General features: G+C 39.4%; 2 protein-coding genes and 1 long non-coding RNA gene across 7 annotated transcripts in view; 1 reads left to right on the top strand and 2 right to left on the bottom strand.

Annotated features, from left to right (window-relative positions):
• The window catches only part of ITGA9 (integrin subunit alpha 9), a 226,119-nt gene extending 188,718 nt beyond the window's left edge, over nucleotides 1-37,401 (bottom strand). The window contains exons 1-11 of the mRNA XM_084226021.1: nucleotides 37,196-37,401; nucleotides 28,806-28,933; nucleotides 27,482-27,588; nucleotides 21,494-21,617; nucleotides 15,465-15,532; nucleotides 13,082-13,211; nucleotides 11,502-11,587; nucleotides 8,887-8,955; nucleotides 5,515-5,652; nucleotides 2,806-2,911; nucleotides 1,275-1,369 (exon numbers count right to left, since the gene is read on the bottom strand). Coding sequence (XP_084082147.1) covers nucleotides 1,275-1,369; nucleotides 2,806-2,911; nucleotides 5,515-5,652; nucleotides 8,887-8,955; nucleotides 11,502-11,587; nucleotides 13,082-13,211; nucleotides 15,465-15,532; nucleotides 21,494-21,617; nucleotides 27,482-27,588; nucleotides 28,806-28,933; nucleotides 37,196-37,362 — 1,218 coding nt within the window. The 5' untranslated portion in view covers nucleotides 37,363-37,401. The remainder of the gene's footprint in view (nucleotides 1-1,274; nucleotides 1,370-2,805; nucleotides 2,912-5,514; nucleotides 5,653-8,886; nucleotides 8,956-11,501; nucleotides 11,588-13,081; nucleotides 13,212-15,464; nucleotides 15,533-21,493; nucleotides 21,618-27,481; nucleotides 27,589-28,805; nucleotides 28,934-37,195) is intronic.
• Nucleotides 37,402-63,680: 26,279 nt separating this feature from the next.
• Nucleotides 63,681-139,009, bottom strand: GOLGA4 (golgin A4). Of its 4 annotated transcripts, XM_084203853.1 has the most exons (26): nucleotides 138,787-139,009; nucleotides 133,230-133,325; nucleotides 121,208-121,306; nucleotides 115,299-115,364; nucleotides 113,914-114,228; nucleotides 111,858-111,905; nucleotides 111,422-111,478; nucleotides 107,766-107,864; nucleotides 107,298-107,436; nucleotides 104,400-104,587; nucleotides 103,343-103,426; nucleotides 102,386-102,533; nucleotides 95,592-95,770; nucleotides 94,439-94,570; nucleotides 91,878-92,033; nucleotides 84,854-88,932; nucleotides 84,042-84,163; nucleotides 82,787-82,917; nucleotides 78,565-78,678; nucleotides 73,253-73,273; nucleotides 73,012-73,080; nucleotides 72,307-72,382; nucleotides 70,427-70,530; nucleotides 68,604-68,690; nucleotides 66,104-66,167; nucleotides 63,681-64,057 (listed from the first exon to the last, which is right to left on the bottom strand). In XM_084203853.1, exons 1-25 carry the CDS (start codon nucleotides 138,871-138,873, stop codon nucleotides 66,138-66,140), a joined length of 6,726 nt encoding a protein of 2,241 aa, XP_084059979.1. In that variant the 5' UTR covers nucleotides 138,874-139,009; the 3' UTR covers nucleotides 63,681-64,057; nucleotides 66,104-66,137. The 4 variants fall into 4 exon arrangements, with proteins under 4 accessions (XP_084059979.1, XP_084059980.1, XP_084059981.1 ...); XM_084203854.1 differs by lacking the exon at nucleotides 66,104-66,167; XM_084203855.1 differs by lacking the exon at nucleotides 73,253-73,273.
• A 120-nt stretch (nucleotides 139,010-139,129) lies between these two features.
• Nucleotides 139,130-143,734, top strand: LOC311153548. 2 transcript variants are annotated; one of them, XR_014616149.1, is made up of 3 exons: nucleotides 139,130-139,506; nucleotides 140,275-140,481; nucleotides 143,336-143,734. It is a non-coding gene; the product is annotated as an uncharacterized lncRNA (long non-coding RNA). The 2 variants fall into 2 exon arrangements; XR_014616150.1 differs by lacking the exon at nucleotides 143,336-143,734 and adding an exon at nucleotides 142,756-143,020.
• The last annotated feature ends 445 nt before the right edge of the window (nucleotides 143,735-144,179 follow it).

Below are 144,179 nucleotides of genomic sequence, written 5' to 3'. Positions count from 1 at the left end.
TCAGGGACCACATACCCTGCCACACTTTTGAGCTGGGTGTTTTCCCACTGACCAGAGAGACATGTGCTGCTGGCCTTGCTCCAGTGGGGAGGGAGAGATCACAAACAGGATGCCTTCCTTCCCTCCCTGCTGATGTGTCTTTAAAAAATGTAAAATTTTCCCAAGAATGACCAACAAAAAAAACCCAAAAAAACTAAAAAATCAAACCAAACCAAAAACCTAAACTATACTAAATTAAAAAAAAAAAAAAAAATCTGATCCTTTTCAGCAAGAGCTGGAAAGCTCTTTGGTTTTCAGAGAAGAACCTCCCAACCAGTGGCTCTTGGCAAAAATCAGGCAGAATCCTCCACATGCCATACATTATGAATACTTCTAAAATGCACTGAAGAGTCACTTCCTTTTTTCTCAAAAGCAGTGCATGCCATATACATGGTAAAGGAAGGACTAAACTTTTATAGTCTGTTGAAAGAGTTGCCAATATAACCACTGAACTCTTTAATTCTGTGTAAACTGATTTACTATGAAGGATCCCACCCAGCAACAAAACAAAACAACCAGAACTTCAAACACACAGAGAGAGGGAAGAGTCAGACTTTTGGAACAATGAGATGTGCTAGACAAAGACTATGAGACATATGTTGGGCGGCATGAGCATAAATTTGTCTTCTCTGCTGCCTGGCTACAGCATCTAAATTGCACTCTCTCGTCTCTGCACAAGCCACCATAGCATATCCCTAATAAGGTTTTACTTCATCAGAGGTGGGTAAGGGGGATGGCACCTAAGAATGGCCTTCCAACATATTGTCAGAATGCAAGAAGGTCAATAAAATAGGTAAAGACACACAAAAGAACAGTTAGTAACTCTTCATTCACACAAAGTCTGCTTCTACAGGAAGAAAGTGCAACCTCCCAACTTCTCACAGGGCTCTCCATAATTTGCAGGCTCAAATACTTTCAAGGGTTTTCATTTCTCCTCTGCATTAGTATCATCCCTTAAAACTAACACTCAACTTTCAAGACTCTGCTTGCTTCAAGAAGATATAGTTGACAGCTGAAACAAAAGACAGTAAAAAATACCTCCTGACTACGATAATTTTACCTTTCAGCATAGATACAGACAAACTTTGGGAGAAGCTATCTTCAAACCACAACAGAGAAAAGGATATGGAGCTATGACAGGGTTACCTATTAAGGGACCCTTAAGTATTGTTTATTTCTGCAGGTCCTGGGAAAGTGGCTTTCAGATAGGGATCATAAACAATAGCATCACATACCATAGAGTACTGAGGTATAATACCATTGGCATCCCCATGGTAAATATACACTGCTCCTATGTAGTTATCCTCCTTAGGCGCTCCAATGGCAACATCTGTAAAACAGTGCTGATTTCACAATCCATTCCATTAATCCAACTTTTCCCTAATTTTAGTATACAGCTATCCATAGGAAAACAGCTCCCCATGAAAAGGTGATCAGCAGCTTATATGAACCTCAGTAGAAGATCTCATTTGATTTAATTAAGAGCTCATGTTAAGATAAACTTTAAAAATACACAAATACATATGAATTTGTATGTATTTATATGTATATTTCACGTAATCAGATGTTGTGCCTAATTAGATATATGTTCTTTTACAAAAATTTATTTATCAACCAGCAACCATACTCAAAAAAGTGAAATTAGAATCCTTTCATAACCAAATCTTCAACCCATGAGAAACTCAGCTTTGTGAACCAAGACAAGACTGGCAAAATATTTACTGTAGCAGTACATTAAGGTTGGTTGAAAATCCAAGGCTACACAAGGAGGCTGGGGATATTAAATGGATAGGCAAGAATTAAAAACAACTGCTGAGAGTGACTTTTCAAATTACAATTGATCCAACTTAACAGCAAACTCCTACAGAAAGCATGATCCCACCTCCTGTTCTCCTCTCCTACTTGGATCTAGTGACTATGCTATCTGCTAAAATTAAGCTTTTCACAATTGCTTCGTACCCATGGACCGATCCAACTCCCTCTCCAGTTTCAACATCACCATGACTGACTATAAATATTAGCAAGTACACACAAGCACATGTCCAGATGCAGAGGAAAGGCATGTTCCTGATTTGTGAGGCAACCTGCAACGAGGCTGGGTTAGGCTTAATGGGATACTGTGTCCTGAGTGGCCTAGAAGAAATAAATCCAAGCACACGCTAAATTGGCCTTTGTTTAGAAGTCCTTAATCTGCACTTCCAGAAACCAGGGCAGAAAAGGAACGATGATGTTTTGTTCTCACCTACTGCTCTCACAGCATGGGGTCTCACACTGAGCATCCTGAGAATGGAGCAGGGGGAGAACAAAGCAAAAGAGATAAATTAATAGACTATGTGTTATCAGGAGTGAGAAGCTACTTCTGAATTATACTTCTTGATAAGAAATGAGATTATGTCAACAAAACCAGAAAGGCTTGGAAATATCGGGAAATGGTCAAGAAGAAAGAAGTCAGACATAGGTTTCTGTTTTATTCAGGGTGAGGATATCTACAGCCTTTTATAAGCCATATGGGGAAGAAGAAAATATAACAGCAAGGAAAGCAAAGCAACGTTAATGTGACCTGCACAGATATAAACTAAACCAACAGCAATGACAGTCAGCTACAAAACGCTTTAGCACACAAATCCTACACAAGCAGATTTACCTTTAGGTTGAACCCAGGTGCTAGTCAGGTCTGGATAAGCAATGCACGCCATGCAAGACTGACAGTGTCACCAGTGTTGCTCACACTCATGGAGAAATGGCCATGGGGGAAATTGTACTGACCTGGGAAGCCGTCGTCATCAATATCACCAAGGGCAGCCATGCTCTCCCCAAAGTGTGCATTATAAGCGCTGTCACCGTCCAGGGTGAGCTGCTCTTCCAGCACTCCCTAGCAAGCAAGAAATAAAAAAAAAAAAAGTCAGGGAAATGGTGCAAGTCCTGGATGAGGCAAGCCTTCCCCATGGAAGCTGCCCATGTGATGTGGGAATGACCTGGGGCAAAGATGCAGCCTGTCTCTTGCTCTCTTTGCAGTCAGATTACCTGACCTCGAGAAATCGAATTTACTTGTGTTTTAAACCTTCTGGATTTCAGTTTTAAAGGGGAAAGGGAAGACAAAGGAGTGCATGACTTAACCAAAATACTAAATTAACTAAACAGTAACCCAGAGGTGTAATTAAATGCAATCACAGGGACTGGTGAATCATGGAAGTTTACCAATGCCTAAAACATAACAGCCCAGAGTTTGCTCTACTCACATCCAACGACCAAAATCCCCAGTCCAAGTTCATTCAGCTAAACTCCAGCAAGCTAAGGAGCATTTTTCCCTAAGCAAAGAACATTTAATAATTGGATTTGAAAACATTTTAAGTACAGGACAGAAGGATTAAAGCAAAGTCCTCCAAAGCCTTCTTAAATTAAGAATAGGGAAATATATTTAATGAAATAAAGAGACTGAGAAAAGTTGAAAATTAAGTAGCTTTGTACTACTCTGCCATGAGAAGCCTTATATGGCACTGGTATTTCCTGCCCACCCACCCTCTGGTCGGATTTGTAAGTTTTATTTTCTCACCGTTTTCTCTTCAGGGGAAGTTAACATTTCCACAAGAAAAAAAATTTAGTTACACAGTCGAAGTCTGTACCCACCTCAGGGTTGTTTTGGTTTTGCTTCCTTTGTGAATGAGAATAAGCTATTCTTTGGAATGTACTAAAATCATTTACTCAGCTGTAAGCAGTTGCTGACTTTGAGAAAATCCCACATAATGAAATTGAAACACAACAGATAGAAGACAGGCAAGCCTGTATGTGCGACTCAATTCTTTGCAGTTGTCACAGGAAAGGGCAAAATATAAGTGTTTTAAATATAGCATCATTATGTGTGCTTGTTTTATAATATAGTTTTCTCTGATCCTCTACAACAACCTTTTAAGCAATGGTGCTTGCAGAATGAAACTGATACCATTATGATTTTTTGCCCTTTTTTTAATATTCCTTTTATGTATCCTCAGTGCTCTTAGCATGCACTATTGTAATTCCTTACGTCTGATAACTCAGCATAGTCCTGGTATTCTGTTAGGCCAGAAGACCAAACATCCTCGCAGCTGGAGGCCAGAAAACCCTATGCTATCTTGAGAAACCAAGGTCCTCTCTAAAATACATCCTGTAAATTAAGACTAGAACCATCCAGGGAGGAATTCTTCAAGATGGGGAGATATCACACTATTCATTCAAGTGTCTCATTAGGGCATCTTTGTTAGATACGGTAATTTGTAAGGTCTATAAAATCGTACATGATCTATCAGGTGTGTGCATTTTGGCACATTCCACCCTGGCAAAGTGGGACACCATAAGGATCCTTATTAAATACCGAGATAAAAACCCTTTATCCCTTAACTGTGTCCGGCTCATAATTTTTGGGACCAAGGAAAAGGCATCAAAACAAAGTTTAAAATGTCCACTGCTCAAAATAAAGCTCACAATCCCACAAGCCATTGCTAGTGCAAGTAAATCTAACACTCCTGGTGCAGGAGTATAAGGAACTCATACTAGCTTCTTGACTACTTTATAGAAGATAAACATTAACTCATGTATACTCTCACTGTGAGCAGGAAATGTTGGCTGTTTGGCATTCTGGACCCTATCACTAGAACCCAACAGCAACACTGCAACATAAAAGGTGGAACCTCCTGTGGATAAAGCTGAAAAAGTAAAGCTCAATTAAAGGAGCAGTAATAAAAAAAATTACAGCAAAAACACTTCTCAAGTGTCCTAAATGCTAGGACTTCTAGTGAATTTGAAGCCTAGCATAAATAAACCGAAAGTTCATTAAATATAAACCTATTTAATTTTAGTCCGTAATAACTCTTCCTTTAAGACAGCAGCTTTAGGACCGGAATATTAAATATTTCATAGTATGTAAACAGCCACTGTTTTCCTAAAAATAAAACATAAGAATGGCCTTGGTTAGCCAATGCAATGACTTTTCCAAGACTGTTGTTAGGTCACGTGAAATCCAACAATAACAGCTGATAAGAACCTCCCCTAAAACCACTATATAGGGCATAATGTGAAAGTAACATGAACTCAACCTCTGCTTTCTCTCCTCTTCCTCAGATATTTGTGTTCCAATTTGTGTTTCAGGTTTTAGTGACCACTCAAAACACAAAGGAAACTCAGTCAAAGCTTCTGAATCTTACTTGGTTTTGGTATCAAATCCACATAGAGCCACAAATGCCACCAAGTTTCAAAATACAAGTGAGACTTTCTCAGATCTCCTTGAAAGATTTACAGGTCTGTGATGAATTTGGGCTGGCATCTGGTAAACTACAATACCAGATGAGTCTTCCTGTGACTTCCTGCTTTGCTAGAGACATCCAGAGCCCCACTTATTTGAAGCATCGAGTTTCAACATGCAGTGCTGGAAGGACATAAGCACTACCTTGCCAGGGACCCACACCCTCATCCCTTACCAAATCACCTCCTGTGCATACTCACATTTCCTCTGTTGATATAGACTGTGACTTGACCCTCATCTCTGATCTCAGAAAACAAAGGTGCTCCAACCAGCAGGTCTGACAAACCATCAGAATTCAGGTCAACTGCACATAAGGAGGAGCCAAAGTAAGAGCCCATCTGTAACCAAGTTGAGTCACAACAAAGCATTCAGTATCTGCCCACACACAGCAGGAAATCATACAGGCGTGGTTTTTGTTTGACTTGGTTATTATTCTAATTTCACATGATGACTTGCTGCTTTATCACTCCCAAGCACTCCTGTAGAGAAAACTTTAGGAATAATTCTGGCAGAAATGAAAACACTTGACTATTACAAAGTATCAGGCCTGGATGCTTTACCAACAGAATAGAAGTTATACATTGGAACATACTTAAGTGAGACACTTACAGAGCCTTCTAGACTAGCTTTTGTTTGTTAAATGCTTAAAACTAGGAAGGGGAAAAATGAGTTTCCCAAACCAGACCTGGATAGTGATTATTCATGCTCAGTGCCAAAGTTCCTTAAATTGGGCACCACAGATGATCTGGGGATACCTTAAAGAAATAATGAAAGAAAAAAAGAAGAACAGGCAAGAGGCCATGAAAACAGGTATCTAAGACTACCTCCTGATTATAGACTGTGCTTCCCTATTCTATTTGTATTTATTTGTATAAATCACTGTCAAAAGGCGTACTGGTTGTGGGTCATAATCATTGCCTTTCCTCTCATGTACAGGCAGGTAAGTTGAAACAGAAACAAAGACTTTCAATAAAAGCTTTTCAGTTGATACAGAACAAATGTAAACAACTTTCAATTTCCACTTATTATTGCTTGATAAACTTAATTGCTTAAAATAAAGAAATACATTAATTTCACTTCATGATTTTTTTATATGGGTGAACATGGATGACCATCTACCAGCCAGAACCCACATTACTAATTTCAAAACACATTTAAACACAAGAAGGAAAGCGAAAGCAAGAATAATATTTCACCATTATTTCATTCACTTCTGCTAAGGTAACATAAAGCATACTCTTTGAAACCAACTAAAAACTATAGCCTCAAAATTAAAAGCTGCTTCTGCAGGAAACTGGGGAAGATGCCACTTCATATTTGAAATTGAGTACTGTTGTCTACAAAGTAGGAAAATCTGAGGTTAAAGGAATAATTATTTATGTTCTTGAATGCTTTTGCATTCCTCATAGCAGATGCTTGACCTCCATGCCTGTAAGTTAACATTCATGAACCCGAACTATTGGGCATGCTAGAAGATGGGCAGCAGCAACTATATTCTATGCAGTCTGTAAGATTTAAAAGTTGCTAAATATGTAATGCAATGGTGATTGAAGAATAACATTTCAGTTTGTTCAGATTTTTGTGCTTCTGTGGGTTTAAAGTCGGACCTCAAATATCATTTCATTCCAGTTATTTTGTAGCTTAAGGTCCTTTGTGGATTTTTTGTTTATTTTTTTTAATCCACAAAGGTTTTAAAAGAAATTTCTCACAAGTAGATTTCTCATGGGTAAGGGACAAAAGTTATGATTAGCATTTTATTATGTATTCAGGCAGTTTTCAGGAAAAAGCAATTGTTTACTTAACTGCACCATGGTATGTCTGCAGCATGGGTGAGTTCACAGTGTTCACAGGTCAGGTAAGAACCTGAAGTTTGCAAGCTTAACATTTATAACGAGGTACTGAATTTTCTTTTTGTCTGCATTTGATTTCCTACTTGGGCCTCCATTAATAAAAAAGGAAGGAAGAAACTGGCCTGCTGTTCATATCTGCCTACCAAGAATGTCAGAGCAATGAACTTTCACACCACTGGGGAAGATGTAGCATTTTATGAGAGCTCATTTCCAAGCAGTGATCATTGCCAAGCAGGTCTGGTTTTGCTTCTACCACAAAACAAAACAAAACACAACAACCAAACAAAAAAGTTGATTTAGCACAGCCTTCTTTTTAAAATAAAATTCTCATTTGGATTTTAGAGAATTTATAAAAGAAGATGCTAATGAAAAAGAGCCCTAGAAGTACTTGAATGATGTAAATACTTGATTAGTTAAGTTACATATAAGAGTTAAGCAATTAAGTTGAAAAGGAAAAGGTTTTGGCTAAGACCTGGAAACTTTCTGATGGCTCTGTTTATTAGGTTGAGGAATAGTCAGGAGCACATCCTTAGAGACATTTAAAACTCAACAGGGAAAGAAATTAACAGGAAGTAATCAAACACAGGAGATGCCCTGGATGAACTGGGAGGTCTTTTCCTTTCAAGATGTCTGTAATTCTGCTAGTGCAGAGAAAGTAAAATTTTGGAGAGGCCCTAAAATACAAGTCACACCATGCACCTACACATGCTTGTAGTTTATTTCATTAAATTCAGTAAATTAACTTCCCTGATTCCAGGCAAGTTTTTAAATACTGCAACTGTGTCTTGCTGGGGAAAAAAAATAACAAGATATAGTAACACTCCAACCTGAGGACACAGGCAAACACTTTAGCACTTCCCGAGGGCAGCCGGTCTTTCCAGAGCCAAAAGCCTCCAGAAACATTATTTTTTTTATTTCTTATCCTCCCAAAAGAACAGAGGAGACCCCAGATAAGAGGCATCATTTAATCACTAAGTTATTCCTAAATAAAGCATTTTGTTACCTATAGCTAGACATACTGTCCATTTTGTTTCTCCTGCAACACAGCTCCAGTAAGCCCCCAAATGAAGAACACAAGCTGTTCCCCATTCAAACACAACACCACACTGGGGAAGCTAGATCTCACTAGCATTCACTAAATTTCACAGAGGGGGAAGGCAGTTCAGCTTTAAGACAGCAGTCTCAAGAACAGAATGCAAGACTGATTTATAGTTGGAAGGGGAAATCATCATCCACTGAGGCAATGAAACTGCTCCTCCACAAAACAGTGTAACTGCAACATCCCCCTTGTCACAGCACAACACGGGAAAATAGATTAGGACTTTGCATATTAAACTAAACTCCAGGATACCCACACCTACTAAGAGGAAATCTCTGCATCTAGGCTCACCTGGTGCCCCATGTCCAACATCTCAGAGGTACTGCTACACTCACATAAAACTAAAGAGAACCACTATTACAGTTTCCAGCAAGACCTTTTATTTCAGTCACATGGACATTGAGCAGACATTGCAGTCGTAACTGCTACAGAAGAAATGGCATACAGCTGATCTGTACAATAGGTTAAGCTCTTCTGGGAGAGTTTGCTGGACAACTTATGAAGGAGTGGAATGAAAATTATGCTCCAGAATGACTCTGCCATTATTTTCAACACCCTCTACCCGCACCCCACCCCCCCCCAATACCCCCCCCAATAGAAAACACACATATATAAATGCTCACCTTTTTTCCTGAAGCCTGAAAAATCTTTATTAGAGAGCCTGATTGTCTATCTGTTCTGAAAATATAAACCTGAAAAGTGAAAAAAGAAAAAAAGTGAACCAATACCAACTATGACACACTCGTGCTTTCTAAATAATATCTGAATCATGATCATGACTATTGCCAGGATCCAACTTCATGACCACTTTACTGCTCAGTCTTTTTTTAAAAGATGACACAGAGTTCTCCACTGTCCTGAAAAATGTCATAGGCTTGTCATAAGAAACACTTGAATATTATCTTGTTGCCTACTTTTTTTGATTCGCTTATGTATGTCCACCTGCATGTGCACTTAAAAGCACCTAGCCAGGCAACTTTACAACTCTCAAATAAGTGGCATCTGGGGACTGTCTGGAAATAAGTAGAGCAAAAGACTGAGAACACATAACTCCGCTCCCCTTCCCTTATCTAGTGTTCCCTTATCAAGAAAAATGTGCCTGCACATACTGAATTGCAAACTTCATGATGCTTTAGCAACAGTCAGGGTAGAAATCCCAATCAGACCACCCACAACATTTCCACTGTTTCTGTCTGAAGCAATTTTTAAATCAGAAAACTATTCAAACACAGCCTATTCATTGCTCATTTCCACAGGAGAAACTGTTTAATCTGGAATTTTCAGGGATAAAAGTATTGATGATTCAAGTTCAAGAACACATCTTGTACCAAAATTTCAGACGTGAAGTACATGGCTTGTAGAAAGGAATTCCCTTCAACAGAAAGGCTGGTTCAGTCAGTCTTTGACATTCCTGTGGCATTTGACAGGCTCCCTCCTAGCAGGTGCTCACAGAGTTTGTAGGACAGAGGATCCCTTACTTCAAGGCCATGGGGAAGAGCCAAGCACTGGAATGTGGCGAGTTATTAAAAGGTGGTGAGACAGACTTCAAAGCTGTTTTCAGTCAAGAACACAGCACAGGTTTACTGTGGACAATTGCTCTATATACACAGGACTCCCTAGCTTATGCAGTGGCATGTTTAGCACCAACAGCATGTTGCAAGGTATATCAACTCCAAACCCAGTCTTAAGTAATAACAATCTTTGTGACTTTGGAGAAATGACCCAGTCTCACTAAGAATCTTGGTTTTAACTTAAGTGAAAAGGTGTGACAATGCTAACCACCTTCTATTGGAGAAGTGGAAAAGATCAGCTTGTTAAGAGTATTTGGAAAGCACAACAGGACTACTCATTGTAATGTTCCGTATTCAGCAACTCTTACCGACACTTTGCCATGTGTTCCTGCTACCCGCATCCCATGCCAAGGGAGAATAATGTAAGCTTTAGAGACTAGAGCAGTAGTCTTTAAACTACAGAGCCAGCTGCTTTCTTGTTGATCTCTTGCTAGCAGGTGTGTTTCCACACCTTCCTCCTTGTAGAGATATTAAATTTGTTCCACAGAAAAAGCAGCTTGGAAGAAAGGTGCACTGTAGCAGCCATAACAGAACACCTGAGATAAGGAAACTATGTCTTTCTCATGCACATGTCCTCTCAGTAGCAACTGCAATGCTACTATATCCTGTACGCCCTAGTCATGCCAGAGCAGGTGTAAGTACCAAGTTCATCCTCTACTTTATCCCACTTTCCCCACTACCCCCAGGGCATGGTCACTATCAAAAATAATCTGCCTGAACAGGATAGTGCTCCTGGTAGTGAAGACTTCTCACTGCTTGTTATGATTCAGCTACAACTCATGTCACTAAAGAGCGTGACAGCCAAAGGGAGGAAGATGGAAGGGGGCCACAGGATATCTCTGCTGAAGCAAGTGGTGACAGGAGGCCACAAAAGGATTGCATTTTGAAGAGAGACAAAAGCAGATCCTTTACATCCCTTCTATCCCTCTCCCCACTCCCACTTTTTCTGCCTTTGGTTTAGAAGAGTATGAGAGGTCATAGTGCTCACCCTCAACCTGTTTCTCCAACAGCACGTGGATACTCAGCCCAGGAGAACCAGGCTTGCCTAACTCACTAGCCATTTCCATCTAGCCATTCACTTGTTTACATCTTTGGGACATTGAACCTATATATGCCACAGGAAGACCTTTTTTGTTTCCTTCCTTCTTAAGAGACTATCACCAAGATTTCTAAGTATAGCTGGCAAAAATCCAGACTCTAATACACTAAACATCATATTATGAAGTTTAAAAATGGCATCAAATCACCTAATCTCATTCTAGTAGCGATGTTATCTTGAAGTAAATACTGAAATAGTGAAATGTGTGAATAAAAGAAGCAGAAGACAAATTCACTTTTACAAGTATTTTCATTTCTAGGAAAGTTTTAAGTAATACCTAAACCTTAACAAAAGCAGCGTGAAAGAGATCTTGTCTGTGTGTCATTAAAATGGGTATTGTAAGGACTGGGTGGGAAAGAGAGGGAAGAAGGGCAAAGGATGTATCAGGAAGGACAGGTTGAGAAAATTTGACAATTTCACCAAACTCATCTCTCCCCTGCTCAGTGCTCAAAACTACCCTGCAGACAAAAAATTCTTGTCTTTGCATACCCGTTAGAACTGTATCAGTATAACATTTCATGCACTGAAATGCATCCAACCCACATTACTGTTTGATAAAGAGCCACACCTTTCCGATGCCTCCATCCTGGGGAGCTCCTCCTACAATGTCAGTTGTAGTCGGCTGGGAGAAATGACCTGCTGTCACCGCATATCCTGAGTAGTAAAAGAAATAAATAAATAACCATGACAGCAAAACAGATCAACCAGACAGATCAGGCTCATAAGGTTTCCCTGCTCCTGGGCTGCACTTAAGAATTCAACGACCTTTCTGCTCAGGATGGACCAATATTCTGCTCAAAACTTCATGGGGAAGGGAAGTGAGAGGGCACCCTCCAGTACCCTTCCAAAAGCTGAGACAAGAAAGCCATGTGTGTGGAGATGACCAAGGGACACAAGGAGCTCATACTGGGAGCAGTTCGCCAGCTGCAAATCAAGAGAGGGAAGCAGTAAAACAGGAAAAGGCATACACAAAAAGAGAAAAGTGATTATATGACCATGGAGAAAGTATCATGTCAAAGAGCAACAGTCCCACTTGGATCAGACAGGAGCGTCCTCCTCTGGCTAAAGTCACTGCCCAGGAAGGCTTGGAAAAACATGTTCCTTTTTGGTTGGGGGAGATAGAAAAGGACATTAGGCAAAGAGAAGTCAATAGATTAAAAAGATTTTTTTCTAGGCAAGAAGAAAAATGGGACGATATATCAAAGCAAAAAGTGCATACTTGAAAGAAAAAGATCAAAGATTCAGCTTTATTTCATATATTAACACACAGTAACTAAAGATGTAGAGTAGCTTTCCTTCTGAGGCTCTTTTGTATTTGCCTTGCTCTTTTGCTACAAATTATGAGGCTCTCATCAACACGCTTAACCCCATAGTTCAAGCCTATCAGTGGCAAAACCTATTTATGTCTGCAAACAGAAAAACACTAACTCTTCATTTAGCTATCACCACGCAGTATCTACAAAATGATGGTTTTTTTAATATTAAAGGTTAAGGGGACAATGAGAGGTCAGTGCAAGACTTTAGTGAAACAGTATCAAACTGCCGAAATGCCTTCTAGGTCTCAATAGTCTTAGGCACTTCAGATTAGGTGGAAGTGTTTAAATTAAGCATTTCAGGGACATGAGCTGGTTTTAGACCAAGTAAAACCAATTGAGTTAAAGATGTACTATATCCAAACCCTTCACAACTTTCTTCAGTTGCCAATTACACATTTAGATTGTGTTATTTTTGCTGAAATAAATGCATCTGCAATACAAATTCTGTAATTAGTTGTTGCACCATTTTAAAGGCACATGCAAGCAGACGTGCAGTTCAACTAGTAACAAATAATTTACCTGTTACAGGGCAAAGGCAAGAATGTTAAGAAGCCCACCCAATGTGCTGTTAAAATGCCTTTTCTGTATTAGTCAAAAAAATTACAACAAAGCATGGGGGGAGGGTGTTAGAACAAGGAGAGAAAAACTGAGTATTTTGAATGCTTCTTTGCTTCCAGATAAGTAGCATTTTAATTCAAATAGTCTTCCTTTCACACTTTTTATAAAAATACACCACCATAGAAACAAACACTACCAACTTTATGGCATCAAAACCTTAAAACACATTGTTGGACAATTTCCTTTTCACAGTGAGCACTAGAGAGCTGCTTACCAAGGTATGTGTACCTCCTGGCTATCACAGCATCATCATTCAGCTTGTAGTATGTGTTGTCAGTGAGATTCAGTACTTTGACAGTTCCTGTCCAATAATAAGATCCTGGTGCCCCCATGATGACCAGTTCCTACCATAGGAAAAACAGAAGTGTGTGGGGAAAAGGGTAGGAGGAAAAAAATAACAATCAAAACTTTATACATTAATGGAGAAGGCACAGGATATTTACTTAAAACCCCAATAATAAGTCTATCTGTAACAACCTCCATCCTGTGTGCATTTGGACAGTATCCTTCCTTCTTCCCAAACCTGGAGGGCACTGCATATACCCTAGCGACAGACTGCCCTCTTACAGTCCACTTCTGCTCAGCTCTTCTGCTGCAACAAAAGACTTACCTCAACCTTACTAACCATCAAGCTTGTTCCTGCTAACACAGTGGTCTCAAAAATCTCTCTACTTGCTGCCTTTCCCAAACATCCTTCAGAAGGCCCAGAGACAGAAGTACTCCAGCCCACCAGAACCCACCACTCAGCTACAGATCATGCCCTGATACTGGCTGACATGCTATACTAACCAAGATGATGGAAACAGCACAAAGGATTTTGATTTTACAACTATGAAGCTAAACAGCTGCCATTCACTCAACAAGCAGGATGTGTGTTATGTCCTAGGTGCAATATTTTTCCCAGCTCTGTCATCAGACACTCTGGTCTTCGAGAGACAACCTGAACACAGAGTCATCATAGCATCATAAGATGGCTTGGAAGCATTATAGACAACCAGAGTGACTGAACATTTTAAAAGACCATAGAAATCAGGCACAGTTTCATCCAGCATTCAAAGGTAGAGGGTCATGGATAATATTTTTGAGTCACAATCCACAGTACATTTACATTTAAGAGAAATTCACAAAATGTCCCAAAACATCCAGCACCCTTGCAGAAAAACCTTGCTCCTGGATGTGGTTTTAAATACCTCCAGCAAGGGACCAAATTAAGCCTGAGGAGCATTAAACCCAGGAAGTTCTCTATTCCTCAAGAAGATATGTGAACAGCTGCTTTCCTCACATCTCCATTCAATGCAAAGCCATGGGTGGACTCCATCCCTGTGGGACATTGCTATCATATCCAAGTCCCCTTCAGGTGACCAGTTCCAGCTGGGGGGAGATGTAAAACAAGGGATTCTCCTAACACGACTACAGGGACAGGAACACAAAACCAACCAAAGAGCAGCATATGCTTAGAAATAGCTTTCTCCTTGTAATGGGCCATACCTGTCAGGTCACTTACTGACAGGAAAAATGACCATCCACAGCACTGAATACAGGATAGAGGATCGCCTGTTTGACCCAAAAAGCCATTTATCTCCATTTCCTGCTGCCATCAGAATGAAGTGATAAAAGTTCAAAGGTATCTTTTGAACTAGGGTGGCAAAGGAAAATTTAAGCCTGGGAACAGAAACAGGCCAGGGAGAGAGACAAGTCAGGAAACAGCTGCTGCTGGTGAACATCCAGTTACCAGACAGTGCCCTTGTGGCAACAGTGCCTGCCATCCCAGTTTACTGAAATGGCAGAAGGCAATTTCTGAAAGAGAAAACGTTTATTCTATTTGTATCAGTCTGGATAATATATTCTGTAGATCAGTGCAGGTATATATAATTAGGAGAGGGCATGTGTTAAAAAATTTAAAATAAAACCAAAACACACAAGTGAAAAAGCCACAACCCTGAAACAATAATGAAAGAAAAAAATCCACGGATTTTTTTTTCATTATATATATATATATAATGTATAAGGGAACAAATTAATTCTTGACAAAACTGAAACATGGATGATAGACTTCTGTCCAGAAAAGAATGTGATCAAGTATTTAGAATAACTGTGGTGTGTACATTCTACCACATTTTTTTCCATTGTTCTGCAACAAAGAACTGTAGCAGAACTAAAAAAACTGCTTATCTTCTGTATGCGTATATATGTGCACTATATGCATGCATATGTACACATACATAAACAAAATTATTCCAGAAAGACTTTTACATCATAGCTTACAGTAAAGAGCTAATGACAGACAGAGAAATACCTCTATGCAAGTTTTGGGATATACATAATAAGACTATTCCCTGAAGACATTTCCAGGGTCAATTCATTTATACTTGTCCACGGACCTTGAGAGACACATACACATGTGTATGAACCAGTCACTGTGCAAGAAACAGACACCTGAGAAACTAGACAAGGCAAAAGGGTGTTTGCTGGCAGGAAGGGACCATTCTCAGCACTCAGCCCACTGTCCAAGCCATACTTGGGAATCTCCTCCTGGGACATGCAACAGGAGAGCCACTTACCAACCCCAAGCTTTCCATGCATGTGCCCTGGCTCACCTTGGTGAAGAAGCCTGCGATCCCTGCCTGGCATGAACCATGTTCCTCCCCATACTTCTTCTTGTACTCTGGATGGAAGAAGGGAAGAAAACAAACTGTGGTCATCCCTGGCACAGCACACACTCTTCACCTGAGCCACCTGTGTTTCTACTCACACAGCCTGGAGAGACACCAGCATGCAGGACTCCTGGGTTTTATCAGGGGATCAGCCACCAAGGTGCCATGCAGCATGCCCACCCATATCAGGGAATATCACAAGGAGCCAGCTGGGGAGGGAGGCCAGAGTGCTCCTACAGAGATGCTAAACAAGCAGTACCACAGCAGCATGAAAAGAAAAGACCAGCAGCATCACTCCAGTAAAGGTGCATTAGAAGAGGCTTCCATCTGTAGCAAATCACCACAGTTCGGAGGGGGGAGCAAAAAGTGATGCACACGCCTGTGTGCCACAGACTCTGCTCTAGGAGGTTTAACTCTCAGGCCCATTACTACCTCAGAGAAATAAATGACAATGACAGTCATCAAAGCCCCCAGAAACATTTCTGGTGAGGGTGCTTCAGGACACAAGCTCCAGGAAAAAAACAGTGACTGAGGAAAAGCCATGTGTTTCTACAGGATCAGACAACAGTCCCTTGTGCAGGATGTTTATATCTGCTGCTTTTCATGGCCATGTGCTCAGAGCTCCCAGTTCACAGGGAACCCAACCAGCACCCTACAGCTTTGTTTATGGATTTTATATAGCAATCATTTGTCCTCTCAAACATGAGGAATTTTTACTTTATTTTTTTGATGATGAGAAAAGAAATATTTCTAGGAATACATTAAGTTCACAGTGAGGAGCAGGAAAAAGAGAAAAAAAGAAAATCACTTTCCACCCCACCCTAATTCAAATATTTTCATCTTGGAAGTATTTGAAACTTACAGCTGGATCAGAGCCTTTCCAGTTTTTTCCAGAGCATTATTTTCAAATATCTACCACACTATCACTACTTCCTGTATATTACAGTAATTCATGTTCAGAAACAATTTAACATATAACCTCATAACTCTAACACTTTTTTATACCTTTTTTTATTTTAAGCCTCATTAACTCATTGCTAAACGATAAAAGTTATAATGAAATTGATGAGCAAACTGCCTCTGCAACCAAGCAAGTTCCTTTGGAGTTGCATTTTGTCTTATTGAAGGTCAGAAGGAAGTCATTATAAAAAATGCTGCCTTCTTGCAAAATATTTTTTGTAGACATATGTACACACACACACACCAATTCTCCCTTTTGTACTACATAGGGCCTCTTCCTAACATCATAAAAATGCCCAGAATTTCAGACATTTGCTGAGGTCATACCAGTTGCACAGGGAGAAGTTCAGTTGGAGACACCATGCAGAATAGAGACTTGATCCACAAATTACAGTCCAAATGCCCAACACTCGTGGCCAAGGCAGGGTCCTGCCAAAGTGACATGCACCCCAGCAGACCAGAAGCACAGCTGGGTCTCCTAGTGGTAACCCATGATAATTCCACTGAGAACTGAAGCCCATATTAGCCCACAGCTATTCAGCAAGCGTCGGGGTTCTGAACTGCTAACTCTCCACAAACAGATTCTCCAGGCAGTACTTGCCTGGGGAAAAATATTTTTTTAATCAATGTGAACATTTTTTTCATTAAGAGAGCCAAGGAGAAAAGATTCCTCCCTCCAGCATTTCCTGAAAAATAATTCTGTGCATGTCCTAAAAGCCCTCCATTCCCTATAGCAGGATCCCCACCCTTGCATGATGCAGTGAGGAAGGTCAAAGCCCATTCAGAATTAAATTTGGTGAAAGATATCAAAGCTAACAAGAAGGGCTTCTTCAGATACATCAACAACAGAAGGGTACAAAAGAAAACGTAGGTTCTACTGCTAAGTGGAAAGAGGGAGCCATTGCAAGAGAAATTCCAGAGAAGGCTGAAATACTGAAGGGCTTCTTTGGTTGCCTGTTTTGAAGTCTGCAGTGACATTTGCTTTCTTCCTGTCTTCTTTGCTTCGGTCTTCACTGCTGAGGCCATGACATTTCACGAGTGGAAATGTAAGGATGGAGGCCCAAACACCTCAGACATCGGGGCTGCTTGAGAATTTAAAGATCTAGTGACACAGAGGAGAGATCAGCACACCAATTCCAGGGGCCAGCAGCCCAGAACAGACCGACACTGGGCTCCTGGATTTCTGCCTAACCCTTTCAGCACTACCCGTTCAAATCTGCTCCCCCTAACTCCCATCTGCAGCGATGTACACCTGCCTCCACATCCAAGCAAGATTCCTTCCCACCCAGGCACCCATGGCCAAGGGGTGCCACTCATCCTAGATGGTCACATCCCAGCATCACAGACCTCTGTCTGTGCCCTAGAGGTACTCTGCCTCTCCCAAGCAACAGATGAGCTCAAAAGGGATGAAACCAAGAAGAAACCAAGATTGCTTCTACCTCGCCTCCACTTCAGTGCACAGTAGCAACACGTGTACTCATACAACATAGCCAGCCAGCCATGAAGTAAAGCAACCAACTAGATGGAAATTGTACCAGCTCATAGTTCTTGTACACCTGAATAACAACCTTTGCATGACGTTAAATTTATTAGTTTTCACATAGCTCCAGGCAATAAATGCAGTCAAGGGCAAATTCGTTGTTTCTACACTTCTTTATTCTTTCTTGTCTCCCTGCCGACTGCTGTGCATTCCTGATTACAGACACTGCTGGCCATGAAACTGCTGCAGCAACAGCTGACAGCAAAGCAGCATGATAAGATTGAGTCTGGAGGAGGTTGCAGCCTGTGCAACTTCGAAGATGTGCCATGAATAATACATACAGGAAAAAAGAAAAGAAGATGGCAGTGGTTTGTAGCCAGGAGGATCTCAGGTTACAAGAAACGTGAGACGAAGGAAGGAGTAATTGCATAAAACAACAAGCAAAAAGAATAAGCTTTGATGTGCAACAATTCTGAAGGTAAATGCCCCTGAACTTTTTCTTTGAACAAAACTTTGCCAGTGTCGAAGCAAACTTGAATGCCATAACATAAACTAAGCTACAGAGTACAATAAAATAATCTATCATCCTCAATGATGTAAAATATCACATGCACTGAAAGTTTTTTGTTTCCTGTATTACAGTGTTTCACTAGTCTAGGAAGAAACAGTGGTAATCTTTCTGACCTAACATTGTGATACTGAGTTTCCACCACAAAGCAGGAATGTTTTGATCGCTCCCAGAAAACCAAATGTGGTTTGGACCTGTGGGAAAAATTACTTTTTTTTTTTGGATGCAAGAAATACGAGCATGTTCCTCTTACTTACTAACCAAAGGGATCAACAGTCTTCCCTGGTTCCACCATCAATTCTTACCACAGAGGAGTAAAAAACCATTCCAGCTCTCCTCAACAGGTGGACTGCCTCTCACAGTACACACAACCGTCCTTCTTTGTAAAATGAATGCATTGGGGGAATGAAGAGGCAGCTCCCTTTTTTGGAAAGCCATTAAAACTATGGGAAAAATAACCAATTGAAAGTATTGCCTGGAAAACTGCAGCCCCATACAGCAGCTATACCACATCCAGCTCATCTAAACCAGATTAGCTCCTACTCAGAGAGACTGCATTTAACTATTGTTTGCTGCTGTGTCCTAATTATCTCTAAATTCCAGACTTCTGTCAGCCCTTTCAGGGAAGCCAGGCAAGAATAAGATGGATTTAGACTACTGTGCTGTTGCACCAGTGCCATCTCATCAGGAAATTTCCATTTCCTCCATGGATGGACACTGATGTGCACTCAGCTGGTCTGCACCCTTCACCTGTTGAGGCTTATCACCTTTGCTGCACTAAAAACAAGCTTCTGGAAGCAAGCACACTACTGTCTGCCCCTATTTGCACGGGGTGAGATCCAGAGAAGGCTGAGACACCGGAATCTTGTCGGGCAAAGCCACGTGTCCTAGTGCAGGGTTTGCAGCCACAGGTCTGGCAGCCTGCCAGCAATGGCCACAGAGACTGTCAGTGTAGAACCACTTCAGACTCGATGCTTTGTGCTAGACATTTATCAGCGTCAGTGGAGGAAAATTATTCTGCTCCTTCCAGAAAGTGAAGGAAAAAAAGTTACAAGGATGACTGCAAACTTATTTCACAGCAAACCTTAAACAATTAACTCCTCTGTGTGATACACCACAGCTATCTCTCTTGGAGCTTGTTTTATTGAAATTTAAAGAATCAGGAGTAAACAAATGCAGCCATTCCTTGTGTCATCATATCTGATGGGGTGGAGGGCTGGGTGGAAACCAGTCCCAAACTTTCAATTTTCACCTTACTATGCAGTGAAATTAAGCCAGCATAGTACTGCATCAACCCTGCCAACTTTCCACTGGCTGCTCTACGTGTACTAGGCCCACACATTTCTATTTTTCAGCAATTCCTGGCAAATATCCTGTCAGATTAACAGCGGTTTTACTCCAAAAACATGACACATAGATAAACACAAGTGATTCTTCTCTTCCAAAAACCACATCCCCACCATGGCTTCAGGCAGTGCAGGAGCAGTAACAAAGGCTCAGAGGGAGCCCCACTGGCATTCCTGCATGTGCACAATGCCCATAAAGTTAATATCAGATGATTTGCAGTGTATGACATCACTGAGGCCTATGATTTTGCTGACACTAACAAGGAGGGCAGAGAGGCAGGGAAGGACAAATACAGTAGAACAGTACCCACAACAGGAAGGTTTACACAGCTTATATGTACTCTGCTGCACAGCAGTGAGCACGGCTGGTACAAGTCCCTCAAAACCTCTCATGTATCAAATAATGACCAATTTCAGGGCAGGAAAACATCAATGCACAAGTGCATGCTATCTCCAAAAGGTGTGTAGGTTTGCATGGCAGATTCCTTAGCAAAGCCCAGAGGGAGGTGAGGAGCCAGCTCAGAACAGTGAGCACGAAATGGGCACAGTTCTGTCACAGCCCTGGCTTTACAGGCCACCGAGCTAGGACCTGGCCACTCAACAGCAACAGAGAAACTTGCCAGGACATTCACTGCCTTATCCCTCTCCAATTTACTAATGCCAGCAGTGAGCCTGCTGCTGGCTGCTGCCAGCTACAGACAGGAGGGAAAACGATTAAAAGCAAATAAGTAAAATCAGAGGTCTTGCCCACAACAAACCCTGCTGTATTTTGTCCTCCAAACTAGCCCACTCCCCCAGGCTCCTAGAATGAAGAAATGAAAGAAAGGAGGAAGCAAGGGTGCTTTCCCCAAAACATTCCTCTCAAGGCTAAGAATCTTCGGAGACACCGTATCTTCTACCTAACAATACATTTGTGTCTCCTATTCAGTTAATTGCTTTTGGCCAAGGAGACTGTCTTCTGAAGTCTTTAAAAAATGGAAACATGATGTAAAAGCTTCACACGCACTAAAGAAGGAGAAATTAAAATGATGGCACACGGGATTTGGTGCAGAACCAAAAGGCACAGCCAGCCATGGCTCAGAGCTGGAGCCCTCCCTCTCTATCCACCTCAAACCCAGACCTTTACACAGTAGCAATTTAATATATATTGTTGCAGAAGCACCCCAAAGTGAGGAAAGTAACCCTCCTCCCACATTCCAATCCTTCGATAAATGACAATATAAAAATGGAAGTGTTTCCATAAGATAGGCAAATTGGTTGATGATTGCAACATAATTCAGGATTTTTATTCCATGTTACAGCAAAGCACAAAAGGCCAAGCTCATAGCAGTATCTTCTTATTAGTTACTTAAGGGGAGAGCTGCTGCCTCAAAACACAATTCAGAAGCTTTTTATTCCCCCAGTAAAGTGCAACCATGCACTTTACCAGCCACAGAATCCAGTCATTGTGCTATTCTGCCAACTTCATCCGAAACACAACTGCCACCACAGCTGGGCCAAGAGGCAGTCACACATTAAAAAAAAAACAAACAATCAGTACATCAGTACTGAAGGTTACTGTATTATTAGAAGCATAGCAAGGGACATTATAAGCTCCACTTCTGGCCTGACTCCTTACCTTCATAGCAGGGCAAGAGCTTCCTCCCTTTGGACTGCAGGTCAGGAGGAATGATGTTGCAGAAGCCATGGGGCAAGATGTACTCTGTCTCATAGTAGATGTTTTTCCAACGGTGTGCACATGCCTAAACAGATCATATAACGTGGGTTACTGGCCCAGAGTCACAGGAGATCACTCTGACCAAGGCAAAGCATGCACGAACAGGACCACTCAGCATCACCTTCACCCCACAAATCCCTTGTACTCTCCTTGTATTCCACTGTTTCTAAAGTATCTTCTCATTGTTACCTTCTGCAGCTCAGGACATTGTCTGACCTCGCACCTCAGCTCTCAGCCTTCACATGTATATAACTAGGAAAACAAAAAGCCTCAGAGCCTGTGCTGGAAATTTCAAAATCTCTTAACTGTGCATGAATCTCCACAGACAGCAAAGCTTTTCTAACTAAAGATGCACTAACACAACCCAGCAAAAGGTGAAAAACAGGAATAAAGATACTGAGAATACTCAGAAGGTTAAACCACCAAATAACACGTGTGAGTCAAAGGTTGGTTTGTACTGGGAAAGGCAGCTCTGTGTTCTGGTGACAGATATGCTGAGCCTTGCTTACTGGTAGTGAACTTAATTGAAAATGCCAAGGATTTTGTAGCAACAGGAGTGGCAACATTAGCCAAGGTGCAGACAAGCTGCAGAGCTTTAGAGTGAAGAATGAGATCATCCTGAAAAACAGGACTCACCAAACACTAGCTCAGTACAACTGCCACAGACAGGCACACATGCTAACAGTGTGAGCAATGCAGAGCCTGGTTCACAACTTCTCAGAACCCGTTTGCTCCAAAAACTAACACTGCATTGCTGCCAGCCAAACTACAAGTTGGCTTCTGCTCAGGATTTATTTGGAATAAAAGAAAAGGAAATGTGAAACAGCAAAGGCTTTGAATTTCGCACATGCCAGATCATATCTTCAGCTGGTCTGAGTCTACATTTAAGTCCCTGTAGAAGTGTCAATTTATATCATTTTAGGCTTAATTCCATGCCAACAGACCAAGGCTCTATGCTACAAATCATCTCCTCCACATGCCTTCCTCTTTTCCTGGACACTCTGCATCAACCCCCTTCACAAATCCTGTATTTGACTCCATCCTCCCCTCTGAGATACCCTCTGTCTTCCATTTCTGGGTGCTACCCCACTTTTCTGCTTCAGCACCTCAGAGCTGCCCATAGGAGCATCTCAACATTGTTAAAAATTATATCTACTCATAACGCAGGCATAGCTGTGTCACCTCTCCACTAAAGGACATGGGAAGAGTATCGGCCACTGAGAAGCTCAAAATTCAATCCAGCCACCAACAGATTTCAATATACTTAAATACAGAAAGATATAAATAGGTAATAACACTTTCAAAGAGCAAAATCAGTTGTGCAAAACCTGGTCTACTGTTAGCAGTGCTACATTTGATATTTATTGTTTTCCTAATTTCCTGTGCCCAAAGAGAGGCACATATTTCCACATATGGCTATCACTAAGGGCAGGGAGGGGCTCTGGGGGCTGCAGAAGGTTTTGCACCACACTGCATGCTGCTGGCTGCTATCTGTGATGCAAAGAATCCTTGTGAGGGCACCCAGCTCCACAGCTGAATGTATGTGAGAAGTACAATAAAGAGCAGCTTTGGAGACTCCTGGATGCACTTTGAGGAGGCTCAGTTACGATTTCCATCCCCATGCACTACTCATTCAAAATTCAACAGCAACAGATAACCAACATGCAAAACACTCATTTTCAGCAAAACCAGGAAATAGCTTCTCTCCTGATGGATCTGTGAGCACAAATATACACATGCACAACCATTGCAAAGACAATGCCATAAATACACATACCATTACAGTAACAGTGTCATCAATCCCAACTCTGGATATAAACTCGAATGGAAACAAACCAAGAGTATTTTTTAAAATTTTGGAAATATAAAGGATTGTGGTATTATAAATTCCTTGATATTTTATATTTCAGAAACTGCAAGACACTCACATAAATTAATCTACTAATTAATCTCTCTCAGAAGACCACAAACAATGGAGTCAGGGGGAACAGCAGCAGTTCATCAGAAGCAGGTGGCTTTGCTCAGGAGTGAGGTGCAGAAGCCAAGAAATATAAAACAATATAAGGAGAGAAAAAGCTGCTGATGGGTAAGAAGTATGTTCAAAATCAACTAAACGCAATGGGCTCAGTCTAGCAATTCTGGACACACTTAAACCAATCTGTTAAGTCTTGGGTTAATGACCACTTTTCTGTACCTTCATCATGATGTGTATTCAGGCACGCTGCAGTTCATCACTGACTGCCTCAGTATGCAAACCTTCAAGGGATGAACTCTCCTTGGATACCTGAGTTAGTGCTTCCCCAGACTCCCCTGTGCCACCGCTACAGAATTTGACATTTTTAGAATGGACAGGAGTCCAGCAGCAGCTCTTCCTCCTCAAAACTCATTCCTCTGTAGCCAGACAACCAGCACATTTGTCTCTCTACCACAACACATCTGATTTTGTTTTTTCTGTCTTCTCAAAAGCATTTAGAGTTGATTACAGTTCATTATCACTCTATCATTCAACCAAGGTGATGTGGCTACATGCTTTCTTCTCTGGCAGCAACAGCACGCATCTGAAGAGGTCTTTGGAACAGACATGAATCACCTGAATTTAAGGCAATTGCAAACAACTGACAACCTATGCACCCTAATATAGATGCAAGCTATAGGCAAGTCCCTGCGCAATAAGGAAACCATCAGCATACTTTGGTGCTCAGCAGCTGCTGCTGGGGTACAAGTTCCAGCTCTGCCACAGAACAGGGAGAAAGGATGCAAACCCTTGAAGCAAAATAAAATGTGCCTGAGCAAAGCAAGAGGAGATATCTATTGATGGCTGACACTGCAGTACTGCAATATAATGAACAGGCCATTTCAGAACTGCTGACACTTGGCTCCTTTGCCTGTTGTTTCAGTCACCAGCTTTGCTCCACAGGAAGAACAACACAATGACAGAAGTGGCAGGTATTTAGGAAGAGCAAGACTGAAGGATGTGGCTTATCTCCGAATCACAACAGAAGTAAAAGGAGGAATTTTGTTCCTCTCCCAACAAAAGTAAAAGGAGGAATTTTACTGTTTCAGTTTGGAAAGAGCGGGCAATCTCAGATGTATCACTGCAGTACTGAGATTAATGCAGACTGACTGACAGTTCTTGTCCTTGGATACACTTTCTCATTCAATCTTACTCCTACATTTGTTTATATCCTCACTGATGCTTTACTATTTAATCCACCACACAAACACCAAATTCTGGTTTAGTAACATCCTGGCACAACATGAGCTCAAGCACAATCTACATTTTACCAAACACCAACTAAAGCCCTCTGGCATGCTCCTCACCTTCCCTACTGCCCCTCATGCTCCTTATCAGGCAACTGGAAAAGGCTGATAAGAAAAAGATTTAGGCCACTAAGCAACTACAAAGCAAAAGAATCAACTTCTTTATACAACCCACAATTAAACTATGTGACTAGTTAATTTAACACAGGATGTCAAGAGCATGAATATTTCACACCTGTTTATGGAAAAAAAAAAATCCACCCAGGGTTACTGACCAGAAAGATATCACTCTGACTTAAAGGAATTCCTGGAGGGGATGCAGTAAATAGAGCTGCAATGTCTGACAATACAGACTGTACACACTCTTAACTAAAGAAACGCACTCATGTTATCTAGCAATTAAAAAAAAAAAATTGGTAAATACAGTTATGAACACATATTCAGACACATCTTCTCAGAAAACCACTTTTTCAAATGGACCTCAAAGAAAAGCTACATTTTAAAAAAATGCTAATCCTTAAAATTAGAAAAGCACATGTATGGAAAATCATCTGAGGGAAAATCACAAATCTTTTTCAGTAAAAAGTTCTCAAAACAGAGAGCAACAATCAGCTGAAATATCCAGGTAATTTCCTTCCATAAAAGAATTTGTATGCATTCATTTCAGGCTCTGTTTACACACAGATGCCCACAGATGTATCATTAGTAGTTTGAGACTTTGGTGACAAATTATAATGAGAATTTTATAATTAAATATTCTCTGGCATCTGGACATGGTCTATGTGGTGAGGGGCAGCCTAATATCTTGTCAGAGCCCTGGATTAGGATTTTTTTAAAATCAGTGTCACTTGTGGAGACATTTTACCACCCTAACCAGCTGTGTATTTTACTTTACCTACATTTCACTTTTAACCTGCTTTATGTGTGAAATTTCTACCCCCTCAGCCCTAATCCAAGACCACCCATGTCTCTCACCCTTGTAGCCTCCATTCAGCCAGCCAGCACCCACCTTGGCAGTTGCACCCACCAGCATTCCCTTCAATTACTGCTTCTTTCTAGGGAGATGACCCCTAAGCATCAGCTGCAACCTGTTTCCATTTGAAACAAAATACATAAACCCACTATTCTTAAAATATAGTTTTGACAAGAAATTAAGAGTTGCCTAAAAAAATGTATTAACAACCTTCTAAAAATTAATTAGGTTGAATGTCAGCCTGATGACTGGACAATGAAAAGGATGTCTCTCAAGGGTAGTGTTCTCCTGGTAAATGCAAGTTACTCCTCAGTTGTCACACACAACTGAGCACATACAGCTCAGGATATACCCTGAAAATATGAATTGCTTACACTAGCACAAATGCCTTATTTTGTCCTCTGTTGTATATTTTTACAGTGTATTTTATTTATGCCCCTCTTTCTCCCTTCCTCCTCTAGTCCTGAACACATTTAAAACATCCAAGAAAAGTAAAGGTAGCCCCTCTCACACTTACAAGGCATCTACCAAGAGAGATGAGGCGAAAAAGTATCACAATACTGTGACAGAAATGTATCAAACCTACCTGTTCTCCCACGGGGAAGTCAGTGCACAAGGATTTGGGACATAAACACCTGTACCCTAAGCACATATTAAAAAAAGTCTTTGAGGGAAGCAGGTTTGTCCTCTTGCCTTTTACAGGTGATCACTGCACAAGATCTTTCTCACTAGCAGCTTTTTGACAGTTTGATGTTACATACAAGGGCAGTCCTGCATATCATTGGAAAGATGGGGCCAACTGAAAGTTTCCTATTCACAAACAGTGCTGTTTAGAATTAGACTGCTGTCAAGGTTACCCTGATACAACCTTGATATTTGCCTGCCTCATATAATATGCACAACACTTTGCTGCAAATTTGTTTTTATTTCTGTTAACTTCCCTGCAGACACAGTCACTCAGGTAGACAGTCAGAACCCAACCACGGATGTACGTACAGGCAATAAATGTAAAATCATGATGTAAAATAACCATGCATTCTAGAAAGAATTTTGCCCAGGACTCTTTGCAATATCACAGGAAAAGTTTTTGCAAAGAAATATTGCACATCCTAAGGCTCACATCTGCTCTCCTTGTCCTGTCTATGTGCATAGTAACCACACTGAAAACAGTAAGTCAATCCACACACAGTTAAGACATCTCTACTTGGAACTCTTCTACCTTGTCAATAGGAAATTAATATAGATAATGAAAACTATAGCCACAAAAAGCAATTTACATATTTCCTTGCAAGTTTTGAGCTCAATGCATATGCTCAAGGAAAATGTATGTTTTCATAATTCCTACATAAACACAGGCAAACTACAAAAAAAAAACAAATTAGTAGAATACCTCCCAGACTAATTGTATTTATTCAGTTCAAAGATATAAATCCTCAGATTTAGGAGGAAGTCCTTGGCTGACACAAGTCAGGTGTGATGGCTTGGAATCCTCCCTCTATAAATCACGTCCTGTGGCTGGGGCTCACTTCTGCCTGAAGAAAGGGTCTACAGAATCGGCTGCCTGGACTCCGTCAGTCACTGCCCACACAATCCTGATGTGCTTAGTCAGGCAGCAGCTACATTTTTAACGAGATCAAAGAATAGTATGGACTTACCAGCACACTTCCACCAGCCTTTGGCTGTCTAGCTAGGCTCACACCCATCCATTCATCATCTCTGTCTTCCTTACAGGTCTTTCCACAGAGCATGCCCCGAGAATTGCCTACAGAAAAAAAGGGAAAGGCAGCAAGGCAAGGAGACATGAATTTTAAATACCTACCAAAGAATCCTGACAAAAAAAGAGATTTCCCATCAAACATTTGACAATGCTTTTCTTTCCCCCTGCATCCTGATCATTTATTAGTTCTTGAATGCATTAACTGGGGCAATGTTCTCACTCTTAAGTGGCACCATACACATAAACAGCAAAGGACAGACTCTGTTCCCAGCAGCTATCACACTGTTCACAGCTCTACTTAAATGACCCATCAAACCATTAAGTCATGGGAGAGGTATCAGACTGCCACCTGAATGCAATCTTGAAAATGACATCGGGGCACGTAAAAAAAAAATGAGGCTGAGATCTGTAGTCCTGTCAGGCAGCACTCATGAATCCATGACAACTTAAAATCTGGTAGGGTACAAACCACTTAGCCAAAACGATGTCTTAACACATGTAAACTTCATAAACAGAAATTCTACTTAGTGTAAGTACGAAAAGATGAACAATGCCTTATTGTATAAAGGCAGAAAAAGCAACATGTCACCAAGAAAACCAAAATATTAAAATGCTTCATTCTTTATCATCATTATCCAGCAGGCAGTTTTAGATCATAATTTCACTTTAGGCCTCCACCTTCCCCTGCCTCAGACAGTTCATCAGAATAACTGAAGTCAACACTGATCCCATGCAATGGCATACAAGCGGTCTCACTGAGACCACTTTAGTACAAAAAGTAAACTCAAGAAATTATTTGCTCCATTATGAGGGAACCCATAGATCACCACATTACCAATAACACCACATATCATGAGCCCATCACTGCATTGCCTGGGGTCACCTCATGCACTCTGACTACAGAGCAGGCAGCAGCACTCCAAAACACGAACATAGTCACCCACATGCTGAAAAGTCACACTGAAGCAGGTGAAAAAAGGGCAGAAGCTCAGGTTTAGCATGGAAAAATCCATATTTACCTGGTTACTCCCTGGAAAGAGCAAGCAAGGTCATTGAGAGGACACCAGCACCAGTGGGATGTTATTTTGTAATGCTGAAGAGAATAGGACACCTTTGCTAACAGTGTTCAAAATCCATCAGGAAAGGCTGATTGCTGCCTTTCAATATTTTGGGGCCAATTTGAAGTTGGAAGAAGGACTGCTGGCCATGTGGCTTGGATTTTTTTGGTTGCCTCCTGCTGTCCCAACATCATAACTACCCACCTCTCCCCATATCCAGTTCTGTGCATCTTCTGTCAGGGTTGGTATGAACTCGACATTTAAACACTGCTCCTGGGGACTGAACAGAGGTGCTGTATTTAGATTCTGCCTTGGGAGCACCAACCAAGACCCTGGAAACCAGAAACAAAGCAACAAGTGATTAGTTTCAGGAGGAAAGGAGAAAAATCACAAACACCACCAAGGCTCATATTGCCAGAGCTTCACTAGCAAAAACACTTTTCTCAGCAACCTTGTAAAACATTGAAACTGACAAACTGAAAACAACACACACAATAAAGGCAGTGCAGCCTTTGTGCTTCTCCACAGTAAAGGCACAAATATTTTTAACAAATAAAATTTCCATTAGGATTGTACCACATTTAAAGTGACACACCCTCACCACACACTTCCCAAAAGCTTTTAGCATAGCATTAAGAGCATAACAGCATCTGCATCCATTTTTCCTCAGTTTTAGCTACATCAATCCAGAACTGATACACACAGAAGTGGATAAAATCTGAACCTCCTGCTGGCTGCAGTCTTGCCAGGCAGAACAAGATTTGTAAACTTGTTTAGAAAGTGGAGGCACCCCATTCTCAGAACATTTTATATAATTACATCTTGAATTAACAACAGCAAGAAATCAAACCAACAATACAAGCATATCTCCTCCACAACACATTGCTATCAACCAACATTTATCATTAAGGCTGTGAAGACTTTACCTGAACTCTACCTGGATCCCACATGAGATCTACTGTTTCTGGGAAGCACCAACAGCCTGCTCTGACCATAGGGTTACCCTCTACAGAAAGATGGTCAGCACTTTTTAATCACTTGTGCTAGGGTCTAGTTAAACTCTTTAACAACCAGGCTTCTATCTTCTTATGCCCTAAGGGATGCTTTTTGAGGAGGATTACAAGGGAGGCAGAGGTTTTGAAGCCCAAGTATTTCACTGTCTCCTCATTAAAAGGACAATTTTTCTCAAGCGGTTGTGACCCCAGACCTGGGCAGGTGAGGAGGAAGAAGGAGGTTAAGAAGGAGGAGGGCAGCTCCAAGGAGGGCAGTGGGGAGCACCAAGTAGCTAAGTAACAGTTTGGCAATTCTCTTGTACTGTCACACACGACAGATCTCCTGAATGTAAAAAAATCCTCACCAAAGTTAAGCCCAGGGAAGGAACTAAGGGTGACCATCTCCAAAGGGCTAAGGCTCCAGAAGTCCCCTGTACAGACCCAGGCTGCTACCTGGGAGGCAGCAGCTAACCCAGGAGACACTGCTCTTGGTTTAACCACTAAAGAGCTACTGGTGCAAAGTCGGTCTGCATATACACTACTCTCCCACTCACAGATGGACAGCCCAGCACCCACGCCCAAATGGATGTTCTCCCTCTTCTTAACAACTTCTCCCTCACCCTCCAATCTAAAGCTCCATAACAATCACCACTCATCATCACCATCCCAGTATACAAAAGGAGACCCAAGGCACAAGGTGTGCACTTGTCCAGGGCCAACCTGAGTCATGCAAAAGAGCTTCTCCTGCATCAGAGCCTCATCTATACACAACAGGAGCACATCTCCACTGCTGACACACTGCCTTGGATCTTGGATGCAACAAAACTGTCCTGTGGTAAAAAAAAATGGTACATTTACAAAAATATGAGAAACCCCTGTGTTAAGTGACCATTTTTTCTGAGATTTTATAGGCTAAACTGTTTCATTTGGAGAATTCTGATGGAATTGCACTCTTGCACTCTGTAACACATATCATGCTTTCACAAGTAAGGAGAATTATGTCCATAATACTTAAATTGCTAAAACCTACAAAGGCTGCACACTTGGGGAGCAAATGCAAAGGAGCTTGAAAAATAGCTCTAAATGGAAATCCTACTAGGCAGGCAGCAGATATAAAATCAAATGCCAGTCATTTAATTTACACAGGCAATGAACGCACAACATTCACTTACTGACAGTCATGAGATCTAAGAAAAATAAATATTACTAGCCTAAAGAGTTACAGGTTCAAAGTGCAAAAGGAAACACCATGCTTCTATGACCTGTTATAACAGTAAGATAACTCAGGTCACACCGAACTCCAGTTTAAAACAGGTTCTGCTCTAACCTAGGAAAAAATAAATATGATTTAGTAACTAGTGCACAAGATATCTTGGGTTGCAACATGAAAGATAGAGACAATTGAGCCTAAATTACAAAGCATTTTCATCTCTCTTTATAAAGATGAATGGGAAAAATTGATAATTAACTTTTTGCGCAGACTATTGGTATAGATAATACTGCTGTCTTGAGCAATTATACCTTTCAAAAAGAAAACGAACATTGCCATTTCTTCATGTGGACTGAGCAGAACGAAGCAGCCAGTGATGTGTGCCAATGGCAAATTTATTTTGGATTGTCTTGAATGTCCATGCATTCAAATTTGGTATTTCACTACAGCACATACTACATCATCTTAGTCTCATTCTCTCACTCTGGCACCTAAAACTCAGCAGTTGAAGCCTTTGCAGAGCCACTGCTTCATCTAGCATGATCCAAGCTCACTCATGCCCTAAGATGGGAAACAGGAGGTTTTCTGTTTGTTCACATGGTTTTGGTTGGTATTTGTTACATAATAATTACTTTAATTTTATTCAAAGGTTTGAGACTGGAATATTTCCTTTGTCAACAAAAAGTCTTGCTTACTCTTTCACTAGCTTCTGTATGTAATGCCTTAACTGTTGTAAGGAAGTCACCCATTTAACTATCATGAGACTTTTCAGCAGACCTGGACAGACAAGTCATTTCCATCTAAATACTTTGGGACGCCTGGACCAAAAAAAAACACCTATTTGTATCTCCTCTACATATTTAAAGCACCTTTGAAATCTTTTGCAATGTTTAAGAAACAGCACTGCAATCAGAGGAAGTGTATTTTCTCTGCTACTATATCAAATCAGAAATACATTTCAAAATAAAGTCTTCAAGTCTAATAGAATCTTCTCTTATTTCAGTACTGTGGAGTCTTGCCTGGCATGAACACAGAAGATATAAAGACAGACAGAAGTACAGCTTTTCAATATATTCCAAATACCTTAAGCAGCTTTTGTTTAAAATGACTGATTTTTGTGGTACAGATTTCCAGTGCTACTATATGACTACTTGGGCAGTTGGCAAGCAGGTACCAGCAGTTCTCCAGCCTTTTGCCAAAAGGCTTACTATGTGAGTAATACTCTCTGCAGCGATTATTGATGAGTGCAGGTTCTCACAACCATACTATTCTATGGGAAACCCCTAGAATATTAGTGAGTAGCTACATGAAGATACCTTGAAGGGGAAACCCCATCAAGAGAAAGAGCTTACTTTCTATGGAGAAAGGAAGAGAACCAAGAACAGGAGGAGGGGAGTTTGGAGCCATTTCAGCCATTTTCCTTGAGGTGTACAGAAATCTGTAGGCAACAGCCTTGTCCCACTGGCTCTGTGAAAAAAGTACTGGGGTTTAAACCAAAATAGGGAGCAGAAAGCAGAAAGGCCACTTAACTTTCTCTTCTTGCACTTATACTCACATGATCAATGACAAACATCTTAATCCATATTGAAAAAACTATGCAGCTGCAGGGCTGAAATCATGCCACTGAAGGAGTTGCAGAAGCCACTTTTATTGGACAGACAAGAAGTTTTCTTGGCCACAGAGAAATTCACACCACTTTAAAATTACTTCCTGAAGAACAGCAATGATCACTTCCCTGGTGATTGACCCTCAGGACATACAGATTTGGAAATTAAATGTTGCATTTAACAAAAGGAACAGTGAGCAAAAGTGCAGAGCTGACCAATGGCTGGAGAGATGCCAAGCACATTAAGCATCCGACCTACAGCACATCAGCAGTGATTAGACAATCACAATTTAAAGACTGAGGACTGTATGGACCTCACCTGACTGCAGTGTTACTGTGAGGGGATAAAAATCTATAAATATCCTCACACACCACAGCTCATTTCAAAAGCATACCAGAGGAAGGTGCCCTACCATCATATTCCAGTTGAGTTTCTCCCCTTTAGAAAGGTCTGTGTTACTACCAAAAAAAAAAAAAAAAAAAAAAAAACCAAAACCCCAAAACCAAAACCAAAAAAAAAACAAACAAAAAACCAAAACAAAACAAAAAACCAAAACCAAAACCAAAAGCAAAAACAACAAAAAAAAAACCAGTTACTTGAAATAAAACCCTGTATTTCATCCATGACATGCAGAGATGCAGAGCAAGAAGTAGGAGGGCTGGATGATCCATGGCCAATGACAGCAAGCTCAGGTTCCTCAAAATGCCATGGCAGAATCTACAGTATCACTGCTTAGATTATACACACAACACCCAGTCTCCACTGGGTCAATCTGTTCCCACACCTTTGATAAATAACATAGAGAATAAAAATTTTCAGCTCCCCAAAGTTGCTGAATAGAGCTTAAAGACTAAGCTGGCAAAAAACACCCAAGAAAGGATATAGAGGTATACACACAGGATGATAAAAGTGACTGGAACCAGTGGAGAAACAGATAAAGAGACCAACAGTGTTTGTTCAGGCAAGTTATGTAAGAAGAAGTAATAGAAGAAGCAAATAAAAAGTTCAAGGAAAGGTCACCTTTAATATTGAAGCATTCAGTGCATACAACCACCACAGACCCCTCTCAATAAACCTCCAGAATCATAAAAGGACTTTCAGAAGGAGGCAGATGCATGTAAAATATTTCTAGGAAAGTGATGTTTATGCATTAGATAAGAAACACGGTTTCATGAATAGATATGACTATAATAAGCACCTTGGTAAGTCTCACAGCATACGCAGAACAAGGAGAGATCAGCTGCATGTCCTGTGCAGATAAAGAATGCCTGCTTTCTATTGTTTCAAATCGTATGAGAAAGTTTATTCCATCCAATTTTGGACTGCCTTCCTTCTGACTGCACACGAGTTTACATGACCTGCATTACAACACATATCAAGCAGCCCAAGTTGCAGATCAGCCTTCACTACTTCAGCAGCAGCACAAACTGGTGAAGAGCAGGGCTGAAGGAATGATGCAACAGCACAGAAACCAGACTCATTCTTTATTGTAAAACTCACAGCAGGATACCATGCAACTAAACTGACTTTTTCATGCCAGATCATTTTGCCAGAGAAGAAGAAATGGTCACCCTGGACTTGCTGAGAGATTTGAGGGTGTCAGCAGGAAAAGGTCATAAGGAAGGAAAGGGCAAGAGACTAAAGTTAACATCTTATTCATTTTAAAAAAGAAGAATCAGAGATTTCAAATTAGTACCATCTTTTATTTGGGAAAAAAATGTGGTTTTTTTTTTCTTTTTTAACTGTCTGGGGTCATTTCTTGGTTGTTTTTTGAGTCGTTACTCCAAGTTTCATCATTATATCCAGAGAGCAGAAGCACTTCAGCTTGTCCCACCTCTAAATGCAACCAGCCACTTGGTTTCTTGCTGAAAATGACAATGATGGGTAACTGAGTAAACCTGTCAAGATTTACAGCCATAAAACCCACTTAAGGAAGGAAAAGCAGACATTTTCAGAAATACAATAATCTCAGCACATCTCTGTTGAGAAATATTTCTTGATACAAGAAAATGTGCAAAAACAGGTCAAAGGAACCATCACTGCAATCAACTATTGCAGAAAATATCAAAGGCACTGACTGGCTCCGTCATTGTAGTGGCGGCTGAACACAGAGCTCCCAGTTGTAATTCCTGTGTGCAGCAGCCTGACTATTCATTTTTAGCTGATCTAAGATTTCATACCAAATATCCCACCCCCTTTTTTTTCATTCTACATGAATATTTGGCTCATATGAAGCCTGAAAGAATCACCAAACCCTGAACCAGTTTACTGGAAACCTATAGGCAAAAGGTAGGAAATACAGACAGGTGCCTTTGTGGTCTGGGAAAACAAAGAGTTGCAACATTTTATATAAATACATACACACACACACACACACACACATGCACACAAATATGTTCATACACACCAGCACACAGACAAGGCTATGGAGAAAACAAGACAGCTCTCATGATCAGAAGTGCATTAGGTGAGTATCAGCCCCACAAGCAATGAAGAGCAAGAGTTCCCCAAATACCTTCAAATTCTTGAGAGCATGTTAAGATATTAAACAATTTTAGACAGGCAGAAGCCCTATCAGCTTCAGATTTGATCAATCACATTTTTGCAGACTCATATAGTGCTAAACTCACTGGGCAAGCCTTCAATGCCCAAAATATCACTGTCTACAGTTAAATTATTTTAACTACTTCCCACTGCAGTGTACAGAACCAATTGACATGAGAAAACTCTAATCATAGCTCTTCCTTGAAGAAGAAAGAAAAAAAACTTGACATACAAAACCAAACAATAACCCTGACTCTTAAGAGGAGCTTCTTCAGAAAACTGGAAGAAGGCTGCATATACTTTGAAGAGATTCATTACTGACCTTTAGGATGCACACACGCATTACAAGCACGACTGCACACAGCACACTAGAATCAAGGGAACTAAAAAAATACTCTTCTCCCAATTTGTTATCCCAGTGCCAGTTGGGAACAGGATTTTGAAGTACCCATGAAAACAAACTTCCTGGTCTCACAATGAAAAGAGGAGCATTCCCATCAGTGGTGACAATCCTACTCTGATGATTTCTGACTGAGCTGATCCTTACCATATAAAGCTGCCTTTAACCCTTCTGGGTGTTAGGTGTAACATTTTTTTTTATTTAAAAAATTTAATTATCTTAGATATTTGGTTGGTTTGGTTTTTCTTCTTCTGGTGATACCTTGAAGGGGAAACCTCACAGCAAAGGCACCATGAATCAGCTCCATTTAAAAAAAAAATGGAATTTACGTAACTGGAGATTTTAATGTTGAGCACCAGACTTCTAACAGATCCCTGCCTTCAGACAGCAGCCCAACACAAAGTCCAGCATGTTTCTAAATGAAGTGGGGCTATCCCAAAGATTCCTCCCTAGTCCACCTTCCCTTCCAAAAATACCACACCAGTAGATGCTATATGAAGATAAATCATATTATCAGTCGGAATGACAGATACCTACATAAGAAGCAAGAAATTCTACCACTTTTTCCCCACCATACTGCAGATCAGCATTTCATTCACACCATTGTGAATCCCCAACTTGTGTTGCATAGAAGTTCCTTTCAGCCTTTGCAGCCTTCATTGACTCCTGACCTAAGTTAAGCACTGCTTTAAACTGAGATCTCTTCTTCTCTCAGGGCGCTTTTCCTCTATGAAATCTTCTTTTAAGTCCTTAAAAATGAATGCTCCATGAAAGCCACTATGGAGAAAGGCAGAGCATAGAACTACTTGTGAACTAAAGGGTGTGAAAGAAATTCATTTTTAAAGAACTGTATGCCAGAATGAGTAATTTATTTAAACCACAGTGCACCAAAGTTCCAACATCAACAGCTGAATATCTAAGTATAAAAAGATAAAGACACGCTTTATGGATGCTTACTGGCAGCAGTGGCACCTACTCACATGAGAAGGGCACCAGATGACACCAGCTACGTCCAATTAAGAGAAATCACTTTTAATTCTAACAAAGAGCCTCTAACCCAGACAACAAACACACTACGGTCCAATGCTCTTTTCAATCAACAGGAAAACAAGAAGCTCGCCAGTCTGACAAATTTTTGGATGTAGATAAACTTTCTTTCTTCGGCCATTTTTTTTTAAGTTACACAGACATTTCCTCTACAATTTGGAAGCGTCTCTTCAGCCTCCGAAGGAATTTTGTCCCTCGCCAGGCAGAGTGCGGACAGTTTAGCTCTGTGGACGCTGAGCGTGCTGCTCTCGGTGGAAGTTACCGCTATTAGAAACATTTCCCATTAACACGGCAAAACCCATCATCATTCGTATCCCGTGCCTTTTTCGTAGGCAGTCCAGACGATGAGCGGCTAAGTATTTCCCGCGAGGAAGGGGGATCGAGCACAGCGTCGAGACATCGGCTGCGGGCCGGCTGGCGCTTGAGGACAATTAGATGACAATGCCAAGAGCCGGCTGCCAGCCCAGCAAGGACATCCCGGTGTTAGAACGCCTCGCAGCGCGGGGCCCCTGCTCACATTAGAGAAATCCCTGGTGCGCAAGGGGCGCGGAGCCCTCGGCTCTGCCTCCAGCGTACCCGCACGAAGAGGTGGACCGAGCGCGGGGAGAGACCCCGCAGTCCAGGGCGGAGGCGCCCTTCGCGGCCCATGCGAGGGGGCTCGGGTCCTGCCGCGCCGCTGCGGGAGATAGGGCTGTGCCAGAGGGATGGATATCCCGGCAGCGACCGCCGGGCCGCATCCCCGCCGCCACCCGCGCCCTCGCCGATCCCGGGCACGCAGGGGCCGTGCTACTCACCACCGTGTGCTATCATGGTAGTGCTGCAGCACCGAGTACCCAAAGAAGGAGCCGTTCGGACCCCGGAAAATCACGGGGCGACCCACATCCACGTTGTAGGAGCGCACCACGGCCACCCACAGCAGCGTCCACAGAACCCGCGCTCCGCGCTGCCGCGCCTCCGGCATCGTGCGAGTCCCCAGACAGCCTCCCGTACCGAAGCCGCTAAGCGCTGAACTCCGGCCCACCGACCCCACCCTGCCCCCGGCGCCGACTCCAAGGTGGCGTGTCCGGGCGCGGCGCTTTTCTGCCCGCCCCGCGTCGCGTCTCGGCCCGGCCCCGCCGCGCGGGCACCACTCGCCCCTCCGCCTTGGCCGGCCGTGGCGCCGGCGCCCCCTGGCGGCCCTGGGCGGTACGTGCGGTGCCGTGCTGTGCCGGGCCGGGCCGGGCCGGGCCGGGCCGTGCCGTGCCGTGTCCGACCTCGCCGCCACGGCCCCGAAACGCGCCGTGCTCGGCTCTGCTGCCCGGCTCCTGCCGCACCCGCACGTGTCCCGCGCGGCCCCACAGCCTCCCCTCGGTGTCCCTCTCCTCCACGAAACTGCCTGTCAGCTATGACTTTCTTTCATTTTTCCACCTACTCCCCTTCTCGCGCAGCCCCTCCCCGGGTCGGCGCCTGGAGGGGAAGAGGGAAATCACAAAGTTTAGGGCAGAAAGACGTGGAGGAGTCAGTCCTGACTTCCATTAGTTTGAGGCTATCAGCCCTGCTTGAATCTGGCACGCGGAGAGGAATGCTTCTTGAGTGACCGAGGGAAGATCTGAGTTGCATCCCGCCGAAACGCACAGATTTTCTTGGGAAAGGGGAAGCCATGATGAGAGGCGGTGTCTTTTTTCAGGGCAGCAGAAATGAAAATACTTGGGGTAAAAAAATCAGACCAGTGTTTTCCAGCAAAAGTACTTCAGGTCTGAAAAAGAAGCAGCAACCTTCGTGGCTAAGTAAAAGCTGAAAATAATTGTTCTAATACTTGAAAAGTTTGACGATCTGAGGGCAAAGATAATCACTCAAACATGCACTAATAGATGAGCAAGAGCAAATGCAAGAAATCTACTCCAGAGGATAAGACAAGAGTGATGATGACTGTAGGAAAAGGGGAGGGAAGTTAGGTGCTATAAAACCCTTGGGCTCACAAAGCCCACTTTTAGTAAAGTGAAAAGCAGTATATTTTAGTACTCAGGATTCATGTATTTAGAGCCTTCTTGAGGACCAAGCCCAGAATCTCAGAGGATAAATAGCTTCTCACAGATGATTATGAATTTCATATGTTTCTGTTAACCTTGGCTTTGACTATTTAATTCCATGTACATCCCTCATACATAAGAAGGTGCACCAGGAGAAGCAGAGTAAGTCCTGGGACACACAGGAATAGAGGGGCCTGGAACTCTAATACAACAGGAACTGCCACTTGTGGGAGGTCATTGGAGGTTTGCAGCCAGGTCCAGTAGTTCTTGCATATGCACACAATGGTTAATGTGTAATTTGCTTCTGATCACACCAGTGATCTCCAGGGAAGAGTCCTGCATGTTGAGGCTCTTGGAAAGCTGTCATGGAAAACACTCTTGCAAGTCAAATCTTCTGTCAGTGAAAGAAGTTCTTGGTGAAAGAGTAATTCTTTTTCTGCAAATGGTTTGCACCAGGATGTTTTTTCAGTGAGGAGGAAATTCTGGGGTAAGCTGTTTCATAGTATTCATGGGGCTCTTTCAAATCATAGCCTGCTTCTGCAAGGGAGCATCCACGCCAGGAGGAAGATTGATCTCAATCATTGCTTTTGAGCATCACCCTCAGAGCAAGTGCTCTGTGCCACATGTAGGTGTTGCTGTTCAGAGACTGCCATTTTTGATGTTGACTGTGATGCCGGAAAGCAAACATTAACATAGAAAATTTAAGGGAGAGGTTAAATAGAAAAGTAAAAATTACAGAATTTGGTGGTGAAAATAATAAAAATTTTAAAAAAATAGAGGAATAGATGTTTCCAGTCACCAAGGTGTTTTATATTAGGCTAATATAATTATAATTAGTGGTAAAATTATTTAGTGTTCTTGTTCAAGGTGGCTTGTGAAAAGGATGGAATAGTGTGAGTCTTCCTTCATCTAACTATGATCAGGGTTATGAAGAAGTGAAAAATTTTCAATCAAATTTGAGTGGCACAATGCTCACTATCAAATAATAAGGGAAAGTCACTCTATCAGTAACTTTAGCCTTAGGTGTATGATCAAACTGCAAGAATTTATTTGTTTATTGGTGCATCAAGTGAAAACAGCAGAGCATTTATGTCATATTAGCAGGGAGATTTATAACATTTAATAGAAAGATTTTCACAGGGATTTAATAACTGTGCAATCAATATGGATAAAATTAATCTGATTTAGGCAGAAAGTCAATATGCCTCCATTAAGCAAATCCCACAAATGACACACAATCATTAGCACTACAAAGCCCCATCTCTGCCTATTGAAGCAAGAAAGTGTTGGGGATTTTCAATTAATTACCTGGGCACTAAATGGTGCTCAGACAGCTCTCAAACCAAGTTAAAGGAAATGTAGATGATACGCTAGAGAGAGCAATGTGTTCATCCTTCTCCAGAGGGAGGAGGGAAGCAAAGCAACTAGATGAGGTGAATGGAACACTTGTCTTTCGTGTTGTAGAGTGCTCTCAGGTGGACTTATTTCAGCTAGAAGTGAAACAAAAAAAATTGTGTCAGTCTATAAAAATGTCAGCTCTCCGTTCTTTGCAAGGAAGAGTATCCAGGGAAAGGCTAGGAATATGGTACTTCCACCCTTTTCTTTCTTTTATTGCACATCCAAATACTGAAGTCATCTCACAACATTTAATCCAACAGGAATTTTGTCAGTCCAAACAGAAACAAAAATAGAAACTGCCTGTCTCAGTGGTGTATATTTAGCTGATAAAATTCTGGCATGACATTTATAAAAGCAATGGGACATCCAACAGCAGCTTCAAGGACAATAAAAATGTACAGTTAAATGAATATGATGGTAAAACTAAGGGGTGAGAACAGAGAATAATACATTAAATCTACATTAAATCATATACCACAGAATTCCCTCCTCACTGAACCCAAATCCTGATACAAACCTTGTGTGAAGGAACCATTCAAACCAGGAACAGGTATAATAGGCACTTCTATATCTCTGTTCTCACTGTGTGAACCTTGATGTTTCTATCATCTAGAGAAGCTCCATACCTGCGCCATAGGGCTAATTTGTACTTTACACCTAACTATATTAATTAAACACTGTATTTTATATTAATTAAACACTGTATTTTGGCAAGACTCAGTCTCCATATTAGTTTATAAATTAGAAACATTATCTGTAAATTGAGAATCAACAGTGAAGTAGCACCCTTGACAATACTTTTAATTAATAGTAGAGCTTGGGGAAAAAATGTCCAATGCAATAATGCTGTGGCTGTGGAAAGAAAGTGAAAATTAAAACAAATGCCCCATATCTTAATTGCTGAAAGATTCAGCTGTATACAGACTTCATTCATCAAGAGTAAGCATTAACAGATAAGTTGTCTTCCTGAAAGCTTCTCCACCCAAAATGGCACTTCAAAGATGATTTATATATATATATATATAAAGATATATTTGTTCCTGTACTGCACATAGTGAACTCAACATTGGTTTCCTTACTTTTACCAATACCTTGCTTAATTTGAAGTTAATTCTTCACACGTAATTCTACTTATTATTTGCCTTTCTTTGCATTTGCATCAAAGTAGTGCTGAGGTTAAAATTTTACCGTCTGTTTCCCAGCAGCTTCTATGCACAAATAACTTCATTTCCATTTCTCACAGGGACCTACAACTAACAGCTGCTGTAAGCTTATTTGACAATCTTTTTTGAGCCCTGCTGGTTTGGGTGCAGATTTCTCTTCCTGGCCCTCGGCTCCCTCCTGCTTGCTCTTAGCCACAGGTGAGGAGAGGATGTGCTGCTGAGTGGGGATGGGATGACACCTCCTTCTCCCACCCTGGCATCCATCTCATGGTAACAATGAGAAGGCATGCCATCATCTCATTAATACAAAGGCTGCTGCCTCTCCCCATCATTATTCATATGTTTATGTCAGTACATGCTCAGTATTAAGGAGGCTTTAACTGAACTTGTGTTAAAGGTTTCCTATTGCAGTGGTGAGCCTTGCTGATTGTTCCCATGCATTCTTTGTATTTCTATGGCAAGTGCTCAATACAAGGAAATCGGTAACTCTGTAAATCAGGTCCTAAAGATAATACTGCAGTTTATTTTCAGTCAGTTCCCACAGAACTCTCTGATCTAACCCGCCTACAGACTCAGCTGAAAAGAGTTCAGGAGACCAAACTTAGATGAGATGTTTTCCTGACACTTCTTGTAGCTCTTCTTGCCTACCAAGTAAAGAGCATCCTCTTCAATTCTTCTTCCACTGTGGCTTCATTCTAAAGATAGATTGTGCTTGCCTCCCCATTGAAGGAGAGAGAAATGCTACCAACTTTCTTTGCACTGCAAGGACAGTGGGAGAGACTTCTCTTTCTTTTCAAGACCTCATCACTGTTGAAGTTGTCAGAGAGAGGGGTGCTCCTTTGTAAGAAATATATAAAAGGAGTAACAGTAAAATACCAAAATATTTATATAGATACATAAAATATTAGCAATATACGGTATTTTGGATAAAGAAGAAACTCTCCCTTGCCTACCAGAGAACTAGCCTGTCAATTACTACAGCCACACTGAGAGGAACTGACTACATTTCTACTGGAGTGATTTCAGTCTGTCAGACATCAAATAATTTCAAGCATCTAGATTTAGAGGCAAAATCTGGACTGCTGTTGTACGAACTATACCTTTCTACATTATTCCCATTAAATTAAGGAGACGTCACCCTCAATTTCTGCATCAAATGCTAGACTAATTACTTTTGTTGGATAACATGTTCAGGTCAAGTTCATGTCTGTGGTCCTGCGCTAGGAGGTTTAACCCTCAGGCCACTGAAAAACTGAGTGAGGTGTTTACATTGATATCCTCACATAATATATCAATTTAATTCTTGCTTTTCTCTTCTTTCATTTGTCTGTAGGTAGCTCTCCAGCGGGATAAGTGAGATGAGATGAGATGAGATGAGATGAGATGAGATGAGATGAGATGAGATGATAAGATGATAAGATGGAAAATTATTCTCTTGCTGGTTCTTTTATTTACTGTTGTTAGCTCTTTGGCCAGTGTCTCTTACCTTTTTTATAGGCCTTGGATTTTCCAAACAGATTGAGAATCCTAAGTTTCACCTGCATGGAAGACAGATTCACAGAATAATTAAGTTGGAAAAGACTTCATCAAATGATCATCAAGTCCAAGCTATGACTGAAGACTACCTTGCCAGCTAAACCATGGCCATGAGTACTGCATCCAGTCTTTCCTCAAACACCTCAGGGATGGTGGCTCCACCATCTCCTGGGCAACCCATTCCGATATCTAATCACCTTTTCTGTGAAGAATTTCTTCCTAATGTCCAAACTAAGTCTCCCCTGGCAGTACATAGGACTGTGTCCTCTCATCCTGTCTCTTGTTTACTGGCTATAGAGAACACTAAGATCACCCATGAGCCTCCTTTTCTCCAGGCTAAACAACCCCATTTCCCTCAGCTGCTCTTCACATAACTTGTTTTCCAGACCTTTCACCATCTTTGTTACCCTTCTCTGGACTTATTCCACTACTTCAACGTCTTCCTAAATTGAAGGGCCCAGAACTGGACACAGTACTTGAGGTGCTGCCTCAGCCATGCTGAGCTTCCTGCTGGCCCACTATTGCTGATGCAGGCCAGGATGCCATTGGCCTTCTTGGCCTCCTGGGCACACTCCTGGCTCAAGTTCAGCTGCTGTTGACCAGCACCCCAAGGTCTTTTCCCACCAGGCAGCATTCCAGCCACTCTGTCCCCAGCCTGTAGCACTGCCCAGGGTTGTTGTGGCCAAAGTGCAGGACCCAGCACTTGGTCTTGATGAACCTCATGCTGTTGGTCTCGGCCCATCAATCCAGCCTGTCCAGAACCCTCTGCAGAGACTTTCTACCTTCCAGCAGATCAACACTCCAATACAGCCTGGGATCTATGAATCTGCTGTTGGTAGACTCAATCCCCTCATCCAGATCATTAATAAAGATATTAAAGAGGACTTGGCCCTACACAGATCCATGGGGTGCACCACTAGTGACCAGATGCCAACTGGCTAAGCCATTGCAAATCTTGGAAGGTACGGAAGCTGGTGATTTAATCAAAAATTACCTTCCAGCTATAAGACCAGAGTGGAAAGAGAATTTTCTGAGCCTCGTATACAAAAATTAATTGTCACTCCATAGGTATTTAAGGGATTTATTTTCTTAAATTGTACTCTTTCAGCAGCAATCTAGTTTTAGTGTACCAGCCATTTTTTTATTCTCTTGAAAAGTATACATTAACACTGCACTTAAACACTTGGCCTGGCTTTCAGTACTGGGATTTATTTCAGTCTGATTTAGGTAAATTTGTGCCATAAATGCATCATATTTATAAAACATTTATCATATGCTGTATACCAGTGACTGAAGGAATTTTTCTGAGCCAAGTAAAAGAAACATAAATCCGTTGGGTATTGTAAAAGCAGGGCCCCCAAAGAAGGGAGAAATTATGCGTCTAACTCCATTGGTATCAGAAGGCTGGTTAATTACTTTATTATACTATATTATTCTATATTATATTACACTATATTTCACTACATCTTAACTGAATCTGCACAAGCACTCAACTCACCTGAACAGAATCCTGTGCCTGTCTGCCGACCGACAGTCTGCACATGCGCTTGGCCCTGAGAGGCCAAGGAAACAAAACCCCATCCTCTGGGTAAACAATCTCCACATTGCATTCCACTTTGGCACAAACACGGGCAGAGCAAATGAGATAATAATTGTTTTTTCTTCCTCTGAGGTTCCTTGTTGTGATTCCCAGAAAATATCCTTGGGAAGTTGTGCCTTGCGTTTCTCTGTAAAGAGAAATGCAGCCACAATGGGGTAAATTTTTGTTACTTGCTTGGGGTTTTTTTCTTTCTTTAGTAGATCCAGATCTCTGCATTTTCATACTCATGTAACAGACTTCTATTCAACAGTGTCTGTTCAGCTATGGTATGTGCTTCATTTAAGTACATGCTTAAATATGACAATATGCTTGTACTTTATTGACCTAAGGGGAACTGAATGGCAGACCTGAAACCAAGCACATGTTTGGGGTGAACAGGTGTAGTGGCTAACAGCTGGCCTGGAGGCCTTACAGTTTTAATTAATCCTAATTATAATTTTAAAACTGAAATGTAAGTAATTATATAGTCACCCTAATTATATAGTTTGACTGGTCTGGGCCTTTGGGGAGCAGGTCTAGGCCATTGGGGGCAGGAGCAGCCATTGCCCAGTTACTCAGGTAGCAACTAATTTACCCAATCAGAAAAAAATATGTGGACTTCCAAAACTGCATAAGGCAAACAGCTCTCAATAAATGTCGGCTATTGTCACATGAACATGGAGTTTTGTGTCATTGCTTCTGTCTCAACTGTGATGAGTGGTGAACCCCAACATGATTAGCAATAGCCCAGGCATGGGGATAGCAGCAGAGATGGAGCCCCAGTGAGGCTCTGAGAGAGCTGCCAACAGCCAAGAGCTGTGGAGGAAGGTGCTGGAAGAGCTGCAGAGGTCCAGACCTTGGAAATGGAAGCTGCAGGGGACCTCATCAAGATCATTAATAAAGATATTAATGATCTTCTTGTAAATAAGACTTTAATAAAAAGAAGCAACTGGAGAAGTGGGGATGCAATTTCCTACAACTGAAAGAGAGGGGGCAGAGACCCACGGATTACCCACAGCCACAAGAGCCGCAGGAGAGACGCCACAGGCACTACCCACTGGAGAAGCAGCAGAGAGAGGGAGTGAACCCTTGGGCATGTGGGCTGGGAGGATGGGCAGGAAGCAGAGGGATGGAAGACCGCTGTCTGGGACCCCTCTCCCTGTGGCACTGCCCAGCTGCGCTGCCGCCAAAGCTCCCCCGCCGCCACTATTGGCAATGCCTGTCTTGCGGGCGGGTTCACCCATGCTGCAAACGCCCGAGCTGCTGCTGTTGGCATCGAGTGCGCGGGCACAGCGCCTGAGCCCGCTCGTGCCACGGCCGCTGGTGCCATCTCTGTACTTGTCACCCCATATTGCCGTCGGCACACGTGGCACACTTCTGCCCGCAGACGATTGGGATACGCAAGCAGCGCATGGTAGGCCCACTAGCGGCTATGGAGCACCAGCAGAACCTGGAAGTCGAGTGGCGCTCAGCGCCCTAAGTGCTGATGCAGAGCTGCGAACCTCTGAACCAAGAAGTGCTGGGGGGAGGCTGCCAGCACTTGGTACTGAGGGACACCACATCATACCAGATTCACAGCTAGGGCTTGAAAAGCCCAAGGGACATTTTCTGTTAATATATTCACAATAACCCAGTCAGGGGGAGCTGAGCTACCACACCTTTGCTGACCTGTGAGAAGATGCTTCCGCCACACTGCCTGTATCAATTAACATCTCTACATGTGATCTAGTCAGCTCTTGGAAACAGATAAAATTAACAGCTATTGCAGAAGGAGATGTCAACAGTGCTGAAAGGATTTCTGTGCCCATGCTTTCATTATCATTGGCTGGCCAGCAGCCTGTGGGTGGAATGGTTAAAGCATTCCCAGCACTGGACAGGTATGCTCCATTTCAGTGGCAGGTCTTCTCTGAGTTATGTCAGTTAGCCACCAAATATGGACTGGGGTCTCCAGCAAAAGCAAGCTACCGATGAGATGACACCTTTTGATATCAAGCAGATAGCAAAGCTGCTTTGTACCCCAGTCCAGTATACGATGTTCAAGTGCACCTGGCAGTGATATGCAGAGGACCAGGGGATATGGAATCTAGAGGTTCCGCAACAAGATCCACAATTTGGGGCAGGAGTTGCTCAGTTTATGGGACTACCCCCTGTTGACAATCCACCATTACAGGCATGCTTGCATCCTTTAATATTGGCACAGGTCAAAGACTCGGGAATACAAGCCCTGTTGAAGGTTGCAGGCATGGCGACACTGACTCAAAGGTATTCTACAATTAAACAGGGCCCTAAGGAACCATATATACGTTTATAGAGAGGTTAAGAGATGGTCTGACCCTGAGTGTCTGGAATGGGTGTCTACACATTCTGGAATGGGTTTTTATACCATATCAACCTTAAAAGACAGCACCTTCCCTATTTGATTTAATTGCTCAATTAATTATTAAGTGTCACCAAAGATGTATATAATTAAATGCCAAAGATCCTGCAAAAATTATTATACCTGTTGCACGGGAATATTTTGAATGGTGCTTTGCAAACAGCACAGCACTGAAAAGTGCTTTACAAAATTACTCAGGACAAATCACCTACCACCTACCTAGTCATAAGCTGTTGCAATTAAGTGGGTCCACTGCATTGTCACTGAGACCAGTACACCATTGGAAGGTCTCACTGTTTTTACTGATAGTTCTGGGAAAATAGGGAAAGCCATTGTGACCTGGAAGGAGGACAAGGGGTCTCAACTGCAATGATACTGGACCACTCCAATTGCTGGAGTTACATGCTATCACTATGGCTTTCCAACAGTTTCCTCCTACTTCCTTAAATATTGTAACTGATTCTGCCTATGTCGCAGATACAACACAAAGCTTAGACCAAGCTTTACTGAAAGAAAATAATAATGCTGCACTATTTGAACTGTTGAAAGGTTTGTGGCATACAAACTCAGAATATGTCCTTATTATATTTTACACATTTGGAGTCATACTAATTTGCCTGGTTTTATAGCAGAGGGTAATGCTCAGGCCGATTGGATAGCTAGCCCTGCCTGGACAGCACCTCAACCAGATATGCTGACACAGGCAAGAGCATCCCACAGCTTTTTTCATCAAGGTGTTAGAGCATTACAAGGGCAATTCTTACTGACAAACAGGCAATTCTTACTGACAAGCAACCTTGTTAACTCTTGTGCCAACTGTCACATTACACCACTGCAGATGGGGGTAAACCCCTGTGGTTTGAGAGACTTAAATGTCTGGCAGACAGATGTGACCCTTGTCTCTGAATTTGGACACTTAAAGTATGTGCATGTTTCAGTGGACACCTTCTCATCAGCCATATGGGCCTCAGTCCACACTGGGGAAAGAAGCCGTGATGCCATTGCACATTGGCATTCAGCCTTTGCTGCTGTAGGTGTTCCCTGTACAATAAAAACCAATCATGGTCCAGCATACATTTTGCAAAATACTCAGCAGTTTTAAAAACTCTGGGGTGTGTTTTACCACACTGGTATTCCTCATTCCCCTATGGGACAGGCCATTGTTGAGCGTGCCCATGGCACCTTAAAACGCATGCTTGACAAACAAAAGGAGAGAATGTGTGGTGAAACACCACAGAGTAGGGTAACTAAAGCACTTTACTCTTTAAATCACTTAACAGTACCTGCTAATTCTCAGAATCCTGTCATTTAAAATCATTTGTTATCAATGCAATCTTCTAGTGATGGTCAGTCACCCAAACCTAAGGTATTGGTAAAGAACCTCCTTACCAATAAATGGGAAGGTCCCTAGGACCTTGTCACTCTGGGGCGTGGGCATGCCTGCATTTCCACAGAGGCTGGCATCCAACAGGTGCCTGCTTGGTGTGTGCATCCTGCTCTACGCCCTGCTCAAGATCACACCCAACAATGTCTCCCTGACAATCCCGCAGCAGATGTTGTAGAGCAGTAATTGGAGCGACACTTTCACACCACTGTAGGAAGATGTGGGACCAGCGGAATGACCTCTACCTCTACCTGTAAACTTAGTCTCAAGAAAACAGACATTTTGGGAACAAAACTGGACTTGTACCTTTCAATGGAAACCAACCAGCAAAGCGTTACACGTAACTGTTTTTAAGGTTTGACAATTTGAAAATAATTTATGTGTTTGTAAATTGTTACCCATAGTAGTTTTTAAGTTTTAACAGTTTTCTAAGAAAGTTGGTGTTTGTCATAATTGGATTTTGGTTGTGAAGAGTTTGCAGCATACCACCCTGTGAAGCTGTTCCTGATGGCTCCCGGATTATATCATCATGATTGTTCTGTACATTGTGCTGTGTTTGTCACCCTGTCTGGAAGGGCCCTGCAGAAGATGGCAGACACTGCCTTTGTATTTAAAAACAAAAAGGGTCACAGCTAACAGCTGGCCTGGAGCCTTACAGTTTTAATTAATTCCAATTATAATTTTATAACTGAAAGGTAAGTAATTAAATAATTACCTTAATTATATAACTTGACTGGTCTGGGCTATTGGTGAGCAGGTCTAGGCTGATGGGACATGGGCAGTTGGCCGGGACATTGGCCATTTAGCTGGGTGGCAACTAACTTAGCCAATCAGAAAAAAATGTGTAGACTTTCAAAGCTGTATCAGGCGAACAGCTCTCAATAAAAGTCAGCTATTGTCACATTGAACATGGAGTTTTGTGTCATCACTTCCATCTCGACTGCAATGAACAGGGATTCAGACTACCTTCCATACTGCGAACAGCAAGCAGTCATCATAGTTTGCGTCTCTCATTCTCTGACAGCCAGCATGTGGTCAGAAATACAGTTTTGCTGTACATATTCATATAGTATATATTTTTAAATGTACACACACTTTGCAAGTCAAACACACACAGGCTTCTTTTTTGTTCACTAGCATTGGTCTCACTAGTTACTCAAATGGAACCTCATTACCACAGCTCAGGGATTGATGGATATTTTAAATTCTTTTATCATTTTATCACCATAAAACAGGAGATACACTTTAATTTGGCCATATACTATAACTAAATCTTCTTCTAATTTATTTTGTTATATACAACTTACAAGAAAGACCAGCGGATAAAAATGTGTAAATCCAAAAATAAGCCATGTGGCAACACATTCCAAAAGCACATGCAACATGTCTCAGGCAGTTACTCCTAAAATTGCCACACCAGCTCCATGTGCCCTCTCTTAAGCAAAATGATGAAGAAATTTTGTTTGCTTTAGGTCCATTGAGAGATGCCCCAGAGGACCACTGTAAGAAAGGGGACAGGTTATCAAGGCACTTGAGCCATGGTTAAGGAAAAGTGAAGCTCCATTGGTGGACAATTCAGAGCACCCAAAGCTGGGCTTTCAAGAATGGTCAAGAGATAAAACCTCTCTCTTATTTATGACTACACAGAAACTCCAGAAATACTAACCACCCTACACCAAAACTAGCTTCTAGTACCTCCTAAACAATGACTGGAATGCAACCATATATATGATACCCCTAAAACATAATTCATGGAAATCCTTAATAATCTTGATGTGCTCTTAATTAGACTTGCTTGACAGCATTGTTTCAGTCTCATCTAACTTAATGTTTCTTGACCATGTAGTGAGCTCTCACCCATGGCTGAATTTTAACCTCGGACTAGGTGAGGCTGTTGAATGAATTAAGCAATTTGGAGAAAAATATATTGCCTGCTTTCAAAAGACATTGTTCCAGGCTACAGTTCCTTTCTATAATATTTTTAATAACTTAATGGGGATTATAAGTAATAGAGTTGAATGCTGAAATGGTGACTTTTTACAAGAGAGCTTTTTTGTAGAAGACTACCTCTTTACTGCTAACCCTGCAACTTCTGAGAAAAGTGCTGGGCCAACGAGAGAAATACATCAAAGAGAAATGGTAAATCAAATCCTCCTACCAGTTGTTGTTTTCTCTCCAGGATCAGGAGGGGAATAGACCTGCCACAAAAACTGCACTTTTTTTTTCTACAGCCACCTCAGGTTGTCAAGAATTTGCATACCTGAGACACAGTGGCACAAGGGATTGTTATTACATTTTTTGTAAGTAGCTGAGTCCTAGCCGCGGTCAGTATATGAGTTGCAAACCACCAACAACTTTTCCCCCTTCTTCTAGAGGATCCCCAGAAGAATGGGACAATTTCCTAAGGAGAACCAACATGCTGCTATATTGCAGTGAAGATGATAAATCATGAGATTCTGAAAGCATCACCTCTCATGAAAAAATCCCACTGATTTCAACCTTGAAAGACTAACCAATGATGAGACCTAAAACATTATTATAAACCAGGAATTATTGTTTTCATTAATAGAGTTTTAAATCTATGTGGATTTAACTAGGCAAAAATTATACCAATTTACATGCCTTTACATTTATGTCTTAGCTTTCTATAAAATTACAGCTTAAGACAAAGATATGAGGTATATAATTAGATAGATAGATAGATAGATAGATAGATAGATAGATAGATAGATATAGTCTGTTTCCTTTGATTTTCATCTCTTAGTGAACCTTCAGTGATAGAGGTTCAGTCTGTATCTAACCCACAGAAAGTCAGGGAATAGCTCCAGAAACTTTAATGAAGCCAGACTGTTTAGAATTTTTAAACCAAATACAAGTGGATTTTGTCTCATTTTTCTCATTTGACTACATCAGAACTAAAATCACAAGTGGGAAACATGTCCTAGACATGAGAAAGTCATGGAATACTTGCCCCATGATGGATTCTGTGATCCACCATTTTTTTACAAGATATTAAATCTTACTGATTTAGCCATTGAAGTGGTATCTCTTCTTTCTGATTTAGCCTCATTTTTTAAATGTATTAGGCTGAGATCCTAGTGGTCACACAAGCTTTGGCCACTTGTTGAAAGGTCCACTTTACACAGCTTTCAAATATCTTGTTTGACATTCTTGGCACATCTGCTATCCATTATTCAGCCCTTCAATGTTTATTATTCCACATGTTAACTATCCTACACTCCTTGTATGAAAAGTTCATACAAGCAATAATCTATTTTAATCTAGATCCAAACCTATTTTCTACACAGAGAAGACACTTTTTGAAGTTGTGTGTGTGAGCTCAAAGCTTGAGCTTTAACCAAATAACCCTTCTGCAATCCAATTATTTGTAAATTCTCTACTATGCAATGGCTTAAGTTGGTATATATTGCACCTACAGAGAATTCAGAAAAATAAACTGTGGGACAAGGTAGGACTCCATAGGACTTGCTATTGGCCTGAGATATGCCAGAAGCAGCATAGTTATCCAGCTTAATAATGTGGAAAACACTGAATCTGAGCATCTGGTTAGCAAGAAGGATATTGTTTGATGCCAGTGATTTTAGAAAAAAAAAAACAGTAAAAAAAGAAAAAAAAAGCCAAACTAAATGAACCCCCTCAAACCCCCCTGCCCTCCACCAGGACAGAATTTTTGGCAAGTACAATTAAATTTAAATCAGTGGATTTAAGACAAGGAATTTGCCTTGCCCAGAGGGATATTCACTATAAATAATATAAAGAGAGAAGCACAGCAGATGTGATAACACAGCAAGCTCTCTTGTTTATGAGCAACATTATTCATATACCTCAGTGACTGGCTCTGCTATAAGAGGGATTCTGGGAAAAATTCAACAGTATAACCCTGCCGTCACATAGATTAGCAAGAAAATATGACAGATTCGGAGGTCAATGTGATAGTTCTATGGTTCACTCTCTAATTTCTATCAAGTTGCTTATAGCATCACTCTATTAAAACAAATTTACACATTCTTAGATGAACCAGGTGGTACTAGGAAGGAACAAAAATTCTTAGGATGTTTTCTAAAATGGAGACAGCAACTGTTGTGCCCAAACTGTGAGACTTTTTTGGTATAGACTCCTCCATCAAAAATAAAAAATCTAAGCTCAGTCATAACTCCAATTTCAGAGAAAAGCAGAACCTTTGGAAAAAACTAAGAGTATGTTATGGTTCCCTGGCCTCCTTCTGAGTGCCTAGAGACTTGCTTGTCCCAGGTGAAAGCAAGCCATGCTTCTGTCCTCAGCAACATCACAAACAAAACAGGGACCAGCCTGGCTGGGCTGGTCACAAAGCACATAAATTCAGTTGAGATATTAATTGCCCTGCCTTCTCTGACACATGATAAATCAGTCCAGGCATCCCAGTGAAATATATTAAACAAACTACACTTACAACTAGTTGACAGCAACAGTGGCATATACGATCTACTGCATTTATTTAATTCCCTAACTACAGTATGCCACTACCACTGTCACAAACGGCTTTCTGAAAACTATCAGGATCCTGATGAAGGATGTCTACAAATATACCTAAGTTGGCTTCTATTTTTAGTCAATATTAGAGCTTATCTAAAATAAATGTTAATTACAGCTCCCCTAAAGTCACACACACTCTTATTCTCAACTTAAAAATAAGCTGCTGATTTCATGCATTTGCCTCTTATGTTCAGTCTCCCCATTTTACACAAAACAAACAGGATACTTGTGCTGTCTAGCAACTCATTGAAAATCATTCTTCATCTTCTCCCTGTTTAAAAACTTATTTCCAAGGAAATACTGATGCACAAGCTCTGGGAAGGGTCAATGAAGACAACTGAAATAAAATGTTTAACAAATAATTGACCATAAAAGAGGAGCTGAGGAGATTACCTGTACAATGAAAGGCTGGCTGTGGCTGTGACTGTTGCCCAGCAGTATTCTTGCCTAGAGGAAACTGCTCTGCCCTGACTTCTGGGTTGCCCTGTTACTTTACTGCGATGTCCACATGCACCCAACCAGGTGTGACATCAAGCATAGCTCTCCAAGCAGAAAGGCTCTCAAGGCTCTCTCTAATTACAAAACCTTTTTTTTTTAAGAAGGTTTCATACCACTACAAAGAACTTAGAAAGTGCAGACTATACTGCATATGCTTAAAAGCCTACACCTAGCAGGTCCTATGTGTGGCCATGAGCAACACACTACAAAGCAACCGCATTTCCTTGTAAGACCTAATTCATGCTGGCCATTGTCACAGGTACATTCTTCCCTCTATTATTGTACTGAGCAAGTCACATTTTAAAAAGACAACATTAAAACCCCAGCAGAGGTAGGATAGATACAACTATATATAAAGGCACACCCAGATTCCCATGGACTAGCATGGCAGTTTCATATTTATTGAACAAGGAGAGTATTCTAAGATCAGCTCAAATTCCATACTATTTTTAAGTAGCATGTGAATACTTGCATCTTGAGGAAGAGTACACACAACCAGGATCTCTCCTGCTCCTCCTAGCAACATTTCTACCAGTTCATTCTAGAAATGAGGTCCCACACTAGCAGAACCTGTGTAAAATACACAGAAGTTGTGCTTCACCTCAAACAGTTTACTATCCTGAGAATCATAATGTTCTGAATGTGCTGGAGCTGAGAGGGGAAAAAGGATTCACATTTAATTTAGCTAGAGTTGTGGTTTAATGAAAGTCTGGTTTTCAGTTGGGGGGAGCGGGGGCAAGAGTAGTTCCTTGTGGGGACTTGTGTGGAGGAATGGTTACAGGGTAGAGGTCACTCTGACATACTTTTGTTAGCTGACCAAGGAAGGACTGGGAAAGTACCAAACCCAGCTAATCTGAGTTTCTGCACCTGTAACAACATTGTGTCCTTGAGCACAGCAGTAGTACGATAACAGCAATGAGGATGAGACATGAGAAGCAGAAATGTAATTTCTCAAGAATGAGGAAGAGCTGATATTGCAGTATAACCAATAGATTGTTTAGCTTACAGAATATGCATGAGCTTATTACTTGTTGTGTATAAAAGTCTGGTGCTTATTAATAAAGTTGGAGCTTGCTGATTCTTACATTAAGAGTCCCAAGACTTCCCTCACTGCGACAGACTTGCTGGAGCTCATGGACTGGCTGGTTTTGAAGGGACAATCACCTGGCTAAATCTGGGGATTGAGGCCTGGTTGGACCACTTGAAGGAGTTAAGCACGGCCCTGTAGAAAAGCCCATTTAAAAAAGAAGGAAGCCTGGGAAAACTCTTGGCTTCTGGCTTTTGAACAGGCTAGACTGGGCCAGGTCTGCATGGTGGGGCCAGGCTGCCCTGGTCCTGCACGCCCCGGTTGCCGCACATGTTGGTTGGGATTTCTGCTGCCACCAGGCCATGCCACCGGAACTATCCCAGCACCACAGGCAACTGTGTGGCCAGGACCAGCGCCAGGAGTGGCCCCACGGCCGGGATCCATGCGGCCAAGGAAGCGTTGCTTGGCCGTGGCTATTTCTGCGTGTCTCCCAAGTGAATTTTATTTATTCCAGGACCAGCGCCAGGAGTGGCCCCACAGTCAGCACTGAGGGCAGCCCTGAGGCCAAGGGTGGCTGGGGCTGGGAATGGCCACCGCCGTCCTCGTCTGGGAGTGGCCATGTGGCTGGGACTGTGCACTCAAAATCGGTGCAACTGCGGCAGCGCCATGCGGCTGTGGCTGTCTCAGCAGGATTCACAATGGGCTTTGTTTGCTTAGCCGCTTTTAGCCAGCCACGCAGCAGACAGAAGGACAAGAGGAGCGGCAGCAGTTTTTTTCCTTTCTTCTGGTGCCTTGCGTGAAAGAAAGGCGCAGGGGCGGCGCCAGCACCCAGCGCGGTTTGTGCAGTGCCAGCAGAGCCATGATCAGCAGCAGCTGACACAGGGATTCATCAATGGTGGAGCCTGGACAAAATCAGCCTTTAAACATTTTCAAGACTCTATACTGTTTTAATTGATAAAGCTTGAGAACAAATGAACCTACGAACACTAATTTTCTCCTGAGTCAGGAAAAGGAAAGGGTGAAGACATGCAGAGAAAACAACATGGACCCTGAGGTCAGTAAAGAGGGAGTCAAAATCTAGAGGGGGGGGGGGGCAGGGGGCAGAACTGAGGAGATGCCTGAGTCTTGGGCTGAAATTCTCTTGTAAGCCATGGTGATGGACTATGATGCATCAAACTCTTGTTTCCTTGTAACTTATGCAAATACATTCGGGGGATGTCGTGTTTTAACCACAGCCATGAACAGAGATACCAGTGCTAAAGCAAGGAGATGTGGAAGTGATTTTGTTTCAATGAGAAATTTGAACAATTTTGATTCAATGAGAAACCTTGCCCCAGTGACACTTATAGAAAACCCTCTGTTCCCAGAGATGGATGAAGAGAACTTTTATTTTATGCTAGAACAGCTTATCCTTAAAAGAGCACCCCAATAAGCTGACATGGCCCATTGTCCTAGGGTGACGTTATGGTGCTTGTATCCCCATTCGTGTGTGCTGTTTATGCTGGATATTATGTTCTGTGCCTTCAAGACTGGCTCTGAAGAGTGAAAGTTTTGTTTTGTTATCAGCCTGCTTCCGCACAGCTGGGGGAATTCTCTCACCCTATAGTCCGGGACTTTCCACATGAACAGATTCAGAACCCACCTGAGGCAGGGAAATTCCTGAAAGTACCATGATGACCCTAAGGAGAAAAAGATCATTGCAGTAAGCTGAGCCCTGGCATATGCTTATCGTACACTGCTAGATACTGTAGGGCAGCAGACAGAGGAAGGGGGGCAGGGAGATCAATCAGCAGCTATCCCAGTCACTCAGGCTACCGAGGCTTGAAGCCAGCAGCCAAACCAGATAGTGAGCCTAAGCCAGCAGCTACACCAGGCAATAACCCTCAACCAATGACTGTTGCTACCAGCACTAGAAGTGGAAAGTGCACGGACAAGACCGATCGACCAGTGGATGATGATGATGATGCAGGAGGACCCTCAATGCTTCCTGACGTAAAATCAGGAGTCAAAGCAACAGGCACAAGATCAGAAGCCAATATTGAGTCCTTTTCCCTGAAGGACCTTCGTGGCCTAAGGAAGGATTACACCCGGCGACCTGATGAATCCATAATTAGTTGGTTAGTCTGTCTTTGGGATGCTGCAGGCGAGGTTACAATTCTGGATGGCACTGAAGCATGGCATTTGGGATCCCTGTCCCATGATCCTCTCATCAACCAGAGAATGATGAGGGGGGCTAATCCACACAGCCTCTGGGCACGGGTCTTGGAAAGTGTAGCACAAAGATACCTATGTGCAGATGATCTCTATATGCAGCAAACCCAGTGGAAGACCATAGAACAAGAGATTCAACCTGAGAGGATTCTCTCTGCCTGAGAAAAATGGCAGTGGAAGAGATTGTCTTCTCAGAAGACCTAAACACTGTAAATCCAGACTTGGTACCATGTACATCCGTGATGTGGGGAAAACTTGTACGACTTGGGTCACAGGAATATAACTCTGCTTCAGCCATAAAGAAGCAGGATGACAGGGATGAGACTGCTTGCTATGGCCAAGAAGCTCTGAGCATATGCAGATGCTGCACATGGCCCAACACATGCCAGAATTGCAGCAGTGGAAACACATCTGCAGAAATTAGAGGACAAGATAAAGGAGAATCATAAGAAGCTCAGAGAGGAGATTAAAGAAGACCTCCAAATCTCAGCAGTACAGATCAGAGGTTTTGGTACCCAATGCAGACGTTCCCCAGATGGAGAGAAAAGGTACACCCCATGAGCTGAGCTGTGGTTCTTCCTGTGTGATTGTGGAAAAAACATGAGGAGATGGGATGGAAAATCTACTGCTGCTCTGGCCCAAAGGGTGCATGAATTGAAGGAAGACAGGGCTCAGAGAGGAAGTTCTACCAAAAGGAAAGCAGCTCCAGTTGCCTGTAGCTGAACTGCCAGGTATGATGATGATGATGACATGTCTGATCCCCTTGAAGGAACCTTCAAAACATGTGTCCAAGGAAAGGAGGATAACCAGTGTTAGAGGGGCCCTGCCTCTAGCCAGGTAGAGGCTAGGGAAAACTCTGTTTTCTGGACTGTGTGGATTCATTGACCTGGCACATTGGAACCACAAGAATACAAAGCTTTAGTTGATACTGGTGTGCAGTGCACATTAATCCCATCAAGACATGGGGATAGAATCTGTTTCTATTGCTGGTGTGACAGGGGGATCACAGGATTTCACTTTGGTGGAAGCTGATGTGAGCCTGACTGGAAATGAGTGGAAGAAACAGCCCCCAGCGCACAATTTTGTCCTGGTTTAGGGGAAATTTGGGAGAAAACCTCCAAAGGAGGCCCCTCCAGAAAGCAAACCCACACAGCCCCTCCCCCCCAACCGGCTCGGGAAGGATTTCTCAGAGAGAAGTGGAAAGAACCTGTTTATTTAACAGGCACAGCAGCCCCCAGCACACAAAATGAGCAATACCAGATGACACCACTCTTTCACCACTCTGAAAAAGATGGCAAATTCAGAAAGTCTCTTTGGGGAGTGGTCACTCTGTTATCGATCCCTCCGGTGCTGGGAATGGCTCCTGCAGACACAAGGTGCAAACTCTCGGTGTTTCCCAGGTCCCAGTCCAGAGTAGGTTTGAGTGGTTCCAAAAAAGGGAAAGAAAAAACAGTCCAGGGAAAAATTCAGACTGCTTAGCTAAACTAAGTAATGAGCAGAAGCAAAAAGCAAGAGCAAAGCAGGAGCAAAGCAGAAGCAAGAGCAGGAGCAAAGTGAAAAGCCAGGCAAAAAGCAAAAGCTGCACTATGTACTGCCCTGTCTCTGTGTCCCACCAGCCGTGGGGGAGGGCTGATAACAAAACAAAACATTCACTCTTCAGAGGCAGTCTTGAAGGCACAGAACATAATATCCAGCATAAACAGAACACATGAATGGGGATACGAGCATCATAACGTCACCCTAGGACACCCATGTAAACAGCTGTGAGATATCTGAAAGGTATGGGAAGGACTTTTCACGCTGCGAGCAGATTTTCTTTTCCTGGGTAGCTGATTAGCTGTGACATTTAAGTCACAAGAGACCTGTTTCTTATGGAAAAGAATTTATAGCATGACATGAGAGACTCCACTCCCTAAGGAGACTGAAGAAAGACTATTCTAGAAGTCACAAACTGAAAGTCCCAAGTTTTGTCTTCTTACATTGTCAGTGGGAAAGAAAAGAAGGTGGGGGGAGAGGAATAGTGTTCTGAAGGTTGTATTCTGATTTTTCTTATTTTTTAATCTTAATTCTGTTAATAAATTTTTCTGTATACTCTTTAAGGTCTGTGCCTGTTTTGCCCTCCTTCTCCTAATGCTTATCTCACAGCAAGAAAATGAGCAAATATACTCAAGTAAATGCACCGGCACTTAGCTAGCACTAGACTCACTACAGCTAGACACTTCCTGTACTGAATATTTGGTTGGATCAGATTTAATTAAGTAACAACATTGGAATCTTGGGGCTGAAATGTGGTGTGCTTTAAATAACGTGCAGATAACACTCACTGCAGGGCTTCAAGGTCAGGACAGTTTCCTTTAATGTGAAAACACATTTCAGGGAAGTAGAAGGTAGAAGCTCAGTCTACTTACAACTTTCTTTACCATAAAGGAAGACCCTAACTTTTCACCTCACCCTCCCTCCTTTTTCTTTTCTTTCCCTCTTATTTATCTACTGTTCTAAAAGGGCCATGTAACTGGGGATACACTCTGCTGTTCATTCCTTTTCCTTTAAGCAAAGTTAAACTCTTACAGAAATGCTGGACATGCAAGCGGTCCTGACACAATCAGGCAAAGGTGTCTCAGCCACAGGCATGCAGACCTGGTTTGGCAGCAGCACGCATGATGCTCTCCACACACGTGTGGGGGACATGGTCAGCTCCCACAGCCACACAGGCCTTCATCTCCATTTTGAAAAGTTACCTGCTAAACCAAAGTGACTTTCAACTAATTAGAAAGCAGCTAATATTTGCCTAATGGCCACCAGGTAGCCTGGACTACTCTGAAACTTGCAACCAAGAGATGCAAGCCATGTGTCACAGCAGATTCCTGCACTACACTTAGCTCCATTACCATCCATTGCTGTTCCATGATGTACTAGCAGAACCATAAAATAACATGTAATTATCATAAGCCAAATTATTTCTTCTCTGATATGTCACATGGTATTACATGGCAACTGCAGGAAATAATGGCTGCCACGGTTCCACAACAAAAGAAATCTCCAGAGATGTACTTCCTTTAAGTCAATCAATGTGCCTTTGAAATTACTCTAGCGCATGCAGGAAACAAACTCACAGAGGAAGACTAGAATCAGTGTAAATGAAAGCCTGAGAAAGAAAAGAAAAGGTAGCAACTGCTAGAGCACGGATAGACACAATGTAGAAAAATATGCAACTTACTGCTTACTTCTGTTCTATTATTTCTAATTTTCCATATAATGAATATACACAACCAAAGAGAGTTTGAAAATCCCACACTGCTAGTGCTACTGAGAACCAGCATCTAGGAACAGCTACACCATAGCTTGGTCTGGATATTCCTCACACAGTTGACAGGCTGCTAGGCTTCTGCTCATATTGATGGCCATAACAAAAGACTTCACAAAAGAGCTGTTTTTTCTTGAAACAACAAATGAAAAATAAGTTTCTTAATTTAACAAACTCCACAGAGGGAAAAAAGGTATCTTCCGTAGCACACATAGAAGGACAATAGGATTTATGCAAGAGTTTCAATTACAAAAATCAAACCAAACTTCTCAGTATTCATTCCAGTTTACAGAGTCTGAAATCCTTATTTTAGAGGAAAGAGCCACATAACACATGGGAGAGAGAGAGAGAGATGCCAAAAAGAGGTACTATAAATGTCAGAACTAGAAGTTGGATGGATTTAGAGATAATGTTTATAAAAAAGTTCGAAATAGTATGTTGCCAATAAATATCAGCCTAGACACTGACATAATACATCAATAAAATCCCTGGTATTTTAAATCTAAATTAACTGTGTTTAATCCTCAGAATACTAGAGGATGCTTGATAAACACTTTAAGTCTTATCTCTATAAAAAGATCTACACATTTTCTGGCACATGTATATTAGTTCATAAAATTACAAATATCATATATATTGCACATATATATCATATATATCATATATATTGCACATAAGCCTAAGGCATGGTTCAATATGAGATGATGCAAATACATTCTCTTGCAGATGCATCTTCTAACAATCATGTCTGAATGAGTTTAACATTCTCTAACCTTTGCTAAAAAGGCAGCCCAATCTTTGATTGGCACTACTAGCTCCATTTGACACTCCAACAAGAAGAAAAAAACATAAAACAAAGCACCCATCACCCATTTTCATGTGTTCACCTTAACTTTACCTAAAGCAATGTCTTATTTACATATTGTCTTTTAAGAAAATCTGAAGTTAAAACTTCAGTCTGAAGAAAATTTTATACTTAGTACACTTTCCATTATATTAAGGAATAATTATGTGATTGCTAATGAGTATACATATATATATACATATATATATGAAAAAACACCCCAAACACTTAACTTTTCCAAAATGTGAAATTGGGTAGTGGTTATCTGATTTTAGTTTTTAAAAAAACAATGACTCTATAATCCCTTTTGGATTCTTTATTAAGGTTAATTAAAGGAAAAATGTTATTTAGTCCATGCAATGTTGTATGGCTATTTCAGCTTGTTCCACTGCACTTAGGTCACACTTGACAAAGTACAGTTCATAACTTTTCTTTCATGGAAAGGGAAAATAACAAAACCAGAAAATGTGAAAAATAACTTATCTGTGAGGACAAGAGAACTGTAGCAGAGCACAGTAATACCTGCTGTCATAATAATAGATGCCTGCAGTGAAGTTCCCAAAGCCTAAGATAACATACAGCTTACACGGAAAATTGAAACTCAAATCTATGTTTTACACTGCTGTAATGATAGCAATGGCAAAATCCCACAAATCCCCAGCCAGCTCTGAGAGGAATAGGCTTTTTCAGAGCCAAACATACTCATGTCAAGTCCACTTGAGGTTGCTGCTCTCACAGTCTGAAGGATACCTTTCTGCTGCACAACAGAAGGGGAGAGAAGGACTTACACTGGAAACACTTACAAAGAATATTGGATCTTTAAAACAAATTTTATACATTTGATGTTTGATAAAAGGACAAAGTTTAACTCCTTTTGCCTAAACCTCCCAGAAGCTACTAATAATAAATAAGCATAAAACTTCAAGTTTTGTCAGACATAAGGCAGTGGGAAATAAAGGCGGAACTCTTGGTACTTAACTATAAAAATCAACCCGTGTCCCTTTAAACATTAAATAACAATTTTAAAAAGTAAAAATCCCATCCCTTATGTTCAGAGATGAGAAACTTAAGACTACTGTGGAATAAGAAAACAGAGAACTTGTAATAAGAAAGAATGCAATTCAGTCAAGGCAGGAAAGATGTAACAAAGTTTCTAAAATGTAATAAGTAGCAGAAGCACAGTAGTTTGCAGAAGAAATTGTTATATGAGTACTTGTTTTAGGGAAAAAAGGCTGACGTTACTATTAGGGACTTGATCATGTTTACTGTTGGTTAGCAGACATATGAACAGAAAGACTTTTGGCTATCCAGGCTCACACTATTCTAACCTAATAGTGAAAATATTATAAAAGTTATATACACTTTTAATAAATGTTTCTGGTTATACCACAACTGGGGCCCATGCCTCATTCATACGTTGCAGACTGCTGCCCCTCAAATACTTATTAAAAATTATATTCATGGAGGACTGATCACCCTGAACTATCTTGGCAAACTAACATACATGCTAGATGTTAGTTATTGATACAGTAAGTATCACAGTAGCTAAAGGGTAAATTTATGCATACCTGTGTATCACTTCAGAGGATCATAACTTACATGCCAAAAGGACCAGACAGGAATTATTTAAAAGAACAAAAATACATAATTTTCCATCATGGTGGACTTCTATGATGGAATGACTGCTAAGACCAACCAATGTAATCTATTCAATCTAGACATCTGTAAAGCCTTTGACATGGTCTCACATGACATCCTTATCTCCAGATTGGAAAGACACAGGTTTAAAGGGTGGACTGTTGAGTGGAAAGGAAATGGCTTGATGGACACAGCCCGAGAGTTATGGTCAATGGCTCCAGATGGAGGACAGTGATGACAGTGGTCCGTCAGGGCTCTGTCTTGGGACTGGTGCTCTTTAACATCTTTATCAGTGACACAGACAGTGGGATTGAGGGCACCCTTGGCAAGTTTGAAGATGACATAAAGCTGAGTGGTGCAGTTGGCACAAGGAAGGGATGCCATGCAGGGGCACCTGGACAAACCTGAAAAGTGGGGCCATAAAAACCTCATGAGATTTAACAAGTCCAAGTGCAAAGTCCTACAATGTTGGTTGGGAGCAACTTCAGTGAGTCCGAGAGAACACTGGGAGAAGAAATCATTGAGAATAGTCCTCTGGAGAACAACTTGGGGGTGCTGGTGAATGAAAAGCTGGTCATGACCTGGCAATGCACACTCACAGCCCAGCAGGCCAGTGGTATCCTGGGCTGCAGCAAGAGGATTGGCCAACAGGTCAAGGTAGGTGATTGTCCCCTTCTACTCTGCTCTCATGAGACCCCACCTGCAGTGCTGTGCCCAGGTCTAGGGTCCTCAGCACAAGAAAAAACATGAATCTGTTGGAGTGGGTCCAGAAGAGGCCACAGCTCAGTGGGCTGGAGCAGCTACACTATGAAGGCAGGCTGAGAGAGTTGGGGTTGTTCATCTGGAGAAGAAAAGGCTCCAAGACAACCTCATTGCAGCCTTTGAGAACAAGGTTTTACACAGGTAGATAGTGACAGGACAAAGGGGAACTGTTCTAAACTGAAAGAGGAGAAATTTAGATTAGCTGTTAGGAAGAAACTCTTTATTGTGGGCATGGTGAGGCACCGGAACAGGTTGCCCAGAAAAGTTGTAAATGTCCCATTCCTGGAAGCATCCAAGGTCAGGCTGGAGAGGGCTCTGAGCAACCTGGTGTAGTGAAAAGTATCCCTGCCCATGGCAGGGGGGTTGGAACTAGATGATCTTTAAGGTCCCTTCAAATCCAAACCAGACTGTAATTTTATGATCATTTAGAACTTTTACAAATCAAGCTTCTCTTGCTAGCTTTTCAGCCCACCAGATATCTGTTTTGCAGGTTGTGACCCCTTGGAAACTTGAATGTCTCCACTGACTTACAGTTTCATGTACTTGAATAGTTTTTCTTATGAGAGTGATTTCAGCCTGGAAATATCTCAGCTAACAATGTCTCCAACAGGAGTAAGAACAAGACTGGTGTGTCCTTTAAAAGAAAAATCATACCAAAGTTGTTCCAAAATTATACAGTAAATAAACTTTATTTCATCTCAGCTCTATTCATATTAGTGTTGTCAACAGTTGCAGATCAGCGTATCATACAGTTATGTAGTAACTATTTACAATTTACAGGAACACACCTTTTCTTCAGAAAATATAAGTACAAAAGCTAGGAGTAAACAAACGAGGTACTGCAATTTGGATTTATTGTAGGCAAAAGCATATAGAAGTGACTTTCTAGCAAACAATCAAGATCAAATCAGGAGAGAATAGTCAACAAGAGTGTCTAGTTCATCAGAAAAATCACCTCAATTGCTATCCATCCAAAATGTATTGCACAATTCAATCAAAAATAAAAAAAAAATAAATAGAAGAAACAAATCATTTATTTCAACTTTTAGAAAACACCCAGTAAAACCTGTATAGAGATACAGTAGCAGGCAATTCCTTCCTAGGATAAAGTCTTTTCTCTCCTTTAAAAAAATAACCTTTAACACAAAATAGAAGACAGTATTCAATAGAACAGAAATAACCAAATAACCCCTGATTAGCATTTTTGCCAAGGAAGAAGATTATATTCACAGTCCAAAGGTGGTGCTGAGTTTTGGTTCTTGCTGTTCTTTTTGTGACCTTGAATAATAGCCTTCCTTCTTGTCCTTCTTATACAGAAATATAAACTTATTTTTAAGCAGCAAAATCATGAGACATTCTCATCACAAAATCTTCAAGATGGTCGTAGCCACAACTAGAAGAAATGAAATCAAATGTTACATTATTGAGAACAACTTAGATGCTCTTAATATTAAAATAATTGCATTGCTTATTAATATAATCAGGAGACAGAAAAATTTCAAATAAGTCCAACTGCCAAATTATTTGAGCAAGCAATTTCATTCCAGTACCTGCAAAACAGTTAAGAAACTGATGAAAACAAAACAAGGCGTAGCAAAATAGTCAGCAGTCTCACTGGAAATAGTCTACCACATCACTGCATATTAATCCAAACCAAAAAAAAAAAAATGGACTCTCTTGCATAAGGCTTATCATCAAAACCCAAATGATGATGCAGAATTTTGGACATAGCATATAGCCTCCTCTACAGGAAAATATCAATTGCCTTCACAATGAAGTCAGCATCCCCCTTGATTTCTAAGTTATAAACATGCAAGAATATGTGACAAAAATACTTGAGATTAAGTAGGCAACTGCAATCTAATAATGAAGTATGAACAGTTTACATAAACATTAGCTGATGCTATGAAAGTGTAACCGATAATTTCTGGCATTAAGGTCAATATCAACAGGCCTTTCTGTGATATGTTTCAAAGGCAGCTCAGAACACCTGAATTTTTTACACCAGCATTACAGACAGCATGACAAGAATGTAAGTTTCAAACATTTATCTTCTGAAACCTATTCTGCAAGAGTGTTGTAAATAGCTTTGTTCCATCAGTATCTACAATTCAATTCTTTTCAACAAAGGGATAGAGAAAACAGTTGCTGATTCTGTCAGAACTGTTGAAGGCTGTAGGCAAACAGTCCAAACTCTACTGCATTTTAAGTGCAATAAAGTGCATTCACTATTTTATTCAAAGATGGAAAAAACACAAAGTAGAAACTGTGACTGTTAGAGAAACAATTTTTTTTTCCATTGAAAGAGGTGTTATTTTGTGTTGAAGGCTGTGTTTGGATGACAGCAGTAGAGGAAGATAACCTGTCAACTGCACTGTGGTAAATGGTAAATGGCAATGGCAATAGACTAAGTTAATTAGTTTTGCTCTGGCAGTGATGCAGGCCAACAAATGCAGCCACGAGATAGCAACTACTTCACATGCACTGAATCAACTCCTGGCAACTGTACAAAGCTTTCCAGTTGCAAAGGAGGAAAAAAAAGTTGAACCAACCACATCCTATAGCATTTATCTGCAGAGTTTAGTAAGTATCATACATCACTAGTGATTCAAATCCTAATCTTTATCAGCCAGTGCAGAAAGTTTTTTCCTGTGTAGTTCCATAGGTCAGTCCTCTCTCAACCAGCTATTGCATGTATGTTGCTTGTTTAGCTAGGCTAGTCTGATGCAACCTGCATCTTCAGGCCTACGTCAGCTGTTCCATTCTTGTAATGCTACAACTAGCATTGGAGATTCATAATTGAAGTAGCTTAACAAAACTTGAAGACACAAACTGAGAGCATAAAGCTCCCCTAATTGTTCTCCGTCATCTCTCTGCTTTAGTGTCTCTTGATATCAAACCAAAGCTGTGATTCAGAGGTGTACTGTTGTTTAAACACAATTTTATCCTAATCCCTCTGCAGAGAATATTCATCTTTTTAAAGATAATGCATTTTCATATTTACAGGATGTAATAATTCATTTCAAGCAGTACAGTATGCCTCCCACAAATCTGATTTGTTTGCCTATTCAAAAAAGGAACTTAAAAAATTAATAAATACAAAACAAAGCCAAGTGCAATAAAATTCAATATTACATATTAATTGATTTAAAATCTGATTTTATTTCTACTACTGAGATTTTTGTGGCTCAATCAACATTTGAAGTTATGCTTATGGTTAGGGTTACTCAAAAAGATCAGTTTTGAATCAGTATTTACCATTTTCAAACTCAGCTTTGTAAAACAAAACATGATTAAGAGGAAAACGAAAATTATACTACATATACAACCAAAATTTGTTTTTTAATGAAGGAAAGCAGGCAAAAAAAAAGCAGAATCATTAATTGCATAATACAGATTTAATTTTACATAACACAAGAATGTATTAGACTTCACTCACCCACACGCTAGCTAAGCACAGACTGGTGGCATATTCAAAAGATACCACTGCGAGGTGAGGCAAACTACAAAGCCAGGAAGAAAAGAGCTTATTGGACTATTTGTTTGATAGTGTTATGTAGTGTTAACAAGTTAGAACTCTGTGGACATCTATGGATGAGATTGCTGCAGTTAGATCACAACAACAACATAGTAAGAGACAGATTACTGAAGATTACATTGATCTAGCGTATATTTATTAACCAGGAACTGCTACAAGTTTTCAGAAACTTGTTAAATATATGCCCACTAAGAGGGTATAAAATTATTCACAGATATTTTAGTACCACACACTTATTCTAGTAGCACAGTAAGTTAATAATTTACATCAAAATCACTTACAGATGTTTTAGTAATGAACTAAAAGCTTTATGTTAAAATGCACATTTATGTTGTAGTTCAGAACTTCATTGCTCCTGAGAGCTAAACATTGGATATTTTCATATACCAGTATTAGTCCAATATTAAGTATGGAGAAACACTAGTGCCATGTCAGTCAATAAAGAAAAACCAAAAGAAACCAAGCATATTTCTTGATAGAATAATTTATAAAGACATCTCCAAATTTTTAGTTCTATACAGAATTATGGAAGACTTCTCCCCAGAATAATTTATGCTTCAGCAAATGAACATATAACATTGAAAGTGAAGGAAAAAAAATTTCTTCCTTCATAATATGCCCTAATATTTGAGTTTCCAGTAGATGTGTAATTCAATCTCTTTGTGGATTTGGAAAGGAGAAAATTCATAGGCCAGATATGAGCCAAGAAGGGACTGCTATGTGAAACACAAGAGCTCTTTGAACAAAGATATTATTAACAAATCAAAGCACTTGTAGCCTACAAAAAAATCTCACTGTGTGTTTTAGACAAAATTTAATATCAAGGATGAAAATTTGTTGGATGAATTCAAGTAAAATTTTTTATTTTGTATCAGAAGTTGTGAATGTCTGTTGAAGGAAGAACAGGTTTAAATATGAAAAAGCTGAAGTGGCTGCAAAACAAGGCCCATCTCTCTGTTCTCAAAATCTTTCCTAAATATTACTCTGGCTTAACAAAACAAAACAAAACAAAACAAAACAAAACAATAAAGTCTCAGCTTTCTATTTTAATGTGTGAGAGAGAAAATCCTGCTTTGAATACATGATACTTACTGGAGCTGCAGTATAATCAATATTTTTATCTTCTAAAATATTTAAAATATTTAAGATTGCAAGGCTCTCAAACATACTAGGTGTACAGGAAAATGGTAAAGCATTTAACACTTTCCTCAAATGTGATACAGCAAGATGAAAATACAGACTTTAAATTTTTTTTTCAGTGAATCAACAGGACTTTAATGTATCTACAAGTGAAATGAAATTATTAATATTTTTATTTTATTCTGTATTTGCAAGCATGAAATAAATATATATGCAAGGTCAGTGAGAGAAACAGAATGCAATTCTTCCTCTCACTTTAATTCCTAAATATTTCACTAAGGTGAGCCACAAAGAGAGGGATCACAGTGTTGATTCCAGATACAATGTAGAGGAGACTATTACTGCAGTTTTTATTTTAATTAAAAGTAGCTCCTATACATAAAACAGTAAAAATAATACCGAAGAAATGCTTATGCTCAAATAATCTTACCTCCTAATCTGCTTCTCAAAGCCAGTTCCACCTTTCTAGTAAATAGGTCAACTGCTAAATACTAAGCAAATGTCAAAAAAAAAGGGGAAAAAACCAACACCAAACTGTTGACCACTCTTCTTTTTGAGCTGTCCTGACCCAGAGCAAACTAACATGTTTTTTCATGGTTTTTTTCATGTTTTTTCAATACAAAAATAAAGCAGGCTCACACAAAAGCCCCCAAAACCTAATAAAAACCCCAAGCTTCTTAGGATACCCACTTAAGATAAAATTGTACACATCTCACTTCAAACACATATCTCAGGTAATTGAAATAATCAACTTTCTATTCTACAAGCAAAATGCCTGTTGTTTTTGCCAGAAATTTTAGCTCAGGGCTGGAAATGTTTCTTGATATATTTTTCATAAAAACTGGTATGACCCCACAAAAACTTTTAAATTTAAGAAGCATTAATTTTATATATTATAAATATAAATATAAATATAAATATATTTAATATGTCAGATTACATTTTTAATTTAGAAAATTCATCCACAGAATAGTAGTGATGCTTGAACTTGCTTTGGTCCTATTGTACCCATCACTATCAGAAATATGTCTTAACTAAGGAAAAATACTAGTAAAGAAAACATGCTTGCTTTTTTTCTTGCTCTTTCTATAAATTCAAACCTGGAGCTGGAATTTGGTATTCCACTGAAGAAGAGCGAAGAAGGAGAAAAGGAGTCCTCATGAATGTGGACACACAGAAAAGAAGACATTAAAAAGTTTCTAATTCCTTATTCTTGAAACCTACTCCTCTTGCATAAACTTGATTTACTTATATAACTTACCACTGGTCGAGCATCCTCTCGTTCTAGTATCTTCTGTGTCTGATCTGCTGGGAACTTCAGCACTGTTGTTATAACCTTGGCCATTGTCTAAAGAGATATAGGTTATTCATGCATAATTCCACATCCACAAAGATGTCCGTAATATATTTAAATTAATTTTATTTAGTAATACTGGATACTATTTTATTAATGTCAATGAAAAACAATGAAATCAGTAAGATACAACTATTTGTTTCACATTGTATATGCATGATGTGAATTATAAGAAAACAATGTTTGCACATTGTCACAAATTTCGGCTGCTGTAGTAAGTTCTATGGCATCCATGCTCAAATGATAGAGTCCATTAATAAGACAGCATACTAGATAAAGTGCATGCCTAGAAAAAGTAATCTGCCAGTCTTGTTGCAGATATCCTGCCAAGCAAGAGGCAAATAATAAAGTTGAACTGGAGGGCAAGACAGTAAAACCTCCCAGCAAATACACATACACACCTTGGTAAAGCAGTTTACAAAGAGTGTGGCTAAGTACCACATTAAAAGTCAGGACACTAATTCCTGACTCTTAGATCTGCATCAACCTCCACATTTCTCTTATGTTTCCAATACTGCAGACGAACCTGTGCATTCATTAATGTCTTGATTGCATTCCAGTATCATTTACTAGGATGCATAATTAGCAATACATCCTAGATAATTTGCACAGATTCTTTTGAACTCTGTTCAAAAAAGAGGAAGCATGTCCAGAGATATCAACAATTCCACTACTGAATCACCTTTGAGACAAAGGATACATATTCGCACTAGTAAAGGGGATCATGCACAGAGAAGGGTCACCAAAATGACCTTACAAGACAGAATTAGATTTAAAAAATGCCTCTTCTTGTCCAGGAACAAAAAAGTTGAGAGAAAGGAATATCTGTACTGAGAAGATAAATTACAATGTAGAACTTTTAACTTAAGAACTATGTTGGGGGCAGTGGTGGAAAGCACAGTAATACTTTACAAGCATACTTAAAACTGTTTTAAAAAGTTCTATCATTTGCATCATCACTGCTCATGGTTTTCCAGTTCATGCAGCAGGATGAAACCAGTTCATAAGACATATCTGAAACCAGTTCTTAAGACATATCTGTAGATTTATAATTATATTATATAATCCTGAAGAGAGCAAACACTAAGCTCAGTGTCCTCCAGAAACACATCTAATGACTGAAAGGAAACTAGCATATGAAATCAAGAAGCCTATTGTCCAGCTTTTCACTACTTTTAAGAGTGAATTAATAACATCTAAGGTATAAAGATTCAGGAATACTATGAAACATCTTTAAGCAACTACTGAAGAGGTATTTTACAATCTTCAGCTGGTAACACAGCTACGAACAAACTGTTATTTAATCTAACTTACTTACTGTGTAATGTAACTTACCGTGTTTGTGTCAAGACTACATCAAAAGATTGCTATTGCTAATATTCTGCATACCAGCTTTCATTTTACATCAAGTTTGACTGACAAACAGACTTTTGCTGATAAAACTGTATCTACCCATAATGTTTTTTGTCTTGATAGGTACAGTGGTGAGAGATGTGAAAACCTCCTCCACTACAACTCATCTTGGCAGGCTGATGAAGTTTTGAAGTTATGAATCATGTCTCTTTGGGAAAAAAAAGTGAAAGCTTCTTGAATCCTTGTCTGTCAGAATTATTGCCAGAAATAAACAGCATATAACAAATCACAAACACATGGTACTTTATATCATACAGCAAGGGTGTTAAACTTTACTCTAACTTGGATCACCTGTCAGCATATACAAACTTCCATACCTTTGTCTCACGACCCATCATATATTCAAAGAGCACTTTCCTCAAGTATTCAAACTCAGTGGGTTCCTCAAATAGGGAAACATCAGTATGGTGAAGGTTTCCATCTGTGTATAAACAAAAAGAAGAGAATACTTATACTGAGAGTCATTCATCTGAATCCAAGTTTCACTAATGGCACAAAACCAACAAGAACAAATGCTGTATTCTGCACCTTAGATGGAGTAACTGCAGCCCTCCAGAAAGGCATTTGGGGGTGCTGGTTGGCAGGAGGTGCAACAGGAGTCACCAGTGTATGTGCCCTTGGCAGCCAAGAGGACAAACCTCATCCTGGAGTGCATCAAACACAGCATCATCAGTCGGTCAAAAAAGGTGATCATCCCATCCTATTTAGCATTACTGCAGCCTCACCTTGAGCACTGTGTGCGGTTCAGTGCCCCACCATTTAAAAAGAATGGGAAGGTACGTTAACACATCCAGAGGGTACCTCTGCTACTGGATAAGGTGCTGACAGGCATGTCCTCTGAGAAGCAGCTGAGGAGTCCAGGTTTGTCTAATTGGGAGAGATGGAGTCTGAGGGGTGACCTCAGTGCTCTCTATGGCTTCCTGAGGAGATGCTGATAGGGAGATACTGCTCTCCTCTCCCTGGTACCCAGTGCCAGGACACATGGAAAACGGTTGAAACCTTCCTCTATCATGGGGAGTTCAGACTTGATGAGAAGAAACATTTCTTTACCAAGAGGGTGTCAAACTCTGGAACAAACCTCTTGGAGAGGTGGTTGATGCCTGTTTATCAGTGTTGAAGAGGCATTTGGACAAGTGCCCTTAAAGACCTACTTTACCTTTTCATCAGCCCTGAAGTGGTCACACAACTGGACTATGAAACTGATGTTGGTCCCTTCCAGCTAAAGTATGTTTCCTGCCTCTCTCCCTACCAGTACATGCTGAGGAAATCCCTGATCACGTTTTCTCCCAGCCCTGTACTGGCAGAAGGCACTGAATACCCACATCTCCCATCACTGGCTCAGTCATCTTGAGGGAAGGAAGCATGGATCTTCTGAGGGGATGAGTGATGCAGATCATCCTGAGATAATTTGACCATTTGCACAAATTTGCAAAAAGCAAGTATGATGTGATTTTTGAAAGTCTTCTGAGTTCATCCAGCTAAGATGGGTCTGCACAGCATCCACATCTCTAACATTAGCAAGGCTCAATGCTTGACCCTTTGTCTCATGCAGTACGCTAAACAGCTGCAAATCTTTTGGAGGTGAGCAATACCTGTTCATTTCCCCGTGCGTTTTTCTATCTTACATTAAAAGAGTCTGAGAGGAACAGTAAACCACCAGAGGGAAGGTCCATAAGCCCATACTCTATCTCCAAAATGTCCGACTATCAGTGTTTAAAGGACAGTACATGAGCAGCGCAAGTCTACTTCTGCCTGGGTCCTGAGGCTGCTCACAGACCTTGGGTGGCTGGGACCAGCCTCCTGGGACCCCCACTGTCTCCTCCCAAGGGCCCAAGGGATGTGTCCCAGCTCAGCCTGGGATCTTCTGTCCCTGCCTGTGCCCTGCTGTAGGTGTGCCCATTTCTGCCCCTGTCTACTGGACGTTCTTGGGTCCTGTACTGCAGAGAGCTTAAGAACTCTGATACAGAGTTCTTTTAACTGGATGACATAAAAAAGAAAACATCAAACAAAATGCTTGACCAAAAAGATTTGGTCATCTAAAATCACACACCAGCTTTATTATAATTGACAAGAGAAAACAAGGATGTCATAAGTGCATTATGTGTTTTAAATAAAAGACCGATGTTTTATTTCCTAGACCAAACTGTATCTTTCTAGCAAACTAAAAACTTACTTGAGATGAAAACTGTGTACTTACCTCTATATGGTGTTCCAACTGATGTGACATATATATTTTTCTCATAATGTTTCAGCCGGTCTTCCAGTACATGAATCTAAACAGAGAACAGTTGACATGATTAATGGTGTTAAACATAAACAGCAACTAAAATAAGCATAACTGAGGCAGTTTCCAGCTACATGTAATCTCTTATAAAAGCAAAATACATTTGCTTTTTAAAGAAGGAAAACATTAAAAACTGTCTTATTAAAAACTGTCACAATGTTGTACATCTGTATGTACATATTAAAATATATATAACAGATGTTATGCATATACTATATATTCATGTTTCTATTTTATAAATAAGCATATATATATCTTTTTATAGATAAAAAAGCTTACAACAAAAATTATACTTAAACATCAAAAAAGGTGTAATTTTGAAAAAAAATTCCAGAATTTCATAAAGTGCACTGTTCCCTTTTTCACTGTGCAATTGCTTTGCTAACCAGTATCACAAGTGTGTGGTGTTTTTATTCTCAGGGGATAGAGGAATACTTTGGAAAGTACACAGATCTTCTGAGAGTAAGTATGAGTAAAAACTATTTTTTTGTCTATTATATTCATAGTACCTTGTATGGAGATGTACCACATCATCACTTGAAAAGAACAAACCTTTTAATACTGCAAACACCAAGTATCAAACAAGAATACTTCTTACTCATTCAACGTCACCCTTACCTGCTCTTTCAATTCCTGCTCCTTCAGTTTTGAATCATTGACTAGTGTTGTCTTCTGTGCAAGTTGTGCCTGAAAAGACAGTCATATATGGAAATTGCTGAAAATAAAATACATCATAGGTACTTTTGCAATAAACATATTTCTCCTTTTAACACACACAAACTTATAAGCAGTATTTCAGCTTTAAAACTGCTCTGCAAGGGAAGTATTAGAGAGAAAATCAATAACATGTAAGACTTACCTTCAATTCTGTTATTGTGACCTATAACAACAATAAAAATTTCGATTAAAATGTATGAAAAATCAAGCACTGGAGAAAGAAATATCAATAATCGAGTTCTTATACAGTGTATTAATTGAGGATGACAAAAATTGAAATTACCCAATAATAACTAGTCTCATAAATAGTTTAACTTATTTGTATTGACAGTACATAAAGCTGGTATTTAAATTATCTCATTTGATTCTGTAATCAATCATCATAAATATAACTTTAAGAACCTAGTGTTTCCAAATCTTTATGAAATGCATACTGGAGATGAATAATAATTGAATGAGTATGAAATACATCACAGGATGCCCTATCTACAATTAATACTATTCAGAATATTTTGTTTTCCCTTAATTCTTCAAGTCACATTTGGAAATGTGAACATATACCTGAAAATAGCTTCAGTTAAGAACTTCATGAGCTCTACATCTTGCAAAGACGTTTATGAAGTACAGAAAAAAGTCTAAGCTGAAATTTCTATCTTTCAGTGTTTCAACTCTTAAGGAAAACAATGCTTCAGCAGTCATGGGTGTAACTAAAGGCTGTATACACATTTCAACATCAAATAATTTATGTGTGAATTTTTTTTTAAGGTAGGCTAAACCTTAACACAGAAATGGTATGTATTCACAGAATCATGGAATATTGCAAGTTGAAAGGGAGCCACAAGGAGCAGAGTCCAACTTTTAAAGTGAATGGTCCGTGCAGGGATTAAACCTGTGACTGGCATAATTAGCATCATGCTTTAACCAACTCAGCTGATCTCAAGGTCAATATTACTTTTTTCTTCCCAAGCGTCTTTGCAGTTTTGGCGAAAAGGGGACTTATTCCCCATCTCAGTGTGATAAAAATCTGTGGGGTCTCCTACACTCCACAAACGAAAATAGGGGAAAATCATTCCTCTAAGGATCTCAAACCTCTAAGTTAAATTCTTGCTTCTGAAAACCTCAATCAGACACTTATTTTCTGATATGGAGAGACACTTCCTGATATCTTTACCTCCAAACATTAATACTTAAGGTTGTTAGTATTTGTCAATTTTTTATCACAATCAGAGAAGTACTGTTCCAATATCTAGGGTACACTTCATGTCAAAGTGGATATGTTATGTGTAATGTTTGATCTAGGCTGACAACAAGCAGCACAGAAAGTTTTATAAGACAACTTCTGTGACTTGGGAGTCTCTGATTTTAGAACAAAATATGTTGCCCACTTGTTGCATCAAGTCAATGGAAGACTTCAAACTGTTTGAGTATTAGTGCTGAAGGGTAAAAGAAAAAAACAAACCCAAAATGTTGCAAAGCAAGAAAATAAAAAAGAAATCAAGTGAGAGAAAATACATCATGACTCATATAATTCATTTGAATGCACTGTAAAATCCAGATGTGGATCTATACAGTTTTGTTCAGGTATGTTGGCAAGTTCCACAGGCCCTGTCTAATTTTCTCATATATCTCTGTAATGCTGCCTATATATCTGCAGCCATTGCAAATATGTACTATTGAACCAGGTTAAAGCAAAATTAGTTTCCTACAAACATACCAGCACAGGCAACAGACAAACTGAGACAGGAGTAAAAATTAGAAAACACTCTATTTCTAAGTAGGACAAAAAAAACAAACTACCTCTCGACCCCAGAACAGATTGTGTCAGACTAAGAATTAAATCCTGAAATATTGATAAAACAGGAACTGAAAGCCCACTTACATTACTCTAAATATTTGAGCTTTGACTGGATCAGAAGATATACCAGTAATTATGTGCAAATTCCACAGCACAATCTATTAGAATAGTTCCATTGTTTTGAGACAAAATCATCATTGTGAATCATATCAAATAAGGCATTTACATATAGTTGAATCAGCTATGCAAAAGAAAGCTGGTGAACAATTTGCTAAATTTGAATTTAGCTGGAATTCTCAAAATGACTCAAAAAAGTCTGATGCCTGTATTCTAGAGAAATCACATATATACACTCGGGGAAAAAAAAACCAACAAACCTGCATTCTTATTCTGCAACTACTTCGAACCTGGATGCTTTCACTGTATCTGAGTACCAGCACTACCACACAACCTGCTCATCTTCCCCCACAAATAAAACCTTCTTTATCCTTTAAAACGAAGCTGTTTATCAGTGATGGAGTTCTCTGAACTGGTTTGTACCCACTTATACCCTGGAGAACTCCTCTGAGTTTCTCCAAAGTTTGCCATGGAAACTCCAAGGAGTAGAGAGCTGTGGACCACATTTCAGACACAGGCAAAATTAAATGCTCATTTTGTTAATTGTAAACATATTCCCTTTTACATTAAATATTTGCAATATTCAAATACTTAACAGGTCATTGCCCATCTGTCATTTCTGGGAACAACTGAGGAATCATAAAATGCTAATGGATTGGAATGAACCTTAAAAATCATCTAGTCTCAACACTCCCTGCCATAGGCAGGGACACCTCCCAGTACACCAGGTTGCTCAAGGCTTTATAAAACCTGACATTGAACACTCTCAGGGTTGGGGCATCCACAACATCCCTGCGCAACCTGTTCAGTCTCACTACCCTCAAAAACGGGGGTTATGTTTCTCTTTTTTCTGTCATCAGGGACTCACCCAACTGACACAATTTTTCAAAAATTATGGATAGTGGCTCAGCAACTTCATCCTCAGCTCACTCAGGACCCATGAACCTCACTAGGTCCCATGGACTTGTGCATATTCAGGTTCCTTAGATGGTCTCAAACCTGATCCTATCCTACAATGATGTGTTGGTTTTGCTCAGCCTGGTTTTTAGTAGTGGTGGGGCTACAGAGGTGACTTCTGTGAGAAGCTGCTAGAAGTTTCCACCATGTCCAGCAGAGCCAATCTCTGATGGCTCTGAAGATGGACATGCCAAGGCTGGGCCAATTAGAGATGATGGTAACACCCCTGTGATAACATATTTAAGAAAATCAAAACAAAGTGGTGGTGCAGTTTTAATTCCAGCAGAGAAGAGGAGGAGGTGAGAACATGTGAAGGAAACAACATGGAGACACCAAAGTCAGTGGAGAAGGAGGGGCAGAAGGTGCTCCAGATGCTGGAGCTGAGATTCCTCTACAGGCCACGGTGAAGACATGGTGAAGCAGCCGTGCCCCTGCAGCCCATGGGGGGTGCAGAGATCCACTCACAGCCCGTGGGGGAGGCGCTCACACTGGAGCAGGTGGATGCCTGGAGGAGGCTGTGATCCAGTGGGAGACACGGTGGAGAGAGGGGGGCCCTGATTCCAGGCTGGAGCAGCCTGTCCTTGGAGAACTGCCCTCCGTGGAAGAGTACCTACATTGCAGCACTTTTGGGAGGACTGTTTGCTTATGGGAGGGTCTCACATTGCAGCAGTTTTGGGAGAACTGCTGCTCATGAGATTGAAACCAGGTTGGAAAAGTTCACAGAGAACTGTCTCCCATGGGAAGGGACCCCACAGAGAGCAGGGATGGACTCCTCTCCCTGAGCAGCAGAAGAAAACTTCAGGTGACAAACAGACCAAAACTCTCATCCCATCTCCCTCTGCTGTCATTGGGAAGGAGGGAGGGGCTGGGGGAAGAAAAGGTGTTTTTAAGGGTTTATTTTACTTCTCATTATCCACTTCTGATTTTGTTAGTAATAAATTAACTTTGTAAGTCTAAGTTGCGCCTTAGAGTGTTTTCTCCTGATCTTCATCTCAACTCATGAAGCCTTCACTAAATTTTTTTTCTCCTCTGCCCAGCTGTGGTAGTGGAGGGTGAGTGAGTAGCTTTAATGGCTGCCTTGCATTTGGCCAGAGTCAAACCATGACAAGTGGGCTCAGGATCTCTGTCCTCCCAGTTCCTGCAGCTGCCTTTCTTGACTTGGGTGGCATGGCCGGAGCACTTGCCATGGAAGACAAAGGCACAGAAGTTGTTGAGAACCCCAGCCCACTCTTTGTCCAGGATAGCCAGGTTTCCCATTTTCTTCCAAAGAGGACCCACATAAGCCCTAGTCTTCCTTTTGTTCGCAACATACGTATAGAAGCCCTTCCTGTTTGCCTTACTTTCCCGGGCTACAAACAATTCTAACTGGGCTTTGGCTTCCCCGGCTTTGTCCCTAGCTTCCCGTACAATTTCCCTGTATTACTCTCAAGCCACCTGTCTTCGTTTCCACTTCCTAAAAGCTTTTTTTTTACTCTGAGTTTGCCCAGCAGGTCCAGCAGCTCCCATTCATCCATGGAGGCCTCCTGGGATTTCTGCTTGATTTACTTGTTGGGATGCATTGCTTCAGAGCTGAATACATGAATACATGAAATACCATTGCCGGTAACTGTCATATCAGTAACACAGAAGATGAATGTATAATACAATACTTAATGATGGCCTATATTTATAGCAGACTGGTATAACAAACTAGGAATGAAACAGTTAACAAAGAAGTCCTAAAGAAAAAGTACTCTTCAGACTTTTCATAATCATGTTTTAGAAGTTAGGAGTCTCTTTAAGAGTCTTTCTCTAGATAATAAGGTTATGTAAAACTATCAGTAGGCAAACAAGGGTTAATTAAGAATACAAGGCAGTCTTAGATTTCTGCTTTTCATATTATGAAAACAACCCATACCATGGGAAAATAATATAAAGGGTTTTGTACACAAGTGCAAGGCAGAAGTAACAAACACTAGGTCAGTGAGATAATTTGTGCTTTTGGTTTCTAATGTCGACTATATAAATTTACTCTCCCCAGGGCTACCTGTTGTAAAAATTAAAATATTAAAAGTAAGGTCAATATGAATTCTCATCAATGACTCAACAACTCGTACACTTTATCTCTCCTCAGTATAATAACACTGAGTAATATTTTCACCAAAGAATTCTTCAAATTAAAAGGTAATCTCAGAAAGACAAAAGAATGAAAGCAGTCTTCTTTCATTGAAGACCTCTCTATCCATAATGGATATATTTAAGGCACTAGTTCAGACACCTCTGAAATGTGCATTTTTAAAAAATCACTCTAAAAAAATTACTTAATGGGATTTTCTTTCCTTTTAAAGGGCCTCCAGTAAAATCAAGAAAAACACATGTAGAGGACAAAAAAGCCCAACCTTAATAATAACAACAGAACTGCACTTTTCACCCTACCAATCAAAAAGGTAGTACCAAATATTGCAGTTTCAAAGAGAATCATTTTGTAAATGAAAGTGTAGGCCAGATACATAAATAAAGTCCAATTAGAAATAAACTACAGAATTTCCCATGGACCGAGAGTTTCACACTTTGAGATATAAAAACAAATGTCAGTGCCAGCTCACTTTTTCACTGTTGCAATGTTCCTCTTCCGCAATTCTCTGTTTGTATTCCTTCTGCAAGTCTTCCAGCTGTGCCTGCAACTCATGAACTTTTGCTGTCATCTCTTCTTCACGAGACTTCAAAATACAGGCAAAAAACAATTTACACAATGAATCATTTAACTACTCAAAACTTTAACTATGGTGGACATAAAACAATCAACAAACATGATACTGTACACAGAAAGGATATGCTTGATATTTGTGTAAAAGCTAGTTACACCAGACTCCTACAGAACAGACCAAGAAAAAGAATTGGTGCTTAACAAGATTTTTTAGGCCTCCAACAATAAAGATTACATAGCTAGGATAACAGTCTCATTTTTTTTAAATTCCAAAAAAAGATCTATTTCTCTTGGGCATTGAAACAGCATTTGAGTATAATCCAGAAAGTGCATGAAGGTCATGACTTTCATGGAAGGGGTAGATGAAAATACAAAATTAATTTCTATGTTATGAAAGTGACAAGGACCTAAATCCTTTCCTCAGCCACTCTCACAAAGATGCTATGAAAGCCGTTATAAGCGCGTTTTCCAAAACAATGATCAACAATTTCCTGTTCTCAAGGGTATGGAAGGCAGTATTCAGTGTAGAGGAAAGAAGCAGTAACAAGAATGGTAGGGAGGAAATTAACTCTTCCTGTATAGGAGAAAAATACAGTGACCTAAATCCTAGGAAGTTAATCCATCTATCTGGCACTTCGCAAAAACAAGTATTTTTAAAAATTGTGTCCCCTCTGGCCTTTTTGTGAAAGAAACATTAGGGACCATATAAAACAACCCTCCAACCCCTAGTGCACGTCTCTGTTGCTGAACAAAACTAAAACTCTAGTTTCACTCATGCTAACTGTACATGGCAGTCAGTCAGCTGACGGCTCTACTAACACAGTAGTACTTCAAGTCAAATTAGTACAATTAATTAACTGATAAGTCCAGAACTGCTGATGGAAATTTTGTTCTATTCAAAAATCTCAGGAGTACAAATTATAATGATACAGAATAATCTCTGAAAAACTAAGGGTAGGACTAGAAAGCTGATCTAGGCTTAAAAAAGTTACGGTACGCCATTACTAATAAAAGAATTACTTCCCTCTAAGACCAATTTTTAAGGTGTTCCTTGCACATGAGTTAAGAATAAAACACCTTTCCCATGCAGCCCCTCAGTCCAGAATGCATCGCCAAAAAGAAATTAAGCAAATCTACCCACAAATAATGAGTACAATGCAGTCTCTGAGCAATATGATGCAGTATCTGAGAAATCTTTACAGCCTCAAAATTTAAAAAATATCCATGCTCAAGGAAAACCTTGCTCAAACATCATGACCTCCAAACAATGTTAGCTTCTATTCACTCCCATGATTATTCTATGCCCTCAGAAGTGCATCAATAATTAATCATTTCTAATAAATGTTTTTTCTTTTTTTATAACTCCTCAGTTTAAAAATTCTCAATATCTGGCATATTAAGAGATAGCGATGGTTGTTGTTCTGGCTTTTGCAGATTTTTTTTACTTTTTTGTCAACCAAGAATGCAAAATTTTACAATTTGTACACAACTCTTTAATTTAATAAATCACAATTGAATGCACTTCATTCTTAGTTATAAAAGATAACTGAAAGGTTGAAAAAAAATTAAACTCAAAATGATGAATGACACTTTTGTAAAAGGGACATACCTGTGCGCAAATATTTGGATAAACCCCTGAAGAGAAATTATTATTTTGAATTTAAAATTATTAGGAATCAAGTGGGGTTCCAACATGCTACTGATCTGCATTTACAGTAAGAACTTATTGTTCCATATAGCATCTAGCATACTCTGAAAATAAACTACATGATATTTGGATTTAATTACAGTTATAGACTAAGACATCAAAAAAGTTATAGTTTCCCAAATCTTAATCAGAAAGCCTATCCTGTACTCTCATAGAAGGCATTACAACAAATGAAAAGACACATAACTGAAGTTAGGTATTGTATTTTTAGCTCATAGTTAGGCTTAAAATAAACTAGCTGGAAAATACCGTTCAATTTTTCTCTAATGACATACTTTCTTTGAAGAAAAAATACTTAGCTCCCTAATTAGAGGCTATGCTGATCTAAAAATCCTTTAATTAGGGAGACTTTAATAAACCTTATGTGATAAAAGTTTTCATAAAAGAAAACAACACATAAAGCAAAAGTGGAGCGCTTCACAAGCAAATCATCTTAAGTTTAACAGATGGAATGATTCTTGCTTGTCTTCGAGGATAAATAAACCAAGTTAGACAATTTTTAGCATCAACCATGTTTAAAATGCAACAAAGCTATATGAGCAAGTTCATTCTTGCAATTGGCTTTATTTTTGCTTCATCTTCTTACCATTTGAGACAAACTTCTCTGCACCATATGAAATTTGTCAAACACATCGTAAGCCAAGTCAAGTATAAGTGAGGTGATAACTGGTAACTTTAGGTTAAATCTGGTGATATATATGTTCCTATATCTATCAGAGATGTCAATGAGCATGATATACATCCAATTTAACATAAATATTTCTCAACTTTTCAGATGCTTCAATACTTCTTTCAGGAAAAAAAAACCCTCACTTTTTTTTTTAATTCCCTAAAAGAACAGAAATAAAACACTCACACATATAACTATGAAAGACAGATATACAGAATACCCATGTATTCTGTAATTTAAAACATCAAACTACAGTTTATTTCAGTTCCAGATAAATGTCATTGCCATCATCAATGAGATGCAAAAAAAGACGGTGTTCATGTGTTCAATTGCATGTAAGTCAAATTAGCCTAAAACTTCAAGATCATAAAACAACTGCATTATACTTGCTTCTGACATGAAGGATGAAAGGAGCAGAAAACACAAAGGAATTACACCTGCATGACCTATCACATACCTATCTGGGCCTATAAAGTAAGGACCTGAATGGCAATACACTGCACACTGAGGTAAGAAAAATTTAAATCCTCCAGAAATGCAGAATTTAGACCTATGGTATGAAAAAAACCCCTACAAAACAAAACAAAACAAAACAAAACAAAACAAAAACCACAAACAAACAAACAAAGCACAGACACACAAAAAAACCCCAAAACCTATAAAACGCACAAAAACAAAAGAAAAAAAAGCAACCAACCCCCCCCCCACAACCCCCCAAGAAACAACCTTGCTTTTTAATATCAATCAATTTTTCTAAATTAGGAAACAAAAGAAGGGGACTCTAAGTGTAAAACCCTGGTAACGCTATTCATCCTGCTAGAAGTTCAAAAATCAGAGTGAAACATACCAGCCTGCTTACATGTTTGAAATTTTTAGTATGAAGCACTCAGTAATGTTCAGTGCATAGATCTTTGGACTGGTAACTGATCACAAACAGTCCACTAACATCTATTACTGCTGCCTCTATTCATAGAATAGAATAGTCTCTTTTATTACACTGTTTGTGCAAAGAGGACTAAGATTAACAAAGTTAAAGCCTGCATTCTAATATGATGTACTGTCTAGCACTGAAAACCATTTATAATGTTTTCGATGTACAGGCAGGACTGGGAAAATTTACTTGGCTAAAACAAGAGGCATCCTTGGTGAAGTATACTTAAACTGAAATTGGCTGGTAACTTCTGGTTGAAATGCTACTAGAGAAAAAGTAAGTCTATCTGCAAATATCATGGAGAAAAACTGTTCATTGCAAGCAAAAGAAAAAAGAAATCTTTACTACCATAAAAACTATGCAAACACACTGCAGCCTGCATGGAACAGAACCTTACTTTAAGGGCTACAGCACCAACCCCAGCAGGGCACCAGAGGAAGGAGATAGAGAGTGAGACTGCCCCATAAACACTGTATTTATAAAAATCAATACACCACCACCACAATTCTACTAAAAGCTTAAATGCCACTCAGTTTTCTCATTCTAGTCTGACACACAAACTGCAAGGAGGTAAGGACTTAGCCACCTAATTTTTATTGAATTATCAAAGTTAGGGTTTAATTTATGATGTTCTTTCATGCCCATAAGCTACAGAAACAAATATTTTAATTGCAAGCTGGATCACCAGACATAGCAAGCGTAATTCAAGTAAGACCTTTACTAGAAAGAACTACAATTTTTCTATCTAGATATGCAATCAAAAAAGAGCAATTTTGAAATTTATGTAGTCATATCATTTTTCAAAAAGGTACCTCAAGGATTTCTTCATATTTTTTCACAGTTCTTTTTAGATCATCATCTTTTTCAACAATTTTTTTATGCAACTGTGTTGTCTCTATGTGATGATTTTCTATTAATTCATTCTCTACTTCCTGGGCTTTACCTACAAAAAAAAAAAAGTTAGGCAATATTAAAAAAACCATTTTTTTTTTTTTTTTTTTTTAATTCTGTCATAACTGATAACAAGTCCAGAACTGCTGATGGAAATTTTGTTCTATTCAAAAATCTCAGGAGTACAAATTATAATGATACAGCACATTCTCTGGAAAAGGAAGTGTAGGACTTACTAAATTTAAAAAAATGCTTTAAAGTAACTATGAGGAAAACTTGCCAGGAAAATTAATTTTTCCACACTATCAGTTACTATTATGTCCCTTGATCCTAACATGTACAAAATTTGTTGTCTGCAGTTTGGTACCTGGAGCAATTTTTTCTACCAAGTGCTGGAACAGCTTCTAGAAGATGACAACCAATATTCATTAACTAATTCTATCTCCTGCTCTATCTAGAGATGTAACTGAAACTTTTGCCATCTTCAGAAACTCCTCACCTGTAGTTGCACTTCTAGTAACTGGAATCAAACAACACCTTTTTCTCACTTTTCTTATCTCCAAGTTACACTATGGTGGCAAAAGACTGAGAAGACGAAATACTATACTCTAGCTATAATCACATTGTGTTACAATCAGACATCATATCCAGTTGGTACCCGTTAGTAAATGAAGTATGCAAGATGCAGCTAAGAAAATGCAATTCTGATTCTTAGATGGATCTCAGTTTCTCTAAAAGGTAAGTTTCTCTCCAGGTACCATATATTCATATATTCTCCAGTTTTTACTACTGGAGACAAAGTAGCATTGCAATGGAAACTTACCAATGTACTTTCATCTTCAAAATTTTACTCTCATTTTCTTTTCTTTTATACATATGACAGAAAGATAGGCACTTATGGCTATCATGGGTAACTTTTGCCATGGCAGATGTAAAGAGGGCTAGATCTAAGATCCATCCTGCAGAACCGCTACATAGCATTTTCCTAATTGTACTACAATTAATATTTATTTCCTGACCAATACAAGTTATTTCTGTAAGTTCTCTAGACATTCATAAAACACATGTTGAATTTATCACAGTCACAGGTAAAATCCCTCCCCGAAAACAGCAATAACAGAAGATTCAGTTCTCTGACTATTTTACTGATTACAGTTATATTAATATTGCACTTACTGATTGTCTCTTTTACTGCTGTTTCCAATTCTCTCTCTTTTTGAGCCAGCTGAGTATTGAACTCTCTTATTAACTGCTTTAAGGTGGAGTTGTGCTTTAACTCAGTGTCTTCTTGTTCACATCTGTACAAAAATACAAGAAGGAAATATAACGTTTAAAGAGTGTGTGAAAACACAAGGCAGGGCAAGAGATCTGGGAATTTCTTGAAAACTATTTTAGAAGACGATGGGTTTGAATTATATGAATTCTGTGAGATTCACGGAGGCTTTATCTTCCTCTCCTATCTAATTCACCTGGTAGGTGTAGGTGTTTCATTTAAAAACAACCCAGAATTGAACCCCTCCAAAGATATGGAGTTTTTGCTGAGGAAGTTGAAAAACTGGAAGAAAAGAATGTGCCATAAAAAGAATTTTTAGGGAATTTTTCAAGTTGCTTGAAAAACTATTAAAAGTGCTAAGCAGTACACCGCATTTTGTGCAATACACATGAACAATTATTGGTATCAACTGAACATGAAGATCTCAGTACTAAATTTTAATAAACTTTGTTTCCTGTTTGAGAAAAATAGAATTATATTATATGCTTCAGCAATGTTGAAAATTACCATCAATGAAACAGATCAGAAATGGTATTACTCTGCCAAATGTCAAACCTCTTTTCTTTCTGTTTCTCTAAGTCTATTTAGAACAATTAAAGAATAACAGCAGTCATTATTTCCTTGTTGTAAACTGAGCTTTAGAAAAGTATTCTTGAGGTTTTAGTGGCTAGATAAAATACAGAAATAGTAACACAGACAGGAACAAAGAATTTACCTGAGTTTTTGCTCCATTTCCTCTAATGACTCCTTCTTTACTATGTCAAGCTCTTGCTGATGTTCCTTTCGCAGAGTACGTATGTCTTTTTGAAGATTATGCACCTCTTTGCGTAGTTTCTGTTTCTCCCCTTCAGTCTCTTCCAGTTTAGTCTGTAAGTCCTTCTGCTGGTTCTGCATATCCACTAGTAACTTCTGCAGCTCCAAAACAGATCTGGACTTTTCTTCAGCATTTTCCTCAAAAGCTTTCAGACTGTAATTTTTTTCACCCAACTGTTGCTGCAGACATTTTAGCTTTTCTTCATATCTTAAAGTCATATCTTCCTTCTCAATCTTAAGCACTTCATTTTTCTTCACTATATTATTTTCTAACTCTTTTATCTTCTGTTCTAAAGACTGAGTGACTGCCTCCTTTTCCTGCATTTTTTTCTGTAGGTCTCCAATTATATTCTCCATATCAAGATATTTTTGTTCTTTAACTTTCAGTTCTTCCCTACTGCTTGCTAAAACACTGCCACAACAAGCATGCTCATCCATTAACAATGAATATTTTTTTGTTTGCTCCTCAAGTTCTTTCCTGAGACTTTTGGTCCTAACCTGCTCTTCCTCATGGCTCTTCTCAACACATTCTAATTTTTTAATGAGTTCTTTCTGTTTGTTTTGCAATTCTAGATGACAGTCATTACTCTCTCGTTGCTCTTTCTCATACTTCTGTAATAATGCATCTTTTTCAGTTAAGCCCTTTTGTAACACCTGCATTTTCTCATTGTATGTCTGTTGGACACTCTCAAGTAAGTTATTTTTTTCTTGTTCTACAGCAGCTTTTATACTCTCTACTTTTTCCAGCATCTCCTTCTCTAATTCTGTGGAATCTCTTGTTGACTTAATTTTTTCTTCTAAGGACTCAATTTTGGCTTCTCTCTCCTGTACTTTCTGCTCCAACTTTCTTAACTGATCCTCCCTATCTTGCTTAAATTGCTGTTCCTTTTCTTCCATCTGAGACAGTAACTGCTTTCGAATAGAACCTATTTTTTGCTCTGCCTTCTTTTTCAGATCAGCCAGCTTAGTGCTGTTCTCTGCATTCAGTCTCTCTTCTAATTCTTTCAGTTCTTCCTCTTTTCTTTTAAGCATCACTGACTTCATTTGATCAAATTCCTTCTCCTTTGCTTCAAAATCAGCTTTCAGTGAACCTATTTGCTTCTCAAGATTAAGCACTTTTTCTTCAGCCTTCTTAAACTTATTCTCCTTTTCAAAAGCCACCTTCTCTGCCTGGTGGAGTTGACAAGCTATTTCTTTTTTCTCTGTGTTTTTTTGTTCATTACACTTTTTAAGTTCCTCCACCAAGGAATCATTTTCTAAGGTTTTCTGAGCAATGTCTTTTTCTAGTTCAACAATTTTTGCTGCTTGTTTTTTTAACTTTGAAGTTAACTCACTTTCCTCCTTTTCCCTCCTGTTTTGCTTTTGTTCCAATTCACTTTTTAAACTATCAAGATTCCTGCTTTGTTTTGCCAGCTGTTCCTTCAGTTTATTTAGCTCTTCATCTTTTTTATTGGCTTCGGTATTGCTTAATTCAAGTTTGCTCTGCAAATCTTTGATAGTATCATGATTTTGTGTAAACTTGGTTTGTGCTTTCATCTTCCACTCTGACAGCTCGGCTGTGCAATGATCTATCTGATCAAGAGCTGATGCTTTTTCTTGACTCAGCATCTCAACTCTGGATGATAATTCTTCTACTTGATTTAACAACTGCAACCGATCCTCTTGATATTGTTTGCTTAACAGAGATATGGCTGCTTCCTTCTCTGTTAAACTTACTGTGCTTTCAAGTCTAACATTAAGGTCAGTAACTGTTTTGTTGAGAGCAGACACTTCAGATTGTTTTTCCTGGAGTTCTTCCCTCATTGATGTGACAGCATTGATATTTTCAGATAACTCTTTCCTCAGCTGTGTTATGCAAGTTTCTTTCTCTGATGCTGCTTGCTGCTGATGTCCTCCCTCTTTTTGCAATTGTTTATTTTCTGTTTCAAGTCCTGCAATGTCAGCTCTCATGGACATAATTAAATTGTCCTTCTTCTGCAGTTCTTGCATTGACTTTTGCAAAGAAGTAGTAGCAGCAGAATGATGCTCTGTTATTTCCCTAAGCTGAGCTTCTAGTTCAGTTATCTTACTTGTTTTGATTAATATTGCTTCTTTAACCTTTGCAGTTTGGCGCTCACAGTCTGCAATTTTACATGTTATTATGCCAATTTTTTCACTACATTTTTCAATTAATTCATTGCCCTTCATTTGCAAGGAAGCTTCAGCATTCTTCCAAGCCTCTAACTGGGCTGTAAGTTCTCCTGACAACCTTTTAAACTCCGTTTCTTTTAACCAAATTGACTCTATTTTTTTGTCATAATTTTCATTATCTTTATACTGAGAACATTGCAAAGTTTGGAGTTTTTCTTCAAGGATTCTCAGTGTATCAGCCAGCTCAGTAATTGTGGCTTTGTCCTTCTCTTCAACTGCTTTCTGTTTACTGAGTTCTTCTTGAAGTCCTGTCTGCTGTTTCAGGGACTGCTTAAGATCACTTTCCAATTTTTTCAACTGTGTTTTCATGTCACTTTCCTTATCTGACAAAGCACTCACCTTAGCCACTGACTGCCTTAGCTGTTCTTGCAACTCCTTCAGGCATTCCTCCCTTTTCACTCGTTCTTCCTTCAGTTGGATTATTTCTGTTCTGGAGTCCTCCTTTTCAGCATTAAAGATGAAAAGCTTCTGTTTCAGTTCTCCAACTTCCTGTTCTTTCTCTTGCAGTTCCATAACATGTTGTTCTTTGAGCTCTTCTATCTGCTGATTAAGTTTCTTTTCCCAGCTTTGGATTACTTCTTCCAATTTCCTTATGTGGTCCTTATCAAGACTGTCTAGTTGCTCTTTCTGATGAGATTTCAATTTTGACACTGCATCATTAATTCCAGATGAGCTGGCATGTGCCATTTCCAAAATTTTAGTAATGAATTCACTCTCTTTCTGACTGAATTCCAACTGCTTGTTTTCAAGCTCTTTTTTTAGTTTAGCTTCCTGCTCAGCAAGTTTATTTTTGAAAGTTTCCTGCATATCTTTTGATTTCTGTTTCATTTTCTCCATTTTCTTCTCCTGACATTTCAGTTTACTTTCATACTCTCCTTGTAAAGCACTAATTCTCTCCTCTGCGGCTAACAGTTTCTGTTTAAGCTCTTCCACTTGCTTGTTCTGTAACTTCTTCATGTGCTCCATTTCATTTTCCTTCTCAGTCAGACTTCTCTTCATCTCATCAGCCTTTCTTTGTAGGTCCTTCAGTTGACATTCATACTGCTGTGTTACAGTGGTTACTTTCTGTACATTTTCAATTCTTTGCTCCTCTAGTTTCACAGACACTTGGACAAGTTCAGCTTCAGATCTTTCTGCAGATTCCTTCATTTTCTCTTCATGTGCTTTTAACTCCTCCAAATGTCTGTCCTTCTCCTCCAGTGATTGTTTGAGCTTGTTGAGTTCCTCTTTGAGTGCCTTCTCAACACCTTGAATAGATATTTCATGCTCTTTTAACATTGTTTCAATCACTTCATTGTGCCGTTTCCTCTCTTCTTCCAACTTTCCTTTTAATTCTTGCTTAGCTTCACACATTTTAGTATTTAATTCTGAGAGCTCTTGCTCTAAATCATGACGTATTTTTAGTGCTTCTGATAGCTCAGAAGACAGTGCTTCTAATTCTGTTTGTTTCACATCAAGTTTTTCTAATGTTTTTTCATTCATCTCTTCTATGTGTGCACAGAAAATTGTTTCTTTCTCTTTTAAAATGGTTTGTATCTCTTGTTGTTGTTTCCCTCTTATTTCTTCTATTTCAGCTATTTGTTGTTGCTTTAAAATTTCAAGCTTTTCTGTCCAAAACTTTTCTTGCTGCTGTTTCACATTCTCCAGTTCTTTATTGTGTTTTTCAACCATATCATTGATTTCCTTACTGTGCTGGGTTTTTTCAGACGCTATGAGAGCATTTAATTCCTCTGACTGCTTTCTGTCATCTTGCGAATACTTTGCAAGAGAGCTTTCCAGTTCAAGAATCCTCTGTTGGAATACAGTTTAAAAAGAATATGAATATTCAAAAGGTAAAAATTTGATTAATTTTTTAAAAATCCTACCAGGTTCACATAACTCCAGATTACTTATTCCATTATTTTTAGCTAATGTCAACTTCTTCAATAAGCTTTTCATTCATCTGGCTTGTTCTCATTTTTGCTTCCATTAAGAAGAGTTAGCTAATTAATAAAAAACTCCCTATCTCACTGCAGTGAAAATAAACACAAAAAACTAGGAATAATGTAACTAATTCAAAGAAAGTAAGTAGTGATATTTATGAGAGGTATGTTCACATTTTCTTCTTAAACTAAAGTACCAACATATGGGATGAAAAATATAGGGAATTTACAATAGTATTATGGAGTTTTGTACGTGCCTACTGATTTAGCATAATTCTACCTCCCATGGAAATGCTGCTGTAAAGCTTTAATGTTTCTTTAGGCGAAACTTTGAAACAAATATCTGGGAGTGATGGAATAATGTACAAACTTGCATTAGCAGAAAATACAGTCTTACTTATTACATAAAGCAATAGAAAAAAAATTAAAGTACTTCAAAAATTTAAGCAAATCTTTTTGCTTACTGTGGTGGCGCACTCCCCCCTCCTCTCAGGCTGCACTGATATCTGAGAAATGCTCGTTAGGCCTCAGCCTTGAAAAAACAGTATCTGGACTCAGCTCTTCTCAAGCTTATCAAAAACCCTGTCTATTCCCAGGAACTGCTGCTGTCTAACAAAAGCCCAGGTTTTCCTTACGAACAGCACTGAAAACTATTTTTCTTGCCTGAATGGCATAAAATCCCTGTTCTCACTCTTTTAAAGAAGGTGCCAACGCAACTGTGGCCAAGATGAAACATTGTTATGACTAAAAAGCGCACTCTTCACTCTCTAGCCATCCCGTAAACAGTGGTTCAAAATGGGGCCCTTTGAGCTCTCCTGGACCACAGCAGGCTGCAACCAGCCATCTCCCTCTAAGTGGGACACCTGTCAGAACAAGTGCACTCTCAAGATTTTTGTACTTGGAGGATTGACAAAAAAATTACGACTACAGGGCCAACATCCTCACTCCTCGAGGCTCAACCCTTCACTTGTTGGGGAGATGCAAAGGCATCCAAAGTGAGTATTTCACTCACCTTCAAGGGGAATTTTTCACAGGCACCTTGCTGGCACTAACTGTTTATGTCTGTGTGAATTCACAAGAGCATATGCTATAGCAAAGCTAGGAGAAATACTGCTTTCATAGATTTTTAAGCACCTTAGGTATCTATGTAAGTTGACCTGTAATAACGTTAAGTCATTGAGTTATAAGCTAAGTGGAATGCAGCTAAGTGTTTTCTTTGCTACGTTGCTAATTTTAACTTATAGGTTAAAAATGCTGTTAAATGTTATTCCTCTCTTAAATTGTTAAGGTAACAATTGTTGTAAGCTGAGTTAGGCATAAGGTGAGTGTTATTTCTTTGTTAAATTGCTAGGTTCAAGGTATAATTTAGGTAAAGTACTCTTAAGTTTGAGTGCTGTTAAACTTTTAGGCCATATTCCTTTTCATCTGTGCTCTCACTGTCCTTTTGTCACACACACCCCCTAAATAGTTCCCTGTGGTGGTGTTCACAGGGGTCCAAGGAAGAGGGAAGAGATGAGAATCTTGACTTCATGTTTAGAAGGCTGATTTATTATTTTATGATATATATTAAAATGATAGTAAAAGAATAGAAGAAAGGATTTCATCAGAAGGCTTGCAAGCAAAGGAAAAGAAAGAAATGGTAAGAAAATCTTGTGACTGACCACACAGTCAGATACAGATGGACTGTGATTGGCCATTAATTAGAAACAACCACATGAGACCAATCACAGAACTACCTGTTTCATTCCACAGCAGCAGATAATTATGGTTTACGTTTTGTTCCTGAGGCCTCTCAGCTTCTCAGGAGAAAAAATCCTAAGGAAATGATTTTTCATAAAATGTGTCTGTGACAGTTCCCAGTTCATTTCTGTTTGATTTCCTGGATTTTGTTTGGTTTTGTTGTTGCTCGTTTTTCCTTAGTGTGCTTTAACTGTCCTCTAAGTAGTAGACTGAATCTTGCACACAAACTTTGTTCTGCTGTTGCTTAATATTAAATCTGGTTTTCACTGATACCCTTGCTGCTGATTTTCTTAAGTGATCTCAAACACTCATTTGTAACACTTACTAAAATATCCTTATAAACATTTGTAAGGTAGCAGTATCCAGAAATTAAACATCTTGAAATTTAACTCCTCTTTATAACATACCTAAAAATTAAATAAATGGATACAAATTCATATCCCATGCAATGCTATAAAGCGAATGTATTTCTATATTTTGCTGATGCCTTAAGTTTTAGTTTTCATATTTGTCAGATTCTGTGCTGCCTAGGTGTGTAGCTTTGAGCTTCATATTAAGTGACAGTAAGCACTCTTCACAGAGGAGGTAAACAAAACAATCCTTCTCCAGCTTGAGACCAAGGACAACCATTAGAAGTTTCAGGTCCAAAAAGCATAAACAACAGTGGACTGAAGAGAGAAAACAAGATGGACGGGACTCCATAATCTGAAGCTGTAATTGGACAATTAACCCCAATATGCAAATGAATAAAAGTGTGAAACCTCATGGCCATTTTGGGTCCATCTTGGGTGTAGCCCTGGCCAGGCTCTTGTACTGCCCAAGGTATATCCTTTAAGGCCTTTTAATAAATACCTACTTTATTCTCTTAGCTCTGTCTAGTCTCTTCCAGATCAGCCTCCCAAGGCATCATGCCACCAAATCTTAAAAAAAAACTAGGGGCTGCAGAAGAGCATGGCAATACATTGAACTTATGACACTTTAATCCCACAAAACCCAATCACAACAAATCACCATTTGTAAACTTGTCCCAGTTAAATACATGTAAATGCTTAGTCTTTTGGAATCTTTACTCACAGTTCTATAAGTCTCTAATTCTTGATGCACCTTCTCAACTTTCTTGTCACATTCAGACTGTATGGCTTTCTTCTGCAGCTCTAATTCTTCTAAGGCTAGGGACTCTTGCTGCTCTTGCTCTTGAAGGACTTTTAAGCACTCACTCTGATTTTTTTCCTGCATGAAGAAGAACAACTAAACAATAAACTATAAATACAGTCATCACACCTTCAAGAACATTATGATTTGATATTTTCACATTAATAGGAGCCATACAATAATCACTTTTCTACACAAAAACAAATGGAGTTTGTATTCAATTTGTGAAACCATAACTGCAACAAATCACTTCTTGTTTGTCTTGGAAACCTCTTGTGGTAGATGAGTAATGTGATGATTGACTCTCACAATTAGCAGACAAATATCATGTATTTAGGTTAAGAAAAGTTTTATAGGTTTATAGTTATGTTTTACCCCCTGTGTTGTTATCAAGGGACTTCTGGGGTTGGGACATCTGGGAGTGTCGGCTTGTCACTATGGCAACATCTGACCTTCAATCAGGATTTGAGGAAGTGATCTCCTCCACTGGACAGGGAAGAAGGAGTAGATGGAGAGAATTTTGGGATGGGCTAAAGGGTTAAAAGGCAAAATCTCCATTGTGTGGATGAGCACACAGTGGGGAAAATCCTTTGCTCCCTGGTGCCTTCTCTGTTCAGTCTTCTGTTGTATTTTTGATAAGGTTTAATAAACCTTTCTAAATTTATGAAAAGTGAGTAGCTATTTCTCACACCCCTTGTCTTTGCATGAAAAACATAAGGCAAGCAAGTCTTCATTTTTGGTTTGTTTACCACTATTAATTGAGAATAACATCTAAGAGGAATTGTTGGGAGTTGGGTTTTGGTTTGGGATTTTTTTTTCCTGTTCCTTCCTTGCTATTTGTGGAATTTTGTTCCCATTGCATTGCTAATAAGCAGTGATGGCAGGGAGGGGGAAACTACTTTGGGTTTTTTTGGGAGTTTTTTTTTTTTCTTTCTGGCTGGAGGAAGGGGCTGGGCACAGCTCCTAGAGCTGCTGCTCTTGGGGAAAGGAATTCCACTGCTGCTGCCAGAGCCCGGCCCTCAGCTGCTTCTTCTACCATGAGGGTGAGTCTCTGCTCATGAGAACAGCCACTGAACTGGGACCTTATTAACACCTACCTCACTAAAAAAGACACCTATCACCATCTGGTGAGACGCCTGGATCCTGAGCTCGGCTCTCCCCACCCTGCTGGGAGCCCCTCACCCCCTGCCTGCCAAGACATCCTGCTGGCCCAGCTTGCTGCTTTCCAAGAGTCCTGCTAGGGTCACAGTTACTGGCTGCCCCACGGGTTTGTGAAGCAAAGCCTCTCTTCCACTCCTTCCCGTCTTCAGACAAAAGCCGCCATTGCCACGTCCTGCCCAAGCCCACGCCGGAGCGCCCCCTGCAGCCATGGGGGCTCATGGCACCTGCCTGGCCCACCGGGAAACAACAGCGCCCCTGCCGGCTGTGACCGCCACTGCACCAAAGGGGGAGGGGCCACTGCCAAAAGGCTGTCATTGGGCCCCGTGTTCTGTTGTTAATGCTGTCGTTGTTTGTTTGCTTTATTATATGTACTAGTACAGAACTGTTATTCCTATTCCCATATCTTTGCCTGAGAGCCCCTTAATTTCATGATTCTAAAAATTCGGAGGGAGGGGGTTTACATTCTCCGTTCCAAGGGAGGCTTTTTCTGCCTTCCCTAGAAGACACCTGTCTTGTAAACCAAGACAGGTCTGTTCTCACTTGATTCCACTGCTAGGATATTTTTAAGCGTGTTTCTTACAATTAAGGAAGTAACCTCTGAAACAGGTAGAAAAATATACTCAGGACAGGGCTGTCCGAGTCTCTCAATCCTAGTCACTATCCATCATGGAGGAGCACAAAAACCAATCCACTATTTGTAACAGATATATATAGATGATATATATACATATATGTTACATATATATCAACTATTCAGGCAAAATTACATTATTAACTACAGTGGATTACAGTTCATGAAAAAGTGCAAAGAATTCCAACAATTCTCCCCAGTCTGATCTCTAAGAATTTTTTTTTCTGATGTCTAACGCTATGAATAGTTAACCCTGTTCACATAACACAATACAACCAGACATAACTATACAAACACTTTTCAAACAGCCTCATTTTTTGTATTTCTTTTACTCTAGTTCCGGGGCCTGATTGCCAATGATCCACAGAAAGATATTAAAAAGCAAGTCTAAAAAAATTTTTTTAAAAAAATGGTTTCTACAAGATACAGCTGTTTCTGAGCACTGACAGTGATAAGTTATCATTTCTAAGTTATTACTAGTACTACTATAAGTTATCATTACTCAGCATGGATCAATAATGCAGCCGCCTTCTTATCATGTTGCTGAAGTCTCTGAGCTATTTGACTTTTGGAAAGCACTCCTATCTTTGACCACAGGAGGACTCTCATTGTGGAATAGTGTCAACTCCAGACTTCTAATCCCAACTTGCACTTAGAGAAATGTCTTTTTATGCATTTTAGGTTTACTTACAAGAGCTGCCTTCATCTTCTCCTGGAATACCTTTTCTTGAGCCTGTAATCTCTCATTTAACTCCTGATCTTTGGTAGCCAGTTCTTTTTTATGCATTTTTTCTAGTTCAGCAACTCGTTCCTCTGAAGACTTCTGTGAATCAAAGTCAGAAAAAACTAATTTCAAAATATTAACTAACAAAACACCTTCTATTTTTTCTTAATAAGAAAATAGTGCAGACAGAAGAAACTGGAACCACCTCCTTGCTCCCTTTGAATAAATTATGATCACTTGGAGTGCTTAATATTAAGCCCTGACAGTTCTTATTTTCAAGCTTTAAATTATCCATCTTCCTTCTCAAGTCTTTCATAGTTGTACTAAAGACACATAGTTGTTTCTAAAGACTCTTCTTCCAAGGCAAAATTGGTGTTTTCAGTTCAAACATGATAATACATTGAAAAAGGAACTTTTTTGCAGCTTTCGCAGTATTTTTGTCTTATGACCCAGAAACTCAAGTGGTGATACTCTGTGTAGACGGTTATCTACAACCTGCATATGTGCTTTATTTAAGAATAATGTGAAGCACATCAGTGGTCCCCTTAAAGTATCAGTGTATTCTCTTAGAAAAATTAATACCAGTGTGAATATCATTACAAGAACTGTAACTTAAGGGTGTTCAAATTTACAGCTTTGCAAGGCATGTGAAGTGTTCCAGCAATTCCTAACTAAATACACCAGAAGAAGCAAATTAGAGAAACTTTTAACCCGCAAACAATATGGCAATAAGTTCTTAAACATTTACACATACTCAGCTGGGATAACGATTAAAAGCTAAAAGTGACTAAAACCCAAGATCAGGGTGGAGATGTGCGAGCTTCCTGCCATTAATGTCTTCTTGTCTCTGTTTAAAGTCTCAAGTATACTTTTAATAAACAATTTTATTAAATACTGTGAAGCAAAGAGTAATACTATTTATTTTTACATGCCATTAATGAACTGAATTAAATTGCTAAAGCAAAAACATGTATGAAGAGTTTTCTGCTTTTCATTAAGTAAACCTTTAATCACAGAAAATAATTTTTATGAGTTTTATTAACTAGCAAAAGCTTTATAACAGAGTTCTGTCATACTGATATATTTTACAACAATGGGTTAACTGTAATAAAGTTTTTACCTTCATAATCTCAACCACCTCTTGTTTCACTCTGGTTAATTCCCGCTGAAGATTTACTCTCTCTTCTTCACTTGCCTTTTCTACTGCTTTAATTTTTTCATCCATTTCTATTTGCAGTTTTTTCCGGGCTTCCTCTGTCTTTTGGGCAATACTTACAGCCTTCTCAAGCTCTTCAAAAGCTGTGATGAAAAAAAAAAAAGTATATGATAATTGAGAAATATCTATATATTTTGATAGAAGAATTTCATCTGTATATTTTGATAAAAGAATTTCACAAAAAGAGAAGAATGAACTTAGGAATTAACCAAGAATTCACATTTTCTAGAAAGGAAAGAGAACTGACAAATAGATGTGAATTTCTTCCAATACATCCTGTAGCTTCTATTTCTTTACCTAAAATCACTATAAGATGCATAAACCATATTAATGAATGAACTATAACACTCCTCTTCTGCCTTCAAAGTTTACTCTGCTGAGTAAACTTTGAAGAACTGGAAAATAGCTGCATAAATGAAAGGTAATTCATACTAAAACAAGCAGACAAAAACAAACCAAGAATCACTACTATGCAAGTCAGTTATTAGCAGGTCATGAAGACTTTCTCCTGAATAGAACACTAATGTATAATATCAGACACTTTATATACCTAAGAGTAATTCCAAACTGTAAAACCTAGAGAATCGTTTCTTTAAACTGTGTTTCATAGAGTCCACAGAGATGGCTTTGCTAATTTCATTATCTCACTATTTACATTTAATGTGCACTTCTATCAGTGCAGTAGCTGACTATCTGGCCCTTCTAACTTCACAAATTTCACAAAATGTAAAAATAAAAAAAATTAAAAGTTAAGATTTGCTCCCAGAAAACTTGAATAGCTGTAAGTTGTTTCAAAAGAGCACTCAAGCTGCAGTGTTGAGATTTATTTACTCTTGCTCAGGATGCACAAATCCACTGAAACATTTTAATTTACAAAATAGAAGCAATAATTCCACAGCTTTATCTCATGCTAAGGAGAAGTAGTCTAACATGCTTTTATTTACTTTACAGATGATAATTTAGATATAAAAAGAAAGCAAATAAATTCCAGTATTGTGAGCTTGGTTATTTATTCAATACCCCTAAAATTCACTACAACTGATGTCAGAGCCTATACAGAATCATACAAGACTAGAGTGCAATCATAATTAGGGAAATCTCTTTTTCTGAATGGATCATGAATGTGGAAAACTGTGGAGGATGGTAAACTGGCTGGGGAAAAGCTCACCACGCTCTCCTGGAGGGACAACCCTTAAGCAAAACCTCTCTGGTGTCATGGTGAGGAAAAAAGCTTCCCAAAGAATGCATTGTTGCCATATGTTGATGGTATGTATCCCATTGGCCCTCCCATTTGTTCCACCCCTGTGCCCTCATCTCATTTGTTCTGATGTTCTGCCCCACACCTCACTATCCCTACATAAACCCCTGCTCTCTCTGCCAAAAGGAGTTCTTTGTCCCTGGATCCCTTCAAGGTAGGAGCTCAATAAAGACCCTCTGTGCAACCCCATACGAAGACTCTGTCCCTTCCTTTTGCGTTGCTCGTGGCTGAAATCACCCAAGAGCTGAAATCACTCAGTAAGAATGAGACGTGCCTGTGCACCCAGGACGTCTTCTTAAAGACGCTCCCCTGAGAAGGTCGTGGCACTCTACCACCTCTGCCTGCTGCGACAGAAAACCCCTGCAGCATTATTAGAAACATTTAGCCTCAGAACATCCTACTATACAGTTAGTACTTAGCATAACAGAATTTTGGCAAAACACCTCTGTAAAATTCAAAATCACAATGCCAATATGAAGACTGTAATTTATCAGAGCACAAGTCCCTAGAAGTATATTATTCTATCACACCCTGGACTACTGGGGCTATTATGCAAGGAAACAGAAAAAAATAACTTCTGAAGTGTTAGTTAGTATGCTAAGCTTTCTTCCAATAAATTCTGTTCCCAAAAGAAAATCATAACAGACTCTCACATCTCTAGTTTTATTGATTTATTATTAGTTAGTAGGCACTCACAGCAGTTATTGCAATCTTTGCTTTTTTTGAAGTTATTTTTAATAACATTCAAGCACATATTTGAGAAGTGAGCAATAATTTCCATTCCACATCTTTTGACAACATTAAAAACTGAAGATTTTAAGCAGTCTATACTTTTGAGGCAGTGCTGCAAATATGTCTTCAAGTAACTTAATTCCATAAAACTGGATTCACCCAAATTCTGACCTTCTATGGAATTTTCTTCTGCTTTTTGAGGAACCCTTTTCCTGACTACTCACAAAAACAATCATGTTTTAAGGCAAAATGGGGCTGTTACTGACTCTGGCAATACCAAAGCAGACCACTGTATCCACTCTTCCACTTCTGGTTCTGCTTAAATGCTAAAACTATTACAAAAACTTAAGATCACTAGAGATTATTTCAAGCAGAAACAGTCTAAAATGTAATACAAACATGCACAAGGCTTATAGTTTCTTATTTTCCACAGTTCTTCACAGGCCTATGAAGGCATTTTGCCACGTGCCATCTGCAGGACTCAAGTTCTCCCCCCTTGCAACACCAGGCAGGATGATTATGAATACTGCAGAATAATGCAAAACTGTGTTTGGAGAATGGTAATGACCTCCCTGATGCTCCTCTCAGTCCTAACAAAAGCAGGCCAAGCTAAACTGGTGAAGTCATTCAGTACTACAGCATCATCTTTTTTCAACACCAAACAAAAAACGAACCAAACAAGCAAACAAAAATATAAAACAAAACAAAAATCCACCCCACCCTATGGACCTTTGCAAAGCACAGCTTGAAACTAAAGCCTGCAAGTAGAACATTATTTCACTTTTCCCTACACATTTTCTGATTCTTGTTCTGAGCATTATGTCCGTTTTCATTTGAGAAAACGTTATTTTCATTTGTTTTCATTTGCATTCTCTTTCCTTCTGTAAAAGAGAATACATTTGCCATAGCCCACAGATCGGCCCGAGAGAAGATCCAGGTTCACAATAGGATAGACAATTGATATGGAATTGCTGAGAAACATGCATTACAAAAACTGCATCACCATAATCACAAGCAGGATGCTAATACAAAAACTAGACAAAAGCTGATGGTTAAAAAGCCAAGAGGGTATGAAAGCACAAAGAAGCAATACTTCACAGAAACACGGTTGGGTCTCTAAAAGTTAAATTATACGCATCTCAGGTACATTTAGTCCTTAAGCAAAACAGAATATTTTCATTCAAAGTAGTTAATTCTAGTGTAGCTAGACACAACCAAGTTTCAAACCAGCAGAGGGCTAAACTATCATCAAGCAGACAGAATGTGGTCTCTATTATCCCTGTTACTCTTAATCTGTGAGAGATTTTAATTCTCTGTATCAAAGCATGAAATAAAGTCCATGTTTTTATTTAAATATACATACTCTGAATGTAGAGAGTTAAGGCACTGCCTCTGCATTCTTCTCCAGCCTGCAGAGCTCTGTTCAGGGAAGATCTTGCAACCAAGTACTGGTTGAACGAAGTCTCACAAAGGCACATTACCAAATCAGAAATAGAAACAAGCACACCAACAGAGTCTCAGGTTCATCTTGCAAAACCCCATTCATGTGACAAAGCCAGAAAAATTGAAAACCTTCCTGTGCAGTATGTAAATCACAAAAAATGAGTCTGAGCAGAGTTCAGGAGTGCAAGGTTTGCAAACCTGTTTTATATACAACATGTGGAGGACAGCTGACTACTTTACCTACACCACCCCAAAGTACCAGCCTCGGTTCCCTTCACCTTGCCCCTCCGACCCAGAGTAACACTTTGCACTGCAAAGCCTTCTGCTTTCCTCTGCTGGTGCTGCATACCTTTTCTCTTTGTCTAGAGAGCCTCCTAGTGCTAAACACTGTGAAGGAAGCAAACCAGCTTTGTAAACCGGCTGGCAAAGGAGAGGTTCACATTCAATTTCTGAGGGCTAAGAGCAGGCATAGTGTCCAAATTTTGAAAAAAATCATTCCTATAACTAACTTGTGCATCTAGGCAGGATTTTAAATGCACAATGCAAGCCTTTTTTTTTCACTGAAGAAAGGTGCAAAGCATATGTTAATTAAGCTTGCAAAAGAAATGCTGCCTACAAATAGGATTTGCTTTCTAAAGACTTTGTTTGCTCATAGGCTATTAGTAAATGAGTAATCTCCATCCTGAGAAGTCATAAAGTACTTAGGCTAAGTATAATCTCAAGAGAAAAAAACTTAAGTTTAGCTGGAAATTTACAAATACTAAAAAGATCTTTGTTGAAGTAGAAAAAGAAATGTGTTGCAGTTACCTCAAGCAGAAGTGCCTGAGAAGCACAGAATTTACTTTTCAGAGCCCAGTTCAAGCACTCAATGTGTGATATAAAAAAAACAGCGCCCTAACCCCAGTCCTGTTCATACAAGGCTTGGGAAAGGCACCATGATTCACTTATTGGCATATGCGGATTCAAAAAAACAAGATGCTCTGAGAGATTTCAACTTAATATACCTCTAACTACAAAAAGAAAAAGAACTTAACTGGGGAGACCAAATGACAGTTTTGTACACAAGAAAAAATAAGCATACATATCTTTTCAAGATTTCATTACAAAAAATGCATTCACATTAAATCAAACACTGGAGCAATTCACTAAAGTCCTGATTTACAAAGAAAAATGCCAGATGTGTAACAGTAGGCTAGATGACACAGAAATCTATACCAATTTTTAGTGTCCAAGCAGCACTACAATAGTAAATTTCAAGTGTATTATGCTTATTCTTGTTTTACTATAACATAAATGAAATTAACATTTCTACTTCATTCTATGATTTCAGTTCTTCACTAAACCATGACATAGAAAAAGATGTCTAGAATTTAACAGTCTAGATGCAGTTCTGTGCCATGTCGTCTATGATGACCCTAGCAGAGCAGGGAGGTTGGACCAGATGATACACTGTGGTCCATTCCAACCTTACCAATTCTGTGGTTCTGTGAAAGTCACCTCTCATTAACTATCCAAAACCCAGAACATTTAAACGTTGACCTCAAATACATGAAATTGCCCAATTCATAAATCCATTACAACTCAAAGGCTGAGGCCCAAAAAGCAATTTCAGGTTCTCCGGGTATGCAAGGTGGTTTTCTCAAATAATTTAGTTCAACTGTACTGAACCACATTGATGTTGTAGATTACAATATTTTTGGAATGTATTAAGCCAAGGATGTAACAGGAAAATCTAATAAAGGTCACCTTACAATTCTGTCTTAAAAGTAGTGTTAACAAATTTTCCAAGGGTTCCAACACACATATATGCATGCTTAAAAGACTATAATAAATAAACATACTCAAAGGTAAAGTTGATACTTATGCACTGTAAAATCAACCAAACTACTTAAATTTTTTGTTTAAAAAAGAGCACATTTAACACACAAATCTCCCCCTAGAAAAGTGTAGTGTACTCAACACAACATTCATTCAAATTAAATTACTTCTCAATACAACAGAAAGTTTTCCAGTTGTCTACAGAATCATCTCTAACCTGATTTCAGCTTCTGGCCAGGCAAACTTGAAGAAATTACTGTATTGATTAGTGTGTGTGGATAGTACATTAATAATTCATAATTGTTTCTCCTGCCTCAAGAAACACTATTGCATACAACTATGATATTAATTTCATATCTACAAAACGATAAAAAGATACTTCACCTTCTTTTTTTAATCATTAAGAGCTTCCTAGTCTCCCAGTACCAAACAAAATACAACTTTCATAGGACTGACTGACTTCTGAAGTATCAATTTCCATAACTAAAAAGACACATGCAATCTTGAAAGGGTAGGAGAGGAAGGCACTTAGTGAAAATGTTTGTTACATTCACATGATGGATATTTCAGCTGGTTTTCTGCATTACAGCAGAATGATCTATCCAAATTAATCTTTAAAATTGCAAGTTCTAATCTAAATCTATATAGATTTAAAATAAACCACTATGAACTGCATTGTTTGAACCCTTCATTGCTTTTTAGAGAAAGAAAATATGTATAATATTTTATTTAAAGTAACACCTGACCTTCTGACAAAAGAGTGAACTTCTTTTCATGCCCATGAGAACAAATTAAATTATTCTAAAAGAATTCTGATGTAGTACAAAACAATTTCACTGTTTAAAACACAATACTTAAACTTCATTTCACACAAAAGTAGAACTCCAAGCACACATAACGTCACCTAATTTCCATAAAAATCAAACTACATCATATAACAGTTACATAAATGTTGCTCTGCTGCAACATTTAGGCAAATGGAATCATCACTGCTGTTTCACTTAAATCAGAAATGCTTCCATTAAAGTAATTGAAAGAAAATGCTTACTATGGTTATAACATTTTTACTTCTTCACAAACTCTTACACACTCACTGCTATGTTTTCTATGTGAATTCCTGGTGGTATTATAATGACAATTTATAGGTACTTGCAAGTTTCTCTTCTTAAGTTAGACCAGAATTCCTGTACAAACAAGGAAGTACAGTTGCCTTTCAGAAGTTTCTTTCCTAAATCCAGTTTTATTGGTAACAGATAAATCAGTCTAAAGCATCCCTAAACTCTGCTGTCCGGAAGTGAAGTTAGTAATGATGCCACGAGTGATATGTAGAACAACAGAAAAAAGAGTATCTCTTAATATTCATTCCAAACAACAACTGTAGAAAAAGACCACACTGAAGCTTTCTGATGTACAAATGTGAAAGCAAATAATCTAGGTATATTCTTACCAGCCCTTTCAGATTTTTCTTTCTGCTCTTTTAATTCCTCGCCTTTTGTAGTTATTTCTTTGATTCGAGCACGCAGTTGGGCTACCTCCTCTTCCTTCATTTCCAATGTTTCATGCATTTGCCGCTTTGTCTCTGCAATTACCATGCCCTGTGGAAAAGGTCCTTGTGATAAAAAGCTAGCAAATAAATAAGACATACACCTGAAACAATTTCAAGCCAGGACACAATCCTTGCCAGGAATAAACTGTAGTCTCTTCTTATGAGACCAGAGATCATAGGATTTTTCTATGTCAGAAAACAGAAAATGGTAACAAAAAGAAGATAAGAATAGGGATTATTTTTAAGAGCATCCAAAATTTAACTAGTGGTGAAAATAACTCCAACAAACATGGACCATCCAAAAATTTCCTCCTTCTAGTACAGACACTTTCCTTTGAAACACATATTCTGTAAACAAATCCAAACTAAAAGCATTGTAGAGTCCGTACTTCTCCTTGGAGATTACACCATACAATGTTCGTCATGTCACTTATGACACCACCAGAAATTACTCCAGGTACTGGAGATTAGGACTGTGATTAAAAAACTTTTAAGGAGCGAAAAACTGAGAAACTCCTTATTGTCTATCGAAAGCACAGTTACTTTATTGGTTATTTTAAAATTAATTTCATTGTATCTCATCTTCATTTGTGTTTGGGGTTTCTTTGTTTGTTTTAGAATTGGCATCAAGGAATGTATTCAGTATATCTGCTTCATTCTATATAATGTCATGTTGCAATATTAAGTATCATTTAACAGACAGATGGTATATATACAATAAAATTCTTAGGTACCTTAAATTACTTGTTTATTAAAACATAGATGAAATGATCAGACCACTAAAACCAGCTTCTAATACCAAGAATTAGATATTTTGTGTTTTAAACAATCTTCATCAAAACCTACAGCTTTGTTTACCTTGTCTTGTTCTAGCTGTTCAATCAAATTCTTTGCATCACGTAGCTGTGTAATCAGTTTAGTCTTCTCAGCCATGTGAAGGTCCTAAAAAAAGATTCCAACCACAAGTTGGTTGACAAACAGCTTAGCTTTGGCTCTGACCCCACACTACGCCTTGGAGGAAGAACACAGAACACAATCAAGGGAAACCGAAGTGGCAGTTTAAATTACTTTTACATCTCCCAGAGGTAGGCTGCCTTATGGCCTCTGTAATAACTCAGAGATCTGAAGGCTTTGTTAGAGCCTTCACACATGGAGGTCTGAGTTGGCAAAGTAAAACAAGAAATATGTCTAAGATTTCTGCTCTATTACCGGCATCTTGGTTTACAAGAGGATCTCATCAATGCAACATAACAGAACAGCTGTGTTCTAGAAAATGTCATTAAAACACTCAAGTCTTTCAGAGCTTTTTCAAACCAGGCTAGTGCTCAGAGATGAAGACAGAGACGGGAATCTGATCTCTGCAACTAAAGTTAAGTATAACTATACTTAGCACATTTTCAGATTTCATTACTATTAGCCACCTTACTTACACTCCACACTCATCATTAATGGCTTTAAAAGGAAAATTGAGCAAAGTGTTAATTTATTCACTTTGGGATTGCACTTATGTTCACTATATTGTGATCTCCACTGCCCTGCCTTCATTTTCTTTCTCTTAATTTACATAATTAATGCCTCATTCACCATGTCTTAAAGGTTTCATTCTGCTCCACTTTTCTCACTCTACCTTCTGTCTTCTGTGCTAAGACAGTCTTTTTCTCACTCCAATTTCCCACAACTACTTATTTCAAATACCATTCTGATGGTTATTTATACATATAAGTTTTCATTCCCTACTTCACCACACTAGAGTAATTGTTTAGCATATTCATTCCAGGTGTGGTTTGAACCTTTTTCTCCAAAAAAGTACAGGGAGAGTTTGTTTCATGGTCTGTCCTATTAATAAATTTTGGAAATACTGGAATTCTTACTGTATTTTCATGCTTACCCATAAAGCTAAGAGCGTTTTCCATACCTTCATTTTTTCCAGCTCCTGAAGCCTCTCTTCCAGCTGTTCTTGAAGTGCCTCTTTCTCGTTGGTCAACTGGGCACAGCGCTCCTTATGTGACCGAATAGTCTCCTTACAACGTTGCAGCAAGTTCTCTTGGCGCTTCACCCTCTGATTAAGAGTTTCCAGTGTTTTAACAGAATCTTCATTACCCTCTATAAGACAACATACCAACATTACCACATGCATGACATTTCCAAAATGCAGATCTGCAATCATTCGCAATGCAGTGGACTCACAGGTCTCTAAAGAAAGTTGTGTGAAGTCTGCAAAACTTCCTAGTTCTTCCTGTAAGTGACAGAAATAGTCTACACATACACAGAGTAATAAAGAGTATTTAACACCGAGTTAGCTTACAAAACCCCAGCTACTTTATCAGCTCCAAAATGAAGCTATTAATCAACAAGGTTTTTTATGTAATTAAAAAGTCGTCATGATTTATAAACCTACCTGCTGCTACTAACAGAATGTGCACAAGTAGGAAAAAATGTGATGCAAAGCAAATCACAACTCTCAAGTGCCATGCACACAGATTCTTGTTTTCACAAGGCTGGGTATGACATTAGTTCTGAAATACCCAGGTTGGCAATATTACATTCAACAGGATATACTTAGTGTCTTTCTGAGTAGTACTCATAGAATCATAGACTGGTTTGGGTTGGAAGGGATCTTAAATATCATCTAGTTCCAACCTCTGCCATAGGCTGGAACACCTCACAGAACAAGTTGCTCAGAGCTTCATCCAGCCTGGCGTTTAACACTTCAAATGATGGGGCAGCCATAACTTCTCTGGGCAACCTGTTCCAGTGCCTCACCACCCTCACAGTAAAGAATTTTTTTCTAATATCTACAATTTAAACCTACTCCATTTCAGTTCGAATCACTGTATAACTAGCACATTTGATAGTATTTTACTGTGTGCTTCTGCTCTGATGCTCTGGAGGTTGCAACAGTATCTGGCATTGGACTGGATTTGCATGGCCAAGATTCAGTAGTTGAAGGGAACTACAGGGGTGGCTTCTGCAAGGAGCTGCCAGAAAGCTGCCAGAAAGCTGCCAGAAGCTTTCCTCATGTCCGGCAGAGCCAATCCCCAGCGAAACTCCAAAGACACAGGACTACTGGTCAAGGCTGGGTCAATTAGAAATGGTGGTAATGCCTCTGTGATAAAAAAACTAAGAAGAAAGAAGAAAAAAGTTATTGAGCAGTTGTATGCAGCCAAAGAAAAGCGGAGTGAGAACATGCGAGGGGAACAACTCTGTAGACATGAAGATCCATGGACAAGGAAGAGGAGAAGGTGCTCCAGGCACTGGAGCTAGGATTCCCCTGCTGCCTGTGGTGCAGACCATGGTGAAACAGCCATGCCCCTGCAGCCCATGGAGGACCAAGGGAATGCAGAGATCCCCGTGCAAGCCATGGAGGAACCCATGCCAGAGCAGGTGGATGCCCGTGAGGAGACTGTGACCCTGTGGGAGGCCCATGGGAGGGAGAAGCCCACTCTGGAGTAGCCTGTCACTGCACCCTGTGGAAGAGTGACCCACGCTGCAGCAGTTTGAGGAGGACTGTGGGATAGGCTCACATTACAGCAGTTCGCAGGGAGATGCTGCCCATGAGCTGGACTCAAGCTGGAGAAGTTCTTGGAGAACTGTCTCCTGTGGGAGGGACCCCACAGTGGAGCAGGAGAAGCACTCCTCTCCCTGAGCGGCGGATGAAACCACAGGTGATGAACTGACCATAAAACCCCATTCCCTGACTCTCCAGGGAAAGAGGTAGAGCTGGGTAGAGCTGGGCAGGGAGGGAGAAGGTGGTTTTAAGGTTTTATTTTACTTCTCATTATCCTGCTCTGATTTTATTAGGAATAAATTCGCTTTGTATCTATAATTCCAGCCTCTTTTGGCAATGACGGTATTTAGTAATGGATCTCTCCCAGGCCTTACCCCAACTCATGAACCATTCTTTAAATTTTCTCTCCTCTGTCCAGCTGTGGAGGAGAGTGAGAGAACCGCTTTGGTGGATGCCTGGCACACTACAGTCCAGAGGCAGACTCATGCACAGAAAACATACAGAATCACAATTTTTCATTATTGACTAAGCAGTACCAAAACTATAGCACTAGATAAGAACATCTCCCCCCTAATACTTCCTATCATCCCTGCATATAAAAACCATAGCAGATGCTGAACAAATATAATTTCAAGATGTATGTTTACCTCTGTCTTAACCCTACCTTTTATGAAGGGTACCAATGAAAGATACTTTTATTATGTATCAGCATTATAATGTCCCTTGCTCAGTAATCAAATACATACCACACTGAGAATCCCACTAATTTAAACAACCTCCAGACATGAGGAACACACAGATTATTCATTAGCAGGAATATCAAAATTGATCTTTTTTTTTACTATTTTTCTGATCAAACAAGAAATAAAACCCCAAACTCACAAACAAAAAGGCAGAGACTGGCAATAATCTGCTCTCTAAACTCCAGGTCCTCACTTATGAGGGACAGAATCTCTTAATTGTATTAAGCTGGGATAGTAAGAATACCTACCAACAAAGCAATAATTACAATTATTATCAATATTGACAGTTATTATCAATATTGACAAAGGAAAGACATACCAGATCTGAATTCTTATGAAAATTTAGTTTCTTAAAAATGAAATCAAAATTTAGTTTCTTAAAAATGAAAATTCAGTTTCTTCTGTCCTCTAGCTGCCAGATGGTTTTCAAAACAATTGTCTTCTTCTAGCAAATATATCCTTACTATGACATGGTCAGCCCTAAATATTGTTACTCCATCATAAATAACAACAGGTTTATTCCCGAAAATGTAACATCTCTTGAAAAAGCCACAATGCCTACCATTGCTTCCTGGTTCCACCATATTTTCTGCACTGACTTCTTTCGTTGGACTTAGAACTTGTGCTTCTGAATGGACATTTTGATCAGGCAATTCAGTGTCTATCTGACCATTCTGTAATCTCTGCTTCAGCAACGACACCTAAACAAAATGTTCTTTTTGTTAAAAAATTCCAAGGATTCAAATCAGATATTTTTTTCATCTTCATAACTAGAAAGAGTTAAATTAATTTTGATATTAGCAAGTAGAAAAAGGAAAAATCTGTCTGAAATTTTTTACCATTTTTTAAAAGTCAGAATTATGCTTCCAATTAACAAAAGTAAAATGACTATGGGTAGAGAAACAAAGACCAATTAAGCAAAATACATGAATTTTGCGAAAGCAATTTTAGGTCAGACATCTGCTAATGTCGATGTCTTGATAACAAAAAGAGTAGTTTTAAGCAACATCTATTTGATAAATTATCTTACCTGAGTTTGCAGGACATTAATAAGTTGATCCTTTTCTTCTAAGGAAGCATCAAATTCCTCTTGGAGATGTTTCTTAGCTTGTTGATCCATCTGGAGCTCCTGATAATACAAACACATCTCAAATGAATGTGAACTCAATGAATGTGAACTCAAAAGCCTTATGAAAATATTAGGGAAATAGCATCTAAAATATCTCTTTCATAGTTGTGATCTCAATACAACATTGCACACAATATAGTAAGAACATCCAATTATAACACCACGATTAAAACAGCAAGAGTCTAGATCTGATGTAAAATTATCAAGGATTCTTTTTCCTAAAAGTAAGTTTGTATAGGGTTCATTTCAAGCCTGCTCCTGAAAAAATCTCTTCCATGCACACATTTCTCCTGGAAGCTGAAGACTGCACTTTGGAAGATTCTTCATTCGCCACCAGATTACGTCAACATAAAGAGAAGAAATGTAAAATTCATTATGTTCATTCAGTGTGCCACCATCATAAAATGACAAATGCCATGTATAAGAGAAGAAAATTGGTCTTTTTATTCCACAAATAAATATATTCTCTGCCTTTCTCTCATATGAGAAAGGCAGAGAATACCAAATAGTTTAAGTATGTGGCTTTACTTGATACTTACATGCATTTGTTTGGCTGAATACTCTTAGAAGCTTGTAGATATTACCTAAATTCTTTAGTAATATCTACAGAGTTTTATATTTCCTGAAGGAGGTAATTTTTAATTACTTCCTACACTTTAAAGTTTAAACATTTAAATTTCTTTAAATAATTATCATTCTAATAGAAAATAAATGTACCTACATTAATTCACATCTAACTGCTTATTCAGAGAACCAGAACCCCACATACATCATGCATGCACTGCTAATATTTTCAGAAACTTTTTTATATTTTTTATTTATATATTTATTTCATTCATAGATATCTTCCCCATGATTTACTCCAGGAAAAGAATACTTCAATGACTGTTATTCTGCAAAGATCACTTGTATAAAAGCAATCACCACGCATAAACATGAGTTCCATTAGCCAGGCAAAGACAGAGGACGACAGAAAGAGAAAGGAAGGATGAAGAAGCAAATGAGACAAAACAGCACTACATGCTTCCTGAGCTGCTCTCCTCCAACTCTAAATCTTGTTTTTATGCTCTCTTGCTGTCTATCCCTTACCTCCAACAGTGAATGCCCTGCCACAGATGAGGCTGATACCAGCTTTGAAAACCACAGCTGTATGAGCTGAGCCTGCCCTGCCATGCACAGGCACAATGGTGAGAGGAAGCATCACTTCAAAAACCATTATTCTCTTCCCAACTATATCCACTTCTTAACACTGCATTGCCACATGTTCTCAGCAATTACTGATGACGTTTCTGCCCTGTGCTTCTGAGCTTTAGAAGCAATTCCTTTCAAATGAAGCAAAGCAGAATAGTGTGAGAACAAGTGTCAAAGAGATTTATTGAAATCAACACAGAAATGGTCCTCTTTGGTTCTCAGAGTGAGTCCCTTCTGATCCTCTTCTGTGAAGGAGAACACTGAAGACTGTGGTTTTGAGGAATTACTCCTGACAGGAGTAAACTAAGGTAAGGAAAACCCCATTTATTTCTAGGGACTGTGTCCCACTGTTAATTTAGCCTCAAAGGATGATTCGTTTCCTCAGACATGGCCCTCTTAGAAGAAACTTGCCCAATTCAACATATTTATGGGAAAAATGGATTGTATGATGAAGAAAAAGACTATTATAATTAATTTCTGATAACAAATTACTACATCAATGAATGAACTACTTTGGACCATGTTAGCTTCCATAATGGAAACTTACCATTTTATTTGTAATTTTTCCTTCGTTGTCTGTTTTACCTAATGCTGCAACACCTGGGCTTCCAAAAGATCAGAAAAACACTTTTTAAAGTGTATCAATTAATGAAAAAGAATTTCAGTGTTAGATTTGAAGGAATCTTTAAATTTACAAGATGGGTAAAAATTAAATTAAATTTTACACAAAATATACATATATAAATGTATATAAATAAAACAGAAATGAATGTGTAACTTATCTACATATCTGAATCACAAAGACTATGACAGAAGTAAAAAAAAATAAAAATGCACATGGTCCAATTCTATCATGTGGTAAAGATTTAACTCTTGTCCCACATTTGCCTTCCTGCCTTTAACAAGTAGCAATAAACTTGAAAAGCAATCCTACAGGAGCATGCAGATATGGACCTAACACAGAAAAAGCTTTTTCATTTGACCTTGCAGTGATCTGGAAAAGACACAACCGTGGCAAGCCCATTCTGACAGTAAAGCAATGTTCTTTTCCCTCATTTGCACTGACAGTTTAGCTTAGGACATTGTGACAGTCCAGACACAGGCTATAGCTCAGATCAACACAGTACTCCCAACACTGACCCACTGTTCTCAGCTGCTGGGGCAGAAACAGCACAGATGTGAACCAAAATTCCATCCCACTAGCACACACAATTCACAGCACGCTCACCTGAATTACTCTCTGAAGCATGAAGAATGTCCAGCAATTTGCCAGTGATCTCCCTGGAAATGACTGGCTGCCTGACTAGTCACAGGGATAGGTCCTTGTGGGTGAGCTTGAGCCTTGAGTACACACATGGCCAGAAGCTCACAGTCACTGTCCCTTATCATGAAGGGGACAGGCCTCGGTCCCTGTCTGTGGGTAAAACACCCAGGTGCCTCCAGTAAGTCTCCCTTCAGGCAAAGGTGGGAGCTCACCACAGTCTAATGGCTCCTGCAACCTCCATGCCAGTGCTGCTGCTCAGCACTGTACATGCCAGAAGCAGGTGTGCAGTCATAAGACAAAGCCTGTGACTTTGGGCTAAATGGTACCCAGCTCTCTAGCAATGTAAGCGCACAGACAGAAGCCCTTGCACACCCATCTCCAAATCTGGTGTTGCACTAGCTCCTGAGGCAATAAAACAGCTTCACCTTCACATTGTCCTTCATGAGGGTTTGACAATATGGTGTTTTTGATTTTGCCCTTTTAATCTGTACATGTTTTTTAAGTCCACTGTGTTTACTATCAATACCAAATACACTAGGGCTTCTCCTTAGAATTTCACTATAACCTAAGGAGGCAAATCATGATACAACCTACTGGATTTTATGATTGAAACCAAACTATACTAAAATCCATGAAACAATGGAAGTATCACAACTGAGATAAAGAAGAATTTTTTTTAAAAATTATCCTTTTTTTTTTTTATAGTCATTGAAATTCTTACAAAAGTGTGCTTATTACTTGCATTTGCCTGAATTAGTATTTGTCATTAATAGAAGAGCAACAATTGCACAGGGACATCTGTGGCTAGGCCCAACAATACTGCAAGAACCACACACACTTCTACCTATTTCACAATGAACAAGAGAAGTAGTTCAGTTGGTGATGCACTGCTCTGTCTTAAGAGTGTAGCAATAAGCTGCTGAATGGGAAGCAAGCCAGAGGAGTAACCCCATATAAACACCAACAACAACAAAAAAAAGCTGTAAAATATCCTGCTCTGTAATAGAAAATATTTTGTGAACAAAAAAGTCAAAAGCTAGGCAGCAAAAGATCCTATGTAGGTGTGATATAAGACAAACACGCAATCAATAAAGGAAATTACCTCTCTCAGTTCTCCAATTCTGCGAAGTGCTTTATCCTGGCTTTGACTCAGAATGCTCTTAAGAAAAAGGAAGAATAAAGATCAGATGTATTAAATGTAATTTTTAAATGGATAATAAATTCAAAAATTCACAAATGTAATTATTTGTTTCTCTTTCAAGTCATGCTTGATATGCAAGTATTGTCATAAACAGCCAACTGTGGGTTGGCAATTCATCAATCTATCACCTGAAGTCAGCTGATGCCACAAAAAAGGCCGGAGTACAATACTTCACAGTTATTTTGACAAATTAATTTTACCTTGGCTTCCTTAGAAATTCCAGCTAAGAAATCATCATCTGTTACATACTCACAACACACTGAAAATTAAATCTGTATTGTAACTACACATTTTAAGACTGAAAAAAAGCATGCAGGTAAGGAAAAGTAACACTTACCTGTAGCTTCTTCTTTTCTCGCTGGATAACTTGATAAGCAGACACTAGCTAAAATAAACAAATCGGGTATAAAGATGATAATACATCTGCATATAGCCATCAAAATAATTTCCTTAGTTGCAGCACTACCTGCATTTTAAAATTCTTTACTCCACTTGAGAACTTTCTTTTGATATAAATGTACTTAAATTTTCTTAATGTTTTCTTTACCTATCTCTAAAATATCTCCAATGTGTTAAAAAATACAAGCCTATATGACAAAACAATGATGCTACTCAACATTCATAGACAGTTTTCCCTTCCCTGAGACAACATACCACATACCATCCTTCAACACAGGAGGTCAAACCCAACAGTATCAGAAAGTTACATCTCAGACAGCTGCTCCACCGGGGTGACCACTTGTAAGACTACATGTCCCCCGGAGATTAAGCAAAAATAATTTTACAAAAAGTGTACAATTAAAAAATTTCTAAATTTAATTTAAAAAGGCGTAATGTTCTCATCCCATATGCTTTACATATATCCAGCAAAGACAGACTGAGAGTAGACAGTATTTCATTTCTCACTGTAAGCTGACAAAAGGAGGAACGGCACAACGGTTTACTTAAATATTTGATTACAACTGCCAAGTAGCAATATGTTGAAGTAGCATAATGGCATTTGGAATTAGAACATTGTGTTTTCAAATTGATGAAAAATTTAAGAAAAACAAATCTAGAACACCGAAAAGAGAAAGTCAAAATATATCTACAAATTCTAATTTAAAACAAACAAAGCATTTTAAGAATTCAAAATTACTTTTAATTTCAAAGTGATATTTATTTTGCCCTTATAAAAAAATCAAAACTGCTATAGGTGGTTTCCTTTACCACATTTTTGAGATGCTAACTGTCATCCTACTTTAAGAAGAAAAGAATATTTCTGCCTTAATTACTCGTTCTATATTGCAACAAATTTCTTTCAAGCCCCAGCAAAACAATTATTTTCAACTGAACTGAAGAAACTCACAAAACCAGAAAAAAAGCCCAAGCCTTTGTGACAAAAAAAGTCAGGACCTGGGGAACAGGTTACACTAATAAAACAAATCCCAAATGACCAAAAAAAAGCACTAAAACAAACCCACAAACTGAAGAATTTTCATTTTAGCAACTATTATTTACATAAACTTTAAAAAAATACTTATTACACTAGCTGGAAGTGAAGGAAAAATTGCTGTGAGAACTGGTCTTTCAGGCATATGCTGAATACTGCAGTCACTGTATGAATATTTTAGATTCCAGGGATTTTGACTAAAGTCTGCACAGGAATTTTTGTATTTGAGGGCAGCAAATGTTAAAAGAACTGTAAAAAACAGTACAAACATCCAGTTTTAAATACAACACACACTTAAAAAAACAATTTAAAAACCCAAACAAAACGCCAAAACTAATTTAAAAACCCAATACCAAAACACCACCTTTCCGTTTGACAGCTTTACCTATCCCAGTAATCTGGAAAATGAGTAGGGAAACTATTTAAACAATTGCTTTTTACTAAAATACCCAAAAAATAAGATATTTGATTAATTCCTCCCAGGGACTACCCAGAAGTTATGAAAAATAGAACTTGTTTCTTGAAAACAAAACGCTTACCTATTGCACATGGCTGGAATACACACTGTGCATTTCAAGAACAAGTTGGAAAAAAAAAATTGCTGTCATGGGAGTACAAATCATGCTCATCTCTGTAGTGAACTTCACCCTCTGCTAGATGCTTTCAGCTGAAATCTTAATAGGCCTGCTCTGTGTGAGTAATCATTAATTAACCTCTACTGCTGGCATCAGGAAATTACTTACGGACAAGAGAAGAAAAATTTCCATGTTTTATTACCAGAAAAACTTTTAACCTTTTTAGGTCAAAAATAACTAGATTTAGAATAATTTAACTTCTGTATTAGTTGTAAGTTGAAACATTTGCTCCAAGTAGGAAAACAAAAAGATTGTCCACTGCTGCAGTATCTGTTAGCCTAATCTCTTTCCCCTTTCTGCATAGCTAAACCAGTCACATTGCCTACCTCTGAGTATTTTCCCCTATAGTTGCCTAAACTGCGCTCCATTCTACGCAGACGCTGCAGCAACTGCTCTTTGCTGAAGGTGTCCATATTTCCCAGAGGCTCTTCAGTTTCACTTTCAATGTCAGAAGGTGAATCAAAGGTGGGACTGAGAGCTTCCAAGTCTAGTCGATTCAGTGAGTCTCTTGAAGAACTTCGGACTAGGGACTCTTTAGAAGGAGAGCGAAAGAGGGTCTCTTTTACTGGGCTTCGAAACAAAGACTCCATGGAGGGAACTCGAAGCTGAAGCCTCTGGCCAAAAGACTGACTGTCACTTTGCTGCAAAAATTGAAAGAAAGTAATTATTTCTGCACTGCTTTTGTGCAAAGAAACTACTGTTGTCTAACACATGCAAGACACCAAATAGCTGCTACTCCCTTAAAAGAACCATCTACTTGTGAAGAAAAATCAAGCATGCAACTACCAGATGTGCACAAATTCAGATAGCAACTGAATTTAATAAACTACAGCTCTGATTTAAACTTTAAGGAGAATTTATTTCTGTGTAATCCCTCTAAAACGTGAGGAATGTGTAACTAATATAAATGGTTATTTACTATTTTCTCAAACTTGAAAAATATAACTGATTCACTTCTTAATGTATTACACAGAAAACTGGATTTATCTCAAAGACATAGATACTTTCCTATGACAAAAGGAACAAATTAATTGTAGAAATCCTTGTATGATAGTTAGTCCTAGCAAACCATCTTGAACAGTCCTTTTCTTATTTTTATTTTAAATGACTTTACAATTTTTACATAAAAAGAAATTATTGATTTATGCAGCTATAGTACTTAATTCATTCTATACCAAGAGATTCTGTGCTGTGGTAACCTTTACTGCTGGTGCTACAGAAGTGATGTGAAAGCATTACTGCAAGTTGTTGCAGTGAAAGCATTACTGCATGTTGCCCCTACAATCAAATGTTGGGAGGCACGTGCCAGAAGCCACTGCTAATCCCACTTCAGTAACCTAAATGTTTCCCTGAGACATATTAAAAAATTACCTACATCCTTTTCACTAGTGACAACATTTGCAGCCTATTGGTTCTTTTCCTTCAGCTTTCCAAACATGCAATAGGCCCTTTACTTTTGAAAGTGAGTTTAATGCTGTGCAACAAGTTGCATCTCAATGCTAGCAGTCTGCTAACCAGTCCTTACAAAAAGAAAAGCTCCACACATCAGTGACAATACTTAATACCAGCAAATGGGATTACACACAAACAAAATATCTGAGTATGCTCACAGGCATCTACTTAGCCCTACTTCAGCATGAGGCACTTAAACCAATGTAACACAAAACACAGCAGTGAAGGAGGAAACAAACCCCCCATGCCCTCCACATACCTGTGGAGAGACAGGTTCACTTCCATTGTTTTCTGTGGATCCAGGAAGTGGCTGTTTATTCAAGTTCTACAGGAAGTAAAAACAACTGTTAGAAGAAACAGAGTACAAAGGCTGTAATTCAGTGATTCCTAGAAACAGAATCTGTACTTTTTTTCTTTTCCTCTGTTTTTAGTACCTTCTTTAGAAAGCTTATTAAGGTGTCTTCATGCAAACAAGCTAGCTTGTTAAATTCAAAACAGATTGTTGCAATATGCAGAATTACAAAGCAGCTATGTGTGCATGGATTAGTATGAGACATCTGCAAATATGGACATCTCCAACTAAGTAAGTCATAATGATTATTTATATAACACTTATGGACAAATGAAAGACACAACAAAAAGACAAAATTATAGCAGGAAAAGTCTAATTGATTACTAGTATTTACAGCCAATATGAGTAAGAGTTGGCTGTAGCCCCATCTTTCTCTGTTTCAGTGCATTAGGAGGGCAGAAACTACCTGGAAAATAAGTGCTGGCAACAAACTGTTTATAATTCCAAAAAGCATGGAAAGAAAATTAGACCTTCAGAAAATATATCTTTAACAAAACTTTTGCATTCCTAAAGAAAGGAAAATAAAACACACACACATTAAAAAACTTCACCCAAAACAACAAAACCAATACAAGAAAAAACAATAGTCTGGAGTTGGTTGGTTTGTTTGGTTTGGGGTTTAGGGGGTTTTTTATTGGTTTGGGGGTTTTTTTCAGAGTTTAGACATTTCTGTTCCTAGCCTGTCTATCCTGCCTTTCCTGTGTCCTGTGTTTGTGTTTGCTAAACCAGTTCTAATTTTCAGGAAGGATGACCCTGGAAACTACAGGTCTCTTACTCTCATTTCATTGACTGGTAAAATTATGGAGATGATTTTTCTGGGAGTTATTGAAAAACAAGAGCAATCCTTGGTCACAACCAGTAACGCGTTCACAAGGGGACACTCCTGCTTGCCAAATCTGATCTCCTTTTATTACAAGGTTACTCACTGAGATAAGCAAGGGAAGCCACTTCTTGTAATCTTTTCGGATTTCAGTAAAGCCTTTGATACTGTCTCTCACAGGACCCTCCTGGACAAAATATTCATCATAGAGCTGGATAAACACATCATGTAGTGCGTGAGCAGCTGGCTCATGGGTTGGGCTTAAAGCTTTACAGTGAATGGGGTGACATCAGACAGGTGAGCTGTCACTAGTGGGGTTCCACAGGGCTCCATCCTCAGCTCTGTGCTCTTCAACATCTTCATAAATTACTTGAATGCAGGACCTGAAGGTACATTAAGTTTGACAATGATATTGAATTGGGAGTAGCTGTTGACTGCCTTGAAGTCAGAGAGGCCTGGAAGAGAGGGCCTCAGCAAATTAAAGGGCTGAGTAATCAGCAACCATACAAAGTTCAACTAAGACAAATGCCAAATTCTGCACCTGGGATGGGACAATCCTGAACGTACGGACAGAGTGGGAAACAAGACACTGGAGGGCAGCATCACGGAAAGGGACCTGAGGGTCCTGGTCAGTGGAAAGTTGGATATGAGTCAGCAGTGCCCCGGCAGCCAGGAGAGCCAAGCGTGTCCTGGGTACATCAGGCACCACATCACCAGCTCGGCAAGGGAGGGGATTGGCCCCTTTGCTCTGCACTGCTGCAGCCTCACCTTGAGTCCTGTGTGCAGTTTTGGGCGTCACAATATAAAAAGATACAAAGCTATTAGAGAATATCCAAAGAAGGGCTACAAAAATGATGAAGGGCCTTGAGGGGAAGCTGTACAAGGAGCAGCTAAGGTCACTTGGTTTGCTCATCATGGAGGAGACAGAGGGAGCCTCATAGCATCTTACAATTTCTTCATGAGGGGATGTGGAGGGGCAGGAGCTGTGGTGACCTGCAACAGGACTCGAGGGAACGGCATGAAGCTCTGTCAGGGAAGATTATGTTGGATATTAGAATAAGGTTCTTTACCCAGAGGGTGGTTGGGCACTGGAACAGGCTCCCCAGCTAAGTGGTCACACCACCAAGCCTGTCTGAGTTCAAGAAGTGATTGGACAACACTCTTCGGAACATGATGTGATTCTTCGGGCTGTACTGTTCAGGGACAGGAGTAGGACTTGGGTCAATCTCGTGGGTCCCTTCCAACTCAGGATATTCTATGATTCTAACTTACACAAATCCAGATGGTTTTTTGCTGTATAATTCCAGTCCAACTGAATTAGCAGAATATGCTAGAAACCATCTTAGACATGGATTTTTTTCAACAGAAGTGAAACACTGAGGCATATCAAACAAAATATGGGTAAATTCACCTAAGAGGAGTGTAACTTAAATTTTAATCAAGCTGTACCCTGACAGTTACATGCAAGTTGCAAAATCAAAGGTGTAAGTAGAACTGAAATCTCAATCACAACCACCCTTGTATATCTATCTCCTACATGATCACACTCACAGCTTCTACTCTGGATATGCCAATAAGTACACCTAAATATTAATGTGGCAGAGGAATGATAAAAGAGCTTCAAAAAAGTCTGACATGGAGCAAATTTGAGGTAGTACAGAAATAACACAGAACAATAAGAAATCCAGATAGTTAAGGAAACCAGAGAACTGAGCCATTGCCCATATGCAGACAAAACAAATCAAGCTATACAAGAAGTCTGGATTTGGAAACTGTGCTTCACCTAGCTTGAACAAAATCTGCATTCTGCTTCAGAACACTATCCTGTGGCAGTGGATTTGCTCCTAGTGGATTAACAATTTTTACGGCTTTTAAACTGAAGCACTTCTACACTGTATTCTTGGCTCCATTACCTGTTCTTGTTTTTTCTCCAAACAGGAAAAGTTAATAATAAGATAATTCAAATAAAAAATTATCTTCTGCTTTATAATTTACAAAGCATCTGCTGTGCTCCTATAGGACTGACAACAGAGGAAGACAAACACTTTACCAAGACATCACAGAAAGAGTGATTGGGCATTGGAATGTGCTGCTCAGGGTGATGGTGGTGCTACCATCCCTGGAGATACTTAAGAAAAGACTGGATGTGGCACTTAGTGGCATGTCTATCTGGCAAGGTGATGTTAGGTCATAGGTTGGACGCAATGATCTCAGAGGTCTTTTCCAACGTACTTAATTCTGTGATTCAGTGACTTACAAACTAAATACACTTTTTTCAAAAATCAGGTATTCTGATACACATAAAGAAGAGTTAAAGGAAAGTCTGGGGGGTTTGTGCAAGTAATTTGTAAGTACAATTTAATATTTAACATCTATTTTAAAACACAAGATTAAGCAGATTTTTTAAATTTAATAAGGTTTTTATGAATATAAAAGCCATGGATGCTGTTTCTTTCTGTGAAGATGCTTTAAAAAGCTGCCATTTAAGGACCTATAAAGATCCTTAAAAATGTAATTTCAAAGCTAAACTAGTGATGACACTTCTAAAAGTTTCCTATTCACTATGCAGGCATCTTTTTATACAATCTATGGGAACAAAAGAAGAACCCATATTTGGGATTACACTTTCTATTGGCATAAATAATAAAAGGGATACACTAATAATCTTTCATATAAAAAATGAACCACCATAGGTATCTGGCTGCTGAAAGTCTACATCATTGTGCTCCAGGGCAAAGGATTGTATTTGAGTAGCTACACACTGATGGCAAGCATGACTAGAAGTTGCTATATATAAATATAGATCCAAGAGGCTTTGAAAAGCTTAAAAGCATGAGCCTTTCATAAGCCTGAAGAGAGCTTTCAGCAAAATTGGACTTACAGAGCACAAGCAGCCAAGTCTTTAAACCGGCAGTTACATCAGGGTTTCTGGAGACCAATGGAAGTTTTTCCTCCACAAACACACAGAATGTAACATCCATATCTCTATCCAAAGAAACCTATACTTACAATAGCTAACAAAAACATTGCTTTTTATTATGAAGATGTATAAATCAGAGCTCAGTTTCAACTGGAGCACATTAGGGCGTTCCTCTAACAATTTTGTCACCTTACTTCCCTATTTCTGCAATGCAAAATCATACTTTTTTCTCAAAGGTATAAATAGATTACCAAGCCTGAGAAGTGAAAGCTTAAATGTTTTTATTTAGAAACATTTTAGTGCTTTTAATAGTAATACTTTCTCAAGTATTCAAAAACTGAGTTATTATGAAGGCAGAAAGGAAGGAGAGCTTAATGTTTTCTTCCATGTGACTTTTATTTTTTCCTTTAAAAAAACCCCACTGTGTCCAAGAATATTTTTAACTGTTTCTTCATGCACAAAACCTTTGCAGCTTAGCTAGTAAAGAGTTTATACCAACCTCATCTATGCCCAAAAAATCCACAGTTACAGCCACTTCCCTATGCTGTTCACTCTCAGATCACATATACAGCTGAAATACTGTTTTGTTTTAGCAGAATTAATATGCATTTGTGTACGGTGGTGAAGCTTTCCTCTCCTGTATTTTTACTGTACCTAGGTTTTGTAAACATATATAATGTGGGCATTTCTTTAATACATTTTTTTAATCAGTCATCCTATTCTTTATATTTTCCATCATTTTCTCCCACTCCCAGTTCTTATTGTGAGTACTGCTCTAGAATTTTCAAGACTTTCAGAGAACAAAATGATTTTTACAGGTAACATATTAGTACACGTTGGTAACACATTAAATATAACTGTTTCATTACTTGCATATAAATATGTGAGCCGCTAAATATGCTACTGAAGTACATACTAAAAGGTCATATAAAGACAACATTGGAGCACTCACACAAACAGTTATGTGAATTTTTTTTTTCTGAGATAATGCTGTTGTATAATGAAAACTAACAAAGCTTACTCAAATTTGCAGTGAATCTTTAAGGAACGATTGCTGGACCTGGAATATGGTCAGAATAAACTTTGCTGGGACCACCATTTTAATTACTGTTTCTGTCCAATCTTGTTTAGCTTGAGAGAGACAAGTCCAACAAGTGTGTTGTGCTATGTCCTGGTTATTAAATTTTGATCCTGTTATAGCTTTCAGTGACTGGTCAATTTAAACCATGAGCAGGAAAGGAGTACTTACAAAGTAATCATGAAGTATAACGATGAGCTGGGATTCTAAAAATTACTGTGCTTTAAATCACTTGTGGACTTGGGAATGCCATGCCTCTAAAGCATATGAAAAATGCCATTCCTGTCCTGTGCCAATAAGAATACAGCTTCTATGTGCCTATATCAGAAAGCAGAAGTCTGACTTCCTCCCTATGCCTGCTTCCTTTTCTTCACTTCTTGCCACTTCTCACTGAGCTTCTCCACTTATATATAGTGAAGACAACATTTCCAGGCAAAGAAACATATATTTAAAGTAAAATCTAACTGTTAAAAAAGACTATTCATCCTCACAATAATAACTGCCAGGTTATCAACTAGATGTAGTTTAATTTATGTGTCCATGTGAAAAAATTATTTCCTGCTACCACTAGAAGTAAATGACATGCTACATTTCCCCGTATACAGAAAATAGCAGGAAAGTTTTACACATAACCAATCCCAATGTTAATTCTATACATTTATCTTGAAATACATACAGACATACATAAATATAAAGAGGAAATTTCTATGCAACACACATACAAACTTGTGCAACAGTTTTTAAAATTTGTGTATTGTTGCCTGTATAAGAAAAAATACGTTAATTTTTCTTATGTTACAATAAATTCACATCATACCAGCATACCAGACAGGAGCTATTAGCTACTACGACTGTGAAATTTAGTGCAGGGTTAGCAACAAGATAGTTAAGACAGAGGTCTTTGTGAGAACAAGCCACAAGCAAGTAAGTTTTCCTTCTAGTACATCACTCTCCTCCACCTGCTAAAGGCATCACTAAAAGGGGTGGGGAGGACTCACCACACCGTCACTCTGTGGCTTAGGTTGTTTGGTGGGATCCAAAGCAAAGATAGTATACTCAGAGAGAAAAGCAGGTTCTGCTATCATCCCGGCTAACAGCTGTTGTTCAACGCAAAGAGGAGGAAAATGAAAATAAATCAAGCAATAAAGAACATCACAAATTTTACTCCATTTCTCCATGCTATTAAAAACATAACAAAACAATACAGCAGTTTATGAGACAACATATATAGATAAAGGGAGGATGTAACCAGAAAATATGCACTAGATCATTTCAGAACAGCCAAAATACAGTTTTGATCAAAACTTCTTTAGAACAAAAGAAGCATACTATTTAAAAGATCCTAGTTTAGCACAAGCTAAAAATTATTTTTCAAGCATTGCTATTGCAATTTTTTTTAACTTCCATGGATGAGTTGTCTTCATATATTACTGAGCCCTATTGGTATTCATTAACAACTCATTATTCTAAAAATTCTATCAGTATATCAGTTATATATAATCTAAAATGCCTGCTTTTGACTATTTATCATCTGATGCTTTTGTACACTAGAATGCTGTTTAAATTTTTAAAAATTCCATACATTTTTTTTAAACTACTAGCAGACTATTTCGTAAAGAAACCATAAGTTGAATTTAACCATTTTATCAAGTCAGTATCTAAGAAGAGATATAAATTCCTAAAGGTGAAAACATGAAGCCAAGAGACTGGAATTTGAATTCAATATACACATAATGTAATGCATTTAGGAGTCTGTAACTGAGAGACAAAAATATTCCTCTCATGATTATACTCACATACCTAAGTTCAAGGTTTGACTTCTTTACACCTTGAGATTTCAGAATTGTATTGACTGCTGACTGAACCAAACTAAATAAAACAAAATTGTTCTGAAAAAATGAGACAAACCCCTCTATCAAGTTACTAAACAGTACTTTTAAGAATCAAATACTAATATAAGTTAGGAGTTTAAATTACTTTTTTTTTGGTGACAAATTTATTCCAGTGCTGTAGCAGATTAATTACATAAATTCAAATTGAGAGAGAGAAATATTTTCACAGGTAAGATCTGAAAGGCTACATGACTTTGAATTTATGTTCGCCAAACCCTTTCAGAAAATGTAAGAAGTGGTCAATGTTCTGTGAAAGCCATATACAATAAAGAGCCTCAGATTCGCCAAAAACTATTTGCCAACAGAGCTAAAATTTCTCACTTTTAAGTTACTGCAAAGATGAGCTGCTAATAAAAAAAAATGGTCCCATTCCTCATGCTCTCAATCCTCTACATGCCCCCAGAGCCTCAACACACTTGCCCTATGCATTCACTGTGGTAGCAACAACACATTGAGTTTGTTGTCCTCCTCTCTAAGCCTGTTAGAAGTATAATTCTTAAGAATAAGCTGTGCAAAAGCTCCTCCTACATATACATATATACATAAATGTGTATCTCTGTGTGTCTGTGTATATGTACATATATGTGTGTATGTGTGTGTGTGTATATATATATATATACACACACACACACACATACATACAGGTGTGTAAAACCTACCTACATTTTTTTTCTCCTCTGAGCATTCAGACAAGACAAAAATAAGAAAATTGACAAAACTGACAAGTGATAATGGTTCCAGAAAATCTTCATCAACTGTTGATGGTCGTATAAATAAATTCTTGCTCCTCTTGAAAGGGCATATGCCAATAAAAAAAAAGGCATATACTATGCATACACAAGTGTACAAATATACAGCAGCAATACTACAAGCAAGCCAGATGACCTCATGAATTAGAAGCATGCAAATTCACAAATAAAATTATGAAATTTTTTAAGATAAAAATTACTATGCATGTTTGGAGAGGACCAATTAAGAAAATGAAAGACAGTTTGCAAAAGCACTGATAAATAGATTAGGCAAATATTATTAACAAAAAGATTATGAACATTTTTAACACGTAACATATATTATCTTCAGCTTAATTAAATCACTTTTAACAACATGACCATCAAGAACTTCTGGAACCACAGATAATTTAAATTATCTCTCCACAATAACAGCCTGCTAGTGCTCAAAATATTAAGTTGCGACATTTCACCATAGCATTACTTTGCTTAATCCTAATTGCATTATTTAGTACACCAAAAGTTTGCATTAAAAAGGATTCCTCTTTGATCTCTAACAAGTTCATCCCCCCCAAAAAAGATGGTCTGTCAGCTTGTTCAGTGTCTATGAAGTGTTATATTTTCAGTAATCCCTGGAAGTCCATGACCACATTAGTGCAGCCAGGTTCAGGAGGCCCAGAAAACTCGCAAATTTACAGATTCATTCTTCCACAAAATATGAATTATAAAACCCAAAACACAGAGGTAAGATGACAGAACTTTAAGCAACAGCACAAGTTCATTTTTAAAATTCACTCAAATTACCTGGTAGAGTGATAGGGAGATGCAACTCTGTTTTAACCACAGTAAGATCCAAACTATCCACTGCCTAAAACATGCCAATCCATATAGCAGTTATGAATTTGAGAAAGGAAATTGACACAGTACTGCTTGACTTTGCAGACATACAACTCCAGTGTCTCCATCATAACTAAAAGTTTACACAAACAGTAGAATGCATTTAAAAAATCAGTTCAGTTTCACTGATGCTGATCAGGATGCAAGAACATTTCTAAATCACCTCAGCCTTGCCCTTTGTTGTTCAAGTAAAGGCAAGCACAGAAGGGAAGGAGGCCTCTTTTCCTCAGTTTTTAACAATAAGACCGGTTGTCCTTGGGACAACTGGCTTCCTGAACTATTAGACAGAGAATAAATAGCCCCCTGCAATCCAGAAAGAAGCAGTTAGTGACCTGTTGAGCCACTTCAAATGCTCACAAGCCTGTGGGACCAGATGAGTGAGCTGGAAGAAGAACTCCCTAAGCCCTTCTCCCTCACTTATCATCAGTCTTGGCTAACTGGGGAGGTCCAAGATGACTGGAAACTGGCCAATCCAGCGCCCATCCAGCAGAAGGACCAAAAGGAGGATCCAGGAAACCACAAGCCTGTCAGTCTGACCTCAGTGTCCAGCAAGGTTATGAACAGATCATCTTGAGTACGATCACACAGCACCTACAAGGTGGCCAAGGGATCAGAACCAGCCAGCATGGGTTTAGGATGGGCAGGCCCTACCTAACCAACCTGACCACCTTTTATGACCAGGTGTTCCACCTGGTGGATGTGGGGAAGACTGTCGATGTTGTCTACTTGGACTGAGCAAAGCCTTTGACACCATCTCCCATGGGAAAATCCTGGAAAAGCTGACAGCCCATTGCTTGGACAGGTGCACTCTTTGCAGGGTTAAGAACTGGCTGGATGGCCAGGCCCAGAGAGTGGTGATGAATGGCCTTGCGTCCAATTAGTGGCCCATCACTAGTGACATCCCCCAGGGATCTGTGTTGGGCCTAGACCTGCTTAATATCTTTACTGATGATCTGATGAGGGGATTGAGTCTACCATCAGCAAATTTGCAGATGACACCAAGTTGGGTGTGAATCTCAATCTGCTGGAGGGTAGGAGAGCTCTGCAGGAGCAACTGGGATGGGCTGGATTGATTAGACAAATGCAACGATATCAGGTTTAACAAGACAAGTGTCAGGTCCTGCACTTTGGCCACAACAACCCCCTGCAGAACTACGGGCAGGGGACAGAGAGGCTGGACAGAGGCCAGGCAGAAAGGGACCTGGGGGCACTGACTGATGGCAGACTGAAGGTGATGCAGCAGTGTGTCCAAATGGCCAAGAAAGCCAATGGCATCCTGGCCTGTACCAGTAATAGTTGGCCAGCAGGACCAGGGAAGTGATTCTTCCCCTAGACTCGGCACTGGTGAGGTCACAGCTTGAGTGCTGTGTTCAGGTCTGGGCCCCTCAGTTTAGGAAGGACGTTGAGATGCTGGAGCATGTCCAGAGAAGGGTGACAAGGCTGGTGAAGGGTCTGGAACACAAGTCCCATGAGGAATGGCTGAGGGGTTGTTTAGCCTGGAGAAAAGGAGAGTCAGGGGAGATCTTTTCACTCTCTACAACTGCCTCAAAGGAAGCTGTAGTCAAGTGGGAGCCAGTCTCTTCTCCCAGGAAACAACTGACAGTCTTAAGCTGCATCAGAAAATGCTTAGGTTTAGGACATTTAGGAGGACATTAGGAAGAAGTTCTTCAAGAAAGAGTGATTAGGCATTGGAACAGGCTGCCCAGGGAGGTGGCGGAGTCACCATCCCTGGAGGTGCTTAAGAAAAGACTGGATGTGGCACTTAGTGCCATGTCTAGTTGATAAGGTGATGTTAGGTCATAGGTTGGACTTGATGATCTCAAAGGTCCTTTCCAACCTACTCAATTCTGTGATGCTGTGAGCCAACCTTACAAGTAAAGAAGGCACAACAATACTGAGGCAGAACAGTGAGCCCTCTATGAAGATGAAATTTCAAAATATTTCCTCTTCAGTAGCCAAGACAAGTGTTTCTCACTGCAAATAGCTACCAAAGACAGAATATACTCAGTCATGGTCCAAAAGTGGTATTTCTTTAATACATTTAGATCTGGCTGCATTTGCCCATGAGTGAGTTCATCCTCCACTCTCCAATGTTAGGTGACCAACAATGAAAGTATTTAAGGGCTTGCTTGTAGTCCTAAGTGTGCTTCCAAACTAGAATAGCCTATCCTCAAAGGACAGCACCCTGCAGATGAGCGACCCACAACAATTTCAGAAAGATTGTTTGCCCATGGGAGGGACTCATCTTGCAGCAGTTTTGGCAGGACTGCTGCTTGTAAGATTGGAGCCAGACTGGAGGAGTTCACAGAGGACCATCTCCCATGTGAGAGACCCCACAGCATAGCAGAGAAAAGACTTCCCTCCCTGAGCAAATAGAAAAATGGTGATGAACTAACCAAAACCCCTTCTCCCTGTCTCCCCACGCTGTTAGGGGGAAAGAGGGAGGGGCTGGGAGGGGAAGAAAGGTATTTAAAATGCTTATTTTACTTCTCGTTATCCTTCTCTGACTCTGTTAATAACAAATCTACATTATACCTTTAAATTTGAACCTATTTTGCCCTTAGAGTGTTTTCCCCCAATTCTTATCTCAACTCATGAACCCTCCATTAATTTCCCTTCCCTCTCCTCTGCCCAACTGTAACAAGAGTGAGTGAGTGAACAGCTTTTCTAAGTGCCTGGCGTCTGGCCAATGTCACACCACAACACTCTGACAGCTCATAACCTGGTACATATTTAGTTAAGTTATGGACAGAGCCCCCTAGTGAATCCTGTAATGACACTACTCAATGCTTTCCAACATATACATGTGTTTTTATCTGCATTTTACTTTTTTTTCAACCAACTATTCAGTACAACTTTAAGAACTAACGGTCTAGTTAACTCTGGGGTGGGGATGTTAGGGAAAGGGTGATTAAAAATCACCAAAAAATTATGAATCTCCACCTGCAAACAAGCAAGAAGTAACCTGCTAGTCAGCCAACATTAAATAGTATTACCACACAGGATTCTTGTGCTTCAGGATTTGTCCTAAAACCCACTCTGAATTATCTTACTAGCTTCAGAAACATTAAATATATCTGGTGCTATATTGCCTAATGTATCACCAGCATATCAGCAGTAGGCTGGTATAGCAATCAATAAAACTAGACAAGCTAGAATCAACTGAGATGAAGCATACCATAAACAGAAAATGCAAAGATGTAGGTCATTCTTTAACCTTTTCTAATCCTAAGAATACCATCATATCACACTTGAAGCTTGTTATAGAAATCGTACTAAGATCTTCCAACACTGTTTCAGATATACTCTGGGGGGACTGGCTAATACACCTAAAGGCTGTGCTGCCATTTAGCAGGACCTTGATAAGCTGGAGAATTGGGCACAAAGAAACCTAATGAAGTTCAACAAGGGGACTGCACCTGGAAAAGAATATCCCCAAGTATCAGTACAGCTTAGGGGCTGAAGCTCTGCAGGGGAGGACCTTGGAGTCTTGGAGCAGCTGCAAGTTTACCATGAGTCTGCAGTTCCCCTGCAGCCAGGAGGGCCAGTGGTACCCTGGGGTACATCAGAAAGACTGTGCCCAGCAGGTTGAGGGAGGTGATTCTCCCCCTCTACTCAGCTCTAATAAGACAACGTCTGGAGTGTTGTGTGGAGTTCTGGACTCCTCGGTACAAAAAAGATAAAGAGCTACCAGAGAGGTTCCTGCAGAGGACCACAAAGATAATTAGGGGTCTGGAACATCTTTCTCACATGGAAAGACTGCAGGAACTGGGCCTGTTCAGTCTAAAAAGACAAGACGGAGAAGAGATCTAATCAATACATACAAATATCTCAAAGAAGGTTGTCAAGAGGATGGTGCCAGACTCTTTTCAGTGGTGCCCAGTGACAGGACTAGGAGTAATGGCCATAAAATAAACCACAAAAAGTTCCACCTCAACATGAGGAAGAACTTCTTTACACTTAGGGTAGCAGAACATGAAAACAGAAGGTCATAGAATGTCCCTCTCTGAAGACATTCAAAACCTACCTGGACACATCTGTTTCCTGTGTAACCTGCTTTAGGTGACCCTGCCTTGGAACAGGGCTGGACTACATGATCTCCTGTAACATTGAGTTGGGGGCGGGGGGGGGGCGGGTGGTGTGGGTCAGAGACAGGGATGATGCACACTCCAAAGTTCTTGTGACAAACAGCCTCAAGTTTATTCCCACAGCTCCTTTTATAGGAACTCCAGTTACACACCCAGTTACACATGTGATTCATTGTGGTCTTAACACCGTCCAGCTGTCTGGCCAAGGATACATTTGCATTTAGAGCTGAGTTACATTGGCTGAGGGTCCCCACATAGACTGAATCCAACCTATCCTTGCCCACCCAGAGACTCCAGCGCTACAATCTCCAGAGGTTTCTTCCAAGCCTACCAATTCTGTGACACTCCAGGGTAAATAATCTCCCTAGCCTATACTGACCTTAATCTCAAGCACCAAATTTATAAACTGAAGGCTGTTGAGGACTACAAATAGTACAGGTAGCACAGTGTACAATGGCACTGCAAGTTACATGTTGTGCCCTGGGTGGGGGAAAATGGCTGAAACCCCCAGCAGTGAGCCCTTTGTCCAACAAAAAGGCACAGCCTTGCCATGCCAGCTGGACTGTGCCCAGCTACCCAGAGACTCTGTAGAACCCAATGAACAGTGAGAAGACCTCAGATCAAATATCACCATTAAAACAGGCACATAGAATGAAAGCCAGGTGTTCCTTTGTTCAGGGTCTGTAAAGGAGACATCCAGCTCCATCTGTCATTATATTGCCGTACCACGATAAAAATTCTTAAAAGAAGCAGAGTCTAGGACTCTGCTATAGGAAACCTTGGGTCAAGGCAGTGAGGGAAACTTGTCTCATGTATGTCTCAATATGAGTGTGTGGGGAGTCAGGTGGGGCACCCATCAGATCATTAGAGCCGCTTGTGGTGAAGGGGCTTCAGTCCCAGCAGCAAAAGCCTAGGGTGGCATGAGTGTGACTACCAGAGTGGCTCATGAGCAAAGAGGAATGCTTCCTTAGCAAACTGTGACATTACTGATCTTCTGTCACAATATTTAAGTCTCATTCTGTTTTTCTGCAAGTAAAATCCTACTGACTAACAAACGTTTCTGTCTTGGACAGAAAGCTGCAAATGAGGTAAAATGGTTGATGAAGCCAAACACCAGATAATGTCACCTTCAGTATTATCAAAGGACACATACAGTTATTGTTTAAATAACCTTTGTATTTTTAACATTCTGAACAGTTTTTGTAGCCCACAAGTTTGGCCTAAATGAAGCAGCCTTACTTGATCTTTAAAGACTTTCTGAACTCTAGAAGTGACTGTGTTCTTATACGTATTATTATTCCTTGTTCCTCTGAAGAACTGCCATGCTCAAATCTTCTTTCACAAGGATTCTGGTGAGTGGGATGCAAAGGCCAAAGTACATGCAATTCCTAGATCAAACAGCTACCTTAGTATGCTGTGAAAGAAACTGCAAAATTTAACAGGGATCAGTTAGGCCCAAGTCTCATTGCTCTGGAGATGGCAGTAGGTGAATATTATACATGTTAAATGTATATAGTATGCTTGATTGCCAAAGGTAATCATTATTCCCTTTGAAGAAAAGAAGAAAATCAGTAGTTCCAAATTTTGTATTAGCCTGTTATCAAGCAAATTTGAAAATTCATGCATCTTGTTAGCTAAGTGCATCATGGCATACATGTATTTGTAGTATGTTAACAGAAAAAAGCTTCTATAACTGTTCATGAGCAGTTTTGCTATGTTATATACCAGCACAGCAAGACAGAAGAAAGGGGATGAGACTACAAACTTGTCTAAGGGAAAAGCCACCATTTCCTCATCTACTTCAAGAAGGAAGGAGATGTCAACTATCAGCTAAAGGTTTTGTTTCAACTCTTACTTAAAAAGAACTTATTCCCCAGAGTAAAATATATAAATAAATTTGGTTATTTGTCCTAAAGGAAAAGGAAACACTGAGGAGCTAAAATTTCAAGAATTTCTCTCTGCAATAAAGAAAGTCCCAGAATCTAGGAGAGCTGAACTGCACTTTCAGAAAGCTGTTGTACAGAAATCAAATAGGTCTTTTCTGGTTTGCTTTTAATTTTCATGAGACACCTAAGCATCTAAGCATCCTATATGTATCAGGAGTTGTAAAATACAAGCAGTTTAGATTCAAACTACCTTATGCAGCCTCCAAAAATTCGTCCTAAATATCAAAAAGGAAAAAAAAACATATATCTGAACCACTACCATCTTTGCATGGCAACACCTATTTAGAAGTACTTCAAATAAAGTATATGAATACAGAAAAGACAAAAGAATAACAAAGTATAGAAGGAATATTATTTCAGCCTTACTTGTCATGCTTTATTAATAGCCAATGTTAAAGAAACATTTCAACTAATTTAATAACACAGTCATTATATACCAGTAAAGTGAAACCAAAAAGTACCTTTGCTAAGTATCTTTAGGTCCAAGTGCTATATATATTGTGCTCTGCTGTCACTTCCATAACACTCACTAGGATATCAGTGACGTTTGGATGCTGGTAGGTCACCCACAGCAACCCATCAGCTGTTTGCTCTCAGCTGATAGCAAACTAGCACCAGCTTTGTTATCTTCTGCAGCTGGGCCTTGTATACTTGTAAACAAGTATACTGTTGTAGAACAAAAAGAACATTTTTAACTTACAGGAGCTGTAGTGAATACAATTTATGTATTTCACCTCAACCCTGTTCAAAAGCCAGTGTGGTAACAGTTTGAAAACTGAACACTATTTTTCCATAGAAAAGAATAAACTCACTAAATAAGCATATTTTAATAGTTTAGGGCTGTTTCAAATAGCAGCATATCAAATCAGAAAGCACTGGATATGCAAATTGTCAGATGAAGTTCTGTGGAAGTAGTTTTACCTCACAAAGTGATCATATTTTACGAGCTACTTGCAATAAGAGAATACAGAACTAGTCAGACATCTGCCTTTTCCTATTCATTAAAAAATTTTGGAGTTTTCTATAACACTGCTACTGGAGATTCATATATCAAATAAAATACAAGCTGAAGAGGAAAACTGGCATAAAAAAAAAAACTGGTATTACATAAATGGAGCATACAAGTTGTAGGTTTATTTTAAACTGATAGCATCTTGGAATCTTGAAATATTATTTTTTAAATCTTCTCATTGTAGAATATAAAGTAAAAATGTTGGCATGTATGTTTTATTATAATTATTTGATCAAACAAATGATGTCATTTACAACTGTAACTAATTCTGAAATTATTTTCATTATAAAAATATTCTGAGAATAAACCAAAGATTTCATGTGTGATACTTGCAACTTTAATACTATAGAAGTAAAAATACAAAAACCTGATCTATTTAAAGACATACTAAAACATAGGTCAGAAGAGGACACAAAACACACAAAAACGCTATGAAACACTAATTTTCCTTAGCTTTCAGTAAATATCCCTTTTAGTAAAAAGGGAAAGCAATTATTCATGTACTGCAAAATGTTTTAGCATACAATACTCTTCAACCAAATATTTTCAGTGTATTAAATGCTGTCCAACAGTTCACTATAATGCCATTGCCATTGACACCAGCACATAAAACTGCCTGGTCAAATGAGACCACAAAAAATACCCTCCAAAAGACTTAATGCATACATATAATCAGGGCATGTATTTTCAGTGACAATATGCAATATCTGCGCCTTATTTAAGCATTGTATACTGCTACTGAATTGAATTTTTGGAAAATCTAATCCAAGAGATTTCAAAGATTATTTGCTTTTAATCATACTGCCAACATTTATGAGAATTTTTTTGAGAAATTAGATTTCTTGTTTTAATAATTTAAACTTAATTTTTTGTAAAATATTCCGTTTGATGTAAAACCAACAAAAAAAAAAGATATTTTCATCCCCTTAGGACTTCACTACTTCTTGAATTTCTAATTAAAGGATGTGTTACACAAGTAAAACTGTTATGGCAGCTCCCCAAAGACCAAGGATAACTGCAAATCTGATGGTACTTTAGTACCATCTGTTTTTACTCTGTTTATACTCTTAATCTTATTTCTCCTTCTGCCTCTCTGGTCATTCCAGTCTAACCAGTCTATTTAGAGATTAATGTTCTTCCACTCTAACTTGGCATGTGCTATGGAGAATCCTTTGCTTCTTCTAGGCCACAGTAGTAGTTCTCAAGTGGCAATATGCTACTTCTATACCCTGTATTAAGAACAGAAAACTTTCCTTACTGAAAAACGTAGTACGTAATTTATCCTGGGTGATGTTGCTTGCTAACATTCTGGAGCACCAGTTAACAGAAAATCTTTTTCCAAGGAGAGAGGGAATTCATTACACACATATATACATATCACAGTAGAGAAAATAAGTATTTATTAGAAAATACCAAAATACAAAACAAAATCATAAGGTACTTTCCCTTCAATTTCTATTATTGCAGGAAGCAAACTGCCAAGCTGTAATCGCTGATAGCATTCATAATAAAATCCATTGTAAATTTCAGGTATAGCTGATTAACTCCTAAAGAAAAAATTATGTTAAAAATTAAAGCGGATTGTTCCACTGCAAGCAAATGAATCATTTTTTGTGGCAAAACAAAGCAACTGAATTCTCTCACAAGGACAAAACCTGTCCTCTGAAAAGGTTCACAGACACAGAAGCATCCTGCTTTATGCTACCAGACTATGTCCATGCTCACTAAGTCAGGGAAATGTTTATTTGTGTTTGTTGCCTTTTTTTTTAAATCAAATCGCTTCAAAAGAGCCATAGTACTTAATATGAAACAAGGTAAGTACAGATTATCTTCTTTGTTTGCTTTATTATGCAAGTCAAGGTTACCCATCATCCTGATAATTATTTTAATTATATTTTATGACTGACAATTTAGACTCAGTTTAGTTTGTTGTTCAGGTTTTTTCTTTTTTTGGGGGGGGGGGGAAGGTGAGGGAGCTGGGATGGTTTTAAGTTCGGGGGAGGGGAGAAAGAAAGTGGGGTGGGGGAAATAACTTTGTGTTTGATACTTATTACTGGCACGGTCAGAAACAATCACAAATGCTCTGTAAAAACCTTTTGGATCATCCGCCTCAAATTACCTGGATTCACCTAGCTTTTCAACCAAAAGTGGGACAAAAACGAAGTGAATCTCTCTGAATATATCCTCTGTCCCACTACCTCACTGAGTTCAGTTCAGGAGTAAGATTTTTAAGACCTGAAGACTTAAAGCGTTTCCTAATCTGGAGGGTAATCACTACAGCTTAAAGATCTGTTTTACTACTATTAAACACTTTGGTGTTTAACCTAAAAAACAGACTATTCATATCTATAAATACACAGAAAATAGTGAGATTGAGAAATTTTTTAAAAATGTAATGAAGGACATAAAGTTAGGTTTTTTAAGCTGAAAAGCAGAGAAAATAAGTTCTCAACTGACCTCTTTGTCTGGTGTTAAAGTGCCTTCATGATTCTGATCTGTAAACGAAGCTGTCCTGATTCTGTTGCCAGTTGATGGAGGGGATCTGGAAGGGACCTATAGAGAGATATGTGTATCAACAAATAATACTATTAACTCCAGAACTAATTATTCTGTATCATAATTTACTCAAGAATTACTAACTATATCATCTCAGTGAAACCCAGTCAAGATCTTTTTAAAGAAAACAACTGTCTGTGACAAGTTCTACCTTACTAAAAAGTCCCCAGACCAAAATGTGTCATGAATCAGCCACAAGAACAAACAACAAAATGGGTTATTTTGATTATTTCTGACTATGGTCCTCTTAGACCATATTTGAAAAACAAGCCTCTAATATTTTAGGAACATATTACAGTTGCTTAAGGTTTAAAAGTTTGGTGATTTGACAGGGATTCAAGCATTTACAAGTGGAGGAGAATCTGATCAAGAACTTAGAAAAGTAACAACAAAAAAATGACACTAAGAAAATTCATTAACTTTAAATTTGTAATATTTATAATATTGAATCTAAAAAATTAAAAAGGCACAAGAAATTGCTGTATTTTTCTGATGTCTATACTTGTTGTTCCTGTCAGAACTAAACATCTATTCACAGAAATTTTACAACTTCATTCAAACTGAGGTTCTAAAAAGTCAACCAACTCAAAGAAACTACCTTGCCAGCCTCATCATTCAATCTTCAAATATAAAATTTCAGTATAAATATAATGAGTAGTAAAGTATCAACAAGCAGATCTATACAAAAGAAAGTAATTAGCAAGATTTCTTATCAGGTGTTGTGAAAGGCTGGAAGGATTGTGGACTCAAAATGTTTCAGGCATGCGGCAGGAAGAAGAGGAAGGTCAGGCCTTGCTTTGATGAGGTGATGCCCTCCTGCACAGACCTGTCCCTCTGGGCCTGTATCCCAGTTCTGCAGTGGCTGCCAATACCTGGCACACCAAAGGAAATGTGCCATACTCTGCCCCTGGAGCCTAAATCCAGGCCCAGAGTGGTCAGATGACCAGAAGTTCCACCTGCGGGAAGGGCCCAGGGGTACGTAACCCAGGATATAAGCACATGCATGCTTTGACCCTATCTCTTCTTGAAATTTCTTTCAGCTGAACAGTGCTGGAACCAGGAGTGATAGCTGTATTTGTTCTTTTTTATATCAAAATTATTCTAAAATCAGTCATAGTTACAGGTCTGAAGAGGTAGGCCAATGTCCCAACTTGAAAATACTACTCAAAAGTCAAACAGCTTACCTAGTACCAAATAGCTATTCATCATGAAAGCTCTATGTACTGCTGAAAACAATCATACCAAAGCATTCATAGGATTTATAAAAAAACCCAATCTATTAATGCTGACAGCCGACTCTTCTTTCATTCCTACCCTCAATCTTATGCCAGGGTTTTAAAGATTATTTGAAAATCAATTTTCTTCTGTTTGGTGAGGGTCAGAAACATTCAAGTACACTTTGTCACTGCTTAGAAGCAACATGAACACATCTCTTTACCCTGCCCTTAATGGTTCTTCAGTTCTCACTGCTGCATTCAGACTTCTTGTCAATTTACAGTCATTTCAGTGGCACTAAGCTTTGCAGCACAAATATTCATTGATCTTATGCAAAAACAGAAAGAGCTGAAACAGGATAGTATAGTTATATTGGAAAGGTTCAACTTCCTCACCAGCTCAGGGCTGACTAAAAGTTAAAGCATGGCTTTAAGGGTACTGTCCAAATGCCTCTTCAACACTGACAGGCAAGGTGGGGAAGGCACCGACTGCCTCTCCAGGAAGCCTATTCCATGTTTTGGCCACCCTCTGGGTAAAAAAGTGTTTCCTCATGTTAAGGCCAAATCTCCCATGACAGACACAGTTTGAGTTACTCCTGCATGTTCTGGTGCTGTGTACCAGGGAGAAGAGCTCAGTACCTCCCTCTCTACTTCTCCTCCCAAGGAAGCTGTAGGGAGCAGTGAGGTCACCCCTCAGCCTCCTCCTCTCCAAACCAGACAAGCCCAGTGCCCTCAGTGCTCCCCAGAGCACATTCCTGCCAGCCCTTTGCCCTGCTTTGCTGCCCTTCTCAGGACATGCTCAAGGACCTTTTTTAATCCTTTTTTAATAGAGGGGCGCAGACCTGCATGCAGTACTGGAGGTGAGGCTGCACCAGCGCTGAATTCAGCGGCATAATCGGCTCTCTTGGCTGGCTGGTGATGCTGTGTTTGATGCATCCCAGGATGAGGTTTGCCCCCTTGGCTGCCAGGGCACACACACTGCTGATCCCGTTGAGCTTCCTGCCAACCAGCACCCCCAAACCCCCTTCTGCAGGGCTGCTCTCCAGCCACTCCTCCCCCACTTCAGACTTGTGCCTGGAATTACTTCAACCAATTCTTCATCCAGTGCACTGCACACCTGCTCATCCCACTGATGGAAAACTTGTCTGGAAGAATACTGGGAAGAACAGTACCAAAAGCCTTTATAGAACCCAGAAAAACTACATGCACCACCTTCCCTTTGTCTACCAGGCAGGTGAACTTACTGCAGAAGGTTTTTTATAGAGGATTCTCCCTTTGTGAACCCACGTTGACTGTCTGATGATCGCACTGTTCTTTAAATGTCTCTCAACAGCATACAGTATGACTTTTTAAATAATTTTTCCAGGTTCTGAGGTTAACTCTGTAGTTTCCTGCATACTCCCTCATGCCCTTCCAGTAACCTGGAATAACACTGGCTGGCTCCCAGCCAGCAGGGACCTCCCCAGACTCCCGGATGGCTGAGAGGGGTCCTACCTGTAACATCTGCTAGCTCCTTTAGTACCCTGGATTGAATCCCATAGGCCCTATAAACTTATAAACATTCGTCCAACTGACACAACTTGTCTTAAAATTTCCGTGTTCACAAATGGAAAGTTAATGTTCCTGCAGTCATGGTCCTCTGACTCAGGACCAGGCAGACCAAGGTCTGTCAGTACTATTAAAAACAGAGGCAAAGAAAGTACTGACTGTCTCCATTTTTTCTTCATCCTATTTGTCAAGTGACAATCTTGGACGAGTAGCAGTTTAAGACACCTGTAATTGCAATAGCGCTTTTTTTCCACCCTGTCAGCTATCAGAAAGAGATGTGTTCCTCAGACTATGAGGAACAGGTACTCTCAATTTGGCAGATGACATCAGTTAGCTAACCATTCATATGAAAGAGGAAGGCCTAAAAACACCTCCTCGGAAAAGGTTATATTGCTCAAGTTATACTTGAGAAATTTTACCTCCACGTTTACACCAGTCTTAAGTTAGTAAATTTAGTCTTGGACACTACAAACCAAAGTACAAATGTGAAGTTCTAGGTCTCAAAGTAAGGGATATGAGTAGAGTATAGAGGGTATAAAGCATAGTGAGTGAAGCCTCTCTACAACAGGGTGTAGGAAAGAAAAGAGCAAAAATTAATGCAAACATGAGTTTCATAAACTAAGAAATGGTACGAGTTAGGAAAATTTGGTCTGAAAATGTTTTGACAGGAAGGAATGCATTTTAAGGATCTGAATTACTGATTTGAATAAAAGCAAATGAAAAAAGCATATCCCACAATTTTGCAAGACTACAGTATATTTTATAAGCCTCAAAACCTCACTTCTTCCTTCATAGACTCTGTTTTCAAATGAGATACAGGAAGTGAGAAGACAAACTTATTTTACTTCTAAGATCAAATTTAACTATTTCCCTCTAGTGTTACTTGAGAGCAACTGAGGAGTAAGAAACATTGCAAGACAACTATTTTACATGAAATAAAATTGTTGTAATGTCTTGTTGTAATTTCTTGCTTCTGCCTTTCCACTTACGTCAACCCTTGAGTTACATAATCTGCTCTGTTCACAGTACAGCAGACTAAGTCTATAGACTAGGTATAATTTACTATAAGCTCTCGTATCAGGTTTCAGAGTATTTGTCAAAGTTAATTTTTCAAGAGCCAGATAAAAACTAAAGTATACTATGCTGTTGGGTGCATATATGCACGCAAGCCCATATTTATTCAGTAGAATGATTTTCAGAAAGTATCAATTCAAACACATGCATGGAGCATTCCAAATTAAGTGAATTAAAATATCCTGAACTAAGTGGATTACAATGCTGTGTGAAAGGTATCATAATTTAGCTGCTGCACATTGAAAACAGAAAGAGCAAGATCAATCTCTTTTACACTGCACTGAAAGCTCACCACATATGGCAATTAAGACAGCACTCTAAATTAATACAAACATACTTCACTAACTAGAGAAGGCACAGAATGAATATTATGGAATGCCTTAAAGTAAAACTCAACAAGCTACACAAAACTTCATAACAGATCCATTTCCAAAAATCTTACCTCTATTTCACAAATGAGTGATTCAAAGAATAGAACATAACTGTCAGCAATTTTGAAACCATGGTCTAATACTGTGACTATGCAGTGCCAAATCTCCCAGCGGTTCAAATTACACTCAGATCAAGCCCAAGCAACTAATCAGCTATTTCTCAAATTAACTAAATTACCTGTCTGTAGCTTAATATTCACAGATTCAGTGTTTATATTAGTTTTTATACTTTTCAATTCCAAGATACACAGGACACTTAACCTAGCAATGAGACACAGGAAGACATTATCAGCAGACTTTGCCAATAGGAAGTTAACTTGCTGAAGTCTTTCTACCCAAAATTTGTGAAGAGCGAGTTTATTCTGCTTTGACACATGCATGAAATCATCACAACTTTTTTTTGGCCACTTTCACTTAGATACTCTGCACACATGTCCTATCTGGTGTGTATTATTATCACTTAAAAATAGCCTTTACTAGAATACATTTATAATAACTTAGTGAAAGAAAGTACACACAAGAGGAAAATGGCCAATTAAATTATGACTAGAACAAATAAATAAGTGCCTTGTTCTCAGATTTATACTATATTCTCAATTAATCTACAGTTTAAAGAAATGCAAGAATAAGGGTGAACTAAGCAAACCACCCCTCTAAAAGACGTTAACAGAAGGGACGTATAGAACTGAAAGAACACGCATTAAGATGAAAGAAAAGGATAACTAGGGAACTCAATGCTGGATTGTTATTCACCACCCGTGAAAGTATCATTACTTCAAATGCTAAGGAAGAAGCCCATTTCTGTTTCATTCTGTTGTATGTTCAGGCAAGAGATGGCTTTTACATTCTTCCACAAGACAGCTTTTGTAGAGTGGAAAAAACGAAGCACGGTTTCTAGCAGGAGGAGTATCGGTAAAAACTTAGATGACGAAGTTCTAGCGAAGCCGCCCAGCGCTGACAGTGACCGTGGCAGCGATTTCCGCCAGCCGACCGACCCCGGAGCCTTCGGTCGGACCGGCCCCGCCGCCGCAGCCGCGGGAGGGTCGCGTCGCACAGGCCTGGCCGGCCGACCCGCAGGACACCAAGGCCTCCCCGGTCGAAGCGCGGCCCTGCCCCGCCAGGTGCAAGGCCGTCACACGCGCCCACAACGGTCCGGCGGACACGTCTCCCAGCGGCCCCTCCTCGCCGTACCTGCGGCGGGAGGGAGCTGGCACGTCCGCCCGCTCCGCGCGGCAGCACCTGCTCCTCGCTGATCTTCTGCTTCAGTTTCTTGAACATGGTGGCAGGAGGGAGAAGGGGACAAGGGTACGGCTTCCGGCCGACTGGTCAGGCGGCAAGGGGCATCCAGGGGGCGGCGGAACCGACCTCGCCTCGCCCCGGCCCGTGCAGCCGCCGCCGCTCCGCCCTCCGACCCCCTCCGCGAGGCACAGGCGGCCGCGACCGCTGCGCCTGCGCAGCCAACGTGGAGCCGAGCGCTTGGGCCGGCACGGTGTGCGGCGAGGCACAAACTTTCAAACGCAATGCGCGGCGCTCTTCCTGCCACAGCCCTGGCGGAGGTGCAGCCTGAGCGGCCCTGGGCGCCCGGACTGCGGCGGGGCGAAGCGGCGTTGCCTGGCCTCACTTGCTCCATCTCTCCCGGAGGACGAGGGAGATGGTGCCACCCTGAGACTGTAGCAGGCGGAGTGACTGTTTCTGTCCGGGAGGACAAAAAGCAGAGCGGTAAAAGCTGCCGCCTCGCTGCGCCTGTCCGCCGCTGTAGCCGTTTTGATTCCGTACCTTACACCACGGAGACGCTCGATTTGCCAGCAAGCTGGCTCTGAGGGGCTGTAAGTGCTCGCCTAAGAGTCCTCCTGGGCCGGTCAGTATAGTGTCGAGGACAAACTTTCACAAGTCGAAGAGCCGGACAGCAAGGTAACTAAAAGGTGCTCGGTTCTAAGGCTTGTGAAAGCTTCCGACCAAAAAATACCCAATAGTTGCTTTTTGAAGCTGCCTGGAAACCTATCTGCTAACAAGAAAGGCGCGAGGTTTTTCTTTTGAGTAGCCTTCTGTTTGTAAACCTGAGATACACTGTTACAACTAAAGTGCCTTTGAAGGTGGAAAGGCAGCGTTTACTACTACTGCTACTGTTTGCTGTCCCCACGAAACTGTGGCAGAAATGCTCTTGGCTGCTCAAGGTTAAAACCTCTGGCTTTAGATCCCTTGTTTGTGCGTGTGTGTCCAGCGCTGCGAATGTAGATGCACAGGGCTGTCAGCAGGAGCCAGCATTCGTTCTCCAACAACGGGACTGTTTTGAAACTTACTGTGTTGACAGTGACATTGTATGAAGCCAAAAAAAAATACATGGTGCTGTTTGCAAGAAACGATGTGTTCTTCGGTAAAGCTTCCTACTAGGGAGGCTGTGTGCAATAATCACAAATGCCCACAAATGTTTTCACTGAAATACACTCCTGAAATCTGTAAGTAGCTTGGGGGGGGGGGGGAGTGGATAGGAAATTGTTTTCCCATTTGTTTTACACTGACTAAAAAAATAATCAAGATAAATCTACAGCAAAAATAAACTGCTGATTTTCCTAGGTTTTTTTTTTCTACATTAAACAAGCATATTTTTATGTTTGTTTAATGTAGAAAAAAAAACTTTTCTTTCTAATAACAATTTTTTTTTTTTTACAATCTGTTTAGTTGTAGATAAACTGTGACTGGTAGTGACCCTTTTGCTTGTGTGTTCCTGTTAATACTCTATGCATACTGTGTGTTCCTGTTAAGACTGTATGCATACTTCAGATGACAGCAGTGACTTCCACACTCTACTGATTTTTCCTGAGAACAACTGTTGACTTCAAACACCTTCAAAAAAGTTCATCTGAACCTACAAGCTGTAATAGCCAGGTAAGTATCTTGAAGATTTGTAGGGTCTCTTTCCTGTACGTTGAAACAGAATTATAGGAAAAAGTCCCCAGAACTAAAAGGACAAAACCATCTGAATAGCAGTCCATAAGGAAATAAGATAAAATGAACAATTAAGTTTATTGCATTCATAAAAATTAAACATTTTCTGCTTCTGTGGGGTAGCTTCTGTTTCCTCTAAATATGGCATGCAGCAGCATGGTGGTAAAATTCAGAGATTATCAAGTGAGAGGAGTATTGCCTGGTGAATGCTTTGGGAAACCCTTTAACAACCTTCAATAACCTAATAAATCCATTGCCCTCTCATACCTATGTTCTTTATTACAAATGCTAGCTCATATTCTCTTTTTCTGTTCAGATTACTCTTCTGATTTAAACCTAAGTCACTAGATGTAGTATGTGAATTTGATGGGCAGATGCATAATTGAAAGGATACCTGCTCCTGTAGCTATCAAATAGAAAAACACAGCATTTTAAATTTATTCCCAAAATTTATACAACACAAAAGAGAGCTCTGTATTATTTCCCTGGAAAATTTAAAGCTTGAAATGGTAAGTTGTGAGTGTTTCTCATGTACTGATGTTTTTGTAGGACTAAAGGCTGAGTGGAATAGAACAAATCTGAGATGAGAAACTATGATAAAATAAGTCATTTTTTCCTACACTAAATTCTTAATTACTACAGAAAATGGTAAGGGGATTTATTAGTTGAAACTCTGATAATGGGTTGCAATAACAGTAATCTGGTAATCATATGATAATTTGATATTTTCTAGGGGACTCTTTTTACTACTGCAAGGTCTTTTGTCATGTAAATTTCAAGGTACTTAATCACCTCCTGTTCTTCACAGGAGGTGCCTAACCTGGGTTTTAGAAAGAGATGAAATAATATTTGTATATATCATTTAATCATATATAGATTGGTGGCATTTAAAAAAAATCAATGTGAATTTTTGTGTTCCTGAATTGGTATCTTTTGTGATACATAGCTATGTGACTTCCACAAAGTGGAATCCCACATTAAGCAGCAGTATCCAAATTCTCAAGATATGTATGATAACTCTGCAAAACTCTATCATAAGCCTTCTAAATGAGATTTAAATGTTTTAGCATCTGAGCAAGTTTGACTGAAACATATTGAGACATACAAAGCATTTACGCTAAACCCCACAGAAATCCTGGGGAAAATGTCTCAAATTACATTTTTACACACAGAATGTCAAAATTCTATACTTACCTGAATGATACCTTATTTCTAAAAGGTTGATCTGATCCAGCAGATTTATTTGAAAAATTAAAAGAAGTAGTTAAAAGGGAAGATATGCCCCTCCATTTTATATATTCCTTAAGTACACTAGTTAACAGATTAAAAAAGAGAAATATAACATCATGGTTCTCTCTGCAAAAGATAAATGTATACTTGCAAAAGGCACTGGTTATGGTAGGTAATTAAGAATAAAGATCTCTTTAAATTCAGTCTGTAGCAGTCATTAAGGGAAAGGGTGTTGAGTAAAAGACTATTCTTATGCCAGTCTAGATTTTTCTAATTGTCAGCAACACCAGCCCACACATGCCTGCCATCTCATTCCTTGCCTTTTTTTAGCTTCAGTGCTTGTGAGACCATCTCCTTAGTCATTTCTGCATGTTCAGTCTGCAAAAAGCTAACCTGGCAAAAGAGCAAGTCATTTCTGCTGACTTACTGTGCTGAGTTTCCCCTGAGAACGGGAGCTGCTGCAAGGGAGATATAGACAGTCAGAAGCTGCACAGTTTTATGTTGCAAGTTACTTCAGATCGCTCACAAACATTCAGATTGCTCTTAGCTGAGCAATTTGCTTAACTTTAAACTCAAATAATCCCACTGAGTGCTTCTTCAAGTTCAGATAACAAGCAATTCTATTACTGGAAGTATTGATACTATCTCAACCATCTTAATTCCTATTGATGTCTAAAGACTTCAGCCTACTGATGCGTAAAGTCTTTAGCCAATCTCATCTATTTTTTTTAATGCTGTCTAAGACTGTAGCTTTCTGGAAGTCCCAAAAGAGCCATGGGCATAAATTACGAATATGACTTTCAAAACACTTTCCCACACATTCAAATTCAAATACTTTAGGACAGACATATGAATATGCTAGCAGCTAGTTCTTTCAATCCAGTTATCCAATACAAATATTAAAAGATATAGAAAAGTGTAACATAACATATGTAACATTTCTGGTAACTTTTTAATGTTTTTTCTTTTTTTTTTTTTGGAAAGGTGGTTTTCCATGTTTGAATTTTTCTTTACATCATCATGCTGTTAAACACTGTTGAACAATCCTATTATTCCACCCGGATAATATTTGACATTGAAGAAATTACTGTAAAAATAAATTAACAAGAACTGATAATAAAGTAAAAAAAAACTAAGAATAAAGGAGCACTGATCATGTAACAGGAGTTACTCTCCAGAGCTTATGTACAAACTACTGTTCTTTGCACACAGTTTACAGAATGTTGCATTTAGTAATATTTGCAGTTTCTACTCCTACTCATAAAAATCAAAATACTGTTGTTGATGTTAAAGTACTCAGGGAGTATATCATGCACAGTTGCAGAGGTAATTTCAGTTTGGAAGTATTTTGATTTTTACTTTGATACAAAACACAGCACATTACCTGACAGTGAAAATTGTGGCAACTCATTATACCTGCAACCTACAGAATGAGAAGTAGTTGTGCAAAGTGAATTCATTATAGTCCTGTGATTTGAACTCTAAAAGCTTTAATCTAAATAAAAGAGACAATCAGAGCATTTTTCTAGCCTGATCTGATTGCTAATTTTACTTTTCTATTTAGATGTTGTGACTTACAACCACCACCAGATGACACTGTTCTAGGAGATTGTGCCTCTGCAGTCATTGGCAGCATTACAAATGCAAAACCGTAACAACAAGGAGATAGGAGTTAACACCATTCAGGTCAAGGCACAAACAAAACCCAAAGTTTCTTTGTCAGCTGTATAATCGTTCTCTGTACAAAGTATAGGTTGCTCTAAGTAAATTACTGGATATCAAACACAAAATTTCTTTACCACGTGCCTGAGTTCATAGCAAACAGTCCATGCTGTTGATTTATGTATTCATATATTCACCTTCCCAGGTATTGGCCTGAACTCAGTACAAGTAAAACAGAGGAAAGAAATTTGTTAATTAATTGAATAAAGATGGTGAGTGGCATGAGGGGGAAGTCAGATTTGTGAACATGTTCAAAATGCATAAGGCAATGAAAAGAGCAAGAGCACTGTATGAAAATGCTGAAAGGTACCATAAAGGCTGAAATTGTTCACACTGAGAAGATGAGAAGAATTAAGTCACTTCAGAGAGAAGAAGAGACGACAGGCATCACTGCTCTGCAGATGAGAGGGAACAGAACCTCTCTGCCTTAATGGGAAAGTTGAGATCACATTTCATGCCATATACCTGTCTTTCCAAAAGTACAAAGTGCAAGCTCAGCCACTAAAGAGAAACTGCTAAGAACCACTGCAGTAAACTGGCTCACTTGAGATAGCTTTTTTATATGAACAGGAATATAAGAGATCAAGAGATTTAAAATTGAGTGGCATGATTTGATCTTGCAAGAGTCTGACTTTCATAAAACAAAAATCTTAATTTTATCACTACTTTGTTAAGTGGTATTTCCT

This window comes from Fringilla coelebs (assembly GCF_963513975.1).
Source record: "Fringilla coelebs genome assembly, chromosome: 1".
Classification (NCBI taxonomy): domain Eukaryota; kingdom Metazoa; phylum Chordata; class Aves; order Passeriformes; family Fringillidae; genus Fringilla; species Fringilla coelebs.
This window is presented reverse-complemented; position numbering and strand designations above follow the sequence as displayed.

Bases quoted from the DNA above. Each gene is read 5' to 3' on its own strand.
- GOLGA4 (XM_084203853.1), bottom strand. From the start codon at position 138,873: ATGTTCAAGAAACTGAAGCAGAAGATCAGCGAGGAGCAGGTGCTGCCG. The intron at 88,933-91,877 runs GTGAGTAAAGAT...GTATTCCAACAG, and splicing joins AATTAGAGACTTATAGAACT to AGGATTCTTGAACTGGAAAG. The intron at 66,168-68,603 runs GTAAGTTATATA...CTGGCTTTGTAG, and splicing joins GAGAGGATGCTCGACCAGTG to TTTGCCTCACCTCGCAGTGG.